Genomic DNA, 143640 nt, shown 5'->3' with positions numbered 1-143640 from the left:
ACCAATGTAGAAAAAGCAATTTAAATTTCATAAATACAAAGATTTTATATATATATATATATATATATATATATATATATATATATATATGTGTGTGTGTGTGTGTGTGTGTGTGTGTGTGTGTGTGTATACACACACACATATATATATGTATGTATATATCACATATACACATATATATGCATATACATATATGTGTATATATATAATGCATATATGTATACATATATGGTATATACAGCACTATGTACCCCAAATATAAACAGAAAACAAAGCCTCTAACAATTTAAGAGCTGTTAAGTCAGGGTACACATCTTATGGTCACAAGGATATTACCAATGTTTATGAAGTTTATATCAATAAAAGCAAATGTTTATACTGTGAAATTTAAAGTGGGGTATAAATCCAAGGTCTAACCTTATCTGCTATACTCATTAAGAAGAAAACAGGGTTAGGGAAAAAGAAAAAGAAGAAGCTTGGGTCTGGAGAGATGGCTCAATGGTTAAGAGTGCTTGCTGCTCTTACAAATGATGGAGTTTGGTTTTTTAGCACCCAGCAGGGGCAGCCCACAAGCACCTGTAACTTCAGCTCCAGGAAATCTGATGCCCCCTTCAGGTCTCTACCAGCACTGCACTCATGTGCTCATACTCACATGCAAATACACACACACAACTGAAACGAAATCTTTTTTAAAGTGCTCAAAATTAAGAACATATGTTTTTATGAGTTTTCTTCTCTATTTTCTACTTCTCTAAAGGGAAAAAAACACATGAAAAGTTGTGTCAGGTTTCATTACAATAACAGTTTAGAGATCAGACTCTCTCCTCCATTGCCCAGGCTTTGACTGGCTATAGGTTGTTAACAGGCAGGGGTTTAAGAACGTGATCTATGGTTAAATCTGTATGTGCTTCTGGTCAGTGGCTTTGAGGCACGCAGGTCAGGAAGAGACAAGAGTATGTCAGAGACAGATCAAGTGGAGGTGGATGGAGGGTGTGCAAGCAAGAACACAAAACCAGAAAGCGAGGGACTTCGCTCTGTCACACCGTAGACCTTTAACCAAAGTCACATTGCACCTCAGACACATGTTCATAGAACAACTGCAGCAGCAATCAGGATGAAGAGGGTATCCATCCAGTGCAAGCGTTTAGGTCCTGTTACAAAAGGAAAAGAAAAGAAAGAAAAGAAAAAAAATGTTTCATGCCACAACCAAATATGGGGCAGGAAAAAAAATCTAAATCAGACAGCTGTGGTGCTCCAGGTAAAACACAGCCCAGCTAGTACAGGGTCACAGGACTCTTGCCCAGGTAGACCAGCAGCTTTCTAACCAGGAGGGCTCCACACAGGATGCTCAGGAGAACAGCACTGTATACTTTCTCAGGATGAAGCAAGGCACCACCCATTTAATGCAGGGGAAGACAGGGCAGCCAGAAGATGGTTTGCCCACACCCATCTTGCAAGGCACTGTTGGTTCCTTAGGAACCCAGATGATATGGCAAGGCCACCTATGAGTCAGAAACTTTCAAAGCTGCCCTATCCAGGAGCCCATTTTATTTTCCTAGCAATGGGCCACATATGTGTGTGGAGTGTATAAAAGATTTACTGTTTGTTTAGCAAGATATAGGGAATTTTTCAGCTCCAATACCAAAGCAAATCAAAACGCGTTTTATGGGTCATCGAGACGGCTCAGTGGGTAAAGGTGCTCACTGCCAATTCTGAAGAATGGAGTTTGTTCCGTGGGATCCACATGATGGAAGAAGAGAACTGACTCCTGAAAGTTATTCTCTGATCTCCATAAGGACACCCTGGCACATGAATGTTTATGTGTGCCTGTGCAAGTGTATACACACACACACACACACACACACACACACACACACACACACACACACACAGAGGCCTGCTATTAATTCAGAATGGGCCCTGATAGTTTTAGATGAACTATCTAAATGATATGTTATCAAAACAGTGGTGTATGTTTCAAGCTTAATCTATATACAGACCTTGTCATCATTCAGTCTTTTTCCTGATAGACACAGAACACTTGCAACCCAACCATCCACAGTGCTAGAGTCCAGCAGTTTTGGGTGTCCTGAAGTTTCTATTCTAAGGGCAACCAAAGCTCCAACAAATGTTTCACATGCTTTAAAAACACAAATCCAGGCCATAGTGGTATACATACCTTTAATCCCAGTACTCAGAAGCCAGAGGCAGGAGGATCTCTGTGAGTTCATGGCCAGCCTCTGAACACAGAAAGCAGGAAGAGAGAACCGGAAGTGGTACCGGGCTAGACAACCTCAAAACCCACCCCCATCGGTACACTTCCTCCAAGAAAACTGCACCTCCCAAAGGTTTCATAACCTTCCCCAACAGTGCCACTAACTGGGACACAGGGTTCAAAGATACGAGCCTGTGGAGGACGTTTCTCATTCAAACTGCAACACCAGGAGAAATCACAAAGAAAATTGGGGTTGTACTGGCTAGTTTTGTGTCAGCTTGACCCAGGCTAGAGTTATCACAGAGAAAGGCGCTTCAATTGGGGAAATGCCTCCATGAGATCCAGCTGTAAGGCATTTCCTCAAATAGTGATCAAGGGGCCGGGAGGTCTCCTTGTAGCTGGTGCCACCTCTGGGCTGGTAGTCTTGGTTCTATAAGAGTGCAGGCTGAGCAAGCCAGGGGAAGCAAGCCAGTAAAGAACATCTCTCCATGGCCTCTGCAATCAGTTCCTGCTTTCTGACCTGCTTGAGTTCCAGTCCTGACTTCTTTCAGTGATGAACAGCAATGTGGAAATGTAAACCTAATAAACCCTTTCCTCCCCAACTGCTTCTTGGTCATGATGTTTGTGCAGGAATAGAAACCCTGAATAAGACAAGGGTCTAACTGAAGAACTAAACCATGAACAATATGGACCGAAGAAGGAGGATCTGCAATAGGCAAACAAAAGTGCGCAGCCATCCAGGAGGGCAGTCACCTCTAAGACAGAAACCTAGAATTGAATGATAGCAAGGCCACAGTTTAAAGCCCCACTGGCAGACCCACCAGACACAGGGATTCCCACTCTCTTCACTTCTACCTCCCTTCTATTCAAATCCCTTTGATGGGGCAGCAAGCAACACAATTTCGTGCACTCGAAGATGAGTAATGAGGGCGTGCATTTGTAGAGAAGAGCGTGTTTCGTTGGGCCACTCACGACGTACTGGCAGTGTGAGTAGTTCTCATGCGCAAGATTCCAACTGTCTTAGTGACTTAGCTGGTCACTCTTGGACCTCCCTTCTCCCACTACCCACACTCTGCAGTGGTCACATCTTCATGGAATGCCTTGTGTGTGGTTGGAAGTGAGTGATGCATGCATGCCTGTTAATGGGGGAAAGACAAATAAAAAGACACATTCACGAATCTTTAAGCTTGAGAGGATAGCTATGCTATTTTTAAAAGAGCCACTCAAACTCAAGAACTAGAAGGATCTAGTGGAAAGGAAAGATAACCATGCACCAGGGAACACCTACGGAACGAAGCTAAAAGAAGAGGACTCAGAGAAAACGTGCACTGAACGTGACAAAGGAGTAGCAATGCAGAATATATAAAGAACTCCAATACACCCAGAAGAGAAAGCTTCCCACGGCCTGAGCCTAGCCATGCAGGAACCCTGATCTTCAACTTCCCACCCTCCATAAGTGGCTAAGAATAAATGTCTGCTAAAACAAAGGAGAAGAATGATTAAAGGGAAATGGGGAATGAGAAGAGAAGATAAGGAGGCAACATAAGAACATCCTCACCTGCCAGCTAACAAGACAAATATAAACTAAACAGAAGCATCTTTGCCTTCGAGATGAAACTTTCCTTTCTATCCTCTTCTTATTTTCTTTTTTTAAATATTGGCTTGAACTGAATCATCATGGCTGGCCTGGAATTCAGGCTGACCTCGAACTCACAGAGATCTATCTGTCTCTGCCTCCTGAACACTAAGATTAAAGGCATGTGCCACCATGTCTAATAGAGATAAAAGTTTCTTAAAATAAAATGGTGGAGGCTGGAGAGGTGGCAGAGCAGTTAAAGGCACTCACTGTTCTTCCAGTAGAGCTAAGTTTGGATCCCAGAACCCACACTAGATGGTTCTTAGCCACCTGTAACTCCAGCTTCTTTAAACAGAGCACTCTAGAGGCAGAGGCAGGCAGTTCTCTGTGAGTTTGAGGACAACCTGTTCCATGTTGTGAGGTCTAGGACAGGGTTACATAGAATAATAAATGAGAGCATCATATGCCCTGAAGCTGTTATTATAAGTGGTTATATAAGTGAGGTGCTTGATGTGAGTGTGGGGAACTCATGTCCTCCAGGAGAGCAACGAGTGTTCTTCTTATGGCCCTCAACTTTGTGCATCTGTGTGTGTGTGTGTGTCTGTCTGTCTGTCTGTCTGTCTGTCTGTCTGTCTGTCTGTCGTGGGAAGTTACAGCAGCAGGAATGAGAGGCACTTGGTCACATTACATCTGAGGTCAGCATGCAGATATGAGGTGGGGGAAGACAGAGAGACAGAGATAGCCTAGAGAGAGAGAGAGAGAGAGAGAGAGAGAGAGAGAGAGAGAGAGAGAGAGAGAGAGAGAGAGACCAGTGCTCTGCTTATTTGTCTCCTTTTTCTTCAGTCTAGGACCTCAATTGTTGGAATGATGCCATCCACATTTAGAAGGGCTATTCTTGGTTCAGTTAACCTGATCTAGAACCTTCTTGTAGACATGCCCAGAAGTTTGAATCCTGAGTGAGTCCAGATCCTGTCAAATTGATAATCAGTATTAGCCATTATGCAAATGTGCTAGTATTCTAGACTTACTTTAGGTCAGGATCATCAATACCAGTGAGTAGAGGCACTTGCCATCAGGTCTGAGGAACTGAGTTCAGTCTCCAGGACACACATGGCAGAGAGAACCAACTGTGCAAGGTCTCTGGTGTCTGCATAACTACAACATGTGCAAAAGAATGTTTCTTTGTTTTCATTGAAAGAGCATAGTCAATAGACACTAACAGGAGCATAGCAGCTCCTTCCTGTCATCAGACAGCACACACTGTGCATACATGTAGGTCATCATCACCGCAGCATCTCAAGGTGATGGTAATTTTTTGCCTCTGTCATAATCACATAGGACCGCAATGGTGCATGCTGTCTGTCTGCCACTGAACTACCATTTCATGGTGTGTGACCCCAAGTCACATGTTGCCTGCCAGTCCTTTAGGTAAGAGTCAACAAAACAGTCCAAGCACTACTCAGGAAAAGGTTCCTTTGTGGTTCATTTGTTTATTACTTGATGCTAAAGTATTCACCATTATTAGAGTCCCTTGTGGTAAGAAAACAGAAGCTGGTCTCACTGATTGAAAAGCGAGACCCTGTTTCAAAGAGGAAGGGGGAGGAGAAGAAGGAGGAGCTGAGGAAGGAGAAAGAGGAAGAGGAGGAAGAGGAGACCCTCAAGCAGCAATTGACACACCTCCGAAGAATACTTACAAACATTAGGTTATAAATGCACCAGACTTTCAATATACAGACCATAGGGCCTGCTGAGCTATTGGGTGACTCAAAGGGAGTCAGCGAAGATCCCCCCAAAAGAAATGACTGGTTCTTGCTCTGGTGTTCTCTAACTGTAGAGCAGATCACTCCCAAATTCACTGTCCCAACAACACCAACCATTTCGTCTGTTCATAAATCTGCATTTGGAGCAAGACTTGTTTTTGTTTCCAATGCCAGTGGTCTGGTGGGGGATGTGAAAGAGGGTTAGAGGAACCAGGGAATCCATTCTTCAGGCAGGGGAGTAGGGATTTGAACAGAGCTGTGTCAAAACTAACACAAGACAGAAGTCAAGTAGCAAAGGCCTGGAAACCCTTCTCCTAGGCTAACATAATAATCAGAGCATGTTTAAGACAAGCCCGAGATGTACAATCATGCAGAAGGATGGCCTAAGAATGGCCTAAGAATGCTTGTTTGAGTGGATGACTTTTACCAGCTCATTAGCTCAATCCTATTCTTGCAACTGCTTTCCCTTCTTTCTTATCTGTGTAGCTCTGGCTGGCTTTGAAGTCGCTCTGTAGGCCAGGCTGGCCTCGAACTTAGAAATCTACTTCCCTCTGCTTCCCAAGTGCTGGGATTAAAGGCATGCAGCACCACCTCCCACTTGCTTGCCCTTTCTTAATAAACTGTTTATGTTAATAGACATGACCCTTGAGGAACTTTTTGTACTTGGGTTGAAGAGACAGGAAACTTCAGCAAGAGCCTTCAAGACTCTAATCATGAGCCCTACCCACGGATTAAGGAGCTATGGACAATTGATGGCTTCTGGGAAAAGAGAGTCAGGGTCTTTTAAACGGTCCGTCCCCTGATAAGTCAACCACGCTCTAGACCCATGAATGTATTAGGACCTGCACTGCTTGGACTCTGTGTTATAATGCAGAACAGAACAAAAAAGAGGGTGTAAGTGGAGAAGAGTGGGAGTGACAGATTTGAAAAGTTAGGTGAAGGAGTAGGGAGGTGAATATAATCAAAATATATTGTATACATGCATGAACATTTCAAAGAACTAATAAAAATATATTTACATTTTTTTTCCACCAGTAAAACCCAAACTGGAAACTTGATTGCAACTGGACTGTCTCTGAAGTTCTTGCTAATCCCTCAGAGCTGGTTACTGGTTCCAATGCATGTTTCTGTGTTTTTATTTGTTCGTTTATTTGTTGTTTTTTTCTTCTTCTTTTGTTACTGAGTATGGAACATCTAGCCTCACATATTAGACAGGTAACCCTCTACTTCTACCTCTGTATTATTATGCCCTTATTGTGACAGTCAGTCTTTATTGTCAGCTTGATAGAATTCAGAATCACCATGGAAATGAGCATCAGGGGATGTCAGGGAGACATTTCCTGGATTAGCTTGAGGTTTGGCACCCTTCTATGAGCTTCTGTGAGCTTCTATGGAGTCTTGGACTGGTCAGAAAAGGGGAAGAGAGCTGAGCACCAGCCTCTTTGTTTCCTAACTGTGGATGTGAGGCGAGTGACCAGCCATCTCCTTCTTCCTGCCGCTATACCTTCCCCATCAGGATGTACTGGACCTCCTTGAACTGTAAGATAAACAAAACCCTCCTCCCTGAAGTTGCTCCTGGCAGGTATTGCATCACTATAACAAGACCTGTAAAGAATGCCCTGTGCTTTGTTTTCTATGGAAGTGTCTTAGGCAGCACACCAACCCTACCTTTACCCTTCTTGTCTCAGCCTTCAGAACAGCTAGGATTATAGATACAAACTACCACAATTTGCTGACCAACAAAACCCAGACTTTGTGGCCATGATTTTTTTTTCTCTCTCTCTTTTTTAATTCTTTCTTTTCTTTTTATTTTTGTGGCCATGATTATTGCAGGCTGCAAATAACAGCTGTGGAATTTAGCCAGCCAGAGACACAGCAATGACCTGGGTCCTCTAGGCTGCTAGGCATTTCCCTGTGCACCGTGTTCTTTGCAGAGCCAAAGTCCATTCCTGGAGCCTGCCAGCCCCTGGCCTGAGGCTTCCCTAAGGAACTACAGCATTCTTACCCCATCATTTGGGTGATAATTCATATGCTAAACATGTCACAAGTGGGCAAGCCATGCTAACAAGGGCCATTCAATGCTCACAAAGATTATGAAGGGCTTCAGCAGTGGCCACTTAGAGGCAGACTGACCTCAAACCACCGGATCCTCATTATGCAAGGTCCATGACAAAGTCTCTCTCTCTCTCTCTCTCTCTCTCTCTCTCTCTCTCTCTCTCTCTCTCTCTCTCTCTCTCCCTCTCCCTCTCTCTCTCTCTCTCTCTCCCTCTGATTGTCATGTCTGTTTTGAAAATGGTGAAGTAAATAGCTCTTTATTGGAAGAATCAATGCAAAGTTCACCTGAAATCATGTATGTAAATCCCTGAGCCCAGATCCTCCTCCACAGCAGGCAATCTGAAGACAACAGCCTTGTTTTTATGAAGCCATTGTATGGGGACGAAGGTGTCTTCATGCTTTCCCCAGAGGTCTACAGGATGGCTCTTGCAGGAGCAAGCTGTAAGGGGCATAGGACTGTCATTGCGCAGTAGGCTTGTCCACTGACCGCAGGCCTCCTGTGTAAGTTACTTGCCTCATTATAGTGATTAAATACCAGACAAGAAGCTACTTAAGAGGAGAAAGGCTTATTCTAGATCACAGTTCAGGAGATACGGTTTACCCTGGCAGAGGAGGCAAGGTGGAAGGGCCAGTTCCTAGCACAGTCTGGTTCCATGTTCACATCTCAGGGGATCAGGAAGCAGAGAAAGGGGCTATTGGTCTCTGCTGGCTCTCACTTTTAACCTTTTATTGAGCCTGAGAGAATGGAGCTGTTAAAATCCACTCAGTTAATGCTCTCTGGAAACTCCTTCAGAGACACACAGAAGAGTGGGCTTCACTCAAGCCCTGAAGGACTTCTTTTTTTTTTTTTTTTTTCGTTTTTTTTTTCCATTTTTTATTAGGTATTTAACTCATTTACATTTCCAATGCTATACCAAAAGTCCCCCATATCCACCCACCCCCACTCCCCTGCACACCCACTCCCCCTTTTTGGCCCTGGTGTTCCCCTGTACTGGGGCATATAAAGTTTGCAAGTCCAATGGGCCTCTCTTTCCAGTGATGGCCGACTAGGCCATCTTTTGATATATATGCAGCTAGAGTCAAGAGCTCCGGGGTACTGGTTAGTTCATAATGTTGTTCCACCTATAGGGTTGCAGATCCCTTTAGCTCCTTGGCTACTTTCTCTAGCTCCTACATTGGGAGCCCTATGATCCATCCATTAGCTGACTGTGAGCATCCACTTCTGTGTTTGCTAAGCCCCGGCATAGTCTCACAAGAGACAGCTACATCTGGGTCCTTTCAATAAAATCTTGCTAGTGTATGCAATGGTGTCAGCGTTTGGATGCTGATTATGGGGTGGATCCCTGGATATGGCAGTCTCTACATGGTCCATCCTTTCATCTCAGCTCCAAACTTTGTCTCTGTAACTCCTTCCATGGGTGTTTTGTTCCCACTTCTAAGGAGGGGCATAGTGTCCACACTTCAGTCTTCATTCTCCTTGAGTTTCATGTGTTTAGCAAATTATATCTTATATCTTGGGTATCCTAGGTTTGGGGCTAATATCCACTTATCAGTGAATACATATTGTGTGAGTTTCTTTGTGAATGTGTTACCTCACTCAGGATGATGCCCTCCAGGTCCATCCATTTGGCTAGGAATTTCATAAATTCATTCTTTTTAATAGCTGAGTAGTACTCCATTGTGTAGATGTACCACATTTTCTGTATCCATTCCTCTGTTGAGGGGCATCTAGGTTCTTTCCAGCTTCTGGCTATTATAAATAAGGCTGCTATGAACATAGTGGAGCATGTGTCCTTCTTACCAGTTGGGGCATCTTCTGGATATATGCCCAGGAGAGGTATTGCTGGATCCTCCGGTAGTACTATGTCCAATTTTCTGAGGAACCGCCAGACTGATTTCCAGAGTGGTTGTACAAGCCTGCACTCCCACCAACAATGGAGGAGTGTTCCTCTTTCTCCACATCCACGCCAGCATCTGCTGTCACCTGAATTTTTGATCTTAGCCATTCTGACTGGTGTGAGGTGGAATCTCAGGGTTGTTTTGATTTGCATTTCCCTGATGATTAAGGATGTTGAACATTTTTTCAAGTGCTTCTCTGCCATTCGGTATTCCTCAGGTGAGAATTCTTTGTTCAGTTCTGAGCCCCATTTTTTAATGGGGTTATTTGATTTTCTGAAGTCCACCTTCTTGAGTTCTTTATATATGTTGGATATTAGTCCCCTATCTGATTTAGGATAGGTAAAGATCCTTTCCCAATCTGTTGGTGGTCTTTTTGTCTTATTGACGGTGTCTTTTGCCTTGCAGAAACTTTGGAGTTTCATTAGGTCCCATTTGTCAATTCTCGATCTTACAGCACATGCCATTGCTGTTCTGTTCAGGAATTTTTCCCCTGTGCCCATATCTTCAAGGCTTTTCCCCACTTTCTCCTCTATAAGTTTCAGTGTCTCTGGTTTTATGTGAAGTTCCTTGATCCACTTAGATTTGACCTTAGTACAAGGAGATAGGTATGGATCGATTCCCATTCTTCTACATGATAACAACCAGTTGTGCCAGCACCAATTGTTGAAAATGCTGTCTTTCTTCCACTGGATGGTTTTAGCTCCCTTGTCGAAGATCAAGTGACCATAGGTGTGTGGGTTCATTTCTGGGTCTTCAATTCTATTCCATTGGTCTACTTGTCTGTCTCTATACCAGTACCATGCAGTTTTTATCACAATTGCTCTGTAGTAAAGCTTTAGGTCTGGCATGGTGATTCCGCCAGAATTTCTTTTATCCTTGAGAAGACTTTTTGCTATCCTATAGCAAAAATATCCTAGGTTTTTTGTTATTCCAGACAAATTTGCAAATTGCTCCTTCCAATTCGTTGAAGAATTGAGTTGGAATTTTGATGGGGATTGCATTGAATCTGTAGATTGCTTTTGGCAAGATAGCCATTTTTACAATGTTGATCCTGCTAATCCATGAGCATGGGAGATCTTTCCATCTTCTGAGATCTTCCTTAATTTCTTTCTTCAGAGATTTGAAGTTTTTATCATACAGATCTTTCACTTCCTTAGTTAGAGTCACGCCAAGATATTTTATATTATTTGTGACTATTGAGAAGGGTGTTGTTTCCCTAATTTCTTTCTCAGCCTGTTTATTCTTTGTATAGAGAAAGGCCATTGACTTGTTTGAGTTTATTTTATATCCAGCTACTTCACCGAAGCTGTTTATCAGGTTTAGGAGTTCTCTGGTAGAATTTTTAGGGTCACTTATATATACTATCATATCATCTGCAAAAAGTGATATTTTGACTTCCTCTTTTCCAATTTGTATCCCCTTGATCTCCTTTTGTTGTCGAATTGCTCTGGCTAATACTTCAAGTACTATGTTGAAAAGGTAGGGAGAAAGTGGGCAGCCTTGTCTAGTCCCTGATTTTAGTGGGATTGCTTCCAGTTTCTCTCCATTTACTTTGATGTTGGCTACTGGTTTGCTGTAGATTGCTTTTATCATGTTTATGTATGGGCCTTGAATTCCTGATCTTTCCAGAACTTTTATCATGAATGGGTGTTGGATCTTGTCAAATGCTTTTTCTGCATCTAACGAGATGATCATGTGGTTTTTGTCTTTGAGTTTGTTTATATAATGGATTACATTGATGGATTTTCGTATATTAAACCATCCCTGCATCCCTGGAATAAAACCTACTTGGTCAGGATGGATGATTGCTTTAATGTGTTCTTGGATTCGGTTAGCGAGAATTTTATTAAGAATTTTTGCATCGATGTTCATAAGAGAAATTGGTCTGAAGTTCTCTATCTTTGTTGGATCTTTCTGTGGTTTAGGTATCAGAGTAATAGTGGCTTCATAAAATGAGTTGGGTAGAGTACCTTCTACTTCTATTTTGTGAAATAGTTTGTGCAGAATTGGAATTAGATCTTCTTTGAACGTCTGATAGAACTCTGCACTAAACCCATCTGGTCCTGGGCTTTTTTTGGTTGGGAGACTATTAATAACTGCTTCTATTTCTTTAGGTGATATGGGACTGTTTAGATGGTCAACTTGATCCTGATTCAACTTTGGTACCTGGTATCTGTCCAGAAATTTGTCCATTTCATCCAGGTTTTCCAGTTTTGTTGAGTATAGCCTTTTGTAGAAGGATCTGATGGTGTTTTGGATTTCTTCAGGATCTGTTGTTATGTCTCCCTTTTCAGTTCTGATTTTGTTAATTAGGATTTTGTCTCTGTGCCCTTTAGTGAGTCTAGCTAAGGGTTTATCTATCTTGTTGATTTTCTCAAAGAACCAACTCCTCGTTTGGTTAATTCTTTGAATAGTTCTTCTTGTTTCCACTTGGTTGATTTCACCCCTGAGTTTGATTATTTCCTGCCGTCTACTCCTCTTGGGTGAATTTGCTTCCTTTTTTTCTAGGGCTTTTAGATGTGTTGTCAAGCTGCTAGTATGTGCTGTCTCCCGTTTCTTCTTGGAGGCACTCAGAGCTATGAGTTTCCCTCTTAGAAATGCTTTCATTGTGTCCCATAGGTTTGGGTACGTTGTGGCTTCATTTTCATTAAACTCTAAAAAGTCTTTAATTTCTTTCTTTATTACTTCCTTGACCAAGGTATCATTGAGAAGAGTGTTATTCAGTTTCCACGTGAATGTTGGCTTTCCATTATTTATGTTGTTATTGAAGATCAGTCTTAGGCCATGGTGGTCTGATAGGATACATGGGACAATTTCAATATTTTTGTATCTATTGAGGCCTGTTTTGTGACCAATTATATGGTCAATTTTGGAGAAGGTCCCGTGAGGTGCTGAGAAGAAGGTATATCCTTTTGTTTTAGGATAAAATGTTCTGTAGATATCTGTCAGGTCCATTTGTTTCATAACTTCTGTTAGTTTCACTGTGTCCCTGTTTAGTTTCTGTTTCCACGATCTGTCCTTTGAAGAAAGTGGTGTGTTGAAGTCTCCCACTATTATTGTGTGAGGTGCAATGTATGCTTTGAGCTTTACTAAAGTGTCTCTAATGAATGTGGCTGCCCTTGCATTTGGTGCGTAGATATTCAGAATTGAGAGTTCCTCTTGGAGGATTTTACCTTTGATGAGTATGAAGTGTCCCTCCTTGTCTTTTTTGATAACTTTGGGTTGGAAGTCGATTTTATCCGATATTAAAATGGCTACTCCAGCTTGTTTCTTCAGTCCATTTGCTTGGAAAATTGTTTTCCAGCCTTTCACTCTGAGGTAGTGTCTGTCTTTTTCCCTGAGATGGGTTTCCTGTAAGCAGGAGAATGTTGGGTCCTGTTTGTGTAGCCAGTCTGTTAGTCTATGTCTTTTTATTGGGGAATTGAGTCCATTGATATTAAGAGATATTAAGGAAAAGTAATTGTTGCTCCCTTTTATTTTTGTTGTTAGAGTTGGCATTCTGTTCTTGTGGCTGTCTTCTTTTTGGTTTGTTGAATGATTACTTTCTTGGTTGTTCTAGGGCGTGATTTCCGTCCTTGTATTGCTTCTTTTCTGTTATTATCCTTTGAAGGGCTGGATTCGTGGAAAGATATTGTGTGAATTTGGTTTTGTCGTGGAATACTTTGGTTTCTCCATCTATGGTAATTGAGAGTTTGGCCGGGTATAGTAGCCTGGGCTGGCATTTGTGTTCTCTTAGTGTCTGTATAACATCTGTCCAGGCTCTTCTGGCTTTCATAGTCTCTGGTGAAAAGTCTGGTGTAATTCTGATAGGCCTTCCTTTATATGTTACTTGACCTTTCTCCCTTACTGCTTTTAATATTCTATCTTTATTTAGTGCATTTGTTGTTCTGATTATTATGTGTCGGGAGGAATTTCTTTTCTGGTCCAGTCTATTTGGAGTTCTGTAGGCTTCTTGTATGATCATGGGCATCTCTTTTTTTATGTTTGGGAAGTTTTCTTCTATTATTTTGTTGAAGATATTAGCTGGCCCTTTAAGTTGAAAATCTTCATTCTCATCAATTCCTATTATCCGTAGGTTTGGTCTTCTCATTGTGTCCTGGATTACCTGGATGTTTTGAGTTAGGATCCTTTTGCATTTTGTATTTTCTTTGACTGTTGTGTCGATGTTCTCTATGGAATCTTCTGCACCTGAGATTCTCTCTTCCATTTCTTGTATTCTGTTGCTGATGCTCGCATCTATGGTTCCAGATCTCTTTCCTAGGGTTTCTATCTCCAGCGTTGCCTCGCTTTGGGTTTTCTTTATTGTGTCTACTTACCCCTTTTAGTTCTAGTATGGTTTTGTTCATTTCCATCACCTGTTTGGATGTGTTTTCCTGTTTTTCTTTAATGATTTCTACCTGTTTGGCTGTGTTTTCCTGCTTTTCTTTAAGGGCCTGTAACTCTTTAGCAGTGCTCTCCTGTAATTCTTTAAGTGACTTATGAAAGTCCTTCTTGATGTCCTCTATCATCATCATGAGAAATGTTTTTAAATCTGGGTCTAGATTTTCGGTTGTGTTGGGGTGCCCAGGACTAGGTAAGGTGGGAGTGCTGTGTTCTGATGATGGTGAGTGGTCTTGATTTCTGTTAGTAGGATTCTTACGTTTGCCTTTCGCCATCTGGTAATCTCTGAAGCTAGCTGTTTTAGTTGTCACTGTTAAGAGCTTGTTCTTCAGGTGACTCTGTTAGCCTCTATGAGCAGACCTTGAGGGTAGCACTCTCCTTAGTTTCTGTGGGCAGAGTATTCTCTGCAGGCAAGCTCTCTTCTTGCAAGGCAGGTACCCAGATATCTGGTGTTCGAACCAGACTCCTGGCAGAAGTTGTGTTCCATTCACTAGAGGTCTTAGGATCACGTGTGGAATCCTGTGTGGGCCCTTGCGGGTGTCAGGCGACTCAGCTGGCAAGGTAGCCCGGGGCTCGAGTGGAGTGGAAGGGGTTTGTGCCCCAGATCAAGCCCGGGTAGCCTGCTTCCCTATGTACCGCAGTCTCAAGTTCCGCGCGATTGGATTGGGGCAGGCGCTGTGTTCCACTCATTAGAGGTCTTAGGGTCCCGTGGGGAGTCCCGTGTGGGCCCTTGCGGGTGTTGGGCAAGACTCTGCTGGCAAGGTAGCCCGGGGCTCGAGTCTCGAGTCGAGCGGAAGGGACTTGTGCCCCAGATCAGGCCCGGGTAGCCTGCTTCCCTATGTACTGCAGTCTCAAGTTCCGCGAGATTGGATTGGGGCAGGCGCTGTGTTCCACTCACCAGAGGTCTTAGGGTCCCGTGGGGAGTCCCGTGTGGGCCCTTGCGGGTGTTGGGCAAGACTCTGCTGGCAAGGAAGCCCGGCGCTCGAGTCCCTGAAGGACTTCTTGATGGTGATTACCAGAATGAAGAGGGCAGTGAGGCAGCTTAGCAAGTAAACAAACGTGATGAGCAGAGTTGAATTCCCCAAACCACAGTAGAAGGAGAAAAACTGTCTCCTCAGAGTTATTTCCATGTGAACCACGGGCACCCTCACACCCATAGCCAAATACCCAAATCAACAAAAATTATAATAATAATAACAAAACTTTTAAATTCACTATCTTATCTCTGCATAGGGAAAGGGGGGGGGGTAATGACTGCATTGGGCATTACTTTCATGACATTAACTAGTCGTTTGCTAATCCTGGAGTGGATGCATAAGCAGGCTGGAGAGACAGCTCAGTCAGCTCAGAGCTTGCCTTTCATGAACGAGGGCTTGGCTATTAAACAAGCTAGGTGTAATGATAGTGCACACCTACAATTCCAGCAAAGGAGAGGCAGAGGTAGGTGGACCCGTGGGGTTTGCTGGCCAGCCAGCCTAGCCTACTTAGCAATTTCCAGCCAGAGGTACCCCATCCTAAAAACTAAAAGTACAAAGTACCTGAGGAATGACATGCAAGGGCATCCTCTTTACACCACAAACTTGTCCACACACATGCACACAAATGCACACACACACACTTGCACGCAAAAAGATGCATGCACATGTATCTGATATTTGGGTTAAAGAAACCTTGGACATGTTTGCTGAGGGACTTCCTGGGTGAAGGAGCTACACTGTTGAATGGCAGCCATGCTTCCTTCCAAGATGGACACCATATCCTACTACCCTGTTCGATGCAGAAGGCACAACTTTCAGAGGTTAGGCTAGAGAGACCCCTGACTGGCCCATTCTGGTCCACCCTTCCCTCTGTCTCACACTCTCAAATCTGCAGCTTTCTCCAATATCTGAAGTTGGCTTTGATAGCCTCTTGGAGTGGGATGAGATACAGGAGGCAATACTGCAGGCTCCAGGGGACACCACAGGCATTGCTCGTAAAGCCTTTCAGGAATATTTTGGTGACCCCTAAAGTGCAATTTTCCTGGTGTTATTATAAAACTGCCAGCTTATTTCTGAAGGAAAAACAAACAAACAATCTGGCTTTGTGTGCCTCGTCGATGTGGTTTTGTGGCGCTGAGTTCCAGGAGGCAGCCAGGGCTAGCATAACATCTTAACATCCTGTAATAGCCCTGCTGAGTCCTTCATGAGATACCCTTGGGACTCACCCATCTCTGTAATGAAGAGGTAGGTGTGTGTGTGTGTGTGTGTGTGTGTGTGTGTGTGTGTGTGTGTGTATACAGGAACATGTCATACATGGCAAGTATTTTTTTTCCATTTTTTATTAGGTATTTAGCTCATTTACATTTCCAATGCTATACCAAAAGTCCCCCATACCCAACCACCCCCACTCCCCTACCCACCCACTCCCCCTTTTTGGCCCTGGCGTTCCCCTGTACTGGGGCATACAAAGTTTACGTGTCCAATGGGCCTCTCTTTCCAGTGATGGCCGATTAGGCCATCTTTTGATACATATGCAGCTAGAGTCAAGAGCTTCGGGGTACTGGTTAGTTCATAATGTTGTTCCACCTATAGGGTTGCAGATCCCTTTAGCTCCTTGGGTTCTTTCTCTAGCTGCTCCATTGGGAGCCCTGTGATCCATCCATTAGCTGACTGTGAGCATCCACTTCTGTGTTTGCTAGGCCCGGGCATAGTCTCACAAGAGATAGCTACATCTGGGTCCTTTCAATAAAATCTTGCTAGGGTATGCAATGGTGTCAGCGTTTGGATGCTGATTATGGGGTGGATCCCTGGATATGGCAGTCTCTACATGGTCCATCCTTTCATCTCAGCTCCAAACTTTGTCTCTGTAACTCCTTCCATGGGTGTTTTGTTCCCAATTCTAAGGAGGGGCATAGTGTCCACACTTCAGTCTTCATTCTTCTTGAGTTTCATGTGTTTAGCAAATTGTACCTTATATCTTGGGAATCCTAGGTTTGGGGCTAATACCCATTTATCAGTGAGTACATATTGTGTGAGTTCCTTTGTGAATGCGTTACCTCACTCAGGATGATGCCCTCCAGGTCCATCCATTTGCCTAGGAATTTCATAAATTCATTCTTTTTAATAGCTGAGTAGTACTCCATTGTGTAGATGTACCACATTTTCTGTATCCATTCCTCTGTTGAGGGGCATCTAGGTTCTTTCCAGCTTCTGGCTATTATAAATAAGGCTGCTATGAACATAGTGGAGCATGTGTCCTTCTTACCAGTTGGGGCATCTTCTGGATAAATGCCCAGGAGAGGTATTGCTGGATCCTCCGGTAGTACTATGTCCAATTTTCTGAGGAACCGCCAGACTGAATTCCAGAGTGGTTGTACAAGCCTGCAATCCCACCAACAATGGAGGAGTGTTCCTCTTTCTCCACATCCACGCCAGCATCTGCTGTCACCTGAATTTTTGATCTTAGCCATTCTGACTGGTGTGAGGTGGAATCTCAGGGTTGTTTTGATTTGCATTTTCCTGATGATTAAGGATGTTGAACATTTTTTCAGGTGCTTCTCTGCCATTCGGTATTCCTCAGGTGAGAATTCTTTGTTCAGTTCTGAGCCCCATTTTTTAATGGGGTTATTTGATTTTCTGGAGTCCACCTTCTTGAGTTCTTTATATATGTTGGATATTAGCCCCCTATCTGATTTAGGATAGGTAAAGATCCTTTCCCAATCTGTTGGTGGTCTTTTTGTCTTATTGACGGTGTCTTTTGCCTTGCAGAAACTTTGGAGTTTCATTAGGTCCCATTTGTCAATTCTCGATCTTACAGCACATGCCATTGCTGTTCTGTTCAGGAATATTTCCCCTGTGCCCATATCTTCAAGGCTTTTCCCCACTTTCTCCTCTATAAGTTTCAGTGTCTCTGGTTTTATGTGAAGTTCTTTGATCCACTTAGATTTGACCTTAGTACAAGGAGATAAGTATGGATCGATTCGCATTCTTCTACATGATAACAACCAGTTGTGCCAGCACCAATTGTTGAAAATGCTGTCTTTCTTCCACTGGATGGTTTTAGCTCCCTTGTCGAAGATCAAGTGACCATAGGTGTGTGGGTTCATTTCTGGGTCTTCAATTCTATTCCATTGGTCTACTTGTCTGTTTCTATACCAGTACCATGCAGTTTTTATCACAATTGTTCTGTAGTAAAGCTTTAGGTCAGGCATGGTGATTCCACCAGAGGTTCTTTTATCCTTGAGAAGACTTTTTGCTATCCTAGGTTTTTTGTTATTCCAGATGAATTTAAAAATTGCTCCTTCTAATTTGTTGAAGAATTGAGTTGGAATTTTGATGGGGATTGCATTGAATCTGTAGATTGCTTTTGGCAAGATAGCCATTTTTACAATGTTGATCCTGCCAATCCATGAGCATGGGAGATCTTTCCATCTTCTGAGATGTTCTTTAATTTCTTTCTTCAGAGATTTGAAGTTTTTTTTTTCCATTTTTTATTAGGTATTTAGCTCATTTACATTTCCAATGCTATACCAAAAGTCCCCCATACCCAACCACCCCCACTCCCCTACCCACCCACTCCCCCCCTTTGGCCCTGGCGTTCCCCTGTACCGGGGCACACAAAGTCTGCGTGTCCAATGGGCCTCTCTTTCCAGTGATGGCCGACTAGGCCATCTTTTGATACATATGCAGCTAGAGTCAAGAGCTCAGGGGTACTGGTTAGTTCATAATGTTGTTCCACCTATAGGGTTGAAGATCCCTTTAGCTCCTTGGGTACTTTCTCTAGCTCCTCCATTGGGAGCCCTATGATCCATCCATTAGCTGACTGTGAGCATCCACTTCTGTGTTTGCTAGGCCCCGGCATAGTCTCACAAGAGACAGCTACATCTGGGTCCTTTCAGTAAAATCTTGCTAGTGTATGCAATGGTGTCAGCATTTGGAAGCTGATTATGGGGTGGATCCCTGGATATGGCAGTCTCTACATGGTCCATCCTTTCATCTCAGCTCCATACTTTGTTTCTGTAACTCCTTCCATGGGTGTTTTGTTCCCACTTCTAAGGAGGGGCATAGTGTGCACACTTCAGTCTTCATTTTTCTTGAGTTTCATGTGATTAGGAAATTGTATCTTATATCTTGGGTATCCTAGGTTTTGGGCTAATATCCACTTATCAGTGAGTACATATTGTGTGAGTTCCTTTGTGAATGTGTTACCTCACTCAGGATGATGCTCTCCAGGTCCATCCATTTGGCTAGGAATTTCATAAATTCATTCTTTTTAATAGCTGAGTAGTACTCCATTGTGTAGATGTACGACATTTTCTGTATCCATTCCTCTGTTGAGGGGCATCTGGGTTCTTTCCAGTTTCTGGCTATTATAAATAAGGCTGCTATGAACATAGTGGAGCATGTGTCCTTCTTACCAGTTGGGGCTTCTTCTGGATATATGCCCAGGAGAGGTATTGCGGGATCCTCCGGTAGTACTATGTCCAATTTTCTGAGGAACCGCCAGACTGATTTCCAGAGTGGTTGTACAAGCCTGCAATCCCACCAACAATGGAGGAGTGTTCCTCTTTCTCCACATCCTCGCCAGCATCTGCTGTCACCTGAATTTTTGATCTTAGCCATTCTGACTGGTGTGAGGTGGAATCTCAGGGTTGTTTTGATTTGCATTTCCCTGATGATTAAGGATGTTGAACATTTTTTCAGGTGCTTCTCTGCCATTCGGTATTCCTCAGGTGAGAATTCTTTGTTCAGTTCTGAGCCCCATTTTTTAAGGGGGTTATTTGATTTTCTGAGGTCCACCTTCTTGAGTTCTTTATATATGTTGGATATTAGTCCCCTATCTGATTTAGGATAGGTAAAGATCCTTTCCCAGTCTGTTGGTGGTCTTTTTGTCTTATAGAAAGTGTCTTTTGCCTTGCAGAAACTTTGGAGTTTCATTAGGTCCCATTTGTCAATTCTCGATCTTACAGCACAAGCCATTGCTGTTCTGTTCAGGAATTTTTCCCCTGTGCCCATATCTTCAAGGCTTTTCCCCACTTTCTCCTCTATAAGTTTCAGTGTCTCTGGTTTTATGTGAAGTTCCTTGATCCACTTAGATTTGACCTTAGTACAAGGAGATAAGTATGGATCGATTCGCATTCTTCTACATGATAACAACCAGTTGTGCCAGCACCAATTGTTGAAAATGCTGTCTTTCTTCCACTGGATGGTTTTAGCTCCGTTGTCGAAGATCAAGTGACCATAGGTGTGTGGGTTCATTTCTGGGTCTTCAATTCTATTCCATTGGTCCACTTGTCTGTCTCTATACCAGTACCATGCAGTTTTTATCACAATTGCTCTGTAGTAAAGCTTTAGGTCAGGCATGGTGATTCCACCAGAGGTTCTTTTATCCTTTAGAAGAGTTTTTGCTATCCTCGGTTTTTTGTTATTCCAGATGAATTTGCAAATTGCTCCTTCTAATTCGTTGAAGAATTGAGTTGGAATTTTAATGGGGATTGCATTGAATCTGTAGATTGCTTTTGGCAAGATAGCCATTTTTACAATGTTGGTCCTGCCAATCCATGAGCATGGGAGATCTTTCCATCTTCTGAGATCTTCTTTAATTTCTTTCTTCAGGGACTTGAAGTTTTTATCATACAGATCTTTCACTTCCTTCGTTAGAGTCACGCCGAGATATTTTATATTATTTGTGGCTATTGAGAAGGGTGTTGTTTCCCTAATTTCTTTCTCAGCCTGTTTATTCTTTGTGTAGAGAAAGGCCATTGACTTGTTTGAGTTAATTTTATATCCAGCTACTTCACCGAAGCTGTTTATCAGGTTTAGGAGTTCTCTGTTGGAATTTTTAGGGTCACTTATATATACTATCATATCATCTGCAAAAAGTGATATTTTGACTTCCTCTTTTCCAATTTGTATCCCCTTGATCTCCTTTTGTTGTCGAATTGCTCTGGCTAATACTTCAAGTACTATGTTGAAAAGGTAGGGAGAAAGTGGGCAGCCTTGTCTAGTCCCTGATTTTAGTGGGATTGCTTCCAGCTTCTCTCCATTTACTTTGATGTTGGCTACTGGTTTGCTGTAGATTGCTTTTATCATGTTTAGGTATTGGCCTTGAATTCCTGATCTTTCCAGAACTTTTATCATGAATGGGTGTTGGATCTTGTCAAATGCTTTTTCTGCATCTAACGAGATGATCATGTGGTTTTTGTCTTTGAGTTTGTTTATATAATGGATTACATTGATGGATTTTCGTATATTAAACCATCCCTGCATCCCTGGAATAAAACCTACTTGGTCAGGATGGATGATTGCTTTAATGTGTTCTTGGATTCGGTTAGCGAGAATTTTATTAAGAATTTTTGCATCGATGTTCATAAGAGAAATTGGTCTGAAGTTCTCTATCTTTGTTGGATCTTTCTGTGGTTTAGGTATCAGAGTAATAGTGGCTTCGGGCTTTTTTTGGCTGGGAGACTATTAATAACTGCTTCTATTTCTTTAGGTGATATGGGACTGTTTAGATGGTCAACTTGATCCTGACTCAACTTTGGTACCTGGTATCTGTCCAGAAATTTGTCCATTTCGTCCAGGTATTCCAGTTTTGTTGAGTATAACATTTTGTAGAAGGATCTGATGGTGTTTTGGATTTCTTCAGGATCTGTTGTTATGTCTCCCTTTTCATTTCTGATTTTGTTAATTAGGATTTTGTCCCTGTGCCCTTTAGTAAGTCTAGCTAAGGGTTTATCTATCTTGTTGATTTTCTCAAAGAACCAACTCCTCGTTTGGTTAATTCTTTGAATAGTTCTTCTTGTTTCCACTTGGTTGATTTCACCCCTGAGTTTGATTATTTCCTGCCGTCTACTCCTCTTGGGTGAATTTGCTTCCTTTTTTTCTAGAGCTTTTAGATGTGTTGTCAAGCTGCTAGTATGTGCTGTCTCCCGTTTCTTCTTGGAGGCACTCAGAGCTATGAGTTTCCCTCTTAGAAATGCTTTCATTGTGTCCCAAAGGTTTGGGTACGTTGTGGCTTCATTTTCATTAAACTCTAAAAAGTCTTTAATTTCTTTCTTTATTCCTTCCTTGACCAAGGTATCATTGAGAAGAGTGTTGTTCAGTTTCCACGTGAATGTTGGCTTTCCATTATTTATGTTGTTATTGAAGATCAGTCTTAGGCCATGGTGGTCTGATAGGATACATGGGACAATTTCAATATTTATGTATCTGTTGAGGCCTGTTTTGTGACCAATTATATGGTCAATTTTGGAGGAGGTCCCGTGAGGTGCTGAGAAGAAGGTATATCCTTTTGTTTTAGGATAAAATGTTCTGTAGATATCTGTTAGGTCCATTTGTTTCATAACTTCTGTTAGTTTCACTGTGTCCCTGTTTAGTTTCTGTTTCCACGATCTGTCCCTTGATGAAAGTGGTGTGTTGAAGTCTCCCACTATTATTGTGTGAGGTGCAATGTGTGCTTTGAGCTTTACTAAAATGTCTTTAATGAATGTGGCTGCCCTTGCATTTGGAGCGTAGATATTCAGAATTGAGAGTTCCTCTTGGAGGATTTTACCTTTGATGAGTATGAAGTGTCCCTCCTTGTCTTTTTTGATAACTTTGGGTTGGAAGTCGATTTTATCCGATATTAGAAAGGCTACTCCAGCTTGTTTCTTCAGACCATTTGCTTGGAAAATTGTTTTCCAGCCTTTCACTCTGAGGTAGTGTCTGTCTTTTTCCCTGAGATGGGTTTCCTGTAAGCAGCAGAATGTTGGGTCCTGTTTGTGTAGCCAGTCTGTTAGTCTATGTCTTTTTATTGGGGAATTGAGTCCATTAATATTAAGCGATATTAAGGAAAAGTAATTGTTGCTTCCTTTTATTTTTGTTGTTAGAGTTGGCATTCTGTTCTTGTGGCTGTCTTCTTTTTGGTTTGTTGAGGGATTACTTTCTTTTTTGTTCTAGGGCGTGATTTCTGTCCTTGTATTGCTTCTTTTCTGTTATTATCCTTTGAAGGGCTGGATTCGTGGAAAGATATTGTGTGAATTTGGTTTTGTCGTGGAATACTTTGGTTTCTCCATCTATGGTAATTGAGAGTTTGGCCGGGTATAGTAGCCTGGGCTGGCATTTGTGTTCTCTTAGTATCTGTATAACATCTGTCCAGGCTCTTCTGGCTTTCATAGTCTCTGGTGAAAAGTCTGGTGTAATTCTGATAGGCCTTCCTTTATATGTTACTTGACCTTTCTCCCTTACTGCTTTTAATATTCTCTCTTTATTTAGTGCATTTGTTGTTCTGATTATTATGTGTCGGGAGGAATTTCTTTTCTGGTCCATTCTATTTGGAGTTCTGTAGACTTCTTGTATGATCATGGGCATCTCTTTTTTTATGTTTGGGAAGTTTTCTTCAATTATTTTGTTGAAGATATTAGCTGGCCCTTTAAGTTGAAAATCTTCATTCTCATCAATTCCTATTATCCGTAGGTTTGGTCTTCTCATTGTGTCCTGGATTTCCTGGATGTTTTGAGTTAGGATCCTTTTGCATTTTGTATTTTCTTTGACTGTTGTGTCGATGTTCTCTATGGAATCTTCTGCACCTGAGATTCTCTCTTCCATTTCTTGTATTCTGTTGCTGATGCTCGCATCTATGGTTCCAGATCTCTTTCCTAGGGTTTCTATCTCCAGCGTTGCCTCGCTTTGGGTTTTCTTTACTGTGTCTACTTCCCTTTTTAGTTCTAGTATGGATTTGTTCATTTCCATTACCTGTTTGGATGTGTTTTCCTGTTTTTCTTTAAGGACTTCTACCTGTTTGGCTGTGTTTTCCTGCTTTTCTTTAAGGGCCTGTAACTCTTTAGCAGTGCTCTCCTGTAATTCTTTAAGTGACTTATGAAAGTCCTTCTTAATGTCCTCTATCATCATCATGAAAAATGTTTTTAAATCTGGGTCTAGATTTTCGGTTGTGTTGGGGTGCCCAGGACTAGGTGGGGTGGAAGTGCTGCGTTCTGATGATGGTGAGTGGTCTTGATTTCTGTTAGTAGGATTCTTACGTTTGCCTTTCGCCATCTGGTAATCTCTGAAGCTAGCTGTTATAGTTGTCTCTGTTAAGAGCTTGTACTTCAGGTGACTCTGTTAGCCTCTATAAGCAGACCTGGGAGGGTAGCACTCTCCTTGGTTTCAGTGGGTAGAGTATTCTCTGCAGGAAAGCTCTCTTCTTGCAGGGAAGGTACCCAGATATCTGGTGTTCGAACCGGACTCCTGGCAGAAGTTGTGTTCCACTCACTAGAGGTCTTAGGATCCCGTGGGGAATCCCGTGTGGGCCCTTGTGGGTGTCAGGTGACTCTGCTGGCAAGGAAGCCCGGGGCTCGAGTGGAGCGGAAGGAGCTGGTTCCGTGCGATTGGATTGGGGCCGGCGCTCTGTTCCACTCACCAGAGGTCTTAGGATCCCGTGGAGAATCCTGTGTGGGCCCTTGCGTTGTGTCAGGCAACTCTGCTGGCCAGGAAGCCCGGGGCTCGAGTGGAGCGCAAGGGGCTTTTGCCCCGGGTCAGGCCCGGGCAGTCTGCTTCCCTATATCCATGGCAAGTATATGGAGATGAATTTTGTGGAGTCGATTTTCTCTTTCCACATGTATGTGGGTTCTGGGAACCAAACTCAGGTGGTTGTGCCTACACAGAAAGCATCTTTACCTGCTGAGCCATCTAAGCAATCAAATGCCTGGCTTTTTAAAGAAGTGCATTCTGGGGCTTGAAGTCCAGTTCCCATGCTTGCACAATAATGAACTGATCACTTCCCCAGCCCCCACTACCCCAACCTTGATTTTTCTACTCAAGGAAAATGAACTCTTTGGGGATTTTCAGATATCTTCCTGAGGCTGTATTCTTGCAGCTGGTCCTTCCGTCAGCAACATCACTCCATACTCTTTATTTCCTCGTAAACATCTGCTCATTCTTCAAGATTTTGATTAAATGGTTCCTCACTTGAGAAGCCATCCAGACTTTCCCCAGGCAGTTTCCGTTAAGGTCCTTCTGTCCCATGGCAATGATTACCTTCTCATATGATAGCTGGCTTTTCACGAGCCTGCCCCTCTGCAGCAGCATCCTGAGGACATGGGCTGTGCTTCCTTTGTATCTGTAATGTTTAGCTTCATGCATGGGTTTCCAATTCTTCTGCTGCTTATTCATTCAATGACTGTATGTTGTATTTATCACCTACAGTGAGCTCAGTAAGGTTCCGGCGACATGTTGTGGCACACCACTGCCCATCTTAAAGCCAGGGTATATTGTCAATCATGGGGAGGCTCAAGCAGCTGCTGGGGAAGATAGGAGATATTACAGGAATAGTTGGAGGTCCTCTACTCAACCTTAGAGATTTCCATAAGATGGGAGGTGATAATGAGTCAGGAAGGCAGCCTGGGATCAAGGATGCCTCTGGTCCTGAAAAGCTGGAGAACAGAATAGAGAGTCGGCACAGAAAGGCTGGTGCTGGCTGTGGAAACAGACACCAGGGGTCTTGATAGTCAGCGGAAGAGAATGAATGTTATCCCCAGGACCTAATGAATCATAAGTGGTGTGTAGGGAGTATATGTGAGCACATGTGTGTATGGGTGTTCACACACTGAAGCGAGGTGGGCCACCAACTGTGCTTCTCTGCCACTCTCAGCCTTAGTGCCTTGAGTCAGGGTTCCTCACTGAACCTGAAGCTAGGCTAGTGGGCAGCAAACTCCATCAATCCCCCAGCCTCTGACCCATGACCCCTCTGTGCTGGGGTTTCAGGCAGGCATGGCGACCCTGGCTTTTTAATGTGGGTTCTGGGATTTGAACTTGGGTCCTCGTGCTTGTGCACAAATCATGAACGATCTCCTCAGGCCAAGTCAGAGGTATTTTAATTACTCTCCCCCTCTTCCCTCCTTACAATCACCTCTGTCTGTTTGTTTTGAATTTTTGAAAGAAGATCCCCATAATAAGTGAAACCACTAAGACATTAAAGCAAGGAGTTAAGTGATTTCTTCTCCTTTCTGGCCCTGAGGGTGTTGATGCAGTATAAAATCGCTTCTCATCATTGTTATAAATAAACCCAGATGCTAAGCAGATGCATTTTCTTCTATATCTTTACAAAAAATGGGAGCAGACTGTAACACCTCCTGAACACACACACACACACACACACACACACACACACACACACACACACACTCACACACTCACAGGCACACACACACGCAGACAATTTGCTTGTTGTATATAATCTATTAGCACTTCTCCACCTGTTTATGTTGCTGGTGAGAGCAAACTTTGTGTTTGTGTGGTAGCTGCATGCTAGAAGCCCCCACCCAGTTTTATAGTACCTTCAGCCATCTGCTCAGTGATGGGTAATCTTGCTTGTCTGATTTTTTCCCCCACAAAGTGCTTCTGCAGACACTCTTTTAAATATAGTCTTGAGCACGAAGCTTTCATAATTTGTTGAAAAACTGCTTTTCAAAAGAGAGTCGTTGTGGCAGTGAGTATGTGTTTTGAGCCTTAACAGACCTTGATAGATTATGCTTCCATAGTCTTTAGCAGCTCATACTACCAGTGTGGTGTACACTGCCAATTTGCTCTCATTCTAACGTGTTACTGCTCTTCTTGTCATTGTCAACCCAAGGAGTAAGGAGCTCAGCTTCCCTCTCTCTGGCTAATCCACCTCTACTCCATTTAAACCTTCATTTCCTCTCACGTGAACTGCCTCTCTCTCTCTCTCTCTCTCTCTCTCTCTCTCTCTCTGTGTGTGTGTGTGTGTCTCTCTCTCTCTCTCTCTCTCTCTCTCTCTCTCTCTCTCTCTCTCTCTCTCTCTCTTCCTGTTATATTTCACCTATTTAGACAGACTTTGGGCATGTTAAGAGCAAAATCCTTGTAAGTGTGTTGCAGAGATTTAGTTTGTCTTTTGTTTATAGTTAAGGTGTTTTCTTTTTGTTTGTTTTGGTTTTGGTGTTTTGTTTTGGGTTTTTTGTTTGTTTGTTCTTACAATTAAAAAGAAAAATTGTAAGGGCCAGAGATTTGGCTTGGTGGTTAAGACTTCTTGTTCTGGCTATGAACCAGAGTTTGATTCCCAGCACCCACTGACAAGTAGCTCACACTGCCTGTGACTGGGCTCTTCTGGCCTCTAAAAAACCTGTACTAACATGCACATACCCTAGACAGACAGACAGACAGACACACACACACTCAAAAAAAAATCCTAAAAGTAAAACATGGAGTCAGACACGATAGTACATAACTGTGCCTACTGAGGAAGCTAAGGCAGGAGGATTCCAAATTCAAATTCAAGGGCAGCTGGCCAAAGGTGAGACTCTGTCCCAAAATGGTTAAAAAGGGATTGATGGCGTGGATCCGAGGTAGAGCACGTTCTTAGTATATGTAAGATCTTGGGTTTAGTAACTAAAACCCAGGAAATAAATCAATCTCTCTCTCTCTCTCTTTCTCTCTCTCCCTCTCTTTCTCTCTCTCTCTCTCTCTCTCTCTCTCTCTTTCCCTCCCTCCCTCTCTCTCTCTCTCTCTCTCCTCTACCTATATCTAAAGTTTATGGGAATATATCTTTCCTCCTCCACTTAGAGTTTCAAGGATTCAATTATTAATGTCATTCCCTCTATTCCAGCCAAGCAAGATGGTTCAGTGGGTAAAGTCTCTTGCCTCAAAGTATGAAGACCTGAGTTCGAGTCTCAGAGACCTCATGGTAGAAGAAAAGAGCTGACAGCAATAGTTTCTCTTTGATCTCCATGTGTGCACAGTGACACATATGCCCTGCTCCCTCTAGATGAATTGATAAGTATAAATAAAACTTTTTTTTTTTAAAAATCGCCTCTATTTCAAAGTCATACAAATTTTTCATTAGGTTTCAGTTGAATATATTATATGAGCATTTACTTGTTTTTTAGGTCCACCCTATTTTTACACCAACCATCTTCTAAATGAATTATAACTTTCCCAATAAGCTGAAAAGAATATTTCTAACAGGTATTAAGTATGTATACTGGCCAGGTGTTGTGGTAAATGCCTGGAGCCCCAGTTCTATGGAGACTGAGGCAGAAAATTACAAGTTCAATGTCTGAAGCTTGAGAATAAGACTTTGACTCAAAAACTACAAACAAGCAAGCAAACAAACATATTGTGTCCATTCCTAAATTCAGGGGATAATTTGGTCATATGTGTGTCTGACAAACAATCACTGTCTTAAATTTTAATATTTTTAAAGGTAGCTGCCCCCAGTTTTCCTCTTCAGAGATGTCAGTTAAAGCCCTGTTATACCACCCAACTGTAATTATGTTTGTTAATTAAATAAATCTTGCACTGACTAGATAAGGAGTTCAAGGCCAGTCTGGACTACACAAGAATCTAAAAAAATAAAATAAAATAAATGAAGACAGAGATTATCCAGCAACTCTTAAAGGTCAAGGAATCCCACAGACTACCAGCAACCAGCCTATTGGTGCCCTCATCTTGGCTTTGCTCAGCCTCCCCAGGGAGATGATAAGATGCTGTCCGTGGGTCCATCCCGGCTGAGGTACTTGGTTACATACAGAAGGTCAGCATACGCAGCAGCTGGACAGGAATGAAGGCAGAAATCCGTCCAATGTGAGTAAGTCCTTCTCTCTTCAGGCCAGCCACTGATGGGGCCATTAGGAAGCCAGCAAGACGAGCCTCACAACGTGCACTTGGCTGCAGAAGCGTTGATGTAGCAGAGAAATGGCTCTCAGTGTGGGATGTAGCAGAACAACTTGGGACGCCCTGCTGCAGCCCTCAGCCTGGGGGCTCTGCCTTCCCGGTGGGTGGCTTTGTGCCCAAGCTCAAGCCACTCAGCCATCGCTCTGCAAACAACGTGTATTTCGTTACTTAGGCAGTAATTTATTTTGGACACATGGTCTCCTGTAGCCCAGGTTGGCCCTAATTGAATTCGTATGTATCGAAGAATGACCATGAAGTGTGAGTCTTCCTCCTTCCACTTCCAAAGAGCTGGGGTTCCTGGCATGTGCCACCATACCCAGGCTTAGGTGATCAGGGCTTTGAGCACGTTACGTGAACACTCTAAAGCCTTGGCAATGCCCCAGTCCTGCCTTGATAACTCTCGAAGCTTAAGGCAGTGAAGTGCCCATGATTTATTCTCAAATGATTCTGCCCCCACCCCACCCCCACCTCCTGTCTGGCTTCCCGTACCACACAGCCATCCAAATGTCTCTGCAACATGAGGAAATGTCCCATGGACATCCATCTGTCCTCTTGCGCTGACTCTGGTGTCGGCACTCCATCCTGTTTATTGACTGGAGGAACTGTAGACTCGCAGGGAGTCCCCGGTTCTTACAAGAGAGAACCCTTGTTCTTACTGTGTCGACCCTGTGTCCATCCAGCCCTTCAGGACTCAGGGTCTCCTGAGCTAACTACTGCAGCAAGGCATCCAAACTTCGTTCCTCCACCACTCCCTCCTGTCAGCTCCCTCAGACAGGCCACACAAAGGAGGCTTAGCAGCTCTGAAGTCTCCCTGGAATGCAGAGCCAGCCTCCTCAACCCCCAAAAGAGCGGTAGACCAAACTCAGAGGGCAAACCCCACACTGAGAGAGCGGCTCTCTTTCCTTGTGTTTACACGCGAAGCTTCTTCCTTAGAAAACCAAAACGAAACAAAACAAAAACCAAACCAGAAATTCACCTCATAACGATTGTCCCGGAGAAGGCCTGTAAAGGGACCTCAGTAAGTTCCAGAAACTTCTAAATATGGAAACTGCACTGGGGCAAGCAGTGGGGGAGAAACGTGGAGTCATAGTGGGGATTCTGAGAGCTGGGAATGTGGAACTCGGGCCCAACTTGGCTCTTAAAAAAGAACCCCAGCACTCATTAATTGGCCCTAAAATCCACCGAGTAAAAAGGAAAAATAAATGAGCTCATTAAACGCGGAAGAAGGGACGACCTGACCTGGAGGCTTAAACAAGGAAATGCCCAACACCCGCTTAGAAAAACAAGGGGGTGCTGGGCTCATCAGACCCGTGGCCCGGAGCAGAGACTGCCCTGTCCAACGAAGCTGCCTCATCTGTGCCACCCTGTGAGGCTCACCCACCCTCAGCTGCAACCAGGCAGGCTAGGACCCTGCAGCACCCCGCAGCCAGCCAGAATGGTTGCTGTGGTTGACCAGGTCTAGTGGTCTCCTGCGCAAACTCAGAGCAATCAGTTGAGAAATACAGTGGGGAATCAATCCCGGGAGAATGAGGCACTCCAGAGAGAATTTTGACTTCAGCCAGATTGTTGGTAACTAACTGCCTGTGACAACTGGAGCCTTGGGTTTGGTTTAATAAGAGCTGTTCATTCTCCTGCATCTTTCCTGTCCTACCCATTACCCCCCCCCCCTCCCCGCTTACTATCACGGAGCTGGTCTTATGCTAGGCACTGGGGGGGGGGGGGGAGGGAGCTGACTCGGGGGGTGGGGGTGGGGTGGGGCAGTGGGGTGGGGGGCGTGGGGGAGGGAACAAATGTACTCTTACAGCTCTGCCCAGCCTATAGATCCCTGGCTCCCAACTGAAGGTTTACTACCTGAGTCCACTTTAGATTGGAGGAATTCTGCAGGCTCCCTTTGGCCTTCTTTGTTCTTTGTGGGTCTTACTGTTTTTTTATTATTCTTTTTTTTTTCTGAGAGAGAGAGAGAGAGAGAGGCATATACCTGTGTATGTATGCATGTATGTATGTATATATGTATTATGTGTATGCACATACTCACATAGAGCCTAGAGAATTAATGTTGCCTTCCTCCATTGTTTTCAATGAATCTAGTCTCTCACTGAACCTAGGGCTTGTGATGTGACTGACAGGCCATTGGGCAACCCTCATCTTCTCTCCCCATTCTCCTTCCTTCTGCACTCAAGCGCTGGGGCTGCAGAAACAAGTGGAAAACTCTGTCTTTTCCATGGAGGCTAGGGATTCAAACACTTTACCCACTGAGCCACCTCCCCAGCTCCTTATCATTAAGCTTATTTATGATGGAGTGAGTTCCGCAGTGACATGTTCATAGACACACACCTCTGTCCTCTGCTCTCCGCAGCCCACCCCATCCCCTTTCCCCTGTCTCCAGTTCCTTCCCTGCCTAGGAGATCACCCACTGCAAGGTTCAGGAATAGCACAAGGGAGGACAGAGGAGGGGTGGGGTGTCTGCCCGCTGTGTGTTTCTGGGAACGAAAGCACTGTCTATGGGCTGGGGACAGAGCTTACCTCAAGTGCTCAGAGCCCTAAATGGAGTATAATGGTTCAAGCTGATAATCCCAGCACTGTGAAGGGGAAAGAAGGATATTCAAGGTCATTGTAACTGTATATCAAAGAATACATAAGGCCCCCTTTCAAAAATATAAACAATAAGAAGACTAGGGAAATGGTCCAGTAGATATGTGCTTGCTACATGGGCATGAGGACTGGTACCCCAAATCCAACATAAAAAAAACTGGTGCCTCCAGAAGGAGAGACAAGGAGAGAGTGGGTCCCCTGGGAAAGACTGGCTAACCAGCCTAGCCCAAATCTGTGAGCTCTGGGTCCAGTGACAAGCCTCAGTAAGTAAGTGGAGACCAGCGGAGAGGGTACCTGTCCTCAACCTCGGCCTCCAGAACCAGAAGTCGTTCCATGAGGCAGGGTCCCACAGGCAGAGGGGCTGGGGGTGAAGGCTGGGTATTTGTGAGCCTGTGAATAGGTTGTGGGTGTGTGTTCATGTACATATGTATAGCCATGTGCATGTGTGAGTGTGCAGACACATGCGTGTGTGACTTTGCCTGTGTGCATACATGCGCTTGCAACCCTGGCAGAGGCTCATGGAGCAAAGACAAGAGGAGGACAAACAGGAAACCCACCCACTGCCATGCCAAAGAAGCTATGGGGTTCCTGCTGGCTTTGTTCCATCCACTGAGTCCCCATGGGGACTCTGTGACCCAATGATGCTCCTGGCTGACTCTCGGGCAAAGCTATCCTTTGTCTAAACTTGACACCTCACAGAGAATCCTGTATTCCAGCAAGATCTAGCCCAACTACTTCTCTTCACCCCCCATTTCTAATGTGCACACCAACCTCAAGGAGAGTCATGTAATCAAGGGAACAGAAATTGCCTGAGCCTTAAGGTCCTGAGCCCCAACTCCGCTAACGAGCTGTGCGGCTCTTAACTGTTCGAGTAACCTTCTCCTTCCTTGTCTATAAAGTAGCTTTAATACTGTCTATCAAATAAAGCAGTCATTGGGATTAGAAAGAGCCTTCCCCAAATACCCTCAGCCACTGTTCAGATGGCAACTGACACTATCCTAAATTGGAGCTGTGTGCCACCTCTGCTGCCTTTGGTTACTGGCTCCTCCTCCATGGGGCGGGTTGTGGCCTGGTTCTTGGCATGACAGCCAGGACTTTCTGTGACTTCCATTTAGGCCACAAAAACACTGGGTTCTCTGCTTGGCATCTCCAGGGAGCTTACCCTCAGCTTCGCAATGCTTTATAACTAATTGTCATGCTCCAACAAGCCTTTGGAATCCAAAGTCACTTACTTTATGGGGGTCAGATGGCTACATCAGTTTCAGGTCTGCTTTCAAGGTCAAGGCTACAGACTGTTCTGGATGTTAGGCATACGAGTTGCAGTTCCCTCTTAAACTCTCACCAAGCCAGGGTGATTTACAGGAAGGGTGCACACGAAAGATTTAAAATTTGTAGTCCCCTTGTCTGGGGAGAAATGTGCGGTGATCTTAGGCCTTGTCAGCCAGGTCTGCAGTGGAGGGGGGTGGAGGAGGAAAGAGACTCCCTGGAAGTCCCTCCAGGGAGTCCCCAGAAACTTTCTCAAAAGTTCATGTGCTACCAAGGGAGGTGATACCAGGATCCTTTTTGTTCTGAGCTAGAAACAAAGACTCACTGGGCAGCACAGGGCTCCTGGGACCAGCTGGCACCTGGGTGATGGTTGTGACTCAACTGAACGACAACCTCGTGAGCTCAAGTGGGGTCACTCCTGGACAAGGTTTCTGCTCAGGGAACAGTGGCTGTGCTTGCTTGCCCGCAGGGACAAAAGCCGCTTTGTGAAAGGCCCCGGGACTGTGAGGAGGCGCCACCGTGCGGTGGCTTGAGGAAGAGCGCCTCTTTTGGCTCTCAGGAAGGGGTGACTCAAGAAGCAGAAGTGTGTGTGTGTGTGTGTGTGTGTGTGTGTGTGTGTGTGTGTGTGTGTGTGAAGGCTCTTTGCTACTGTAATTGACAAAAACAAAAGGCTGTGTCCTCCTTTGCATTTCCAGTGGGAAAAAAAAACAATCCTTACTCCATCCAGCTCCAACCAGTTGCTTCCCCTTAAAAAGCAATGATGTAAACACAATCCAATTAGAATAAAGTAGTGACAAGCTTGAAGGTGTTCTGCGGGTGGGTGAATGACCCGAGTATGGAATGGAACGTAGAGGTCAGAAGTGACACATAGGTGTCACGTGGTGGTCAGAGGGCACTTTCAGGAGTCAGTTCTCTCTTTCTGTCACATGGGTCCTGGCATCCAACTCTTCAGTTAATCCCTGAGCCATCTCACCAGGCCTCTTGCTTCTTGTTCTCATTTCTCACCTTGATAGCCCTGTTAGAAGATACTTTTCCTGCCTCGGTCAAAAAAGAGGAAGTCAGTTGGCAAATGCTCTTTGGAAATGTAGTTTGTAAAGGAGAGAAGCCATGGGGCTTAGAAGGCGAACATGAATCTTGCCAGCAGCACTCAGTGCTAGGGACCAGGGTGGGAGGATCAAATCACAACATCACACATGGGCACCCTACGCCTGAGCCATGCCAATTGTGATCGTCCAGTACGTTGAGGACTCCAGAGAGCCGGATGGTCTAGCAGGATGCTGGGGGGAGCATCCGCACCTGCCTGCTGGGGAGTGGTAAGTGAAGACATTGTAAAAGAGGTGACACTGAAGCTGGAACTTGAAGGATGAGTCAGGGGTAAGGGCATAAAAGGGAAGGTAGGTAGGGTTGGGAAGACTGGGAGGACTGGCTGGCTGATGGGAGACTGGGCTGGAAGACAACGAACCTGGAGACAATGGCAAACAAATAACATAATTATTCATCACGTAATTCATCACACCCTTTGGTGTTTCCTTATTGCTTAATGGAGGCACCCTTAGTTCCTTGCAGGAATATGAGAGTCTGCTCTCCTCCGTTGGCCTCAGCTTAACCTCTAGCGTGCCTGAGACTCCATGCACCTAGCACCCCTACCCCTCCGTAAGCATATAGAGTGCACAGTCTCCCCTTTGGTGCTTCTGATGGTTTGTATATGCTTGGCCTACGGAGTGCACTGTTGGGAGGTGTGGCCTTGTGGGTGTGAGCTTTAATACCCTTGTCCTAGCTGCCTGAGAGCCAGTATGCTGCTAACAGCCTTCAGATGAAGATGCAGAACTCTCAGCTCCTGCACCATGCCTGCCTGGATGCTGCCATGTTCCTGCCTTGATGAAAATGGACTGAACCTCTGAACCTGTAAGCCAGCCCCAATTAAATGTCCTTATAAGAGTTGCCTTGGTCATGGTATCTGTTCATAGCCATAGAACCCTCTAACTAAGACAGAGCTTTTGCCTAAACCAAATCTCTCTGTGTGCCATAATTGGCAAGATTTAAGTTTGACACTACCTGATCTGCAAATGTCTCCAGTTCCACTGGATAGGTGACAAACCTCTCTGACTTCCTCCTAGATCTACTCACTCCACTCTTATGCTTGCCTTCTTGCATTTGTTCTCTAATTGGCAACGCCATTAGTTAGAGCATCATGGGTACCATCTGCATCTGCCAGAACTGTCCCCCGAGTGCCTCCAAACTACCTGATGCAAACCAGGCACTCAAAACACCCAAGAGGGAGGCAGAAGTGTGATTCCATTTGTGGCTTGCTTGTCTAGTGTGTACTAACCCCTTAATTCAATCCCAAGAGCCTGATAAGCGAGAAACAGCAGCAACACCAGCCTGTTGTCCCAGCTCCGGGAAGGTAGAAGGAGGAGGATCAGAAATCCAAGGTTTGGACAGATGAGATTGCTCAGTAGGTAAAGGCACTGGCTGCCAAGTCTGAAGACCAGAGTTCAATCTGCTAAACCCATATTGTGGAAGAAGAGACACCAACTCCCACAAGCTGTCCTTTATGTCCACACACAAAATGTGAAGCATGTGTGGCTGTGCACATACACATGCATGAACAGTTTTAAAGGTCAGGCATTGGTGGTACATACCATTATCCCCAGCATTCTGACAGCAGAGGCAGGCGGTTCTCTGTGAGTTCAAAGCCAGTCTAGTCTACAGATCAAGGTCCAAGCTAGTCGGGGCTGTATAGTAAGATCCCAACTCAAAAAAAATTTTTAAAAAAAGGAAGGAAGGAGATCATTTTCAAATCCATAGTGAGTTCAAGACCATCCCATGATAAATGAGGCCCAAACGTGGAAGACTGTAGCAAGGAAGAGAGCAGCCACAATATGGTGTCAGGTCTCCACTGGGACTCCTTCATACACCCCTGGCTTTACCAGAACTCAGAGAACTTTGTAGGCTCACCCTATACATGGGCTCACTCTGAAAGCAGCCTTTGTACTTTCTGTGAGGCCACTTTCCCTTTTAGAATCCACCCCCTTGAAGACCCTGCCATGAGGAGGGTGGCGATTCTTACCTTCCCCAGCCTCAGTGGGCTCCCAGGAGCTGCTGTCACAGCTGCGGGACACAATCTGCTTCTATCCCAGGAGCCGCTGTCACAGCTGCGGGACACAATCTGCTTCTATCTTGCATAGCTCCAGAAGGCTCTTCTGCTTGTTTGTTTTTCTCATGAATGCTCAGATTAGCTCTCCAGGTTGCAGCTAAATCTACTACAAAGAAGAGTGGGAAGGGCTTGCTAACGGGCAACTACAAGATTTGTCCCCCAGATGCCTGGGACCACATTCTTCTGTTTACCTTGGCACAATGGCAGAGCTGTTCCTCAATGGCCTAAATGTCACCTCAATCCTCTCTTGTCTATCCCTCTTCCACCCCCTTTCACCTCCCTCCCCAAGGCTTCAAAACCAAACGAAGCATGAGCAACCGCATCAGCTAACCCCTGGCAAGCATAGCCACAGATGTTAAAGGTACATGCTCACTGACACGGGAGAGTGCCTCTGACATCTTATTTTAAATTGATAAACATGTGTTATGTTAATACAGAGAAAAGGAGACCAGAAATAAAGAAACCAAAATGTTTGGTATTATTTGAGCCCTGGATCCCCACAAGGTAGAATCAACTTTTGCAAACTGTCCTCTGAACTTGACATGTGCACCATGGTACACATGTGCCCCTCACTCCCCCAGTTTATACAATACTAATAAACAAACATTTTAAAATCAAAATGTGATTATGAAGATATTTGAAATAAAAAACCATCATGCCCTGGGATCAACCCGACCCAAAGTCTATACATCTCACTGAACCTCTACCCAGAGAGGTCATTCCAGAGCTAGAGAGCTTCATACCAGGTTTTGCACTTCCAATGTTGCATATATTTGTATGCCCGTATTGACCACCAACCCCTGAAAAATCCAAGGTAGGGTCAGAGCTAGAGAAGCAGTTCTCCTTCATGATTCAAGTGCCCCTCACCTGTGCTTAGCCCTGCCTCGTGCCCTAATATTCTGCCTGTCTTGTTTTCCTTCCTACTTGCTATGCCATACCCACATGTGCATGTTTGTACACACACACACACACACACACACACACACACACACACACACTACACACTATGCTCTGCATATGAGGGCAAACACAGCTTTTTCCTTTTCTGTGATTCCGTGAACTCAATATTATGTAGTCTAGTCTAACTAAGTACTTCTAAAGATGATAAGCTAGGCATGGTGGCACATGCCTACTTCACCCAGTGATAGGAGGATCAAGAGATCCTCAGCTGTAGAGCAAACTCAGGGTGAGTCTATGCCATATGAGAAGCAACCAGAAGACAACAAAACAAAACAAAACCAAAGAAGCCGATGGCATCGGAGAAACAAGGTATGGGCAACACCCTGAAGGAAGAGCACAGGTCGCTGTGGAAATATTTGCAGGGGAGCCAAGTAAGACAAAGAATGTTAAGACCTCGAGGATGAGGAATGAGACAAAGTGGGGAGGTGGGTGTGGGGTGCTGCTGTTCATGTGCACAGAAGAAATGGCTAATGAAAAGGCTAACCAACTTGGCTATTGAGAATGGGAATGTGGACTAAGAGAAGCCTTGGACACAGCAGGGGTGAGCACCCTCTCCAGGGAGGCACAAGGCCACAGACAGGACTAGGGGTTTCCTTCTAACTATAATGAAAGGATTTGTACAAGAGAGTGGCAAGGGAAAGAAGACACCATCCTCGCCCTCGGGGAACTTGCTATGGTGTAATCCGATTAGAAGCTCCAAAAACTTTAATTAGGCTTAGGAAAAATGATGAGAACACAGAAATCACAGCAGTCCTTGTCTAGAGGGCTTGGGAAGATATAATCGCATTGACACTAACTACTGTGAGAATTTCGTGTTCTGTTCTGCCTCTAAGTTTTCCCAGGGAAGATAAAGAGAGAATGGGCTAAGAGATATTTATGTTCTGGTGACTATAGGAGCAGAATAAATAAAATACACGAGACGAGGAACTGGGGAGATGGCTCAGCAGCTAAGGGCACTTACTGCTCTTGCAGAGCTCTAGAGTTCAGAAAAGAGGTTAGATGGCTCAAAACTGCCTGTAACTCCAGCCACAAGTGACCAGACACCCTCTTCTGGTCTCTGCAGGTACCCGCACCCATGTGCATATACCAACACACAGACACACATAAACATATACATAATTAAAAATAAACATCATAAAAAGTGCATGAGCCAAAGGTGGAAAGAATTGCCCTTAAAGCCTGCTTCTCTCTGTGTGGGGTGCAGTGTTGCGTATGGTCCAAAAGTGTCAGGATCTCTAGATCTAGTGTTCTTCCTTAAGCCCATCCCTAAAGTGCCGAACTGTGTCCTGATCCAGAAACTTCTTTCTTTCTTTCTTTCTTTCTTTCTTTCTTTCTTTCTTTCTTTCTTTCTTTCTTTCTTTCTTTCTTTCTTTCTTTCTCTCTCTCTCTCTCTCTCTCTCTCTCTCTCTCTCTCTCTCTCTCTCTCTCTCTCTCTTTCTTTCTTTTTTTTTCCTAGACAGGGTTTCTCTGTGTAGCCCTGGCTGTCCTGGAACTCACTCTGTAGACCAGGCTGGCCTCGAACTCAGAAATCCGCCTGCCTCTGCCTCCCGAGTGCTGGGATTAAAGGCGTGTGCCACCATGCCCAGCTCCAGAAGCCTATTTCAACTGTCAGATGTGTGGAAAAGAAACGTAGGCTCATTAGGTTCAACTCAGTCTCTACCTTGTTTGCTATGGTTTCATTTCTGTTGCTGTGATAAAATATCCTGATCCCCCAGCCCACCCCCAAAACACACATCAAACAAACAAACAAACAAAAAACCCTAAGGGAGGAAAGGTTGGTTTTGTTTATAATTCTAGTTTATAGTTCAACTATTAACATAACATCCACAGCAGAGAGAGAATAAATGCAATAAATGCAGCCTTACATTCCTGCTTGCTTTCTCTCCTCTTACACAACTGAGGGGCCCCTGTCTGAAGAAGGGTGCCACTCACAATGAGCTGGATCTTCCCACATCAACCAACAATCAAGACAATCTTCCCAGGCATGCCCGCCCGCAGAACACCCAGAGCCAGGCAGCTCCCCAGGAAGACTTCTCCCCCCAAGGTGATTCCAGGTAGTGTCAACTGACAATCAGAACCAATCAGCACAAAGCCCCTCAGGCACCACCACCAACCATCCAGGGATCCATAGAAATGTCATCCCCACCAACCCACTCCCAGAGGCCACCTGAGTCTTCTCCTGGAGGTGGTAGCTTTCAGCCACCTATGGGACTCTGTTGAGAATGTATCAATTCCTTTGTAGATATTGCTACCTGACACAGGTCACGGGTCTCCTGACATCAATATTGAGTCCCATTGAGCTCTGATCACCCCTACTCTTCCCAGAACTCTGCACAGAAAATGTATGCATGGTCCTACCCTTCATGCTCTGGGGCTTTGGAGTCTCTGCAGGGTGTGGCTATGTTTTTCTGGAATCTTCCAAACATTTCAGACTGTTTCTACCACTTTCTCCTACTCTTCTCCAGCCGTGGGAACTCCAACTTATGATGGCGAAGGCACTCCCTCTGATGTAATGTTTATATCTAACATCGCCCCAGTGAGTGAGGGCTTAAGCCTGACAGCAGCAGAAGTGTCTGAGGCAATTAACTTTTGCTGGTTCACATTGAATTGAAGGGTGTGTGTGTGTGTGTGTGTGTGTGTGTGTGTGTGTGTGTGTGTGTGTAAAAATAACTTAAGAAAAACATGAGGAAATGTAAAAGAAGAGAAAACCATGAATTATTATCTAAAAGTGATATTCTAATAGTTATTTGTATTAGCCCAAAAGAATACCCTACATTTCTAGCCCAGATCACTCCATTGCACCCCAAACTCGTAACAATTTGCCATCTTCAATTGGGTATCCAGAAAGCACAATGGTGAGACATAACTATTTGCTATCTCGAACGTTAAAATCTCAGTAACACTGAGGTCCAGTCACTATAGGGTTAGAGAAGGTCTTAGTACCCAGAAAGACAAATGTGGTATGTATTAATTTATGTGTGGATATTAGCTGTGTGGATATAACCAAGCTATAACCCATAGAACTACAGAGGTTTGGTATGTACAAAGTAAGGGGCTTGGAGGGGGAGGGAGATACACCTTTCTGGGAAAGGAAAATAGAAGAGTTATTGATGGACAGGGAGGAGACTTGAATGGGAAGATCAAGTGGAGAAGGAAAAAGACATGGGGGAGGCAGGATATGGGGAGACACAGACAAAATTAAGGGCTATTTGAGGGGTAGTATAAAGACAGAATACAGTAAAAGCTTTATAAAATATAAACATATATGAAAAGGGGCTCTAAATGAAATCACCAAATAACAGGGCAGACAGAGCCCAACCTGGCCATCTCTTGTCACTAACAAAGCTTCCAACAGGGATTGGGTTACCTCTGATTGAATGGTTGGCCATAGGAGTCCCATGGAAATCCACCTCCAAGAAATACTCAGGCTTTTCCTAAGACTACAGGTTGTTCTCCACACACTGACAGCAAGACCCCCATCATTGAAGACAGCACCTATACAATTCACTGAACATGAAGAAGTAAAGCTGGTGCATACACAGAGCCAACAATTTTACATGCTAGCATTTTTAGTACAGGCAGGAACTCGGCACGCTACCAAAGGAGAAAAGTAAGCACCAATCCAGCCACAAACCCTTTGCTCTACAGTGGCGTCCTGCCTGCGGGTGGTGCTAGGGCAATAGTGGCACAAATCTCGTGGGAGTGACCAACCAATATCTGACTTGACTGAAGGCCCTCTCCACAAGATGGAACCCATCTTGTGACACTGCTTGGGTGACCAAGAACCTGAGACTAGATAGCCCAGGAAAACCAAATACTACTTTTCTAAACAAAACAAAAACAAACAAGTAAAAAAAAAAAAAAGGTAGCGATAAAATAACTCCTAATAACATTCTGCTAAACTCACAGATCAGTGCCTTGCTCAGCCATCACCAGGGAAGCTTCCTCCTGCAGCAGACGGGAACACATACAGAGATCCACAGCCAGACATTATGCAGAGAATGAGAGACCTTGGAACACTTGGTTCTAAATAGGATGTCCCCGCCAAATCCCATCCCTCAGTGTTCAAAAGACCCCAATGAAGGGGAGGCAAAAAGAGTGCTGGAGCCTGAGTGGATAGAGGACACCAAGAAAACCAGGCTCTCAAAATCAGAAGGATTGATGCACATGTGAGCTCACAGAGACCGAGGCAGCATGCACAGGGCCTGCAAGGGTCTGCACTAGATAGAATCTGTGGTGGTTTGAATAGTCACGCCCCTCATAGACTCATGCCATAGAGAGTGGGACTTTTAGGAGGTGTGGCCTTGTTGGAGTAGGTGTGACCTTGTTGGAGGAAGTGTGTCACGGTGGAGGTGGGCTTTGAAGTCATATTTGCTCTAGCTACACCCAGTGTGGTAGGCAGTCTCCTGCTGCTGTCTAAGGATCAAGATGTAGAACTCTTGGCTCCTCCAGCACCATAGCTGCCTGTCTGCTGCCATGCTCTCTGCCACGATGCGGCTGGACTAAACCTCTGAAACAGTTAGCCAGCCCCAATTAAATGTTTTTCTTTATAAGAGTCGCCTTGGTCATGGTGTCTCTTCACAGCAATGAAACCCTAACTAAGACAGGGAGGGTCCCAGAGATGAAAGAAGTGGACATGTGCTCCCATCTGTAACTCAGGAGCTATCTCCAACTGGTAATCACTTGCAAATAAAAATTTAGTTTTCTCCAAGTAGTTTATTTCACTGGGGGAAATAAACTACTCTTAAGGGCAGGCTGTGTGCTAGGAAGTAGATGGCCAACAGAAAATGAACTCACTGGCATCAGTTGAAGTTCTTTGTCTCATAACATAGTGTCAGGACTTTAAAAAAAAATCATACGTATACTTTTCTCTCCCTTTTAACCATACAGGTCCTTTACATATATATTATGGATTCCAGGGTAATGTTTTAATAGGATTTCTGACTGTGCAAACAAGTGGGTAACTGTACTTATTTATTTCTGTTTCATTTTTATTTCTTTGGGGGGGGGGTAGGTCCATTCTTTCTGTTTGTTTTGTCTTATTCAGATGTATTAGTATCTGTTATATCATACCATATCATATCACATCATACCATAATATTATTATTCCTTAGAGGCCTGCTTGTTATTCTAGTAAGAGACATGAAAGGGAGTGGGCCCTAATGAGAGTGGAGGTAGGAAGAACTGGGAGGAGTAGAGGGGGAAGGAAGTCATTGCAACATATTATATGACAAAAAAAGCCATTTTCAATAAAAGGAAAAAGAAAAAGAAAAAAGAAAGGGTCTTAGTCCTGAGTGTGTACCCAAACGACTCCGAGTCGGCACAGTGCCCAGGAACCTGCGTGCCCATGCTTACCATATTCACAGTCACTGAGAATGGAAGTAGCCTAGACAGACACCAACAGATGACTGAGTGGAGAAATGTGGTTCGTAAACACAATGGGGCTTTATTCAACCATAAAGAAAAATGAAAACATGACAATTTACAGGAAAATGGAGAGAGCTGGAGAGCACTCGGGAGTGGTTCTGCTTACAGATGGAATCAGTTTAAATTTGCATGTGTATGTATTAGTAGTGTGTGTAAGGATGTGTGTGTGTGTACATGTGTAGGTCATGAAACTAGAAGGGGATCCATAAGAGAGAATGAATAGACCTTACCTGGGTACAAAAATATTCTAGTGTGCTTTTTTATTGCTCTGATAAACATCATGACTTAATACAACTTAGGGAAGAGAAGATTTATTTGGCTTCAATATTTATAGTCCTTCACTGTGATGGTTTGAATGAGAACGGCCCCCATAAGCTCATAGATTTGAATGCTTTGTCAGCAGAGAGTGGAACTATCTGAAAGGAATAGATGTGCCTTGTTGGAGGAAGTGTGTCACTGGGGATGCGCCTTATGGTTTCAAAAGCCCACTCTAAATCCAGAGTCCTGTCTGCGTCTGTGTCTGTGTCTGTGTCTGTGTCTGTGTCTGTGTCTGTGTCTGTGTCTGTGTCTGTGTCTGTGTCTGTGTCTGTGTCTGTGTCTGTGTGTCTGTGTCTGTGTCTGTGTCTGTGTCTGTGTCTGTCTGTGTCTGTGTCTGTGTCTGTGTCTGTCTGTGTCTGTGTCTGTGTCTGTGTCTGTGTCTGTGTCTGTGTCTGTGTCTGTCTGTGTCTGTGTCTGTGTCTGTGTCTGTGTCTGTGTCTGTGTCTGTGTCTGTGTCTGTGTCTGTGTCTGTCTGTGTCTGTGTCTGTGTCTGTGTCTGTGTCTGTGTCTGTGTCTGTGTCTGTCTGTGTCTGTGTCTGTGTCTGTGTCTGTGTCTGTGTCTGTGTCTGTGTCTGTGTCTGTGTCTGTGTCTGTGTCTGCCTCTCTCTCTCTTTACCTACAGATCAGGATGTAGAACTCTCAGCTCTTTTTCCAGCATCATGTCTGCCTGCATGCTGCATGTTCCCCACCATGATGATAAAGGACTAAACTTCTGAAACTGTAAGTCAGCCCTGCCTAAGACAATAACGTTGGGAAGTCAAGGCATGTACTCAAGTGGGGCAGAAGCAGGAACCACAGAGAAAAGATTCTCGCTGTCTTACTCCAGACTCACATTCACCTGCCTTTCTTACACTACCCAGGACCCCCGCCCAGGGATGGCATCCCACAATGGGCTGGACACTTTCCACATCAAACAACAATCAAGAATCAACAATTAAGAAAATGCCCCCACAGACATGGTCAGTCTGATGCAGGCATTTTCTCAACTGAGGTTCCCTCCTCCCACATAAATGTCATCTGTGTTAAGGTGACAAGAACTAACCAGCAGACGGAAGGTAATGGAAAGGTGTGTGGCATAAAGCCAGAAGAGGGGAGTGAGAGGGAGGAAGGAAGGAGCAAGATAGAGTGGGGACGATCCCGGTGAGAGAGGATGAATAAAAATAGAGTATAACGTCATATATTACAAATGCATTACAGAATACCATAACAAAACTCATGATTTTGCATGCTAAGTTTAAAATGTATTACTATCCCCAGGGCTGCGTTGAAAGACTCCACATCCTGAAGCTTTCCAGTATTCCCTGAATCTCAGAGAAGACTTCCTACCAATGAGGATGCTGGTCTAAGGGCTCAGCTGCAGAGCGAGAGGCTCTGACTGACTTGCCACTTTCCAGGGCGCAGCTGTGGCTTCTGATGGCAGTAGGCTTAGAACATTGTTGATACACTTTCTTAAACGATAACATTTTGTTAAGTTTGTGAGGTATAGTTATGACAAAACTTTACCCTTAGTGGTAGTAGGCATGGAAACAAGAAGTAGCTCTCCATCCGGAAAACAGAAATAGAACCCTTAGTTCCAGCAGAGGCAGGATGCTTCATTTAAAGCTTCACTTAGGAGGTGAGCAAGGGCGCTCCGGGGAGCTGCAGAAATCCCTGTGGGTGGGTGGTGCCACCTGCTGGTCATCTCTGCAAACTGTTGGTGATTACTCTTTTCCACTGCTTGGTTGATTCTTTGAGATATAAGGCCTTTCTTCATAATTCTTATATTAATTTCTTCAACCACCACATTTTTTGTTTTTCCCTTTGTTCTGTCAAGATAGAGTCTTACTGTGTAGCCCAAGCTGACTTTGAACCCATGATCCTCTTGCTTTGGCCTCTCAAGGGCTGAGATTATAGCACCCTGCCTCAACCCGACCCACTGCCTCAGGAAGAGAATTCAGAACTATTTAGTGAAAATGTACAATTGTCATTTTTTTCTCAACATGTCAATAACATTGTGTGTGTGTGTGTGTGTGTGTGTGTGTGTGTGTGTGTGTGTGAACATGGATGTGTGGTGTTCAGAGGGCATCGTTGAATGTTTTTCAGGGACGGTCTGTTACTTTCTTTTTTAAAAGTTTGAGTAAGTCTGTCACTGGCAGGGAAGTATCCAGATAGACTATACTAGCTCTCTAACAAGTTTTAACAATCTTCCCCTCTCTACCCCTGCGCTCTGGAATTAGAAATATGCACCACCATGCCTGGCATTGTTTTGTCTGTAATGTTCTTTTTGTTTTGTTTTGTTTTGTTTTCTTTTGTTTTGTTGTGAATGTGGTTTCTGGAGATTGTCCTCTGGGCCCTCATAATTGCAAGCCCATCATTGACTAAACTATCCCCCATCCCCAGGCTCTTGTAACAAACTGTGGGAAAGGACTGGATAGATGTTTCAGAAGGTAAAATCACTTGCTATGCAAGCCTGAGGACCTGAACTCCATCCCCCAAACCTGTGTAAAGGTGTAGGAGAACTGACCCCACACAGCTGCCCTCCTGCCTCCACTCCTAGCATCTGTATTGGCCAGCTCGAACCCACCTGTAACTGCAGTTTCAGGAGATCCAAAGCGTCTGGCTTCCAAGGGCACCTTCACTACACACACACACACACACACACACACACACACACACACACACACACACTTAAAATTAAACTAAATCTTTTAAAAGAAAGAATAAGGAACTGGGGGAGCCAGTAGGAAGCTATAGCAAATCTCTTGGGGGAATGATCAAGATTGAACTAAAGCAATAGAAAAAGCCCCACCAAGAAGTCTGGGCAGAAGAGATGCTCTCGGTGTGACCTGTAGTCAGCAGGGGCAGCTTCCAGCAGATTGCCCTGGATGAGGAAGAGGGAGAAGAAGTCAATGTTGTGGGTTAGGCAACTGGAAGGTTCTTTCTACCTATCAAAAGTTGAGCAAGGGACTAGCAATTAGGCAAATCCCAGACAGACAGGCAGGGAGAGCTCGAAGGTAGATAATGAGGATGGCAAACTTCTGGCTTCTTCCTCACCATGCTGACATGAGACAAAGTCCTTTCTGAGATTTTGTCCCACCAGTTAGGGCCCCCTGCCAGCAGACAGGTCAGGCAAGCTCAAGGCTGGACCAGGACAAGTTTATCCAAAGTTGACCGCTCTTGGCTTCTTTGACTGTCTCTGAGGTGTGGGTATGTGTGTGTAAGTTTGTGTGTGACTGTGTGTGAGAGAGTTAGTATGTGTGTCTCTGTGTGTATGAAGGAGTGTGTGTGAGTGTGTGTATGTAACTCTGTGTATGTGTGAGTGTGTGTGAGAATGTGGGTGACTTCGTGTGTGTATTTGTATGACTGTGTGTGAGTGTGTGAGAGTGTGTGAGTGTGACTCTGTGTGAGAGTGTGTGTGTGTGCCTCTGTGAGTCTGTGTGTATGCATGAGTGAGTGTGTGGTGTATATATGTATGTGTGAGTGTGTATGTATTTGCACATATGTGTGTGACTGTGTGTAAGACAGTGTGTGTGTGTGTGTGTGTGTGTGTGTGTGTGTGTGTGTGTGTGTGTGTGAAAACTTACAGGGACACCTGAGTGCTCTTCACTCCAGAGTCGTTGGGTCTGACCCCTTAGGACGGTCCAGGCTGAGCCAACACTGGACAGAATCAAGTGATTCTGAAGCGCTTGAGATTTGAGAGCCGCATCACGAAGTCGTTGGTAACGAATATTAACCATACTGGCCATACTTAATGCAACCTCACGATACCTGAGTGACAGGCCTCTCCATTTCTTCTCTTTCCCTTTCTCTCCAGCGAAAGGGTTTTTTATTTTTATTTTTATTTATTTTTAATTTTCTTTCAAGGGCCCGTGAGGTACCTCAGTGGGTAAAGGCCCTTGCTGACAAACTTGAGGATCTGAGTTCAGTCTCCAGAAACTACATGGATTAAAAAAAGAGAACTGAGTCCCAAAAGTTGTATGTACACACACACACACGCACGCACACACACACACACACACAGAGGACACACCCTCAGTCTGGAACTGGACAGGGACAGAGCTGCTCTGTTGGGATGGGAAGGGCTATCGGCTAGTGCACCACCCGCTGGATTGCCTTTATTTAGCAATCTTTCTCCTTTCCTCAGAGAATCAGGAATTTGACAATTCCACACTGGAGGTGTGCACTGCTAATGCACTTGAGTTATTATTAAACTCTATGTTCTTTCTATAAAGTGGGAAGGATGTGCTCGCAGATGCCTCTGGAGCACGGCCTCCACCTGAAGATGCTCCCCCCCACCCCCGCTGCCTGGGTGCTGAGACCATCAGATGGACTCTGCCTCTCTCCCGAGGGAGGAGGAAGGCCGGGGAGTAGTGTACATTGACTCGGGTTTAGTTTGCTCTTTAGTTTGCTGCCATTTAAAAGATTATTCTTCCACATCCATCTTTCCCACCATCCCTCTCTTTAACATCGAACACACCTGCTGGGCTAGTCCTGGGGCTAATTATATTTGACGTTAAATCTGTTCTCCTGTGAGGGATCGATCTCAAAGGAGGAATGAGTCAGCACTCAGGTGGTTTCCTGTAAACCTGCTTCCCACCTTAAATTTGTAAAATATAGGAGAGCTGATGATTGGGCAGATAAAAGGGAAGGTGGAGGGGGGGTGAGAAGAAGGAGAAAATGGAAGAGGGAGAGGTTGCAGAGGAGGAGGAGGAGGAGGAGGAAGGAGAAAAGCTGAGCAGAAGCACATGGCCTGGAGAAACCGAAAGTTCTAAGGAATCTCATAAGCTGTGGAAGATGGTAGTGTAGCGGTAGATCTGCCCAATATAGGCACACAGCATGTAATCATATTAACTGTGTTGTGTTTTCATTGCCGGGGCCTATCTGGGTTGGAGAGATTTATCGCAACAACCTACCCTACAGATGAAGAAAAATCTCTCTCCCAGCAACTGTTAACTATCTAAATCCTTAGGGAAAGGCAGGGCCACATGAGGTCCCCATGTACCCAGCCATGACTGAAAGTCAATGGGCCTGATCCTGTGCAGGTTTCCTGTGGGCAGTCACAGCTACTGAGGGTTCAACGGGCTGTCGGCTGTGCGATGCACTGAGGACAGTGTTCCACAACACTAGCTGTCCTCCCGTTCACTTTCTGTTATGGGAGACTATAAATGGAGAAGCCAACTCCTGGTTTCAGGATACAGGACAAGGTAAAGAAGACGAGGATAATAAAAAGATCCTGCATGCCCCGGATACCATCACTCACCCTGGGAGCTTCCAGAAAAAGAGGGAGTGACTGGAGACACCAGGAGGGAGGTGGTCTTGGGGGCTGTGCTAGTTCTGAGACTGAGAACCAGGAGGGGAAGAAGAAGCACCCAGGACAGAGCAGGACGATCTACTGGGGGTCAAGTCTTTCTGGAACGCATTTTCAAGTATTTGTTGCTGTTTTTAAATAGACTGCTCCAAGCAGTAAGCCGTAAGTCCTAGTATAATAAGGACTCCGGAGCTGACAAAGGTTTGCTGTAATTTCTGGCTTTCAAGCATGATCTCCTGGGTTAGGTTTGGGGACTAAATTAATTAATTACCTTTCTTATCTCTCCAACAAAATACGTGACAAAGGCAACTTGAAGGAAGGCTTCATGATGGTTCGCCGTTCTGGGATATACTCCATCATGACAGCAGATGCTTGAAGCAGACTGTCACATTACAGCCACAGTGAAGAAGCAAAGAGGTGAGTGCTAACGCTCCTTGGCTCGGTGTGGGACCCCAGCCCACGGGATGTGGGACCCCAGCCCACGGGAGGCACTGCTTACATTCAGGGTGCATCTTCCCATCGGTTGTGGACTCGACTACATGCAATCAACTAAAACCCAAGCTGTTGGCAACTCCTGTGAGGAATTTTCTTAATGGAATTGTTTGAAGCAGGAAGACCCACTTACGCCATGGAAGAAGGAGGCTTTCCTTTTTGCCTGCTTACCCTCCGTCTCACTGGCATGCTTGCCTAGGCTGCTCCAGCGGCCTATATTAAATGAACTTCTTCAGGATTCCAAGGTAGCTAAAGAAGGGCAGCTCCCCAAAGAATCCCCTGGGACTCCAGCACCAAATTGGGAATGCTGAGACATCTAGTCTCATGGACTGGACAATGACCATGTTATCAGCCTTTCAATTTTGAGACAACCATTGTCATACTACATGTACCCCAGCCTAATAAATCCCTCTTTAGTATGTGTAAACACACATACACACGCGTATATATGTATGTATAATACATATGTGTATGTATAATCGACACTTCTATACATACTCATCCCATCGCTTGCTTTCTTTTATAGAACCCTAATACACCACGGCAATTAATCTAATTGAGATAATCCCTCGCAGACATGCCCACAGACTTGTCTCTCTGGTGATGTCAGCTCCCGTCAAGCTGACAATCAAGCTTAACTGAGACAGGAGATTAGCACTGTCTGATCTCTTCTGATTAAGCCTAATCTCTTCAGACTAGCCTCGCTAGGCAGATCTTTGAGGTCCACTTCATGTCTCCTTTCTTCTGGAAGCTTTCTTGGTGGTGCCTGTTGGGGATAATGCATTCCCACATGCCCTTACCAGCCCACGGTCCTTCCATACCACAATGACTTCATCAGAATAGGTCACTTTTTGAAAGTCCTCCTCAGTGACCAGAGTAGGCACGTGGTATTTATCTGCTGGACTGTTGAAACACTCAACAAAGGCACCATGTGACCTCTTGGTGAGAGATGAGTTTTATGTATTTTTAATTTTTCGTCTTTGAACATGTGTTTGGGTGTAGGCGCATTTGTACATGTGTGGGGGTTGAGAGAGAACCCCGGCCTCCGAGGACCATTTATATGAGTTCACAGTGAAGAAACTTTGGACGTTTAAACTGTTGGGGTCGGGGGTCCTATTTTATTTTCAATGACGTACATGTGTCTGTGAGTGTGTATGTGTGGGTGGTTGCCTATAGAGTTTAGAAGGGAGTGTTGGATAGCTCCTGGGGATGGAGTTACAGACAGTAGTAAACTGATTGATGTGTGCTAGGAACCAAACTGAGGTCCTCTTACATACTCTTAACCGTGGAGTCATTTCTCCAGCCCCAAATGTTAGATTTTTAAATGACACTTGGGACTTCTGAAGTTGAGCTGTACATTACCACAGTAACTCCTGTTCCAGTTGATCCAGTGCTTACTTGTGGCTCCCAAGGTCACCAGGCATGCACAGGGTATACAGACATACATGCAGGTGAAACAGTCATAAATATGAAATATATAGCCTTGTCTACAAAGTGAGTTCCAGGACAGCCAGGGCTACACAGAGAAACCCTGTCTCAAACAAACAAACAAACTATCTATCTATCTATCTATCTATCTATCTATCTATCTATCTATCTATTAAAAATATTCCCAAAGCTATGTGCTGAGGGCTTGGTTGTTGGCTGAGGGTCTGGGGGGAGAGTTTGGGATATGAGAGTCATGGCTTCGTCAATGGGTTAAGCCCTGGCTGATATATTAGTCATGGTTCTTTAGAGGAAGAGAACTGATAGAATGTGTATAAATGTATATATAATACGTATCTATATCCATAATTCTCACACACACACACACACACACACACACACACACACAAAAGCACTCCCTACTCTCAGAGAGGGGCTTCTCCTTGAAGTTAATCCTTCCCGGAACTCCAGGTCCACCCAGTAGTGTGTCTCTCCGTTGAAGTTTTAGTTAAATCAATGTAATGGCTGGTTTTGTGTGTCAACTTGACACAAGCTGGAGTAAGCACAAAGAAAGGAGCGTCAGTTGGGGGAGTACCTCCATGAGTTCTAGCTGTGGGGCATTTTCTCAATTAGTGATCAAGGGGGAAGGGCCCCTTGTGGATGATGCCATTCCTGGGCTGGTAGTCTTGGGTTCTATAAGAGAGCAGGCTGAGCAAGCCAGGGGAAGCAAGCAGGTAAGTAACATCCTTCCATGGTCTCTGCATCAGCTCCTGCTTCCTGTCCTGCTTGAGTTCCAGTCCTGACTTCCTTGGTGATGAACAGCAGTATGGAAGTGTAAGCTGAATAAACCCTTTCCTTCTCAACTTGCTTCTTGGTCATGATGTTTTGTGCAGGAATAGAAACCTTGTCTGAGACGATCAACAATCAAAAGTGACCATCACAAATAGGCTCATAACTTCTTTCTATAGATTTATTTTATTTTTATTTATGTGGCTCTGTATATGTATAAGCCCATGTGTGCAGATGCCCACAGAGGCCAGAAGAAGGTGGTAGATCCCCTGGAGCAGGAGTTACAGGCTGTTGTAAGCCACTTGACAGAGATTATGGGATCTGAAAGTAAGTCCTCTGCAAGAGCAGTAACCCTCTTATTCTCTGAGTCCTTTCTCTGCTTGGACTCCTCTGCCCCTAGGTTTTGTGAGACAAGGTCTCACTATGAAGTCCCAGCAGGCCTGGAACTCTCAGAGATATGCCTGCTTCTGGCTCACAAACACTTGGATTAAAGGTATGTGCTGCGACTTCATTGCAGCCTTTAAACAAATATATAAACTTTGTATTTCACCACCTCACCTCCACAAGCTAGAGACAAAGAATCAACTCCGACCCACACATTAACTACTGTATCACCTCAACTCTCTCTGGACATTTTACCAAGCTTCCTGATACCATAGTGAATGTGGAAGATGTAATCTCACAAGCAGACAGAACTCCTGGGGCCACACTAACAGATATGAGAACCGAATGGAAAACGAGGACGTGACGCTCCTAGGTGTGGCTGAGGTTTACTGTAGATGCAAGGAAGAGCACAGTCAGAGGCATCTGGAAGAGTCCAGGCTGAACAAGGTCAGCAGACTGAACCAGGCCCTGAGAGGAGGGGTCGGGGTTCAAGAGGAAAGAGATGTGGATGAGTGGACCAAAAGAGACCCAGGAGCGGAGCCAGCCGGGAGCCGGGAGAGAAGCAATGGCTAAGGCAGGGTCCAGCGGCTCCGTGAATGGAATCCCAGTTGCTGGGCTGCAGAGGTTTAGGGTAGTGGGCAGGGTGAGAAGTGTTCTTTGATTTTTTTCCTCCATGAAGTTGTTTAGTGCAATAATTAAAACGACAACTAACTTTTAATACAAAAATGAGGGTAAAGTGGCCTGGCAGCATTTGGTTGGCAGAAATATGGGAAGAAACGATGAAATAAAGGTCTTTTAAAATGTATTTATGTGTATGTGTTGGAAGGAGCCAGAAGAGGATGTCAGACCCTCTGTTAGGCCACCACATTCAGTTCTGGGAGCTGAACCTATGTCCTCTGCAAGAACAGTCAGTGTTCTTAATCATTTAGCGGTCTCGCTGGTTCCTGAGGTAAGTAGTTTTGAATTCTCTCTTCTGCTGCTGTTTGCAGTGAGGAGAGCTGGAGGTAACTAAATACAGCATGACCAATGTCAGGCCGGTGTCGTAAACTGCAGTGATCTAGAGAAGAGGAGGGAGGCCTGGAGCAGGGTCAAAGAGGAAGAGGATGAAGCACGAGGATTCGTGTGCTGTTGGACAGCTCTAGGTTAGCTTTAAGAACACTTTGCCCAGAGGCCGGGAGGAAACAGTCCTGGCACTGAGAGTTGGGCTGGAGCTATGGGGATGACCACGGAGGTCCCTGGAACAGCCCACGCTGGAGAAGCTGGAGGTGCCTAAGATGGATGAGTTCTGTATGTTCATGCTGACTCCGAGGTAGCAGTGGTGCGTTAATCCAGACTGATGATCACACCGTACATGTATTAAATAGTTCTAGCAACTTGCCATCTCTGAGAGTATGAGCCAGCTAGCCAGCCAGCCAGCCTGCCTGCCCTCCCTCCCTCCCTTCTTTCCTTCCTTCCTTTTCTTTTTGGTATTGGTGATGATGTACTCGAATCCACAATCTTTGTACATGTCAGACATGTGCTGTACCACTAAGCCTCACCTCCAGCAATAGCTGCCCTCAAATCTCAAATTCTTTAATTTTTTTCAAACAATTTCTCTCTCTGTCTCTCTGTCTCTGTCTCTGTCTCTGTCTCTGTCTCTCTCTCTCTGTGTGTGTGTGTGTGTGTGTGTGTGTGTGTGTGCTTGCAGGAGTCTATGTGCAGGACATATGTCCTGTTACCCAAGGACACCCAGTGTACATTAGTTTCCCTGGACCTGGAACTACAAACAGCTGGGAGCCGCCTGGTGTGGGTGCTGGGAACTGCTACAAGAGCTGTAAGTGTTCTTACACGGAGCTGTCTCCCAAGCCCCTCTCAACTCAAGAAGGTTTGAAATGGACCCCTTTTAGCTTGTATGCCTCCCAACTGCCCGAGGCAAACTCAGTTTTAGTTCTGGAAAAGGGAATGTTCTCAGTGAGCTCAAGGACTCCGTGGGGGCTATTTGTTAAGAGTGATGGCTTTTCTCTTTATGCTTTGTCCTAGTTAAGGTTTTGTTGATGAAATGAAATATCATGACCAAAGCAAGTTGAGGAAGAAAGGTTGCATTTGATTTACACTTCCATAACACTGGATCTCACTGATGGAAGTCAGAACAGAAACTCAAACAAGGAAGGAACATGGAGGCAGGAGCTGATGCAGAGGCTATGAAGGAATGCTGCTTACTGGCTTGCTCCTCATAGCTTGCTCAGCCTGCTTTCTTATAGAATCTAGAAACACCAGTCCAGGGATGGCACCACCCACAATGGGCTGGACCCTCCCCCATCAATCACTAACTTAAAAAAATGTCCTACAGGCCACCTACAGACCTATCTTATGGAGACATTTTCTCAGTTGGGGGTACTCTCCTCTCTGATGACTCTAACTTTTGACAAAACAGCTAGCATTTATTATTCTGTTTGGAGCCTGTGAGAGCCAGGTAGTGCTGGTTAGTAAGACAGAAGTTAAGCAAAAGAAGATACTCATTGCTCCCCACGGAATTCATAACAACGAACTAAATACCAATAATCAAACAAGAGGCAAACGAAAATTTCCTAAAAGAAGCAACGTTCTACAAGACTGATTAACTAATTAAAACGTGAGTGACTTGAAGCATTGTGGTGCTGCAGATCCAGAGCCCAACTATCTTGGCCCATTAGTCCCTCAAATGGTAATTTATTCCCAACTTACTTGTGAACCAACGGCCTTGTTATTATTAAGGGACTACATTCAGCAACCGCCTCACTTCCATCAACCTGAAGGCTAAGAAGGCCATCAGCGCAACTGAGGCATACAGCAGAGACATCTCCATTTTGATATAGCATTCCTAAATGGGTGTACCTGCCAATGTGTTTAAGGAATGGCTTTCTTGCTCTGATACTATGGAATGCCATGGAATTGTTACATGTAATTGGAACATGGATTTGTGGTGACCTAAATCTTGTGTTCTGAGCCCCTCATTAATACTTGACTCTAGAATAAACTATCTCTTTTGCCCTTTAGGTGACAGTTGTGTTTTTCATGTAGGCACAAGCAAATAAAAGGTGGAACTGAGGAGGCTGGAGAGGGTGGCTCTGCAGTTAGGAACACGTAATTTTTCAGAGGACCCATGTTCAATTTCCAGCATCCACATAGGGTCCCTTGCCACTGCCTGTAACTCCAGCTCCAGGGGATCATATGTCCTTCATGGGCACCTGCAATCACACTCACACACACACACACACACACACACACACACACACACACACTCCACGCACTTCATAGTCACTCACTAAATGCAAATGAGATCACAGTACTTAGTGAAATGTACAAACTTGCTAACCCTGTAGAGAAGTGTAACTTTGCAAATTATGGAGAAGAGGAAAATTATATACATTTACAGGTATAACTCCCTCAAACAAGCGGCGGTACACCGGGAAGCAAGTTTAGTCCCATAGGAGCCACCGTCCGGCCACACCCCATCGCACTGACTTCTGGGAGTTGTAGTCCTTCATTGAGGGTGTAGACATGGCGGCCTCCATGGCAGAAAGTTGTAGGGCGTCCCTGTACCTGGCCCGGAGCGTCCGAATGGCCAGGCCACGGCTTGCTGCCTTCGCATCTGATGCCTGCCGTGTCTGCACGGGCCCAAGCCGATTTCAGAGCACCGGGCCTTCAGAGCCCGGTGGGTTCAAGCCACCGCCGAAACCTGTCATCGTGGACCGGCGCCGAGTCCCGGAAGACGAGAGAAGGTGAGGCGGCCGAGGCCGCGTGGGAGTGCGCACACTTTGATACCCGCTTTATAGCTGGGCTGCACGAAATCGGGTTCCGGGTCTGCCCCTCTCTAGATCACGAAAGACGCAGGCTTGGACTCCCTTCCCTCAGTTTGTCCTAAAATCCACCACGGTGAGCCTTGGCCAACAGATTCTATCCAGGAGGAAGGGTTTGGGGAGGTCAGATCGGCTCAGGCACGTGGATCCAGCACACTCTTTTTCGTCTTACCTACATAAATGCATCTTCAGAAGCTTAACAGTATGGACCCGCAGGGTGGTTCGGTTGTGAAAGTTGCAACCTGTACACCCAAATCCATGCCTAGAACCCATAGAGAAAAGAGAGACCGTACTCCAAAGTTTGCCTTCAAATCCCCACATGAATGTTATGCTGGGCGCTCCAACCACAATACACAATAATTTGTGGGTGTGTATCAGGCTGGCCTTGAACTCAAAAAAGATCTGCCTGCTTTTGCCTCCTAAATGTTAGGATCAAAGGTGGGAATCCCTATGCTCGGTGGAAGATTTCTTTTAAAGTCAGTTTGCAGCTGGTGATTTGTATATATTTTCTCCATATTTATAGCTCAGTGGGAGACTTGTGCTCATTTGCAGACTGAGAGAAATGCAGCGTATTAACTGTGACAAAATTGTAACAAATAGTAATTATGTCAGCGGTTCATCACCTTTACGCTCCAGTTGTGCTTTGTTTTTTTTTTTTTTAAGTAAGATGACAATAAAACATCTAACTGGTCTCAGGATTAATTTATGCTACTATGGGTCAGCTTGCCTGTGTGGTGACAAACACCAGAGACAGCCAGCCTAAAGGGAACAAATTCGTTTGGCTCAGGGTTTGGACAGTTGTAGTTAATTTTGCTTGGTCCTGGCCCTGTCACTTGGGCCCTGCAGTGACACAGTATAGCGTGGCAGGAAGCATTAGCTAGGTAAAAGCAAAGGGAGAAACAGAAAGGGGCCGGGGTCTGTGCCTTGCCTTCAAGGTTAGATGCCCAGTGACATGTTTCCTGTACCGGACTGAAACTCTTTAAGGCTTTCTAAGCCCCAGTAGCTGCCCAGGATGACAGCTAAACAAACCCTTAGCACAAATGCCTTCTTGGACAATAAGGTCCAGACCTTGAGGGCTACTTGATGTATGATAACCATTTAAACACAATGCCTGGTGCGTTCTCAGGAGTGAGCATTAACAATGGTTTTGGAAACCATGGTTTTAGAAATAACATTGCAATCCATATTGAAAGAATAAAATACATCTACATTATACCCATTGTTTTTCTTATGCTGGCCTAAATCACCTTTCATTTTTAATTTTTTTATAGGTTCCTGAGTCCTGAATTCATCCCTCCCAGGGGGAGAACAAACCCTCTGAAATTTAAGATAGAAAGAAAAGATATGCTAGACAGGAGAAAGGTGCTTCCGATTCCAGAGTTCTATGTTGGTGAGTAACGGTGTCTGGCAGCAGGTGTTGGGCGCTAGTTTTCATTGCCTTCAGATTATTGTTCAGATGTCTGGGTTTTGCTGTTATTTATTTCTGACATACTAAGATATAAACCTTATTTGTTCATTCCTGCATCTGTGTCAGAGCTTGCTTCTCTTCTGACTCTGTAGGAAGCATACTTCGAGTCACCACAGCCGACCCCTATGCCAGTGGAAAAACCAGCCAGTTCCTGGGGATTTGCATCAAGCGATCAGGGAATGGGCTCGGGGCTACTTTCACCCTCAGGAACACGATTGAAGGACAAGGTATGTTTCTTCTTGAGCATCCAGAGAGTGAAACTGGGATTTCCCCAAGAGATAATGTGTGCTTTGCCTTGGATACAGATTAGTATTCACTGTTTAACGTGCATTGTTTAGTTTCTTTTGAGGGCTTCTTTTATTATAGGGCAACACCCATTAGGACTAGACTGGCCTGGGCATGGTGACATGTCTGCTATCCTAGCATAGGGATGTCCTGAGGCAGAAACTACATAGTGAGACCTTGCCTAAACAAACATGGTTATTTTCAAGTATGGAGACAGTGTATAAAGCAGTGAAGAGAGATTCCTTTTGTTTTTGCTAGTAGTGTTTTTAAAACGGGATGGTCCATATAGGCCATGGGTGGCCAGGAACTTGCTATATAGAGCTGACTGACTTCAAACTTGAAATATCCTCAAATCTCGGCCTCCTGAGGACAGGGATTAGAGGATTAGAGATGTGAGCTGTCACATTTAGCAGGATCACCCCTTTCTGAGCAAATACCCCGAAGTCCACTGGGACTCCTAAAATGAAGGTCTCTACTTTATGTTGTGACATGTTATAACCTGTTATGACAGGTTATGGTGTCAGAAGCAGTCACACATGCCATGACTGACACAGCAGAACAAATGGTAAAGTTCTAGAAAGGAGAATTGAAACGGCAAGTAAGAGTGTTTATTCTTCTGGGTGCACTTTGGGGTTCTGACCAGTGAGCTACCATGAGAGCAGGTCTTGAAGGTGAATCTTGGAGGGTCACATTCATAACGGCAGCTTGCTTACCACGTTACTGTTTGTGCCAGGAGGGCCTCTCCCTGGCATACTAGTGCAATCTTTGTTGTTATGATGAAACACTATGTCCAAAAGCAACTCGGAGGGTGAGAGTCTGCATGTCCGTTTATTGCTCTAAAAAGGGAAATCACCTGACACTCATTGCCTTTCTGTAGCCAGTGCAGTTCGAGTTTATTTCAGCTTACACATCTTCAGGTCAGTTTCAAGAGAGACAGAAACATGGCAGAGTGCTGCTTGCTGGTTCACTCGTGGGCTCTGTCAGCCACCTCGTCATCCAGCCTAGGACCACCTGCCCAGGGATGGTACCTCCCACAAGGGACTGGGCCCTTTATATCAATTGGCCCTACAGACATACCCACAGGCCAGTCCGGTCTACACAGTTCTCCAGCCGAGGCTTTCTCTTCCCAGGGTAATGTATGTTGAAGAGGTGGGGGTGATGTATTTATAGACGTCTTACACCACATCATTCAATTTCTCACTTTTCAATTCAAATGGGATTTAGTTTGTTTTGCTTTGATAATCTTGATCTTTTAAAAATGACATGTGTTTGCTCAGTTCCCACTTGCTAGCTTCTTTATACTGTACGGTAAAGTATTGCGGGAGTCTGGACTTAATGTGGTGAGTCCATGGCTTGAAGCAGCCTGTTCCCTTTCTAGGTGTGGAGATTTGCTTTGAACTGTATAATCCTCGAATCCAGGAGATCCAGGTGGTGAAGTTGGAGAAGCGGCTGGATGACAACCTGCTGTACTTACGGGACGCCCTTCCCGAGTACAGCACCTTTGACGTGAACATGAAGCCGGTCCCACAGGAGGCCTGCCAGGAAGTGCCTGTTAACAAGGTAGATGCTGTGCATTTGTTCAGGGGCAAGTAAGAGAGAAGCGCCTGCAGAAGACCTGGGGGCGGGGGAGGGGGCGGGGGTGGGGGCGGGGGTGGGGGGAAGACTTTTGTGTGCACCTCACCAGCCCACAATTCCTGTTTTTGTTTTGCTAAGCTGAAAGTTAAAATGAAGCCAAAGCCGTGGTCCAAACGCTGGGAACGTCCAAACTTCAACATTAAGGGAATCAGATTTGACCTTGCTTTAACTGAAGAGCAAATGAAGGAAGCCCAGAAGTGGAACAAGCCATGGATTGAGTTTGATATGATGAGAGAATATGACACTTCAAAAATTGAAGCTGCATTGTGGGAAGAAATAGAAGCATCGAAGAAGTCTTGATCCTGGGACTAGTGAATGGCTCAACAGGTAAACATGCCTGTTGGCTCAGGCCTGATGCCCTGAACTTGACTCTGGAACCCAGGGCGGAAGGCGAGTAACAACTCCTAAAAGTTGCCCTTTGGCTTCTACTGCACATCCTTGCGTATGTGTACTGCAATTACACACACACTTAAAAGTATCTTTCTGCCGGGTGTGGTGGCGCATGCCTTTAATCCCAGCACTCGGGAGGCAGAGGCAGGCGGATTTCTGAGTTCGAGGCCAGCCTGGTCTACAAAGTGAGGTCCAGGACAGCCAGGGCTATACAGAGAAACCCTGTCTTGACAAACCAAAAAAAAAAAAAAAAAAAAAAAAAAAAGTATCTTTCTTTTAAGCCCTTGTTCTGAGAATGCCTTTGGTTAATGTATTAGCTCTTTGGTTTGAAAGCCATTAAGTTTGCTTTGTAAGGACATAGTGATTAAATGAGCATTCCTCACTTTTCGGTACCTAGCATAAAGTCTGCATGTCAGTTTATTGCTCTCAAAAGAGCAATCACCTGACAGTCATTCCCTTTCTATAGCCAGTGAAGTTAGCATCACCAGAATAAGATGAACTGGGATCTGAGCAAGAGGAGTAGGGAAAAAACCATAAACACACAACAGTGTGCAAGTTAAAATGTAAGAATAGGAGCTGTAGAGGTGGCTCAGTAGTTCAGAGCACTTGCTACTCTTGCAGAGGCCCTACGTTTAGTTCCTAGCACCCAGGCCTGTATGTGTGTACATGGTTCCAGAGACCAGGAAGTATCAGACTGCCTGGAACTGGAGTTACAGCTGCTTATGACACAGGTGGTAGTTTGAATATGCTTGGCCCATATGGAGTGGTACTGTTAGGAAGTGTGGCCGTGTTGGATGAAGTATGTCACGGTGGGGGTGGGCTTTGCGGTCTCATGTTCAAGTGTGGTCAGCGTCAGACTCTCCTAGCTGTAGTTGGATCAAGATGCAGAACTCTCAGCCGTGTGTCTGCCTGGACACTTCCATGATGTTAATGGACTGAAGCTCTGATACTGTTAAGCCAGCCCTAATTCAATGTTGTCCCTTATGAGAGTTGCCTTAGTCGTGGTGTCTCGTCACAGCAATGAAACCCCAGCTAACACAACCCACCTGATAATCTCTCCATTGTTAAATGTCTAGTTTTGACAGGCTCATTAGCTGGTAGAAAAGGGTCCTGTTTTGCTACATGGCAGTTTTAAGAAGAATGTGGGAATCTGAGTTGTTGTATTCTGGCTTCATTTCCCCCAAGTTTACAAAAGCCACTTGTGAGGAATTCCATGGGTAGAATTCCAAGTGAAGTCTGCTAAGCAGACCTCAGGGTACCTGGCAGAGCCTGTGTGAACTGGGTGTGAATGTCCAGCAGGAAGATGGTCAGAGAGTGTTATCTTCCCTATGAATCAAGCTTCAGCTTTTGGGGGTCAGCACTCCCTCTAGTGGGGCAGAGTGCAGCTGAACATGGGCTGGGAAGCTGGGATGCCTCACAGAGTAAAGGCTAACCCATTTGTAACATCACAGTGCCAGCCTGGATCTCAGGACTATTTTTCTGGTGAGCTGCTCTGCATTCCGTGTCATTTTCCTGGCTGCTAACTCCTTAATTATTCTAGTTTCCAGAGATGTGCATGTGTGTGGACCGCCATGGGCATACATATACCTCATGATCAGGCTCAGGAGTCCTTTCAGTCACGTTGGCCACGTTTTACTCTTGAGAGAGACTGTACTATCTGGCCTGTACTCTCTCTCTTCTCTGAGGTCTCCATGCTACAGAGTCTACTTGAATAGTTTTAGTGCTGCATTGAGAAACCCAGCGTCGTCCGGGTTTCTGCTCCTTGGGCATGACTGGACAGCAGAGAACGTGTGCTGTGCTTGGTGCACGGGCAGGTACATTTATCTACCTAGTTTAGGGCTGTGGGTAAGCCTCTCAGTGCTGACTCGAGTTCTGGGAGACTTGGCTCTTGCTGCTGAGTTTCTCTCCTCTGCTTCTGTCTTCCTGGAACCATTATTTGGAGTTTAGATGCTGAGTACCTCTTTTCTATTTAAGTGCATGCTTGTGTGACTGCATCAGACCCCCGGGAGCTGGAGTTACAGGTGGTTGTGAGCCACCTGGTGTGGGTGCTGGGAAGGGAATGCCACTGAGTCTGTCCAGTCTCTGAGACACACACAGGTCTCCCGATAGACCTGTCTGTGTGGGTGGGTAGAAAGGGCCCTAGGCTGTTCTCCTGTATGCTTCATTTTCCTGAACCTGTTTCAGTGTTGACAATAAATTCATGAGTCAGTTGAAGGAGAATAAGACTTTACCTAAAATTAGTTTTCTAACTCACGAACACGGTGTCTCTGCAGTTAGGCCTTTTAAGTTCCCCTCTCCAGGTGTGGTAATCCAAAGGCTTGGGAGGCAGAGGCAGGAGGGTTCCAAGATCAGTGTCACGTACACTTCAGAATGAGACCCAGTCTCCACAAAAGAAACCATCAGAGATGGACAGTGAAAGTTTGTTGTTTCTGGTTCTTAAGTTTTTGTCGTGGTCTCATGAAGCCCCAGCTGGCCCGCAGCTCACTGGGTCTGTGAGACGAATCACCAGGTGAGTGTGTGCACCTGTTGTGTCAGCGCCTTCATTTCACAGGACCAGGAGGAACGAGTAAGAACTCTAAAAGGGCAGTAGAGTTAGCATCACAATATGTTTTAAAGACGCTTGGAAGCTCACATGCCAGGCGTAATGGAATTTAAAGGCGATAGCTTACTACTCTGCATCCCATGAAGAAGAGAGATGATGACCGAGAGCACAGCCATCCACACGTCCATCTCGAAGAAGCCAAGGCCAGAGAACAGTTTCCAAAAGTGCCCTTTAACAGCAAAAATAAAGTCTCTGCCATTTATATACAAAACTTTCTGCACACATATACACATGCTTTTGTAACGAGCAAATGTCTAAAGTGACAACACGGAAAAATAAATACAGGATCATCATTGAGTTGCTTAACAAATATACTTAAGAACATTAATACAGTCATTTTGAGAAAAGTTCATAATTTCTTAATCACCTTGCCTCAGACTACCTTAATTAGAGAAATACTTTACATTTCTGTATTTAAAAGAGCAATGGCCTTTTTAGTCCTACCATGAGTTACACAAAACATAGCAAAAAAGCCTCACTTAAGGACTTACAGATGACTCAGACCACAGCTTCATTCTTCACAGGGAGGGTGAAGATCTCTTCTGAGGACCTGGGTTTGGTTCCAAGCACATTAGATGGCCCACAACCTCCTGGATTCCAGTTCCAGGGGACCTGATGCCCTCTGGCCCCTACATGGAGGTAGTGCTAAACCCACCCAGGTACATACATGACCACACATATAAAAATAAATCTTTTTTCAAAGTTTTTTTTTTTTTAACAAATTGACAATGAATCAAAATCTGGAGATCACTGGCACTCTCTTGCACTGATTTCACACAGTAAGTCAGTACAGATTTTGAAAGGACAGTTTGTATAAAAATGTGTTAGCTATTTAATAAGTAATTCCTTACACTTCAGAATGAGACCGAGTCCCCACCAAAGAATAAGATAAAAGAAACCATCCAGAGATAGAGCTTCCTCATTAGCTGATCTGCAAACATTGGAGTTTGCTGAAGATGGTTTTGATTCAGGCATGCTTCTGTGTGTCAGATTGCTTCATTTCCTTCCGGATTGAGAGAGTAAAAGAGCAGCACACTGAGCTCGGCTGCTGCTGTGCATTACTTCCCTCAGCTACGAAGCATCAGGAGGCCTGGCCACACCCCAAGTGGGCACCCAGCAAAGGCGGCATCGGCTGTGACACGGTCATCTTGACTCTGGGCACTCCCACACGGCGCACTCAAACACCTGTACTCTGGGCTGGGAGGGGCTCCAGGGGACGCTCTTCTCTGAGGGATTCGGCTTGAGTCAGAGCTTTTACCTTCACCAGGATAAGAATTATTTCACTGACTTCATTCCTGAAAAACAACCAAAAAGCACTTACTCTCCCCTTAGCAGCCAAGCGAGAGGCGCAGGAGTGGTAAAGCCTTTAGCAGGCAGTGGGCCCTAAATTTGATCCTTAGCAAAAAAAAAAAAAAAAAAAAAATGAAATAAAAGGAAAGGGGTGGTGGTGGTGGTGGTGGTGGTGAAGTGCTGTAACAGGTCAGAGGGGAGTAACAGTGGTGACTGAGGACCTAAGCCAGTACCTAGGGCCACATACAGTACAGAGGTGCTGTCCCTTTTATACCTCATTATATGCAGGGATGCTTCAGGTAAAGGCCAAGAGTTAGTCAGTCCCTAAGGCACAGTGACACTAGCTAACGTGCCACATCGAAGCATTACATGCTGTCATGCTGCTGGTATGAACAAATATGCTGATAGTTCTATCAAAGCAGGGCACATGCAGCTGTGCACATTTCACATACTGGATACTGTGGCCACATTGTATACTTTTGTATTAGCTATACAAACATGTACACTATAGCCTACTGATAGCAGCCTGTATCATCCATTTGTATAAACACACACAGACATAAGACTGCCAATGATGTCGTTCTTAGAATGACTACAGTTTCATGGCCTCATGATTGTAATTGCAAAGGTCCAATACACAACATTCTGGAAAATTTGTGTGCGGATGGCCGTAAGAAGCAGAACCCAGAGGCCTGTCATCAGGCTCTCCACAGTGCTGTGCTGGCAGCTTCAGTGGTCACTATGCTGGCAGCTGATGGGAGCAGTCACATCGACACTTCCTCAACACTACGGAAGGATTCCAGGCTTGTGCCACAATGCCTGGCTGATGAGTGTTTAGATTGAACCCAGGGCCTCTTGTTGCTGGGCAAATCCTCCATTAAACTGGCTATATCCCAAGACCCAGATTTAAAAATTATAGTAAAAGTGCAAAACTTCCTTAAAACCGCTAACATTAAAAATCTTTGCACAATGCTTTGGAGGTGAAAAATTAAGTGAGCATTACCTGAATTCACTTGAGGATAATTTCTGTGCAGACTGCAACAAAAACTTAATGAAGTTTTCTAGCTGGGGAATTGATGTCCTCATAGCAGAGTTCTCAAACCATCTTTCTGGTAGACATGCTGCTATCTGTCAGTCAAGACACATGGCAGGTTTAAAATACAAGAGGCAAAGAAAGCTTGAGATTTTTCTTCCCTGCATCAAAAGTAACATGGCATTAAAAAGGTCACTCTTCCCGGCTGGAGAGGTGGCTCAGTGGTTACCAGCAATGGCTGCTCTCCCAGAGGACCCAGGTTCAATTCCTATAACCCGCATGACAGCTCATAGCCATCTCTATCTACAGTTCCAAAGCATCTGATGCCCCCTTCTGGCCTCCTCAGGTACTGCAGTCACAGAATAGGCATACACAGAGGCACAACACCCATACATATAAAATAATTGAGATTAAAAAAAACAAAAACGACTTGATTAGAGTCATTCTTCATGGCTAAAAGCATAAAGCAGATGGAATCTGCTCTGAACTCTCCAGCAATGCGTACAGTTCCCCAGTCCTAACAGACATCCGAGAGAAGGAAACAGCAGGGGACTCGATATAAGTATACTGAAGGGAAGAAAATTCATGGCAGTCTATCTACTTTTATCCAGTGTGCTGTCCATGCCCATGGAGGCCAGACAGATCAATACCTTGCATGCAGAATGACAAGCCAAAACCATCCTTCTCCAAAAATAACATGTTGGAGAGGAGTTTTTGGAAAGTCAGGAAAATGTTGAAAACAAAAAACTTCCTCATAGCAACAGGAAGGAAAAGAAGGGAACTCGATGAAGGAAAACAGAGTTCTTGAATGGTCACAAGACAAAGATCTGAGACCGGAAAGGAGAAAGCCAAAACACCAAACATGCATTGTAAAGGAATACAAGGGCTAGAAAGAAGTACATCTAGGGCCAGCCTTAAAAGCAGCCTTAAAATGGCAGTAAAGGATGAGACCTGGGGATGGTGATAGGTGTTTAAGTCCAGCATCTGAGAGCCAGGGGCAGAAAGGACTCTGAGTTCCACAGCCTAGGCAGCAGACACAGCCTGCCTCAAAAAAGTGTGTGTGTGTGTATGTATATATATATATATGCACATACACACATATACATGTACATGTATATGTATACACACACATATATGTATACACATACACACATATATAAATATATATAACTATGGAGAAAGAGAGAGAGAGAGAGAGAGAGAGAGAGAGAGAGAATAGTGACAGCTGGGTGTTGTTGAATGTGTAGGTGGTAGAACAGGTGCTTAAGTGTGTGGGGCCTTGAATCTGATGTAGCAGCAGCAGCACCATCAACACATGCAAGACAAAGCAGGTGAAGGCAGGGAAAAGAAAGGCTCACTGTATTAGTCTTTAATTGTTGAGGGAAAAAAGCAGACATGTGACTGCAGAAGGCAGAGGCATGGAAGACTTGCTTGGCAAGCAATATCCGTTTCCCAAAGTTTTAGAACCAGTCCTGACTGGCTTGGAAGTTACTCACTGGTACCCGCTTTCCCATGCTTTGCTATCTCACACGTGTGTGAACCAGCAAGCCTGCCCATATATGAAGTACCACATACTGGCCTGTGGCTCAGCTCTCCAGACCTGCTGTGGAGAAGCTGTGTAAACACACCTCCCCTTCAGTACTTCTGAGTTGACCTTTACAGTCAACTTGGAAACAGTCCACCCAGAGAATGATTTGAATGTAAGAACTATAATGATGGAGTTGCAGGCGCGTTCCTCAGCACCATTTAACACCATGACTTTTACATTATGGGTGGATCAAATTGAGTATTTTAGTGTTTTCACAAAAACACCCTTTCTAGGTACAAACATTTGAAACTTTGAATCTTGGCCCTGGGTAGGTGGTGCTGCTTTGGGACGTTAAGAACCTGTGGAGGGTGCACATCACATCACGGGATGATGGGATGAGATTCACAGCCTGGCCCCACTGCCAGCTTGTGACTCAAGTAGAGAACTCCCAGTGTTCTCCTACTGTCAGGCCTTCCCCTCCATTATAGACTCTCTTTTGAAACTACAATCCCAAATAAACTAATTTCTTTGTCTCCTGTGGCCATGGTGTTTTATCACAGCAAAAGAAAAGTAACTAATGCAGGTAGCGTGGGTTACCGTCTATCAGATAATGGTACAGTATTCTATGTGCTTAAAATCAGTATGTGCAAGTCTGACTTTTGTCCTAAGATAAATACTTAGAGCTGTGTTGCTCCTGGCAGTAACAGACTTGTTTTCCAATACCAGTGCCCCCACACTGCAGGACACAGGCTTCTACAGCCCCAGATCGGCAGCATCCCAGGCTCACCTCACAACTGGGGATTTTAGTTGAATAATAGCAGCAGGCCCACTTTCCTGTGCGTCTTCACAGTATGTTCACTAGCATTCTCTGCTGGTGTTACCATTGTGGCACAGTTGGTAGACTGTTTTCTATACCCATTTGTGGTGATTTGACTTGCCTATTTTGGGGTCATTTCCAATAACAGTCTTTAAATTATTTACTGGCTTTTTAAATTTGATGTGGATTTTAATCTTATGTGTTATAGCTCCTTTCCTAGTTTCTAATCTAGTTAACTCTTTTTAATTTTTTAGTATATAAAAAGTCATATATAAGTTACAGGAGAAAGAATAGTACAGCAAGCCACCTGAACACACTTTTAAGTTTACTTACTAATGACAACTTTATCTCCATACCTTTTCGACATGTTCTTTTTTTATCCAGTTCATATTTGTCAAATTATTTTCATAAATTTATTGCCTTTTCCCATTTCTTCTGCCATTTAGAAATAACCCCTTTTCCTAAAACAACAACCACCTTCCTATTTTCCTCCCTCCCTCCCTCCCTCCCTCCCTCCCTCCCTCCCTCCCTCCCTCCCTCCCTCCCTCCCTTCCTCCTTTCCTCCCTCCCTGCCTCCCTCCCTTCTTGGTTTGTCTTGAGCACACGCCCTTCCTGCCTCAAGCACTGAGCCCCAGGTGTGTGCAGAGGGCAGCTGGCTCCTGGCATCATTTACTAAATGCTTCTCCCCACTACTGTTCTTTCAAACCAGAATACTGATTCTTAAATATTAAAATAGCTTCTGGGTTCTGCTCTGTGAAACTCATTTGTTTATTCATGTGCAAGCTCCACAATTTAATTATTGATTGTAATACAATATAGATTTCAATAAATTCACGTCTTTGTGTATGTATGTCCAAGTTTCTGAAGAGGCCAGAAGAGGGCACTGGACTCCCCGTCAGTGCTTAAGTTACAGGGGTGGGGATTATGAGCTAATTCAGGTCTTCCTCATGCAGCCTTCACTGTCCAACCCTTGCCTAATCTCAGCTCTTGCTCTGTGGCTGCTTTGAGAGGGTCTCACCCTCCTGTAGCCCAGGTTGTCTGGAGCTTCCAACACTTCCTCTACTTCAGAGTCTCTAGTGCTGGAGTTAGAGATGCAAGCTACCACGCCGAGCAGTATATATAAAAATGTTATAATTAGAATTGGTCTCTATACAACTTACCTGGCTGCACTTTTTAACCACATCTGGTCCAGGGACGGCATTAGTAAGAGAGATGATAAGGTAGCGATTCAGCAGCTTCCCCAGTCCCAGATCTTGCAAGGTGTCATCTGGGAGAAGGCCATTCCAAAGAAGAATATTTCGGAAGAGCTAAAAGAAAACACCAAGTAATCATGTGTGTCCTCCCTAGCAGCTATAGTGGGACATAAAGAACTGGTCGAGCTCCCCGACTCTCACTACTAGCTGGCCTTGTTGTACATGTCAGCTTTGGAAGAGAAAAAATTCCCCAAGAGAATACCCGACTCTCGCCTCCATGCATGTGCTCATCCTATTTCCACTCTAGGGTAACCAACGGCAACATGCCCCATGGAACTCCACCGGAGCCTCTCCAGATCAGCGCCCCACTGTAACCCATCCTCCCTATTGTCTGGCCCACTAAGTGTAAGACTGTGGTTGCCAGGACCAGAAAGCACTGTCAAGGCTGGTACCCATGTGTGGGAAGCCAGGCAATGCCAGAAACCTCACTGCTGATGTGTAAAACAGAACAAGGCACAAGTCTGCTGATAAAGGGGATGAAGTGCCCTGTAGTGAGATCTACGAGTAAATACTGGTTTTATTTGGAAGGCTGAATTCTGAGTCTTCCCTTAGTATTCTGAATGGAGACTGACACACACTACTCTTCACTGTCGCTGACCTGCCTGCCTGTCCGGGGAAAGCATCTTCCTGACTTGGCCATGACACACGTACACTCACTGCACTGAAACTGCTCCTGCTAAGGACATTTACGTCCTTGTATTCTCAAACATGATGGACATTTCAGTACCCTGGGACCCTTTATCTTGGCATTTAAATCACAGTTTAGTTCTTGGATTCATTCCATCTCCACAGTTGTGTGCAGTTTGCTATATCCAACACAGACTTCACGGTCTCTCCAAGCTCCCTCCCTCCATCTCCTACAAAAGCTAAGACGAACACAGGCACACAGTGCCAGCATCTGGCACTTGGCTGTGACAGACTTGTGTTCCTCACCTGTAGTGAGTCACTGTGGAGTCCTTAAACAACCGACCTCCTTATATCTACCTCCACCGGCCTGGATTTGTCTTAACTGTAGCTTTTTGACCATCAGGTCACCGAAATTAAATTTAGCTGGAGTGTCCATGAGACAAGAACAGCTTTTACATTTTTAAAGGACATTTCAAAATATTAAAAAACAAAACAGACTACAGGTGGCATACACCTTTAATTCCAGTGCACAGGAGGCAGAGGCAGGAAGGCATACCATGGAGTGTAAGATCAGTCTAGTCTCCATAGCAAGTGCCAGGACAGTCAGGGCTATGTAGTGAGACTGTCTCAAACAACGCAACACAACAAATTCAATATAGAATTTGTTTGTGTGTTTGTTTGTTTGTTTGTTTTGAGACAGGGTTTCTCTGTGTAGCCCTGGCTGTCCTGTGAAAATTATGTGATATTCAAATTTTGGTGTTGTTAAGCAAAGTTTATCCAAACACAGTTCATTTGCTTGCATACTGATAGCCTGTGAGTGTTTTGTGCTGTAGTGGCAGAGTGGAGTGGTTCAACAATATTATTTAGCTGCAAAGATTAATATAGACACATTTAAAGAACAGTACTCTGCTTACCTTTAGAGCTCCCCAGAACTGTCTTTCTTGGAACTTGGAGTGTGGTGACATTTTTCCTTCTTCAGAGCTAATGTGAGACCGGTGAGGAAGGAGGAAGAAATGGGGAGAGGGAGGGGAGGGAATACACAGGACCATTATTCTCTCAGAATAAAGCCTCAACAGTAGGACTCTTGTTTGTTTTTGTTTTGAATTCTGTGTACATTTGTATATCTCTGTGTGGTTTGTACACATGAGTGCAGTGGCTGCACAGGCTGGAAGAGGCCATGGGTGACCATGGAGTTGGAGTTACAGATGGCCGTGAGCTGTCCAACCGAGGTGCAGAGAATCAAACTCTAGTCCTCTGGGAGAGCACTGGACACTCTAAGCCACCCGTGATCTCTCCAGGTCCCTGTTATTTGTTTGTTTGAATTAAGCAACTAAACAGTCTCAATGAAAAATGAATCAAGGCACTCTGATGGTATCTACCAAGAATTACAAATGCATCCACAGTCAGCCAACAGTGGGTTTCTGCAAGTGAGTTTTGTAGATATGATTGCCTTTGCACAGTTTGCTTATAATCTTATTGCTAGTAAGAGATTACCACTCATGTGCTGGTCAGTTACAGGATACCAACATGCCAGTACTGGCTGGTTTTGTGTGTCAACTTAACATAAGCTAGAGGCAACAGAGAGGAAGGAACTTCAGTTGAAGAAATGCCTCCACGAGATCCAGCTGTAAGGTATTTTCTCAATAAGTGATTAGTGGAGAAAGGCCCAGCCCACTGTGGGTGGTGCTATCCCCTGGGCTGGTGGTCCTGGCTTTTATAAGTAAGCAGGTGGAGCAAGCCGGTATGCAGTATCCCTCCATGGCCTCTGCATCAGCTCCTGCCTCCAGGTTCCTGTCCTGACCTCCGTCGATGAGAAACAGAAATATGAAAGCTTAAGCCAAATAAACCCTTTCCTGCCTAAGTTACTTTTTAGTTATGGTGTTCTGTTGAAGCAATAGAAACCCTAACCAAGACAATGCCTATTGAGGAACTTTTAAAAAGTGAAGAAACTTACTTACATAAGGATATGAAATGACTTCAACTATCTACTAAGTGAAAAAGGTACAAAACTGCTTGTACCTGCTTATAATATACTTCACCTGCTATACACGGAGGGGGTGATAAGGTCACAGCAGAGATAAGATGAATGGCAAAAATCTACTACACTCAGAAGTCTAAGAGTAAATAAACCTCATTTTAGGGACCGGAGAAATAGTCCGATGGTTAAAAACACTTGCTGTTTCTGCAGAGGATGTAGATTTTAGTTCCAAGCACCCACACAGTGGCTCACAACTGCCTGTAGTTCCGTCTTCAGGGGAGCTAATGCTCTCTTCTGACCTCTGCAGGCACTCACATGCTACATATACATACACACAGGCAAATGCTCACAATATATAAATTAAAAGCAAACAACCCCCCCTTTTTTATTATTTTAAAGATATGCTTGATTTTAGTCAAAAGGCTCAGAAACGACTGCCTTAAATATAACTTAACCGCACTCCTATTCTGAACCATGAGAACATATTAGTTACCTAAAAGAGTACAGAACAAAACCTACTGGGACGTATTTTTATTCGTAGGATTCTTATCTCTTCCTGACTCAGATAATCAGGAAGCTCAAAGTCCTGTCCAAGCCCCCCAACTTCCACCCTGGGAGTACCATTGGGTGGCTACAGTTCGAGGACCGCCTGAGGTACACCAGGCTGTGTCTTACCCTACCCTACTATCCTCAAAAGAAAAGCTATCTCAAACAGTATAAACATGGAGAGCTCTTACCTCTTTGGGTATAGAGGAATAAAAATATCATCTTCTATTGACTTCTTCATTCTTGCAACAATAGATTTAAGTAAATCCTATTAAAAATGTGAAAAGCATCAGCAAGCCATAATTATAAATATAATAACTAAATCAAGTAATTTTAATAGTGCAAATCGGTCTGCAGTTAGAGCCAGACGTTTTAATACTGTGAGAACTTAGGAGATGCATGTGGTTGTCACTAGATCACTCACTGCTGTACTGCAGTTTGTTGCACGAATACTACTCATTAGACATTTGATGGTTTCCAATTAGAGGGTTCATTGTGCTTAATGAAGCTATAAAATACCTTGCAGAAGTCTCAGTGTGTGTAAGAGCAGTTAATAGGTATACACAAGGAAATGGAACTGCTGGAATACAACTCGTGACCTTGTATTCAACTTGTACAGAATCATAAACTAAGATGGTAGTATCTGATACTAGAAACCCGGTGGTTGGGAGATCATAGACCTAGGGGCAACCTCCCCACTATGGTTTAGCTAGCTGGTATCAAACTACAGCCTAGATATTTATGTTTATACCCATAGACACGTGATACTCACACTTAACCAGAGAAGCTTGTCTTTGCAGTAAACAATGATGAATGCAGATACTCACATGCTCAGCCCTAAATAGGACATTTCTACCACCCTCTTTAAGGAATGCCGTGGAAGAGAGAATGGGAAGGATGTAAGAGCAGAAGACAGGGAGAAGAGATATGAAATACTGTCTTCAGGTCATGGCACAGCCCTTGCAAACATGAGAATTGATCAGCAGAGGCTGCCCACACAAGACCGGGCCTGCCAAGAGCCAGTCATGGATTGGAGAGGCCACAGGGCCCTAGTCCTCCCTGAGGAACTACTGGCAACTGATGCATTCCAGGGAAAGGACAATTACTGCAGTCCATAGGCTACAATAGATAGTTCTAAATCCATGGGCATACACAGTCCTGGTTAGAATTAGATGGGCACAAGACAAAGCAAAACAGAATAAAACAAAAAGATGTGAACATAGAAAGGGACCTGTGGGAGGAGGAGGGGATGACAAGAGATGGGTGTATATGTGAAGGGGAGGGGAGAGTAAGCAATGTACTACATACACATGAAATGGTCAGAGGACGAATTTAATCAATAAGGAGTAAAACAAGAACAAAACCAAAGCAACAACAAAACCCAACAGTGGTGACCCATTGTAGTACTAGCTGTGTCTAAGGGGAGTCCAAACATGGTGGCACATGCGAGCAATCCCAGCACAAGGCAGGCAGATCTTGGTGGTTTAGTCCCATCTCAGTTTTCCTGAAGAGCAGGGTTTGTTTTTCTTTTTCCACTTAACCATAAGTACTATTTATCTCAAGAGACCTATATCAATTTTTAGAACATCAAGAACAAAACTCAAATTTTATTTTACCCCATCTTTTAAATTCTTTGAATTCTGACTTTCTAGGTAATATCTCCACGCAATAGAATCTGAGCATGCATACATTATTTTATTTACTTTTGTGGTACTGGAAATTGAACTCGGGTCTCTTGCATGCTAGGCAAGCACTCTGTCATTGAGCTAAACCCCAAGTCTGCAGATATCATTACCTGTTTATTTTTACTAACTTCATTTTCAGAAGCGAACTGTTCAAAAGCCACTCTGCAGTGCACTGTTAAACTTCTTGTCTGTGAGGTTGACAGGGGATCCCAAATGGTCTCTACAAAATCTGAAACACATTCAGTGGTTACACAAGTTACTAGATCACGCACAAATAACCAAGTCTTTAGCATATCCTATCCCACTCCATGGTAAGGTTAAATCCATGGCTCATCATGACACTATTTGCATGTGCTCCAATTTCTATCTTTACCATTTCCTCTGCACATACCCTCAATTATTCTTCCTTGGGTTTTGCTCCACCTGTCAGGTTAACCTACAACCCTCACTAGATTCACCTTCTCACTAACTCTTCCTGTAATATGCAGTTAAAATGTAGCTGTAAAGAAAGCTATACCAAACCAAATCCCCAAAATTCAAGTAAGCCTCCATGTTAGGCAGCAATTACTTCCCTGGCCTGCTTGCTTGCTGGTTGATTTTCCTGGTTCATTCTTTCAGTTGAAGGAACTCTCTCCTTCCTTCTTCTCCCTGTCCTCATGCTATGTATGCATGTTGACGTGTGTGTGTGTGTGTGTGTGTGTGTGTGTGTGTGTGTGTGTGTGTGTGTGTGTGAAGCTTGAGGCCAATGGCTGCAAGTCTGGCATGCCATCTTGCTATTGGGATCCTGTCTCCATGTTACAAACACTTGGCATTACATGCCAGCCACCATGCCTACCATGTTTTTATGTGGGTTCTGGGGATCCGGGCGCTGGTCCTCACTGTTGAGGGCAAGAGTTTTAAACACTGCACTATCTTCCAGCCCCAGCCCCCTAGTACTTTCTCCAGTACTGACCATTGTTTCCTTTCCTTTTAAAACAAAATAAAGTACTGCCTAGATGTCTACCTCCTAATCTTCTTCCTGTTTGTTCCTGGAATCCTCTCAATTTCCACAGAGTGGCAAGTGCATCTCTCAAGTCCCACAGGACATTTGTACAGTAAGCTCCAAAGGGTGATTTTAATCAACAACCACAACTAGGCCCCTTTCTCCCTGGAAATATTTTTTTTGACTTTGGGACATAATTTCTTTTGACTGTCCTCCTGGTATCCTCTCTAGTCTTGGCTGGTACTTGTCACTTCTGTGGCTTTTAAATGCTAAAAGGCCCTTAGGACTGAGATAATTTCTTTCTCATTCCTTCCTGCATTCACTTCCTTAATATTTCACATCGCTTTGTGGCATTCAGTACCACCCACACGCAGCTGCCTCCTGCCTGAACTCCTCTGACTGGTATACTCAACAACCATCTACCACCCCACTCAGTGACTGGCACAGCCACCAGAGCGCCACTCGCCACTTCCACTCTAAACTACCTCCTTCAGATTCCCAAGTCAGGAAAAGGCAACTGAGTCAAAACCCCAGAACCACTCTCATGTTCTCCCGCTCCCGTGCCCAACAATGGCTCCTTCAGCACACCCTGGGAGTGCTGTCTTCAGAACACAGAGAACCGACGCTCAATAGCCATGGGATGGTCGGCTCAAGAATGAGAGGTAAAAAGAAAATCATCAGAATGAATATTCATCTTCAAAGTTTAGTCAAGTTCAAAACTCATTTCTCTGGAATATGGTAAAAATATTCAAATACTACCACTACTGCTGTGGACAGCCAACAATTGTGCAAACAAGCATGTTCCAAGCAGGTCAATTTGAAATTTATTGCTCTTTAATACAGTATTTCCTTGTTATCTCCAAGCTTCTTTGTGATTATAACAGAATTAAGATTACCTGTAAGTCGAGGAACAACTGTTTTGTTGATGACAGCAGCCAAGATTTTTTTATCAGAACCATCTTCCTTCCCTATATCGTCCATGCTGCTCTCCATAAACTCTGTTATAGCTGTGAACCAGGGCATCTTGTCTAGACCTATGGAGTCCATCTATGAGATGAGATGATAAAAGTTATACATTCTTAAATGTGTGTATTTTGTAAGTTAACTTATTCCGAAATCCCTAGACTTTCCCTAAGGCTCAAAGAGAATAATCACATGTTTTAATACTATGTTTACCCCACTAGGCCACCAAGGTAAGGCAGGAAGCACGGCATCCCAGCATCGAGGCAGAATAACTAAGAACTGTGTTTCATGCATTCATCATACAACAAAAATGTGACAAAGGTCCACTATGTGCCAGGACATGCAGAGACCAGCAATGGCAGCACTCTGACAAGAGTGAAATAAGTGTTTGAGTTAGGCACTTGGAATTCACTGGTAAAATTCATTCATCTGCCTCAAGCAAAGTTGACTTCAGTCCTTTCACTTAGGAATAAATGTGTAATGTGCATGTGGCTTAGCTTGTTAGCCAATCAGCAAACAGCAAATGGCTGCTACTACTTCTAGAGGAATGATCCAGGATGGCTAACTCCAGGTGCTGCCCATGCATTCCCTAATAGTTCCAAAGAGATGACCTTGCTCTACTCTGGAAGGTGGTGTGGGCCTAGGAAGCCTGCAGACACATGGCTAAGACCAAGGAGGAGACGCTGACACGCTCGCTCCATCATTTACTCTGTAAGCTCATGCTCAGAGCTTTCCTCAGAGAGCTTCATTCATAGCATGCAGGATCCAGCTAGGTTTAGTGGCTTCCTAAAACATTACTTTCAAGTCCCTGAGATGACTCGGAGCGTACAGGCACTTGCTAGGTCTGATGACCTAAGATGGATCCTTGAGACTCATATAATGAAGAGAACCAACTCGCATATGCTGTCCTCTGACCTCTACATGTGTGCCATGCATGTGTACACACAGCCACACAGTATATATGTAATGAAACATTTTAAAAACTCCACATTACTACCAGGCTACCGGTAGTGATGCACACCTTTAATTCAGCACTCAGGAGGCAGAAGCAGGCAGAGCTCTTGAGTTTGAGGCCAGCCTGATTACAGAGTGAGTTCCAGGACAGGAAGGGCATACAGAGAAACCCTGTCTCAACAAACAAAACAAAACAAAACAAAACAAAACAAAAACAACGCCACATTACCATCCCTATATCACATTTCCTATTACTTCCATAAGTAAGCTCTCAGCCCTGAATCTAGGTTTGAAGGCCAGGGTGCTCACCCTGAACTGCCATTTTTTCCCCACTTTCAAGACAGTGTATCCCACAAATTCCCGCATGTCCCTAGGCCTCTCTTACAGCCCTCCTCCTCCGCAGTGTGCTGCTACCCAACTCTTTCCAGTTTGTCATCTCCAACTTCACAATCCTCAGAACAGGTTTTTAAGTCAAATTTAACCAAACTTAATACCACAAAATTCTGGGGAAATTTTCACAATTATAAGAATATTAAAAATGTGTTTGAATTACTGATGTTTGGTCCTGCTATGCCTTAAGAATCGAGCAAGATGGCTGGGGATGTAGCTCAATGGTTTGATGATTGTTTAGCACACAAGAAGGCCCTAGATTTTACTCCAACTTTTCTCTGTCTGTCCCTGTCTCTGTCTACCCCCCCACCCCCCAATCATGTAATCATCCCAAGTAATACAGTTTAGCGTACATTTCTGGACAGTTGTTCCAAGGCTCTAAATTTTATCTACAACTTTAAGGGTAAATGGTTTTGTTTTTGCTTTTTAATGATGTTCATTCTTGCGGGGGTGGGGGGGGTGGGGGGGAAGGGAGTGGAAGGGCATGGCATGTGTAGAGGCCAAAGGATTGTATCACATGGGTTTCAGAGTCCAAAGTCAGGCCATAGCCCTTGGCAGCTAGCACCTTTATATGCTGAGCCATGCTGCCAGGCTAAGGTTGTGATAGTTTAGACCTAACCTGACAGCAAGGGCACAAAAGCAGTTGACATGACCAGGACAGTCACATGTGAAACACTGATACCTTAAGAGGATTCCAGTCAAGCAACTGAACTCGTATCAGGGGACTTAAAAGCTTTGGTAAGCAGAAACCAACGAAGGCTTCATAGTAGGAATCAGGAAACTTTTCTCGCCACTGCTGAAATTTCAATAAAATATTCTGGACGTTACAAAAATCATCATGCACATCTTCAAAAACTTTCTTACAATCCTGTAAAATGTCACCTGCAAACAAAGTAAGTCTCTTTATGTTATGCATTTTAAGCCTGTTTCCTTACCAACAGTCACGAGTTGCTACCTAACCAACTGGGCTGGAAACTTTTGTTATTTCATATATTCATTTTATTTAAAAAGTCACTTTAATACCAAAAGTGATAATATCAACAGTAATAAATCCTACTGTGTATTGAGTTCCTGTATATATGCCAAAATACCATACACTTCTTGCTGCCTCTGGACAGGCAGTGCTGTGAGCTCTGCTCCCAGGGCGCATTGTTGCTGCCTGCTGGGTTACAGTGGGCACTGTGGCTGCGTTGCTTTCCTTAGATGGCATCATCTGTAACTTGCACAACTAAGTCAGTGAACTACTTTAAAAGGCACTTTATTATAATGAACTCAAAGTAAAAGCATCACAAAGCTGATTAAATTAAACCCTCAAACCAGACATTTGTCAACTTCCCAACTGTGCATCTCAGTGAACTCTCCAGTCAGCATGGAGGCCTGAAGCCTCTTGGGTGTCTGTACTTTCACTAACTGGCAAGTACGTTTTGTTTCTCAAGGTTTTTTCCAAGGTTTTCTTTTTTTCTTTTTTCTTTTTTTTTGGTAAGGTTTATTAGAGGTGTGGATGCCCCTGCTGGGTGGACGGGGCAGCAAATCTTATGCAGAAAATGTTTACATCTTTCTTGTATTTCCCTGTCTTAGTAATATGGATTTAAAGGCAGCCACAACAAAGCCTTCCTCACTATTTCAACATCTCAAAATAGGTTAGAATCTTGGCAATTGACCTTGGCACTTGTGGAAGTTAGTCATCTCTGCAGGAGACAGCTCATCATCACTAGACATCCCTTCCTGATGGTCACAGCTGCCCGAGAGCTCCCTGGCCTGTCTTCTCTGCATCCTGTGTTGTGCAACAAAGTAAAGTAAGGCAACAATGTTAGTATTTTACAATGGAACACATCATGTACTGACAGCATTTTATGTAACTATTCTTGGACACTGCTTCTTTAGCCGCTTTGGTTCTAATGTTCAGCTTAGACCATTCTCTGAATATAAAGATTTCCTACTTCTATAAAGAGAGTACACTTGTTACAAGTGATTTCTAGTTCAAAGCAATTCTCTAACAAAGGCCACCTCACCAATTCCACCTGAGCTCCAGTTTGTTTCTGAGCTGGAGGCCAGATGAACTAACTCAGCTTTGGTCTTACATCATTCTTGAAAACTGGGATGCCAGGCTGGGTGATTATCACATAGCTAATTCTACTGAAAGAGTAGTAAGTCCGTGCTCAGTGTGTTAAGTCTGCACTTTATACAGATACCTCCGAGCTTCAATCTCTTCTAAAATCCGTTGATCCTTTTCATCCACAGCCAAGCTTCCATTTGCCGATGTCTCATCTTTGCCTGTTAATTCACAAAATTAGCTTTGTACTACAGTCTCAAAACGGTGAATCACTAAAGCTACAGGTAACTTCATGAAGTGTGTGTGTGTCTGTGTCTGTGTATAAGAACAAGTAATGTGCTCAAAATGTACATTTTGTTATGCCATACAATGCAATGTCCATTAACTCTCAGTGTTCAGTCATCACGGCTGTTGGCCTAAGCACATGAACCGTCCTGGTGTATGCCGTTTACCATAGCAGGTGTCTTTTCTAGCAGATTACCCCAATTTCCCCCATAGTCATTATACTAGAGATAGTTATACTGCGTACATCTTATTTATACCATGTCCCGTTTTATTTCAGCACACTCTACTCTTTACAACTGACCAAATGTGGGTGGGAGCTTGACAGCCACTTCACTCTTCCTTGTCAGCCACACGGGACCTCATTCCCTAAGCACCCAAGCTAAGACACGAGTGCAGCAGCAGTAGTGTGGCGTGAGGAAGCTGAGAGGTCACTCCTTACCAACTCTGCTGAGGCTCACCCATCTGTGCAGTCCTTCAACTACAGAGCTCGACTGCTGGGGAGTTATGTCCAACCACTCTCTGTTCACTGAATGGCATATAAATACTCTGTGTCAAGGAGCCTGGGCGATGGCTCAGCAGTTAAGAGCAGTAGTTGTCTTCCCAGATGACCAGGGTTCAGTTCCAAGTACCTACATGGCTGCTAAGTGTCTAGAGATTGCCAGTCCCAGGGGAACTTACACCATTTGGACGTCTGAACACTCCTGCACTCATATAATGCACTTACATCTACTCAGGCACACACACGTACCTAGAAAAATACACTTAAAAAAATTGTCTCAAATGCTTAAGTGACTGGAGAGTCTCATATTTATTTTTAACCTTAAACAAGGTATACTGAAACTCCTCCTTCAAATGCCAGGTGCGGGGTAAAGGATTAATGTGAAATATAGAAAAAGCTTTTGTACTGGCTAGTTCTGTGTCAAACTGAAACAAGCTAGAGTCATCAGAGAAGAGAGAGCCTCAACTGAGAATTTCCATGTCTCCAGAAGGTCTGTCTGTATGCAAGCCTGTAGGGCATTTTCTTAAATCATGATTCATGGGGAGCACCCAGGCCATTGTGGGTGGGGCCATCCCTGGGTCAGTCCACGGTTCTATTAGAAAGCAGGCTAAGCACGTCACGTCACGGAAAGCAAGCTAGCAAGCAGCACCCGCGTGGCCTCAGCATCCGCTCTACCTCCCAGTTCCTTCTGTGCCTGAGCTCCCGCACGCACTGCTTTTGAGGATAAACTCTGACACGGAAGTGTAAGGAAATCAACCCTTTCCTCCCTAACCTGCTGTTGGTCACGGTGTTTCTTCATAGCAATAATAACCTCCCCTCAAGTAAATAGCTTTTTTTTTTTCTTTTTAAATATAGAACTAAAAATATTTTTATTCTCCATGAAAATTTAGCTTAACAAATAATGGAATATAAAAAAACACTAACGTGATAACTGCTGCAAATATGATGATTCGCATTTTAATTCATCTTGCCTGCGTTTCAAAAGTGCTTCTGACCGTTTTAAAAGCAACGTGTACATGGATGATTCTAGTTCCACAATGCTGACAATCTGAAACACAAAAGTAGTGTGCTGGAGTTCACCAATAGTGAATTATAAAAAGTATAAAAGGTATTATTTGTAATCACATGTATACATTCAATTCTTGAATAAATAGTTCCAATATTAGTGCAAGTCACAAATTATGAAATCAAATGATATGGGGTGAGGAGAATGTGCTTGCGAGATGGATAAAAGGAAGGATCCTTGTCAGAGAATGCTGAGGGGGAAATGCTGACAGATAGCAAGGAGATACTAGAGGAAGCGGGCAAAATCTGAAAATCTGAAGAACCGGGCTGGGCTATAGCTGAGTGCACAATGCCTTCTGAGCATGTCTAAGGCCCCGGGTTTGAGTCCCGGCACCAGAATAAACTTGATAAATGGAAGAGAGTCACTAGGGACAGATAAGAGGGCTATGCTCCAGAATGTGTGACTGGATGAAACTGGAATCCTCCTTCTCAGGAGCAGTTACTTCATGTCTGCTGCTTCCAGGAATACAGCTACAGCAGTCCATGTGGGCCAGTAGCATTTCAGAAGTGTAATTCAAGGATGAATGAAGAAAAATCTACACTGTAAAAAACACCACAGTACCAACTGACAACATGGTGACAAAGCAATATTTTATGGATAGATATAGGAGAATTTAACTACTTTAACGATCGCTTTCTTTTAAAGTACTGGGGCTTAAATAAAGTACCTTGCAAAAAGGTAATAGAGGATCCCAAGTCAGCACTGAGTGTGCACACAACACAAAGTAAATGAAAGATTAAAAAATCTGATGGTGTAAACATTTTAAACATACAACTATTAAAGAACCATCACAAATAAAAGTGTAAATTTTAGGTCATACTGAATAAGCATTAAACACTCTAAGCCAGGGACTGGAAAAGAGATGGCTCAGTGGTTAAGAGCACCGGCTGCTCTTCCAGCCAGAGGATCACATTTTGGTTCCCAGCATCCATATGGCAGCTTACAACCATCTGTAACTCTAGTTCCAGGGGATCTGATGTTCTTTTCTGGACTCCAGAAACTGAATGCGCGTGCTGCACAAATGTACATGCTAGCAAAACCACTCATACAATTAAATAAAAAATGTTTTAAACCATTTGTTTAAATTCACTAAAAACTAAGAGAAAAAAAGTTTGCCACGATGAACCGAGGTGTGAAAGAGCAAAGGACTCAAGAGAATTTAGAAGAAAGAGATCTACACAGGGCATGGTGACTCACACCGCGGAAATCCCAGCACTCAGGAGGCTGAGACATGAGAATCCACAAGTATGAGGCCGACCTCGGCTACACTGCAAGCTCTAAGACAGCCTAAGCTTCAGACTGTGGCCTTCTTCACAGGCAAAATTACATGCAGCTAATCATACAAAGATTTTTTTTCTGTCATCAAAATCAACATTTTACAAAATCCAGTTTTACTAATCTAGCAAAGTAATAAACCACCCTTCATTCTGGAGAATACGCTGGCCCATGTCTAACAGCAAGAGGATGAGCAATACCACGGTAAATGTGTGAGGTAGCAGATGACTATAATCCCAGAAGTCAGAGGCTGAGGCAGGGAATTAGGAGTCACCCTGGGTTGCACAGTAAGAACCTGCTGAAAACCCACATCACTGCTGCCTCTGTTATTTGCTTCTTGGAATCAAAACTCAGGACCTCATAATTACACAACACCTTACCCACTGAGCCTGTCTCTTCTTTACTAACTGACTAAAGGGGGCAGGGGGAGTCTCTATTCATGCATATTTTATACACACCTTTTCATTTAGACAATCAATTATATTTTCCACATAACTTTTCATGCCCCTGTAGAATCTGTAGTTTTGAGCATGGTCTGATGCACTCTCAAGATTCTGGATAGCCGTCTTTGAACTCTTGATGTCTTGTTCATATTTTTCATATTCTCTCTGGTGTGAGCGATGAGACTCCTGTAGTAATGTTAATCTAAATAAAATTTAAAAAAATAGAAGTTTCATTTTTCATTCTCTTCCTTTTAAGCAGTACTCTAATAAAGATGATTTCAAACACAGACATAGTGATTACTGTAGAAACCTTGATTTATTAGACTTGTGAAGCTAGAGAGACCACAATTACTGTTCTCAGGAGGAAAAGATAACAAAACAAAACAAAACAAACAAACAAACAAAAAACCACCTAAAGAGACTTAGCAACAGAAGGTGGCCACAGGGATTATTTATTTTATTTTGTTTTTCTTGAAACTGGGTCTCTAACCCAAACTGGCCTTGAATTCACTAAGAATCAAAAAGATGACTTGGTTTTAGGCTAAGATTGACCAGAACTTATAAATGAAGGGAGTTCCAAGAATACCCAAAGGTTTCATACGAAACAAAGGAGCACATACAAATCTGTTGTCTTGCTTGGAAAACTGACCGACCTGGCATTAGCACCATCTAGGCACAGTCCGGTTTGGTATAACTTATCTGGTTTGTGACTCAGGGGTGATTATTTTCCAGTAAGAATTTGCTGTACATGGGGACCATTGCCTTTCCTGTTGCATGAGCCCTACACTGCTCTGCTAAAGTGAAGACAGCAGACTTGATCCAGCTCTGAAGAATATCACACACATCAATTCAATGACTGTTTATCTTTTAAAACTATGTTACCTATCACAGACGCAAGCCAACAGAAACACATGAAACATATTTCTTTCACAGAATCAGAATATATATCCTATTAGCATTTGAACTCTATGGATGCCTTAGGATTAACAAATCAATAGACAATGAAATAAATTAAAAGTATATGGACTTTAATCTGAACTAAAAACTTAATTCAACTAATCCTGCTAACCTGGTCCTGAAAAGAAATTTAGCCTTTAAGCAGTATATCGTGTTTCTAAGTTTAGTGGAGACACACTACATGTCTAAAAACCTTCCCTTACTTTATGGAGATAAAAGTGCAAGCTAAGCTGGGAGAAGGCTCAGTCAGGAAAGTGCCAGCCTTGCAAGCAGGAGGACCTGAGTGAGAACTCCAATGCCACCCAGGAAGGTTGGCATGGAGGCACGCCTGTAATCCCCACAACCTGCTTGGAAAGTCCCGGGGCAGTGAGAGGCCTTGTCTCGGCACCAGGAGCTCCCAAGCGTGGGCGTTACTAGCTAGAGCAGTGAAAAGGCAGGCACGCACAGGGCACAGAAGAAAATATAAAAAACTGGTGGCAAACTGTTTCCTTCGGAAAGCCAACATCCTTTTTGGTACCATCTTATACTTGCTTAGTAAAAAACAAAAACAAAGATCCGAGTTGAAAATAGAATAAAGCTAAAAGTAGCAGTTACTTAGGTCAGAGGATCTCAACCATTAATCTACGTGACCCACTGTCTTTGTAATTCTCACTCTAAAGGCGATTCTCTCAAACACAGTCCTTCAAGGAACACCATACGGGTTCTGCTGTATAAACAATTCTACATGTAACAGCTTTAATTCTGTTTTATTTTTAAGGAAAGCCAATTAAAACACCAGTAAATGATAATGAATGTACTTCAGGAACAATGTTGAATCTGTTGAGGTAATTCCACTCAGCATCGCTATTTGAGAACACTCACTCAGGAGGTCTAAGCCTTATTCTGTAGCAGGTCAGAAAGTAAACAGCCTCAGCTTTTAGAGCTATATAATTGCTCTTGGAGCTACTCAGCTCTGTGCTATATCACCAACAGGAAGCACTAAACTGTGTTCCAATAAAACTTCATTTACAGACACAGCGTGGGCTGGAGTCAGCCAACCCCACAGAATACAGACTGGTACACAGTGCTGGTACACCTGAAGATTTCAAATATTTATCTCAAAATATAAAGTGACTTTTCTATAAAACTATCTCCATTTAATCAAACAACTACAGTGACACATTCTGTAGTATGATTAAGGAATTGAATTACTTTAAAGCTGACTTATGATATAGAAAAATTTGAACCTATTTTCAAATGTACACAAAACACATCTTGAGCTAGTGAGATGGCTCAGGGATAACGCACAAGCCTGATGCCATTGGCTCAATCTCCAGACCCCACAGAGAGATGGAAGGAGAAAACCAACTCCACAAAGTTGTACTCTGACTCCACACATGTGCCATGCATGTGCGTACATACATCTTGGAGAAAAAAATGAGGATGTTCTTTAAAAGGCAGCATAATTGAATGCACTCCTGGTAATAAACTATCATATAGGCTAATCAAACCCTGACCATCACACCTACTACTTGATAAACACAGGGACCGGCAGACAATAGATGCTCTGTACATTATATAATAAAATACTTAAAACAGTTTCTGACAGGACATGCCTTAATTATAGAAAATGGGAGGTCATTAGGTAATTACCGTTTGCTTCAGTACTTATCAATGCCCAAATATTAAAAAAAAAAAGGACTGTGCTTTCAGAAGACACCATACCAATCATATAAGTAAACTCTTAGTCATGGTGAATTTCTCCTATTAATGTAGTAAAACAAAAGCCAAACACACAAACAAAAGGTTGGGTCCGGTGGCACACACCTTTAATGCCAGCACTTGGGAAGCAGAGGCAGGTGGATTTGAGTTTGAAGTCATACTGGTCTACAGAGTGAGTTCTAAGATTGCCAAGACTACACAGAGAAACCCTGTCTCGAAAACAAAACAAAAGAAACAAACAAAACTCCAAAACAGAAAAACCAAACAAAACCCACATGCATACACACAAAAAGCCAATAGTACAGTCACGTACATGCCTGTGATAGTAGGAAGGCCAAGGTAGGAGGAGCATGGATTCAAAGCCAGCCACAGCTACAGAGTTATATAGAAAAAGACCCTACCTCAAAAAACAGAAGCAACAACAAAGCACCATGTTCACTACTATAGTGACACAGAGATGAGACTTAGAACAGAGAAATAATTACAGTGAACTAACTATAGGAACAAACATGAGATGTGTCTAGGTAATACTGTAGAAGGTAATCCTGATGAGACATGGGTGAAGCAGAGGTTCTTATAACTTAGGAACTCAGAGGACAGGAATTCAAGGCCAGCTGGGGCACAAACTAAGACCATGTCTTTAAAGACAAAAATCCAGCAGTGTAGAAAAATGCCTATAGTCATATTAAAAAAAATGGAATTAATAGTTTTAATCATGTAAAGGGTATTTGTCATTAAGACCAACAAAAAAAAAGAAAATGAAAATCTGCTGTGTATGATAAAATAATAGATTTATTTTTCCTAAATGTTTAATATTAATGTTTAATAACTTAAAGAACATAATGCTTTTTTTACTATTAGTCACTCAGATAAATATAAATTACAAAATAAGCATTACTCACCTATTATTTAACTGTTTCTTTATAATTTCCAAATTTACCGGTGGAAATGAAATGGAAGTATCAAACTTCTTCAGGGTTTGAGACTTACTGCTGTGGGAAAGGTCTGTATTTTGTCCCTAAAAAATGTGAAAAATTATTTTTAAAAAACACTTCATTTACCATACAAAGAAAAACTGAGTAAAGCCCCAATGCTTTGCAATATCACAATCACAATAAAACATTTTTTAAATCTCCCAACAGTTTTAGAATATATTCATGCCTATTTTTCCAGCCAGGCATTGTGGCAAATGCCTTATCTTCCAGCACTCAGACAGCAGAGGCAGGACGGTCTCTGTGTGTGTGATGTCTGTCTCATCTATAGACGAGTCCCAGGGCAGCCAGGGCTGCACACAGAGACCCTGTCCTAGAGAAACAGAAACCAAAACCAAAATCAAACAAAACCAAAAACTGCAACTTCCACCCACTCCACCCCCAGCTTGGCAGTACTGAGGACTGAACCTATAGCCTCATGTATGCCAGGTAGGTGCACTACCGCTGAGCTACAGCACTAGCCTTGAGACTATTAAATTCATATGGGCATGATGAATTCTAAACTTCTGACTTCCATGACAGTTAGTTCCTGAAGTTTGCTGATATTCTGATGCACTGTGGAAAGGCAGAGTTCTTGAGGAATTGTGAATGAGTAACTCCATGGCTGTCTAGGGCTGGGAACCTGCAGAGAATGCACTCCTAAGAGAACATCCTACAGCCCTTCCCATCAGTTTCCACTACCACACTTGCAGTGCACAGCAGTTTCTCAAAGTCCACTGTCAGACAAGCAACATGAAGACACGGACCAGAGACTCAGCCACTGCTTCTATTTTCCATCAGGCATTGTGGCTCACCTCAGTTGTCTCCAAGCCTCTTCCAGGTCCAATCTAATCGCGAATCCCAACACAGTCCTGACATTCCTTCAGGTTTCCACTCCCTAAGTCATGGATATCTTTTAATAGTGCCTGGAGGATCACTTCTGGGAGGACTTTCTTCCCTCTCCCGTGTGCCCACTTTCTTACAACACTACGTCATTGGGGCTACACTGAGACGTGTAGCACAGAAACTCACTGCAGGGATTTTCCTCATCTGTCACTCAAGCAGACTGCGCATTCCTGTAACTGGCTGCTGTATGCTAATGGAAACCCCTTAACACTTCCATTTACGTCAGTGTTGTCTTACATGGCAGCAGATACATCTGAGGCGGCTTTGGGTAGTAGGACTGGATCTGATTATGCACAAAGGGCCCACAGTAGCTTGGGTCCTCATGAGAGGCAGAGTGATGCAGTGAGAAATACAAGCGCATGCTGAAGAATGCCAACAGAACCCGCAAGAGTCAAGGCGTGAATTCTCTTCTAGAGATTCTGGAATATGGCAGATCAGCTCATATTTTGATTCTGGGTTGTTTTTGTTTGTTTGTTTTGTTAGAGTAAACTACTACCAAATCAGTGGTGAGCTTTTAGAGCAGCCACAGGAATCAGACAGTGACAGACCTCCACACTGGAGGTCATCACACACTGGGTAATGATGCAAATGAAATAAGTAAGAGGTTTCAGTTTCATCCATTAAATCTGCACCGCAAGATGCCGAGACTGTAGTGAGACATTTCCTAACAGTGATCACCGAAACGGAGATGTTTCCTTTGAAGAGCTATAGAATTTACGCAACAAAGACCTACGAAAGGTTTTCTGCCCTTGATTGGGGGTGGATGCTATCTTAGCAATTATTCCTAGGGAACAGTCCTAAACTGACATGTGAAGAGAAGGAGGAGGAAAATATCTGAATAGTCAGTCTTATTTGCAAGCAGGAAAATAACAGTACCTAAACTATTCATCAAGAGGAAGGATGGTCAAGTAAATTATGATTTGCCAACTCTCAAGAATGTTAGGCAACCACTGAAATGATTTGTACGAGGTAGAAACAGGGTATCCTCATCTGCTTCTCAGTTGTGGTAAAACACTGACCAAGGCAAACAACAGTCCATCATCAAGGAAACAAGGAAACTCAAGGCTCGAACCTCTAAACAAGAGTAGAGACTATGGAAGAAGTGTTGTTTTCTTGCTTGTTCACTATGGCTTACTCAACCTGCTTCCCTATGTAACCCAGGACCACCTGCCCAGTGGTGGTACTGCCCACAGGGAGGGGCTCTCTCTCATATAAATCAGCAATCAAAAAAATGACTACAGACTTGTCCAGAGTCCAACTGGATGAATGCAGTTCCCCGCTGACATTCCGTCTTCCAAGGTGGCTCTGTTTGTGCCATGCTGACAGAAAGGAAGATAGGCCATGTAAGGGAATCTGAGTTCATGCTCAACGTGCATGAAGATGTTATAGTACACTCAAAAGCACATAGCAAAGCTTCATGTATTGCCCAGGAAAACCCAGCCATCTTCCATATCTGCTGGACTTTAAGCTGCAACCTTTGCTTTTAACCTTTTTATTTAATTAATGTGTAACGTTGTTTTACTTGTATGTCTGCACACCAAGAGCATGTGGTACCCACAAAGGCCAGAAGAGGGCACTGCATCCCTAGGACTAAGTTTCAGGTATTTGGAAACCACCATGTGGGTGCTGGGACTTTAACCCAGGTCCTCAAGAAGAGCAGCAAGTACCCTAAACCACTGAGCTGCCTCCCCAGTCTCTACAACTGCAACCTCTGATGAATGCACATTCGTGGAGCTGGCTTTTGGGCAGATAAGATGCTGTGGGAAAAGATACTACATGAAGATCAATAAAGAAACTAGACTTCAGTGTGCAACCTGAGTCCCATGTGGAGAAGTCATGCAGCATCAATAGAAGCACACTTCTTATTAGTAAGCAGTGTGGTCACTTAAGAGGGAAATTATTGTGTATTTACATGTATGTATGGGCACATACATGCACATGTGTGCCTGGAGATCTGAGTCTGATCTGCAGAATTTATGTCACTGAGAAGACAGAAGCAACTCTACAAAGTTGTCCTCTGACCTCTACACATGCACTGTGGTATGGGTGTCCCCACCACTCTAACAAAAACTTCAGAGTAAAACTGAAGTCACTGGGCCTGGGGTAATTTGTCCCAGTGCCCTCAGGATGCTTACCGCCGGGATCCTGACTGCTTTCCTCATCTGCTGCTGCTCCCAGATGTCTTGGTTTTCATCTTCCTGACTCTCTTCACTTGATTCCTCACTCCTGATTGCTATTAAAACCAGAAGTTAACATATTAATCCAGTATTTTCCCAGTCTGACGGCAGTGCTCAGATCTGGGGAGTTATTTTATGCAGGCTTAGTAGCACTTCACATTGCTGTTTCCTCTTCATAATAATCCAGGGAGGGAGAGCCAGTATTACCTTCGTTTTAAAAATGAGACCAAACTCTGAACTAAGTAACCGGTCAGAGCACTGTTTTGCAGTGAGAACTCAAATGGACACACTGGACTCCAGGGCCAGCACTCCCTTTCAACCGCCCGCTTTCCCATATGGAAGAGGCTGGGAGAATGAAAGGTTTGTTTTTTTTTAATGATTAAGAGGTCCCGAGATGGCTCAGCAAGTAATTTGCCACCAAGCCTGGCAACCTGAGTTCAACCCTGAAGGACCCACATGGTAGGAGGAGAAATCCAACTCCCAAAAGTTGTCCTCTGACCTCCATGCTTACATTGTGGGATGTGTGTGTCCATACTCACACACACAACACAAAACAGGTAAACAGGGCTAGCAAGGTAGCCCAGTGGTTAAAGGCATCTGAGTTCCAACCCTAGGACTCATAACTCATGATGGAAGAAAATCCACTACTGTAATTAGTCCTCTGGACCTCCACATGTGCACACTGACTAAACATGTCTACTCAAACACTCACATTTACAGATAATGTGTGAGCTCACACACAAAATAAGTAAAAGTGCAATAAAAATTAAAATAAATACATGTGATTTTTTTTAAAAGGAAAAATATACTTAATTCATACCTGAGAAATGAACATTTAAAAATGGTTCCTGAAGCCTAGGATGTAGCACAGTCGGCAAGGTGCTTGAGTAGCAGGCATGAAGCCCTAAATTCAATTCCCAGGACTGGGTAAGTCTCAAGCACACACCTATATAATCCTGGCACTTGGGAAGTAGGGATTAGAGGATCAGAAATTCAAGGTCATCTTTAGCTACATGGTAAGTCTGAGACTAACCTACATACATGAGATGATGTCTCAAACACACGCAAAAATTCCTGGGTACAAGGAACCAGTTTTACTTTGCAGAAAACTATGGTAATCTATAAATGTTACAAATGAGAGATCTGGGGCTGGAGAGATGGCTCAGCGGTTAAGAGCACTGAGTGCTTTTCCAAAGGTCCTGAGTTCAAATCCCAGCAACCACATGGTGGCTCACAACCATCTGTAATGAGATCTGATGATTTCTTCTGGTGTGTCTGAAGACAGCTACAGTGTACTCATATAAAAATAAATAAATCTTATAAAAAGAGAGAGAGAGAGAGAGAGAGGGAGAGAGAGAGAGAGAGAGAAATCTGAACAGTCCTTTGCAATTAAAGCATTCCTGTCAAGATGAAAGTTTTATTATAGTAGGGAAGATCTTAGCATATGATATCTAAAATTTCTATAGAACCTTTCACGCTAACAAAAAAAAAAATCTAAAAGGTGGCCAAGATAATTTCTAACATTTCAGAAAATGAAAAAAGTCTGTACAATTCTTTTACCTGTCAAAAATCAGGGGCAGGATTCAGCATTGGTAACATCACAACACATACGCTGAGGTAATAGGTAAGATAGAATCGTATCATTTAAAAGCCAAGACTCTGTGGACCAAACTAATAACAACAACCAAGACCAACACTCTTTCCAAACATGTGCACTGGGGATTCAGCTTCGTGCTACTGTGTACGTGTGTGTGTGTGTGTGTGCTCACACGCGCGCGCGTGCTCTCACTGTGGGCTGGGATAACAAGAATGAGCCATCACGCTAGGCACGGCTCTGCCAGCTGAGCTGCATGCAGCTCCGATATCAGGTTTTGAGACATAACAGATAGCAGGGTGATGAATGAGCAAAGAGCAAGTCCACTCCTGCAGTGAAAACGTCATGATCTTTAGATACCGGTAAATCAGTTAAACACGTACACGTTTCTTCAGCCATTCTTTGCCGGAGTGTTTGAGGCTTTGGGGTAAACAGTATTCTCTTTTCGTGGTCATCAGGATCGCTCTCTGGGTCCTCTTCATTGCTTCTCTTACAGTCAGAAGTGGAGCAGGAGTGGTTTACATCCAATGAAATGTAGTCCCCTGGGGTCCTGGCCAACTCCCGTTTTCTGCGGGCTGCCTGAATAAAAGCTGCATCGGGGATCTCAACTGAAACAAATGAAGAGGACAGTGAGCACCACACTGCTGCAGAGGGAGGGCACGCTGCTCACATCCAAGGCAACACAAGGCACCGTGCTCCTAAACGTCACCATTTACATAGACTTGCGCGACTGGGGAGATGGATGGCTCAAAGTCTGGCCAAGGAAGAAAATTACTAGAACAGATATAAAAAGCACATTAGGGAAACGAACCTAACCTAGTACCATCGGGAAATAGGCAGACACCATTCCGAATTGCCCTTTGCTCTAACTTCTGAACGTTCTGTCAGGACAGGAACATGAGAGCTGAGCAGTCAGTGAGATTGTAGCAAGAAGGGTAAACTCAGCAGCCTGATGTAGAGGCCACACCAGAGCACCTCCTCATGAAGGCTCCTCCACACAGAGAAGTAAGAGACAGATGATGACAGCACGCAGCCCATCAGAGCGTCAGAGCAACAGCACACACTCACGTCAGATCTCTGTTTTGTAGTGTGACTCACATGAAAGGAAAGAGAGAAGTTAAATGTAAAGAAAATAATATTTTTCACCAGCTAAATGAAACTACAACTTTTATTTTTAGACATTTTTATTTTGCTTTTGAAGAGTTAGTTTATATATATTTATACAAAGATTTATTTTATATATATATATATATATATGGATGTTTTGCCTACATGTATGTCAATGTACATGTGTACACCTGGTGCCAATAGAAGCCAGAAGAGGGCATCAGCTGCATCTCTCCTGCCCCTAAATGACAACTCTAATACAGCTTTATTTTTTTTGTTTTTATTTGTATAGTATATATTCACTGACATGAATTCTTATAATTTAGTAACTGAGGTTTCTTCATGAATGGAATTAACTTTATATTTTATAAAAAATGTTTTAAGAAGATATCAGTGTAAATAAGATGGCAAGAGAGATCCCTACCCTTCCAAGCATCTGAAACATTAGAGATGCCAGGTGCCATGTATTCCAGGCAGCAGCTATGCAGGCACGAATGACTTGGAACTTCTGATCCGCCTCCTTTCTTGCCATTTCCAAATGCTGGGCTCACAGGCATGGACCGCATGACTAGTTTGTGTGCTGCTGAGAATCCAGAGCCAGGATCTCACACCTGCTAGGCATTCAGTCTACAGCTCAGCTACTCCTCTATCCTGAGCCTGCTAGGCATTCAGTCTACCAGCTCAGCTATACCGAAATCCTGAGCCCCATTTTGAGAAATTCTGAGCCCCATTTTGAGAAATAAATACAAGATATGACTAGGTAAATAGAAAACATGAGATGTGCAAAGGCTCTAATGTTTAAAACACAGGAGAAAAAGTAAGAGATTTTAGAAGTCTCGGTCTTTATACAAGACTCAGGGACCTCAGCCCTAAAGGAAATAAAACGTGTGGTCACCCATGAAACAATACATGACAATTGTTAGGAATCCAAAACATTCACCGACAAGAAAATCAATCATGGGGCCAGAGAAATGGCATAGTAGGTAAAGGCGCTTGCTGCCAAGCTTGGTGACTTCAGTTTGACGCCTGGGACCCCCAGGGGGAAAGAGAAAAGATTCATGTAAGCTGTCTTCTGATCTACACATTTATATTTATGCATACTCGTGCACACACAGAGAGGAGAGAGACAGAGGGGGAAGAAGAGGGAGAGGAAGAGAGGGAGAGAGAAGTGGGGAGAATGAATCAGTGAATGAATAAATATATATTTTTCATATTATTATATAAGATATATTTATCTATTATAATATATACATTACATATATATAAATAAATGCAAGGAGGAGAAGAGCTGGCTTGGCAGTTAAGAGAGGTTGACAATTTCCCCCAAGAACCACCTTGGTTCCCAGCATTCAGGTGGGCAGCTAACCACCACCTGTGTGTAACTCTAGTCCATAGTATCTGACACTCTCTTCTGGACTCTGTGGGCACCTGCCACATGTACCCATACATACACATGAATAAAAATTAAGTCTTTAAAAAAATTCATTTCCTTTTAAGTAGACAGTATTTACTTAGTTTGTTCTTTCAAAAAGTCTAGTTACACTTGTTTGTTTATTCAACTAAAAGCAGGGGCAGAGCAAGCACTGTGGTACAAATGCAGATGTCAGGACAGCTTGTAGGAATCAGTTCTTTCCTTCTACCACTGGGTCCCAGGGACCAAACTCAGGTCCTTAGGCTTAGTGCTGCCAAGCTTTGCCCCCAAGAAGCCATCTCACTAGCCTAGTTATTTGTTTCTCTTTTGAGGCAGGGCCTCATGTAGGTCAAGTTGGCCTACAACTTGTGATTTTCTGGAATTACATACAGGTGTCACCACATCCAGCTGGACCAGTATTTAGTTAAAGATTATTATCGGTGGGAAAAAGGATGGTCTGTATTCTCTTACAGGATTTAGCAGATCATGATAAAATATGTGTGGCCATGGGCCACATGCCTGCAATCCTAGCATTAAATAGCTGAGGAACGAAGACTGCTGGGAGTTCAAGGCCAGTCTGGGCATCATCATGATTTTCAGGCTGGTCAGTACTACACAAGACCACATCTCAGAAACGACGATAAAACAGAATGAACAAAGCATAAATCAAATCATTTGCTGAATTCTTTTCCTAAGTGAATACTGGAAAAGAAAAACGTTGCTGATGAAGTTTAAGTAGGGACCAGGCAGAGCTGCGAACCTTCCCTAATCTGGAGTCATGATTCTACTGTGGAGTAAGGGAGAAGAAGCCAACATGTCTCTGATAATAAGTGCAGTTATTCTTGTCTAAAGTAGATTAAAGTTCCAAACCCATCACGGGATCCAAGACTTAAAAACTGAAACCCTAGGGACTCGCTGGAAACACCTTCTCAGCGCGGTACTGGAGCTGAGCAGAGCCTCTAAGGGGACTGTATGTAGCAGTGGGGTTATGAAGCGGCGTTAGTCGCCAATACCCAAGTGGACTGGAAAACAACACATCAAGTGGACCTGACTCAATGCAGGACTTGGTGGGGAGATGCTGGTGTCACAGGAAGTAATCCTCTCCCAAGTTACATGTCAGAGTTCAGGGAAGGGAAGACTGTGTTTCCCATCCTGTCCCCTCACGTCTCCACAGTTCCCACACAGCAGATGTCAGACAGACGAGGGCTGAACGGATACAGACACCCCCGTGCTTTTTCTGATAAGTGGCATTAGCGTATGCATCGCCCACCAGACAAGCAATCATCTAATAAGCTGAGATCAACTGTGATCTCTTTTGTAAGAAGAACCTCTGCCACAGGGAACATCTCAAGGCAGACAGCCTATCACTGGTTAATTCTCACAGCCAAACACATAACAAATACATTCTTCATACACACACACACACACACGGCTTTGTGCTTGGGTGACAGCCATGTGCCATCATACCTAGCCCTGCCATCTTTAAATAGCACATCTGCTATCTCGATGGTGTATTTGGAGGAATGACAACTCTTTACCGTGGAACTGTCCTGTACTCTGAAGGGAATTTACCACCCACATGCCAACTCTACTCTCTGTGATTATTAGAAATTATGCCACACATTGTTCCCGACTGGCTTCTCCTCAGGAGAGCAGAGCTACCTGCGCTTCAGAACCCTCACACTGTCCCTCACACTGTCCCTCACACTGTCCATCCTCAGAAGCAGTGCTGAGTACTGCAGCCACTAGTCATATCGCACCATATCAACTTAGGTAAAGACTCGGCTCAACAGCTTCTTGCGGCAGTGGCTACTGTACTCATGGTGAAGATATAGACATTCTTCTACCATAACAAAAGTTCTACTGGACAGTGCCGCACCCAGAATTCACCCCAGACTATGTCTGCTTATTACGAAGCTCAATTTTTAAAAAGATCTAATTCACTATTTGCAATTATGAATGTGCATTTGTGCATGTGAGGGGCTGGTGCCTGAGGAGGCCGGAAGCACCAGACTCTGCAGGAGCTGGAGTTCTGAGTGGTTGTGCGCAGGCCGACATGGGTGCTGGGAACTGAGCTACTTTTCTCAAAGGGCTCTTACATGTCACTAGCCTGAAAAAATAAAAATAAAAAAGAGTCTCTACAGAAGGAAACAAGTTATGAACACCTGATTACATTTAAAAGGCCGGAGGAATATTTCTGACTTCATGGGCTATAGAGTAAGGCCCAGGATAACTTCTCCACTTTGCCATCGTAATGCCAAAGCAGACTTAGGTAACTAATATCTGAAAGAGCTTTAATGAGCATTGGGTTAGATTTGGCCCAGAGGTGGTTATGCGCTTAGCTAACAACTGAACTAAGCAATCTTTCTTTAAAAAAGCCTCTTCGAGTCATTATGAGTTACATATGTTATATTGTCCTCCTTCAGGTTTTAGACACGCTACATGTGACATCAGCAACAATCTCAGGATAAATTCTTACCAGCTTCTAGGTGGGAGGGGGAACTACCCAGCAAGCACAGGGGCTCAGAACACACTGCGGAGCAGACTCCCTGATCTGAGCCTTGTCTGGGCTACTTCTAAGCTGTCTGATCTCAGTTATATCATGTAATAAATAATGATATAACTATCTGTTGCATACTTTTTACTGCTTTATCAACAATTAAAATGACTGGTGTATACTGTGCTGATGCGAGAGCTTTTTCATGCCATCCATCACAGGCTCAGGAGGCAGAGGGTGAGTCTGAGGCCAGTTTAGGCTACAGGATGAAACCCAGACCAGCCTGGGGTACAAAGTGAGACCTTGTGGCAAAAAAAGGAAGGAAGCTAGTTAAGTTAGTTATATAAAATTACAAAAATTACCAACCTATGGGTGAAACGTCTCTTTCTTCCAGAGAGCAAGAGCTATCAGAGGACGGACTCCGATCACCCTTACTTCCTGTCAAGGTATGTGTTCCTTCCTCTTCATCCGTTGAGAGCTCAGCTGTTCTGCATTCTAAGAGGATACCGATGGAAGCAAGAAAGAGTCAAAATATTTGAATCAATAACCAAAATAAACATGTTCATAAGATGTCCTCTTAATTCCAGACTACATGAAGCTCAAAAAGATTGGTGCAAATAAACATTTAAAGGAGAGTCTGAGAGGTGAATCAGAGGTCAAGAACACACACTGTCCTTGCAGAAGACATGAGTCTGGTTCCCAGCATCTGTGTCAGGCAATTCACAGCTACCTGAAACTCCAGCTCCTGGGGATCTGACACATCTGGTCTCTGTGGTCACTGTACTCACACATGGACATACACAAAAATGAAAATACATCTCTAAAACACAGAATAAAATATGGAAAAAAATAAAGCCACCGCTCACGTCTTAGCTACTGCTGTGAGAGACAACCTCTGCCTCCAACCAAGGCAAAGCACGGTCTCCAGTTATCCTTCACAGCCCTCGGGGTCTCGTGAGGTGATGTGTGCACTCAAAACCACTTTGATTGTAACAGACACACGTTACTTGTTCTTTTCTCTGGGTTGACATTGTAGTAAGGTACAAGTGTGGTGGGTAAAAGCGCTCGCCTCAGCACAAAGGCAGTGACATCAGCTCGTACACAGTCATTGTATTCTTCACCACACACCAAGAAAGGGAAAAGAAAGCCATTTTCATTCACGTTTGTTGATGAAGCAATGCAAATTATTAATTTTGTAAAACTTTGAGCCGAGTACCACTATCTTAAGGATAGTGGTAACAAAAGAAAAATAATCTATAGAAACCTGGGCTATTTGGGACCTCTATTTTTAAGAGTTACAAAGAGAGTTCAAAGGCCAAAGAAATTTGAGAACCACTGATCTAGGAGGGAAGAGAAGTACTTACTTAACTCAAGGTAAACAGATGACCGGCATACTTTGTTACAAATACAAAAAAGATCAATCAAACTTTAGATGAACCGGGCCCCTGACATTGACTAAGAAATCAGTAAGATCCCAAGCCTTGAAGTCATTATTTTAAGTGCTATACGCTGGGCACAGAAAGACAGATATGTTAAGCTCTCATTAATATGTAGAATCCAAACAATTTGAAGGAAATCACAGACACTGAATAGAATGGTGGTTAATATGAGCCAATGTGGGAATGTATGTTGGCAAAGGTTACAAAATTTTACAAGAATAAGTTTAGTGTATCTATTGTACAACACAGTGATCTTCCTACACTGTGTGTGTCTGCTGCCTGACAGGGTTAGGGGAGGAGTTCCAATGTCCCAGAGTTACAGACGGTCCTGAACCACCAAGTTGGTGCTAGACACTGAACTCGGGTCCTCTAAGAGTAACCAGTGCTCTTAACTGCTGACTGGCTTCGCCAGCCCTCAAATGACTTGGTATTTGATCACATGAATGGAACGGTCCTTAGTGTCACCAATCTCAGTCACAGCACCTCGTTTTACATTATTTTTAATCTACTTTTTGTTGTTGTTGCAGATGACTGATTTTAAAAATGACAACGTTCCAAACCCTGTCCTTATTCTTTTAGTCACTGTCTGGTGTTCTTAGAAAACTGTTAGACAAGCTCCCAAAGGCTCACACGACTTTCATCCACATTTAACAGCTAACAGCACGAGGAGTCGTTCAGGACCTCTCTGAGGATTTGGGTTCAGTGTGTGCACACCAATGGCTGTATGCTCTAGTCGGTGCGGGTCACCTGAGGATGCAAACTGCAAAGTGCCACCAAGATCTATGGGAGGCTTCGGGCAACCCCGGCATTGAGCAATGCGGGTGCAGACGGCCATAGAGGCCTCTGGATCTGAGCAACGGAGCCCTTTCCACCCCTCGGTCACCTGCTCCGCCGTCCCCGCGGGGAGCAGCTCCCGGGCTGCGGCGGGAACTCGCCCAGACCCGACCTCGGCCCCGGGCGCTGCGGGCCCCGCGCGGCCGCTCCGCTCCCTCTGTTCGGCCGCCGGCAGACGCCGGCTCCTCCGCACTCTGCTCCTTCGCGCCGTCGCTATCGCTATCGCTATCGCTGGACTCGACCTGGCGCCGCCTGAAAGTCCTCTGGGGCCTGAGAGCCATGTTCCAAGTAGGATTGGCGCGTCTCCTTAAGGCTAGGTGTCCGGCGCCTGCGCAGTCGCGCGTCTCGAGATGCGCATGCGTGTTTGTGAGAGCTCCGCCTGGTGCAGCAGGGTTCGGTACCCAATGGTCTGAATTGGCCGAGCTGAGCTGCCTTTTTAGTGGGACAGATAATAACTGGCCAAACATTCTCGCAGTTTATGTTCGAAGCCCGGGAGATTACCTGCACATCTCACCCAGAACAGACAGAAGTGGAGGGATAAACAATGAAATTAAGCATAAATGATAAGAGCATAAATGACCTGAGGCCTGTGGCTGAGATTTCTCCACTGCATTCTGTTCACTTAAGGTTTCCACAAATGTATTTAAAATGCTTTGGCTTATAACTCCATTCTCTCTCTCCTCTCTCTCTCTCTCTCTCTCTCTCTCTCTCTCTCTCTCATATGCTCTCTCTCTCTCCTTTCTTCTTTCAAACTAACACTTCCCACATTGACCATGGAATTCGCAAAGGCAGAAATCTGTTTATAGGCCATGGGCACATATTTGGCTCCAAAATTGTATTCCCTTTGGGGTAAGAACTACGTTGGGTCCCAGGCAATCTAGAGAGAGTGAAACCTTGGTCTCTCAGAGCTGTGATGAGAGTTTGCAGTTGCTTCCATAAGCATCAGGTTCCATGCCTGCAACCTTTGGGCTCCAGGCTTTAACACCTGCAGCACACCTCACCCCGTCTCCAGCGTACTATTCCTTTATTGTTTCCTTATTTGTTGGTTGGTTTTCAAGAAGACTTCAGTTACCATCAAAACATTTCATGTGACTACATAAAGTTGGGTGCATACAGCTACCAAATACTGTTGTTGGGACTAGAATCAGAAACATTTAACACAGGCTCGTGGCATTGAAAACCTGGTCCCCAGATTGTGGCACTGTGGGACAGTTGTAGAACCTTTGGGACTATGGGTTAATTCGCAAAAATGGCTCTCCAGAGGCAGGCCTTGCAGGTGATGGATACATCTCCCTCTGGCCAGAGCTCTCAGCTTCCTGGTTGGCCAAGGTGTGGAGTTACTGATTGACAATGTTCGGCCACTGCTGACCAAGCCATTGGCCTTGCCAATCCGACCATGATGGAGGGAGGGTGCCGACAGAACTGTGAGTCAAGTAAACCCCTCCTCACTTAAGATGCTTCTGCCAGGTTCTTTGTCATGGTGACATGAGAAAAATAACCAAGATAGTTTTCTTTTCACCCTATTTAGTTTAATTCTTTTTACATATATTTAGTGTGTGTATGTGTGTGTGTGTGTGTGTGTGTGAGAGAGAGAGAGAGAGAGAGAGAGAGAGAGAGAGAGAGAGAGAGAGAAAGAATATGGCTAAGATAAGAAGACAGCTATTTGGAATCAGCTCTTTCCTTCCACTGTGTAAGCTGGTCACTAGGCCAAACAAGTATCTTTACCAGCCAAGCTATCTTACCAACCCTTTTATTTATTGATTTATTTATTTAATTCTATTTTTTTAACCTACTTATAAATTTACATTATTTGCTCACAATTGTTATACCCATAAGACTATAACAAGTATAGCTGAGTGTTTTCCTTCCAAAGTCATACATACTATGCATGCCTATTTTAATTTGGAAATATTATTTATTCTGTAATATTTGTATATATTTCTCCAACAAAGCTCCTTTAAAATTAATATTAAATATTAAAATATATATATTGAGACAGGGTTTCTCTATATAGCCCTGGCTGTCCTGGAACTCACTCTGTAGACCAGGCTGGCCTTGAACTCAGAAATCTGCCTGCCTCTTAAGTATATATTTTTTAAAGAACTAAAATTGTTATACCAAAATTTAGATTGTTTGGATTTTGATCCTTTGTGATCTTAGACTTGAGAGGCCTTATCTTTGGAGATTTTCTACATTAAACTTAGGCATTCAAGAGTGTGTCAGTCGGACTTCTGTTGCTGTTACAAACCTTGTGAATGAGGAAGTTTCATTGCTATTATTGGCTGCCTAGACAGACAAAGAGATCAGAATTCCTCTCTGAATGGCTGGGAAATGATTCAAGTTAGATGGGAAAGGAGAATGGGATTAACATTTTTCTCCTCTTCTATCTTTTCTTTCCTTTCTATCTTCTTTGTTTGGGGGGAGTATCAATTAGCCCAGGCTGTTCTTAAACTTGCTATGCAAACAAGGCTGACCTTGAACTCGTGAATGTTTGTCTTACAGGCCTATGCCATCACACCCAACTTCTTCCTGTCTGTGTTGAGGTAAGGACAGCATCTGAGCAGGGCTTGGCACTGGCTGCTAATACCTCAGGAGAGGTGTCACCTCCAACTAGGATGGATTTGCTTTAAGATAGGGTCTAATTATGTAGCCCAGGCTTGCCTCCAAGTCATGGTACTGTTCCTACTTCAGTTTCTCAAGTGCCAGGACTACAGGTGTGAGCCTGCATACCCACCAAGCTCAAGTTGTTTAACTGCCCTGAGCTCCAGCGACATCAGAGGAACAAATTAAATACCCTTTAGCTCTAAAATATGAAGCCATAGGATGTTTGTTCCTCCCTGACCCCTGAGTATTCTATCTCCATGATGACCACGAGGCTTGTGATACTGCGAAAATTCCCCATTCATCTCAGAAAAGATCAAATCAGAGGACAGAGAGACCAACTGAGACCAGCCGAGGAAGGTTCTTTCCTAGTCCTGTAGCTCATGGTTACCAGGGCCACCGTTAGCTATGACCCAAATACCCCAGAGGCAGCTGCTTTTCTGTAATCTCCCCTAAAACAGCTCCCTAATGTGCTGACTCATGGCGAGAAGAGCTGGACACATAAAGGTGGCAGGGGCCGCACTGCAGCTGTCCCCCAGCTACTGTTTGTCCCCAGGATGCTCTCTGATTAGAAAATGCTTTTTCCATGCAGACAGTCACTGCTTCAAGGCACCACTACCACTTAGAACCTCGAAGCATGAACTGGACCAATGTCACAGAAGCTAAGCTGGTGTGAAGGCACCTCAGGCACACAGGAAGCAGGCACTTCATAAAGGAAGAGGCTGCAGGAGGTGCTTGCAATCAGCCCTTTTGTTTACCATGTGTAACTTTAATTTTTCCAAACCTTACTTTTAATGATGATTCCTAAACACTTTAACCTCCCTTGTAGCCCACCACCCACCAGAGGTAGTGGGAAAGAAAGGATATGGGGGAAGTGGACCTGTTTAGAATGGAACAATTCCCATCTGTGTTGTCTGCAAATCGGCAGTTCAGTTCACAGGTTAGCAGGCAGCAGCAGCTTGATCCACTCAAAAACACTTCACAGATACACCAGCAGTCCCGTTCAGGAGAATCAGATAAGCAACAACGGTGACGTGACCTAGCAGGGACAGTCAAGCCTCAGCTTCTGCTTCAGTCAGCGGGAGGGACGGGCAGGAACACCAGGAGTAGTTCTTGGCTGTGCCCCTCTTAGGGAAGCAGAGATCATCGAAGACTTGAGACCCATACTTGTTGCACAGCTAACTGTACCAGCAAGCCAATCTCTGTCTCCGTCACTCCATGGAGTCCTATTTATTTATACCCTCCAAATAATCATGTGTCCTCCACGTGCCTTGCCTCAGCACCGGTCTTGCCTCAGCTCGAGCATCCAATCAGCCTGAGTCCCTTGAAGACCTGACAAATGCAGCCCAATTATGCAATGCAAGGCAGACCCGTACATGTGTTCTTATTTGTACTTGCTTTAGCAGAGCATCCTCTCTCCTGTGTCTGCTTCAGTGAAACGTTCCTTCATGAGTCTGCCTTAGTCTTTCACCTGTGTCCCCTTCAGAAAAACACTCCTTCATGTGTTTGCCCCAGCAAAACACCTTCCAACACAACTGACTCTCCAAAGAACCCTTAAAGTTTTCACTTCAACCATGTTTATGTGATTCCTGATCAGACCATTCATTCAAGAGGGCAACATAAGTGTTAACTTTTATCGTAGACGGAAATAACATCCTAGCTTATTAGATGACATGCTATGTAACAAAATCAGCATACAGGGGTTGTGAACTCCTTGCTTTTTATCCTGTCTGAGTATAAGCTCCACTAGAATATCAGCATCTTCTTCTGGCCTCTGGCACATTCTCAGCGTGCCAGCCCCACACACAAATGAACATCCATGACACAGATCTAACATACACATATATACATCACACACACACACACACACACTGATTTAGGTGTGTGGGGTACAACTCATTTTAAATCTGTGACAGTCACTCTGCAGTGCAGAATAGTGAGGTTGTAGTCCAGAAGTAGGGGAAATGTAGGTATGATTAGGGAATGGAAATATCAGTTTTTGAATACGATTATTGTTTTTTATATTATACCAAAAGAGAGCCTCATGTGATGCAGGCCGATCCATACTTTCTAGGTACCTTAGGATGATCCCATACCCCTTATCCCCCGCCTCCACCTTCAAAGTAATGGGTTATATGCTAACACCACCAAAACAGATTTAGAAAGCACTGAGGATTGAACCCAAAACCTAGTAATTGAAAGGCAAGCAGTCTCCCATCCGAGCCACAAGCCCAGCCCCAGGCTTCTTATTTAAGATGCTCACTAAAGGCCAGAGACTCTCAGCCTAGAGGTGAAACCACGATGTCCTTGGCAGCTATGGCAGTGGACCAGGGACCTGTCACTTGCACTGAGCCCTCTTCATGGTCCCAGTCTTTCCTCATATATATTTGCACATATTTTTTAATAGTCTCCTGTGAAATATTCCTCCATTAAAAAAAAGAGAATCAGATGATATTCAATAATGAAGGTCACTTACTTACCTCCTTACTGATTTGTTAATCTGAAGAAGTCTGGCTATGTGGTCCATGTTGGGTTAAAACTAGTGATCCTCCTGCAGCAGCCTCTTGTGTCCTGACATTACAGATGTAACCTTGGCCAGGCTCAGAAAAGGTCTTTAAAACTGGGTACCTGAACACTGTGGAAAACACAGATTTTTAATGGTGTAGTCTCTATTTCAACATCCTGGTACCTACAGATTATTGTATCCCAATATAGGTTGATGACTTTTAAATGGATCTGTCAGAAAAGTCTTTCTCATGTAGGTGTGGTTCACAAGACTGAACAAATGAAATTCAATGAATAAGTAAACATTAAAATAAGAATATATATATATAATAAGAATATAATGAGAATATATATATATATATATATATATATATATATATATATATATATTTGCAAGAGCTGTCACCTCATGAGACCTTAATTTTAGTGCTGGGAACAATGTGAAGCACACCAAAACTTTCATAAATATAAATTTGTATACATTACTGTTCTAGCATACAAAATCAGCCCCCAGACCCCATGATCCTAATCTCCCATGGGTCTCACTTCTCCCTATCCCTAGATCTCTCATATCTTATGGGGCGTGGCTCTGGTTCCTTTCTCTATGTTGCTTGCTTTTCTCTGCCCCCCCCCCCCCAAAAATGGTGTGGTGTGGAGGAAAGTGTCAGAATCTCATTGTTCCAAGGCTCACCTGACCTTTGACATCTGATCAGCTAAACCCCCTATCACTATCATGGACACAACCCAAGAGAAGAAACCACTTCCTGAGGGGAGGTGGAGAAAACTCTACTTTCTAGGCAAAATTCTAGAATTGTTTTATTCTTCTTTTTTGTTTGTTTGTTTTTGTTTTTGTTTTGTTTTGTTTTGTTTTGTTTGTTTTTTGAGACAGGGTTTCTCTGTATAGCCCTGGCTGTCCTGGAACTCACTTTGTAGACCAGGCTGGCCTCAAACTCAGAAATCTGCCTGCCTCTGCCTCCCGAGTGCTGGGATTAAAGGCCTTCGAGTGTATCTGACATGACTTTTCCCTTGGCACTCAGACTGCTGACTGAAACTTAGTAACTGACAGAGAACAAAGTAACATTTGTGAAGCAGACAATGCACCAGGCACTTTGTTATTACTTCCTTTTCCAGTAATGCTGGGGATTGAACCCCGGGTCTCACCAGCATCCCACTTATTTCATCCTCTTAACGACCCTGTAAAGTAAGTATTCTTATTATGCCACAGGTCAGATGAGAGACCCAGGAAGGGTCAGCAGCCTCACAGACATGAAGTCACGGGGTGACAGAGCTGCCGGCCAAGCCTACTTCCAATGCCCACTGCTTCCTGCATCCATGAGTGTTGAACTCTGAGAAGGTGAGCGACAAGGTTGATCTTCAGGAGGATGAGAAAGGACTGTAATTCACATCAGTTCTATGACCCAGTTATAAATATGACGTAGAGTTCTTCTTCTCAGAGCTGTGCTTTGTGTATGCGGACTGAGCCCTCTACATGGGCAGAACAATATTTCCTTCGAGCCACAAGTTGCTACTTTAAAAGTCTAATTCTGAAATGAGGAAAAAGCAGGCTTAGTCAAGCACCCCCATATTTCCTCTCGCCCTCCCTTATACATTGATTCAGTAGGAGCAGAGGTAATTTTGAGACCGCTTTCATAGGATGCTAGCTGTCAGCTCTCGTCTCTAGTGCATGGATCATAAAGAATGATTAATCTCTAAATTATAAACGCAGACCAAATAAAAATCTTTGAGATGAAGATTATAGTCGAAATGAAAACATCCTTACAGGAACTCAAGCAGAAATGAAAGAAAGAACCAAGCCATGAGTTGGGGCTTATTCAAATGACTCAATATGAGGAACAGGCATTAAAAAAAAATAGTAAAAACAGTCCACAGTGTCCTGTGGGATGTCATCCAGAATTAAAAAAAAAAAAAGCAAAATTTAAAAATAAAGAAAGTAGGCTTTCCTAACTCTGCAAGGGGTTCAGGGCAAACTCAATATTCTAAATGAAAAGAACTGGCATGTGGATTCTGTGTGTGGTGTGGAAGTCCCTGTCATCTGCATCAAATACTTGAGATTTCTTGATGGCTTTTCTTAGAAAACCAGAAACATTGTTAAGGTATCTTCCAAAGACTAGGTTGTGTGTCTCCAAATATGTGACTTAAAAGAAGGCTTTTGGAGCAGCCAGTGAAGACGGTCTGCGGAGTTGGTTTTCTAAGGTCTTCCCCACAGAGCCCTTTAGCCCTTCCACCTCCCAGAACTGCATCCATTACTCCCATTGTTTGTATTTGGGAGCAAACACCACTGTGACTGATTTGGACAGAATCTTCTGACATGCAAAAATATGTGTGTAAATTGACGCTGGACAGGAAGGCTGTCTGGGCTGGATGGGTCCGAGAAGACAACATAAGTCAAGGATTCCCAGTGAACATAGCTGCTGTGCCTGGTCCACCAGGGAAGGAAGGCCAAGGAGTTTTAACATCTTCTCTCCAAGCACTGAGACATGTGCAGCCCTGATGAACCACTAGACCTTCACAGTTGACTCCTCCCCAGCATTGCAGATGAGCAGGGGTCAACACGATTGTGTGGAGACTCTGTAGTTCTTTGTAAGATCAAGGGATTTTTAGTATAACATGGAGTTCAAAATTAATGTACCACATACTTAGAAATTGCTGAGACAGGCTTTATCTATCTATTTATTTATAGACATGATCTTACTCAATAACCTAGGCTGGTCTGGAACTCACATTAGACCTCCTGCTCCAGCAGCCTAAGTTCTGCAATACAGATGTGAGTTACCATGCCCAGTGTGCAGATAAAAATTTAGTGGTCTTCCCATATAGAAAGAAAAATATAAATTAATAATTCACCATTATAGTTGATTTAGCATTCCATAATATTTACATATCTCAAAGCATCATGTATTCATAGGTATATGTGACTTTTTCAGTTAAAATAAAACAGCCTGTAACTCACTATGTATCTTAGATGTGACAAAAGCCTCTAGCTCCAGATTGCCAGTGCCTGGGATTAGTGACCACTCGTCACTAGAAGGAGAATTTTCTAACCATAGCATTAAAACACATTGGCCAATTAAGGGACTCTGAAAAGCAGCCACACTAACTCATCAAATTCATCGTGCACAGACCTTGCCATCCATCAGTTTCTTCCACAGAGCTATCCAAGCAGAGTGGAGTCCTGGATATGTTCTCTGACAGTCATGGGACTCTAAGGGAGAAGAAACAGTCTCACATCACAAAGGGGTTCCCATTGCTTTATCCCTGTTCCAAGGAGGACACTGCACTGAGCTTTTCTGTTCTCTATGGCTATTCTTACAGGCAGAATGAAGAAATGGTGCACTCAAATCACAAGAAGTGACCACAGGGCACAGGGCTTTGATAGTCACAACTGTCGTGGAAAACAGGTAATTGTGAGACACCAGGGCCAGTTGTCTCCAGGACTCTGAGACCTGACAGTCTAGTAGAGAGATGCTAAGTCACTGGGATTCCCTCACTGAGCCCCTCAATTCTGGATATGTACTAAGGGGCATAACATCTGCTCTCCAATATCTGGCCACAGCTGACTGGGAGCAGTGGCAATGAACTTTATTATCAGCCTGACAGGATGGAGCATCATTTCTGGATGTAACCATGGGGTTTCTAAGGAAACTTGTGATCAGGTGCATGGGCTGAACAGGCAAGGTCCACTTTCAACATGGGTGGGTACTGTGCAGCAGATGGGAACTGCACTGGGCAAACGGGCTGAGAGACAGAGATTGCCTATGTGTCTCTCCTGGGACAAATATGGTCTAGTCCTCTGTCCTTACTTCAGAACTCTGGCCTGCTGGCCTCTGGATTCTGAGGTGTGGACTTGTGTTTCCCTGGATTGCTAAGGCTCTCACTTCAGACTGAGACTGAAATATGTGGCTTCCTTGGTCTGTGCCTTCAGACATGGACTGAGACAAACTACCTGTTGTGAGAACGCTCAGCCAGGTAGGCCAGTTGCCTAAGAGCTGTGAGGTCATGAGAAACTTCACTTGGAGTTGAAAGAATGTTGCCGACAACCAGGGGACCCACATAGAGACTTGACATTGGGGACAGAGTTCTACAGAGTGTCCCCTCTAGGGCAGTGCTATAGGACTGGGGTAACTTCATGAGACCCTGGAACTGCAGGGTGACCAGTGTGCACTCACAGCTCTCGACAGCTGCAGGATTGAGACTCTAGCTGTGAGAGCAGCTAGTGGACTGAGCGCATCAAAACCGTGGTGACACGGTCTTGACTTAGCCGGGACCACTCATCCTCTCCCTGCTTATCTCTTCCTTATGAAATGGAACGGATCATCTTACTCCTGAACGTCCATTGTATTTCACAAGCTCGGATTGCCGAGTGCGCAGGCTCACAGCTGGGGAAGATTGGCACCTGTGTCTAGTTGAGGCAGAGCATGGCGATTTGATTTGAAGCTCTTCCTCTTTCAAAAAGTTTTGGCACATTCAAGATAAGACAAGGATCAGCCAATACTTTAGGAAGTTTCAAGAAGGGACACTGTCTTCTCTGTGGTGCTCGATGCTCCAGACTTCAGCACTGCCTCACCTTACCCGTGAGCTGCCATCTCACCACTCCTGCGTGGCTGACCCAGACGCAATGGGGACCACTTCTACACAAGTCTTTTCCAAGTCGGGAACCCGTGGTGACTTACCTGGCCTTGTTGCCATCCCACTTTCCCCAGGCTGAGTGGCTGATGCTGACTGTGCTGGGGGCTAAGTCCTCAGAGGCTTCCTCTGGGCCACACCCAGTGGTGGCTTGAAAGGTGCGGTTCCTACTGAAGAGGCTTCAGCCTTTGTAGATGACGGTGCTGCACCAGGGCCCCTTCCCCACGGTGATTTTCTTCATCACCAATCACAGCACTAACCTGGAAGCAGGATCTGAAGCTGAATCCACTAAGGTGCCACTTACTGCCTTGTTCCCTGTAATTTACTTAGACTGCTTTTTTATGTACCCCAGGACCACATGTCATGTCTAGTGGTAACACTGGTCACAGTGGGCTGGACCTTCTTGCTTCAATCACTATTGAAGAAAATGTCTCAGTTTTACCTACAGTCCAATCTTATGGAGGAATGTTCTCAATTAAGATGACTTCTTCCTTGATATGTCTAGATTTGTGTTAAGTTGATTAAAACTGAAACAGGACAAAGATGGTTTTAATTTTGAAGTTTCTGATGGTTATGCCACGCTTGTACACCTTCATGTTAATAAGTATCTGTACTATTTTCCCATTGGGCTACAAATCAACACATTCCAATATGTTCCAAAGAATATTTTATAATTTTTTTTTCGAGACAAGATTTCTTTGGGTAGCCTTGGCTGTCCTGGAACTTGTTTTGTAGACCAGGCTAACCTCAAACTCACAGAGATCTGTCTGCCTCTGCCTCCTGGGTGCTGGAACCAAAGGCATGTGCCACCACTGCCTGACAAGAATGTTTACAATGTAAAGTCAATCTGGAGCATGCCTTAGCATAGGCCAACAAAATACGTGCTCTGAATTGGTTTCTTTCTTCCAATTAGCAATATTGAAAATATTGGTCTACTTTTAATTATGGGAGAATTATGTGTGGCGGGGGTGAGGGGACAAGGTCTTACTATGTAGTCCTGACAGACATGGGACTTACTATGTACACTAGGCTAGCCTTGAGCCCATAGAGATCTACCTGCTTCTGACTCCCAAGTGCTAGAATTAAAAGTGCGTGCCACCACCCCTGGCACTGGGAGAATTTTCAGAATTGTAAATGCAAATGGTTTTTAAAATTTATTAGGATGTGATTGTGCCCAAAATGTTATAGTTAGTGTCTCTTGCCCATTCATTCACTCATTCATTCAATAACTGACTTTTCTGTCACTTTATCCAGAGTTCAAATTGTGAAAAATAGTAACAGTGTATGTAAACTGCTTTCAGAAATTTCAAACTGAAAGGTAAACCTTGTAATTGTTACAGCTGTGAGGGAAAGGGCTTCCCCAGTGGAAGTGTTACAATTCTGTTTCAGGGTCAGAGGATGGGAGGATGGGAGGATGGGAGGATGGGAGGATGGATGGGAGGATGGGAGGATGGGAGGATGGGAGGATGGGAGGAGGATGGGAGGATGGGAGGATGGGAGGATGGGAGGATGGGAGGATGGGAGGATGGGAGGAGGATGGGAGGATGGGAGGATGGGAGGATGGGAGGAGGATGGGAGGATGGGAGGATGGGAGGATGGGAGGATGGGAGGAGGATGGGAGGATGGGAGGATGGGAGGATGGGAGGATGGGAGGATGGGAGGATGGGAGGATGGGAGGATGGGGCCCCAGTGCAAGTGTAACATCTCTGCTCATGCAGAGGAAGGTTTCCCTAGCAGAACCATTACAGTGCTGCTCTGCTTTGAGGAAGGTTTCCCCGGATGCAAGTGTTACAGCTCTGCTGGGAAAGGTAGGCTGGCAATCTGGAGCCAAGGAATACAGCCAAGTCAGACAGCACAGCCTACCGCACACAAGAGATTTAGTGGGAGGGAAAAACCCAGGAGCTGCCTTTGCTTGGGCAACATGTGTTGTGTTTTATAAAAAGATAAGGAGAGAAGAATATGTTTGGTGGATGTGCAATCGGGTGTGGGGGAAGGGGGGCCTCTGCAGGCCCTTGCTGAAGCATCCCTACCCCTTGAGGGACCATATAGTGTATAGTATAGAATAGAGTTTATTTAGAGCGTGGGGAGGGAAGTTGAGGGAGTAGAGACAGAGAGAGGCACAAAGAGAGAGAGAAAGAGAGAGAGAGAGAGAGAGAGAGAGAGAGAGAGAGAGAGAGAGAGAGAGAGAGAATGAGTAGAGGCTGGTCATGAGCACATGGAGGCATGGAGGGGAGAATGGGGAGACAGGGGGAAAGGAGTGAGAGGAGAGAGCTAGAGCAAGAAGGCTAGAGAGGGTGGGGCAAGCAGCCCCTTTTATAGAGTCAGGCACACCTAGCTGTTGCCAAGCAACTGTGGGGCGGAGCCTAGACAAAATGCTAACAATATGCAGCAGGGAATTGAGTTGGATAGGAGGTGGGGGCGGGGGCGGCGGGTAGAGCTTTCCAGGGTGACCTTGGGATTGGTGGGATTTGGGGGGACAAGCTTAGGGATTGGTGGGATTCTGTGGCCCAATGTTGGGCAAGCTCAGGAATTGGTGGGATTCTTTTTCTTGGTCCTGGGTTTGGGTTTAGGTTCAAGTCAGGAGCAGGTTATCTTTTGGCCCTGGTCTCGGGGTTTAGAAAGTCCTATCATAAGTTTGTGCATTCCAGCTTGAAACAAGCCTCGGCCACTGTTGTAACTTTAGACATGCTGTCATCTAGGCTTCCTTATGTGAATGAATTCAGACATTAGCCATGGCCCTTTGTGCATAACACTGGGTGGAAAGCTTGGCCCTGAGCTCCGTTTCTGCTCTGTTATTTTTGATATTGGCTAAAACAGACAGCCATGCTGTCCACAGCTGTGAAGACACCCGGTGTGTGATACCCGCAAAACTGAGACTGGAAGGATGAGCTGAGAGAATTTTTGGTAGACAGTTGGATAGTGTTTCTGAAAAAAAAAAGTTCATTTCTTTCACTCTAGGAATTCCATATTTAGCAATTTAGATATAGTCTTCACTTACGATGATGTGCACGCAGCACTTTCTGTAGCAGAAAATGAAAATCACAACCGAAGCAAATAGAAACCTCTAAATTAGGTATAGGTATGTCAATATTGTACAGGTTAAACTATAGCACCTTTAGGTATGTTGATTATAGTTAGCAAAGTGTTCTGTGGCTTTTAAAACTAAAGTGAATAAAAGTATACACATATACACACACATATGGAGAAATGTGTATATGTATGTATATATATATATATATATATATATATATATATATATATATATATATATATACATATACACACACACGGAAAAATATGGAGAAATGTATAGTGTGTGTAACATTGCTTTTGGGTAGATAAAGGGTACACATGTGTAGAATAAATACTTATGGACAATATATAAAATTGATGATGACTGAGAATGTCATAAAGGACAGGTGTGTCTGCGTAGGGGTGGAAGGAGAATTGAACTACCCCCTCCACTTCCCCCGCAGACCCACCTCCTCTATATTGAGTAATTAGAGCTATATCTGAGCAATGGACACACTACCAAGCATGCCTGAACTACCGTCCTTGAGCTACAGATGGTGCTATGGAACCAAAGGTTTGCTGACCAATCTCCAATTTCGTGGGCTCCTTGATATATCATCACGGTGGGCCGTTTGTGCACGCGTTATAGCCAGCGCTATAGCGAGGCGCGAGATTTGAGCTTGGTCGGTTGGCATTCTGCGTCTCGAGGACTCTTGTTCTAAGAGGTTGCCGTTCTTGCCGTTAGGGCTGCTCCGCGTCAGGTGGGCGGTATCTCAGCGTCCATATGAGCCAGAAACATCATTACTGTGGTTGTCACAGTGGGGACATGGGTCGCTGGACGTGCCTCACTCTGGAAGGAAGAAAGCTCGGGGTTATGGTTCTGGCCTCGGCTTTTCCTGCTGCCTCTGCAGCCATAAGTCTCTGGGACCTCTCTACCCTCTGTCTCCCAGAGGCCCCTGTGCTGCCTTCCCACATTCTGGGGTCTCAGGTTTGTCCAGGCAGGTCTCAGTCTGTGGAGCTCGGGCAGCGCAGAAGGGCGCAGGGTGGGTGGGGCTGCCGGTATTGAGTCGCCCCTTGAACCCAGGGTTTCACAGTCCTAAAGCTGTTTGTTGTTTAGGTGCTGACCTTATGAGGGATCAGTCTGAATTGGAGACACCCTGCCTTCGTGGCTTATCTTCACAAATAAGAAATACTTGAAGCCAGGGATGCCCAGACTGTCCTTTCGTCTTCTCATACGTTGGTAAGACCTAGTTTTATTCCCTGAATATATTTAATGTCTGTCAGTTTGTCATCTTCGGCGTCCGGGTGCAGAACTTGTCTGACGTGCTTGCAGATGAGTCCTACAGATGTTCTTTTTTTTTTTTTTTCGAGACAGGGTTTCTCTGTATAGCCCTGGCTGTCCGGCCTCGAACTCAGAAATCGGCCTGCTTCTGCCTCCCCAGTGCAGGGATTAAAGGCATGCGCCACCACGCCCGGCAATGTTCATTTATCTACTCTCTTTTCCTTACAATCTATTTCTTTGTAGTTAAACTGAAATGCAGTTGAAACTGGGACACGGCTTTAAGAGGAAAAAAAAAAAAAAAAAAAAAAAAGCAAACCCGGCTTGTAACATAAGATTCTGATGGTCTGCCCTGCGTGGTGGCGCATGCCTTTAATCCCAGCACTTGGGAGGCAGAGGCAGGCGGATGTCTGAGTTCGAGGCCAGCCTGGTCTACACAGAGAAACCCTGTCTCAACACCCCCCCGCCCCCCCAAAAAAAGGTCTGGGCCCCTGGGCTTCTCATAGCCCTGTCTGGGTCTGGGCCCCTGGGCTTCTCATAGCCCTGTCTTGACACTCGATCCTTATTTTCTGTGCTGGTATACAGAACGACCCCTGCTTAGTTGTCATTTATCTACAGAAACTGACTCAGCTCTTACTCTCCACGGTGATCCCTAGGGTGACTGTGCAGTTCAGGTTGTCTATTCCTGGAAGAACACGGAGATTTCTGGTGATTGAATTAATGTCAGCGGTGTGAAGATTAGAACAATGTGGAGTGACTAGGGTAGGACTTGGGCTCTTACAGCCAGAGTGCAATACTCCAAAGTGCTTCCATTAATAATTTTAGTTAGGAAGCAGAACACAAGGTTTCATATTTTAATGTACACAATTTTCATGCATGCTTAGCTCACATATACTCCCCCACTATTCTTCTTTGTGTCCTTGCACCTCCCACTGATTTCCATCCACCAATTTTCAACCTGCTCCGTGTATATATATGTGTGTGTGTATATTAAGGTTCCACATGTGAGAAAATACTACGTGTCTTTCCTCTGTCTCCAGTCCCATGTCTTGTTGCCACCCTCCCTTTCTTTCTCCCTCTGCCATCATCTCTGTCCTGCTCCTTGTGTCCTTCATGTCACCTTTGTATTTGATTTCAGGCTGAGTTTTAATCAGGCATACAGAAGTTCTGGCCATCCCTGGTTTGGGGTATTGCTTATTTTTGGAGATCACTACACTGTTTTGTTGCCTTGTATTTTTAAGATGGGGAAACAGGAAGAAGGAAAGTAGAGGTGTTGTTAGAGGGTAGAGTGGAAAGGGGCAGACAGAGATGAGATGTGCTTTTGGGCTTGACTCTGATCATAAAGACACGTTCATTCCCCGAAGAGGACAAGGGTAACAAGCAATTTGGCCAACAACAGTCCTCTGTAACAGGTGGAAAGACTATCTCCAGTGGACAGCAGATACCTGGGGCTCATTTTGCTGTTTTCAAAGTTCCTTTGTGAAAGGTAAGTGGAAGTTAATTCAGGATTCTTTCAGAAATGTAAACTCCCCTGGTAGAATGCCAGTTCTCAATTAGGTTGCACTCCATTTAGCCTTCTGAGAGTAAAGTGGCTGTGTGATATTATGTTACTAACCAGGACTGAGTCTCACAGACCAGTAAGATCTACCTTCATGTAATTTTAGGGAAAAAAAACCAGTGTAGGTAGTCCTCTAATATAATGAACAAATAACATTTTTGATACTGTGTTTCAATGTGTCAGTGTGTTGGCTTCGTTGGAGTAGAGCATAACTAGTTCATTCTTCTGTGTCAAAGGAAATTCAATGAAAATTATAAACACGAACATTTGTAAAATGGAATTAGGTGCTAAGATATAGATAAGTAGGAATTTATTTTCTATCTCTGTTTTTAATGTTGACATTCTCTACTTATTCAGGTTATGGCCACAAAGAAGCAGGTAAGTACAATGTGTGTGTGTGTGTGTGTGTGTGTGTGTGTGTAAATTTACCAAGGCTGGAGATGGGATACTCTTTGTAATTCCAGCACTTCGAAGGCAGAGTATCACAGCTTGAAATCCAACCTGGTTTGCCTGGTAAGTTCCAGGCCAATCCGAACTACAGGGTTAGACTTGCCTCAAAAATCCCTAATTAAGTCTGCGAGATAGGACAGGGCTGAGAATACTTGCTATGTTGGCATAATGACCTCAGTTTGAATAGCCAGCACCTTTGTAAATAGCCAGGCATGGCTAAATGTTTCTATAACCCTAGCATAGAGGTTGATGGAGGAGACAGGTAGACTCTGAGAGCTTTCTGACCAGCCAGCCTAGCCAAAATGATGAGCTTTTCTTTCAGTGGGAAATTATGTCAAGCCATAGATGGATAGCAGCAGAGGAAGACACCGGGCATCCTGTTTGCCCTCTACACACATGCGGATGACAGTGTATCCACATATGCCCATGTGTGATACATACAGTGTCCCCCACCCTCCTACGACACACCTTCTGGAAAGTGCGTTTTCTTTCTTCCAAGCTCTGGAAGAGAGACTGGAATGGAGCTTCTGGGAGAGTCAAAACTGTACTGCGAGTTTGTGTCATTGTGTGTTCATCACACAGGGCAGGAATAAAAGCATAGTGTGGTGGATTAAATAATGCCTCCTGTGGGCTCAGACAGTTGAAATGTTGGTAGAACAGTTTGCAAAGGAGTAGGAAATGTGATCTTGTTGGAGGAGCTGTGCCAGTGTTGGTTGAGGTTTCTAAAGCCGGTACCATTTCCAGGGAGTTCTCTCTCGCTGCTTCTTAGGAATCAAATATAAGCTCTTGGCTACCGCACCAACGCCATGCCTGCTGCCATACTATACACGGAACACCATGAGCCCCAGACTGAATGGTTCTTCACTAAGTCGCCTCCATCACGGCATTTAATCTCAGCAATAGAAAACTAAGACAGGACTTTTTTTTTTTATGCAGCATTTCTTTTTTTTTTTAATTAGGTATTTTCCTAGTTTACATTTTCAATGCTATCCCAAAAGTCTGCCATACCCACCCCCCCAATCCTCTACCCACCCACTCCCCCTTTTTGGCCCTGGGGTTCCCCTGTACTGGGGCATATAAAGTTTGCAAGTCCAATGGGCTTCTCTTTGCAGTGATGGCCTACTAGGCCATCTTTTGATGCATATGCAGCTAGAGACAAGAGCTCCGGAGTACTGGTTAGTTCATATTGTTGTTCCACCTATAGGGTTGCAGTTCCCTTTAGCTCCTTGGGTAATTTCTCTAGCTCCTCCATTGGGGGCCGTGTGACCCATCCAATAGCTGACTGTAATCATCCACTTCTGTGTTTGCTAGGCCCCGGCATAGTCTCACAAGAGACAGCTATATCTGGGTCCTTTCAGCAAAATCTTGCTAGTGTATGCAATGGTGTCAGCGTTTGGAAGCTGATTATGGGATGGATCCCTGCATATGGCAATCACTAGATGGTCCACTCTTTCGTCACAGCTCCAAATTTTGTCTCTGTAACTCCTTCCATGGGTGTTTTGTTCCCATTTCTAAGAAGGGGCAAAGTGTCCACACTTTGGTCTTCGTTCCTCTTGAATTTCATGTGTTTAGCAAATTGTATCTTATATCTTGGGTATCCTAAGTTTCTGGGCTAATATCCACTTATCAGTGAGTACATATCATTTGAGTTCCTTTGTGATTGGGTTACCTCACTCAGGATGATGCCCTCCAGGTCCATCCATTTGGCTAGGAATTTCATAAATTCATTCTTTTTAATAGCTGAGTAGTACTCCATTGTGTAAATGTACCACATTTTCTGTATCCATTCCTCTGTTGAGAGGCATCTGGGTTCTTTCCAGCTTCTGGCTATTATAAATAAGGCTGCTATGAACATAGTGGAGCATGTGTCCTTATTACCGGTTGGGACATCTTCTGGATATATGCCCAGGAGAGGTATTGCGGGATCCTCCGGTAGTACTATGTCCAATTTTCTGAGGAACCGCCAGACTGATTTCCAGAGTGGTTGTACAAGCTTGCAATCCCACCAACAATGGAGGAGTGTTCCTCTTTCTCCACATCCTTGCCAGCATCTGCTGTCACCTGAATTTTTGATCTTAGCCATTCTGACTGGAGTGAAGTGGAATCTCAGGGTTGTTTTGATTTGCATTTCCCTGATGATTAAGGATGTTGAACATTTTTTCAGGTGCTTCTCAGCCATTCGGTATTCTTCAGGTGAGAATTTTTTGTTCAGCTCTGAGCCCCATTTTTTAATGGGGTTATTTGATTTTCTGGAGTCCTCCTTCTTGAGTTCTTTATATATATTGGATATTAGTCCCCTATCAGATTTGGGATAGGTAAAGATCCTTTCCCAATCTGTTGGTGGCCTTTTTGTCTTATTGACGGTTTATTTTGCCTTGCAGAAGCTTTGCAATTTTATGAGGTCCCATTTATCGATTCTCGATCTTACAGCACAAGCCATTGTTGTTCTATTCAGGAATTTTTCCCCTGTATCCATATCTTCGAGGCTTTTCCCTACTTTCTCCTCTATAAGTTTCAGTCTCTCTGGTTTTATGTGGAGTTCCTTAATCCACTTAGATTTGACCTTAGTACAAGGAGATAGGAATGGATCAATTCACATTTTTCTACATGATAACTGCCAGTTGTGCCAGCACCATTTGTTGAAAATGCTGTCTTTCTTCCACTGGATGGTTTTAGCTCCCTTGTCAAAGATCAAGTGACCATAGGTGTATGGGTTCATCTGGGACTTCAATTCTGTTCCATTGGTCTACTTGTCTGTCACTATACCAATACCATGCAGTTTTTATCACAATTGCTCTGTAGTACAGCTTTAGGTCCGGCATGGTGATTCCACCAGAGGTTCTTTTATCCTTGAGAAGAGTTTTTGCTAACCTAGGTTTTTTGTTATTCCAGATGAATCTGCCGATTGCCCTTTCTAATTCGTTGAAGAATTGAGTTGGAATTTTGATGGGGATTGCATTGAATCTGTAGATTGCTTTTGGCAAGATAGCCATTTTTACAATGTTGATCCTGCCAATCCATGAGCATGGGAGATCTTTCCATCTTCTGAGATCTTCTTTAATTTCTTTCTTCAGAGACTTGAAGTTCTTATCATACAGATCTTTCACTTCCTTAGTTAGAGTCACGCCAAGGTATTTTATATTATTTGTGACTATTGAGAAGGGTGTTGCTTCTTTAATTTCTTTCTCACCCTGTTTATCCTTTGTGTACAGAAAGACCATTGACTTGTTTGAGTTAATTTTATATCCAGCTACTTCATTGAAGCTGTTTATCAGGCTTAGGAGTTCTCTGGTGGAATTTTTAGGGTCACTTATATATACTATCATATCATCTGCAAAAAGTGATATTTTGACTTCTTCCTTTCCAATTTGTATCCCCTTGATCTCCTTTTGTTGTCTAATTGCTCTGGCTAGGACTTCAAGTACAATGTTGAATAGGTAGGGCGAGAGTGGACAGCCTCGTCTAGTCCCTGATTTTAGTGGGATTGCTTCCAGCTTCTCACCATTTACTTTGATGTTGGCTACTGGTTTGCTGTAGATTGCTTTTATCATGTTTAGTTATGGGCCTTGAATTCCTGATCTTTCCAAGACTTTTATCATGAATGGGTGTTGGATTTTGTCAAATGCTTTCTCAGCATCTAACGAGATGATCATGTGGTTTTTGTCTTTGAGTTTGTTTATATACTGGATTATGTTGATGGATTTCCGTATATTGAACCATCCCTGCATCCCTGGGATGAAACCTACTTGGTCAGGATGGATGATTGTTTTGATGTGTTCTTGGATTCGGTTAGCAAGAACTTTATTGAGGATTTTTGCATCGATATTCATAAGGGAAATTGGTCTGAAGTTCTCTATCTTTGTTGGGTCTTTTTGTGGTTTAGGTACCAGAGTAATTGTGGCTTCATAGAATGAGTTGGGTAGAGTACCTTTCGTTTCTATTTTGTGGAATAGTTTGTGAAGAACTGGAATTAGGTCTTCTTTGGAGGTCTGATAGAACTCTGCACTAAACCCATCTGGTCCTGGGCTTTTTTTGGTTGGGAGACTATTAATGACTGCTTCTATTTCTTTGGGGGATATCGGGCTGTTTAGATCATTAACCTGATCTTGATTCAACTTTGGTACCTGGTATCTGTCTAGAAACTTGTCCATTTCATCCAGGTTTTCCAGTTTTGTTGAGTATAGCCTTTTGTAGAAGGATCTGATGGTGTTTTGGATTTCTTCAGGATCTGTTGTTATGTCTCCCTTTTCATTTCTGATTTTGTTAATCAGGATGCTTTCCCTGTGCCCTCTAGTGAGTCTGGCTAAGGGTTTATCTATCTTGTTGATTTTCTCAAAGAACCAGCTCCTTGATTGGTTGATTCTTTGAATAGTTCTTCTTGTTTCCACTTGGTTGATTTCACCCCTGAGTTTATTTCCTGCCTTCTACTCCTCTTGAGTGAATTTGCTTCCTTTTGTTCTAGAGCTTTTAGGTGTGTTGTCAAGCTGCTAATGTGTGCTCTCTCTAGTTTCTTTTTGGAGGCACTCAGAGCTATGAGTTTTCCTCTTAGGAATGCTTTCATTGTGTCCCATAAGTTTGGGTATGTTGTGGCTTCATTTTCATTAAACTCCAAAAAGTCCTTAATTTCTTTCTTTATTCCTTCCTTGACCAAGTTATCATTGAGAAGAATGTTGTTCAGTTTCCACGTGAATGTTGGCTTTCTATTATTTATTTTGTTATTGAAGATCAGCCTTAGTCCATGGTGATCTGATAGGATGCATGGGACAATTTCAATATTTTTGTATATGTTGAGGCTCATTTTGTGATCAATTATGTGGTCAATTTTGGAGAAGGTACCATGAGGTGCTGAGAAGAAGGTATATCCTTTTGTTTTAGGATAAAATGTTTAAGACAGGACTTTTTAAAAGACTAATCATTCATTAGATTTATCCATTTTACTTTTGTATGAAATGCTTTGCCCGTGTGGTTGGTGCTCACAGAAGTGAGAAAAAAAGCATTAGGTCCCCTGGAACTGGAGCAATGGATGGTCAGGAACCACCACATGGGTGCTGGGGATGAAACCCATGTCTTCTGTAAGAATGACAAATGCCATCTCTGCTGACCTTTACGCAGGCTTGTTCTCTCTTCACTCTTTGACAGAAAGTCTTGAAATGACAAATGTTCCAGAAGAATGTTTTTCTCCTTTGGATCTTTTCTTTAAAAATGTGAAAAAAAAAATGAAGACCCTAAGTTGGTTGTTGTTCTGTCATGCACTGAGCACTTCTGTGAAGCAGAGGTAAGTGGGACACGTGCTTTTTAAAGAATTTTTATTTGTACAAAAATTGTATTTTGCATATGTGCCTGTGCCTATGTGTGTGTGTTATGAAGAGGTCATTGTGTGTCCTGCTTTATAACTCTTTCCCTGTTTCTCTTAGGCAGGTCTCCTTCGTGAACTTGAAAGTTAGTCAGAGTTCTCTCGAGGAACAGAACTTATAGAATGTCTGTCTGTATGTCTACCCACCTGCCTGCCTCTCTCTGCTTCTATCTATCTATCTATCTATCTATCTATCTATCTATCTATCTATCTATCTATCTATCTATCTATCTATCTAATCTATCTATCCATCCATCCATCTCTATCTATAAATAATTTATTAGAATGACTTAACAGGCTGTATTTAGTTCAGCTAGTCCACCAATGGCTATGTACCAAGGGAAAACATCCAAGATCCAGTAGTTGTTCAGCCCATGAGGCTGGTTGTCTTCAGTACATACTGCAATACCAAAGAAATAGGCTTTAATGCTAGTGGAGAAATAAACTTGCCAGCAAGAGCAAGCAGGCAAAGAGCTAAATATTCCTTCTTCCATGTCTTCTAGATAGGCTGCCACCAGAAGAAGATGTGGCTCAGATTTAAAGTGGATCTTCCCACCTCAAAAGTTTTGTATTTAGGTTGGATCTTCCTACATAAAATGATAATTAATTAAGAAAAATCCCTCACAGGTGTACCCAGTTGCCTGGATTTTAGTTAATTCCAGCAGTAGTCAAGGAGACAACCAAGAATCAGCTATCACAGAGCTATTGTTTTGTTTTTTGTTTTGTTTTGTTTTCTGCTAGGCTTAGAATCCTCCTGTCTCTACCTTGTTCAGTGCCTAACCACAGGTGCACACGGGCCACTGGAGTTGTTCCCTGGGTGCTGAGATCTGAACTCAGGTCCTCATGCCTGCAGAGTGGGAGCTCTTAAGCACCGAGTCATCTCCTCCTCCCCAGAACTCTGTCTTATGGTTGACATCTTTTTGATGTTGTAGCTCTTTGAGAATTCAGTGGTTTCTACCCTTGGCTGATGTGGGTAATTTTGACAGGTAACCTAACAGTTGTCCTGTTACGTGTTTATATTTGCTGTCTCAAATGGAGGTTGGGCTTCTGAGACTGAGGCAGGACGATCATGGGTTCAAGGCAATAGACTCTTTGAGAAAAACAAAAATAGGTTGGGGAGCTATCTGAGTAAGTTTATCATGCAAGCCTGAGCATTTGCGTTGAAGCCCCATTACCCATAGGAAAGAAGGGCTACCCGGACAGTGTTTGTCAGTGCAACTAGAAAGCTTTAAACAGGAAGGAAGATCTGCAGCTGATTGGACACTACATTCCTTGTGCTCCAGGTCATTGAGAGACATTTGTCTCCAGAAGCAAGCTGGATGGCTCCCGAGAAGAACTCTCAGGGGTGATTCTAGGCCTTTACCTGAGTGTGCACACATACACACTTACATTCACACATCCAGAGGAATGTGCTCACACAGACTAGATGCAGCAGAGGCATGAATGGGACTACAATGTCCCGTTAGCTGTGCCTAAGCATAGTTCATCCTTCTAAACTGAAAGTCTGTGACCATTTAACATTACTCTCCTTCTCCCCACTTCACAGCTCCCAGGACTACTTTCAGTCTCTATATGAATTTGCCAGTTCTAGCTGTCTCATACAAATAACATGTAACGTACACCCTTTTCACTAATTTGCCTGGCCTTGTCACTAATCACTAATCGTGTCTGCAAGCTTCATTTGGGCTGTAGCATGTGCCAGAATATTCCATTGCCTGTATGATCCCTATTTAATCTGTACTCTGGCCTGGCTTGTCTTCACTCTGTTTCATTGTAAAGGAACTTCAAGGTACCATAGAATTGAGATTTTAAATGTTCTATTCCTTTTATTATCCAGGTGACAAAGCTGAGAAAACCCATTTCCGCTCCCACGGCTCCCACTGATACATGGTTAGTGTGAATTTCTAGGAAGGAGAGTGACAGCGATGAACTTCCAAGTGGCTCAGAGAGGACCAGCAAGCCTATTATCTCTGTGATCTAACTGATGCCGTGGCTATGCAGAACAGTGGCGTGCCATGTTTATGTGAGTGGGACCCTCTACTTAGGCAGAATGATACTTCTTTCAATTCCTAAGTTGCTAGTTTAAAACATCCAGTTATAAAATGAGAACACGAGAAAACTGCTAAGTTGTTGGGATTTCTCCCATGATGCTCTCTTTCCTGATGCTACCACAATGTGGCATAGAGTCTCTTCTCCCACCTCTGACCACAGCTTCCTGGATGTCGTGATCATGGAATTTAGTGTCAGTCTGACTGGATGGAACATTATTTATGGACGTGAACATGAGGAATTTCTAAGAAAACTGGTATGTGGTTGCCTGGGCTCTGTGCAAGGCCCACTCTTAACATGGGTGGACATCATACAGCCAGCAGGAGCTGCATGGAACGAACAGAAAAAAAATGAGATTTTCTCTGTGACTCTGCCAGGACAGACACACCCTTCTTCTGTCCTTAGACATCAGAACTCCAGGTCTGCTAGACTCTAGAATCTGGGTTGTGGACTTGGGCTGGGTCATCAGGTCTCTAGCCTCAGACTGAGACTTGTACAAATGGCTTCCCTGGTCTGTGCCTTTCAGACACAGGCTGAGCCAAACTACCAAAATTGCAGAGCTTCTTCCCTGAAGAAAGCCTGACGTGGCAATGCTTAGGCCAGTTCTCCTAAGAGCTGTTGGCCCAGAGGAACTTCACTTAGATTTCAAAGGGTGCTGCAGTCAGTCTCAGGGCCAACACAGAGACTGTCTCAAGAGAAACTCTTCACACAGAGTCTCTAAGGGGCAGTGTAGGAGTATGGCAATCTATTGAGAACCAGAAACTACGTGCTGATCAGTGTCCATCTGCAGCCTGGAAAAGCTGCAGTCTTGAGACCTCAACTGCGAGAACATTGGGTGTTCTCATGGACAGAGTGCTGCCCTGGCCTGGTACCTCTTGCTTATTTCTCCCTTCTGAATGGAACTGAGCAGTTTTCTCTTGAACCTCCATTGGATTTTGCAAGTGTGAAAACTGCCCAGTGCACAGGCTCAAGGCCAAAGAATGCTCACTGTATGATTCTTAACCTATGTCTGGAAGTGTGTGGATTGCTGACTTCATGAGGACCTCTACACGAGATTTTTCCAAGTCAGAACTCAGTGGTGACTTCCCTGGGCTTGTTAGCATGGTGTTCTCTATTGCCAGAGAGGCTGCTGTTGATATGCTGGAGGAGTCCTCTAGAATAACACTTGTCCTTCCTGGAAGGGTGATGCCAATATGCTGGGAGCCACAGCTTTTAAAATGATCCTTTCCCTGGCCCAAGTTACATCTTCACATGCATCTTCTATATCTTGTACCAGCAGTGGATTGTTTGGGTGTTTTCTATTTAGGGAGCTTTAGCCTTAGTGGATGACCATGTTGTAGTGAAGCCTACCTCCTCCCAGGGATTTTCTGCATCAGCAACCATTGGCCTAGTTGGATCAGAGTCTACCTTGAGGAAATCCCTAGACAAAGCTGTTTAAAGTTCTTAATATCAGAGGGCAACATCCTAGGCCACTTCCTCCTTTTCCTTCTTCTGCAGAGAGAAAGAAAAAAGTTTTAGGCTTATAGTTCGTATCTCAGAAAAGTCTTCTCAACACGGGTATGTCCAAAGTGTAGCAGTGCTCTCTGGTTTGATTTGCTCACACAGAATCCATGCTCTTTTGCATACCCCAAGAACCATGGAGCATGGTCACCATATCCTTATTATATAGCTGTCTTTAGGAACAGTGAAGGCTCAATATTTCCATTGAAATTTTGAAATGCATTGACCTCATTGCATTTTTGTGTGTTTGTGCATGTAAGTATGGAGCTCAGTCATCAACTTTAGGTGTCAGTGTTTAGTCAGTTTTTCTGGGAGAATCTTTCATTGGATTTGAAGCTCACCCCTTTGGTAATGGTTGCTGGCCAGCACCTACACGGGATCAGCCTGTCTCGTCCTTCCCAGTGCTGGGATTACAGGTGTGCACAACTTTCCTGCTTTATTTTTATTATTATCATCATCATCATTATTGATACTTGGGTTCTGGGCCTACAGTTCAGGTCCTCACGTTGCCTGGAAAGCACATTATGGACTGACAGTCGCTCAGGTCCGCACCTTATCCTTTCTGGAAGTCTTGAACCTTCACTGTATCTGATACAACGTTCATCTATAGTTCTTCTCTGTAACTTGGTTGATATATGCATTCTGTATCCCAGGCAAGGCTGACAGGAAACATTACACTTGCTGACTGGTAGTCTTTGGTGAATTTGAACCAAAAATAAAGCCTCCAATGTTTTTCTGATGCTCACTTCCAGGGACATTTAAGATAGCATAAAATATCAAGTATTAAACTCCTTTTACTTAGGGGATGTATAATGCAGAACTGTTCAACCCTCTACTGACTATCAACACCAACTTACAGAATTCCTCAGCAAACAGCTATAAATTAGTATGAACTTGCTGACTGTGTGTATTCTTGCCTAGCTAGGGAGCAGTGCTGAGCACTACCTGCTTTTCCACAAGTTGAAACTGTTCCCAACAAGGTGCTGTGCATACTGCATATGATTGGGAAAGTCATTGACTACAGATAGGATAACCACACTAAATTTCTTGCTCATTCCCTGTGAAATACCTTATGTTCTGGTGAGAGTGTTCACCGTGGCAGGTTTCTTGCTGACAGAAAGTTCATAGATGTTTGTCCTCAAGTTGCCTTATTGAGATACAAAGGATGAATCTATAAGAATTGTCCCCATCAATTCTTGTGCTTGACTATTTTGAGGCACTGACCTGTGTCATCAAAATAAATTAGTCCATTAAAAGGACAGACTCCATTGGTGCAGCACAATCCAGTCACCAGGCACAGGCTGCATAGCTGACATACAATCCTCTCGTCTCTGTCATCTTTACACTGATTTGCCTGCCAGGTGTAGCTCACACTCTGTTGTACTGATTGAGGAGTTGGCTTTAAGGCTCTTGGCTTTAGGAAAATGATTTTCCCAGTCTGAGATACAGCACTGAAATGGCAAATGGGAACAGTTCTAATGTCAGAAAAGAAGAAGGAAGGGTGGGAGAGACAGCAGTGTCCCATGTGCACGGAGCCCCCTGCCCTGCCGTCCTGCCTGTCTGTGCTGAACTGGAGAGGCAACACCAGCTCCTTTCTCCTACCCAGTGCTCAGGCCCTGAGGCTTTTGTCTCAGCAGCTCTGTGATGCCCTGGAGACTTTAGGTCAGCCCCAGAGACAGGGAAGCCCCACACCGAGGATGTTCTTTCTTGTCCCAGTGCTAACAGATGTCTGATATTTGGTGTGCTTCCTCGTTTTCTCCACAAGGAGTCCAAAGGAACTCCAGAGTGAGTAAGATGTACAGAAATGTGCAGACATCGACATGATGCCCTGAGGGGACGTGGCCTCTGCATGCAGGGTTCTGGGGGTGCCTGGGGTGAGAAGAGGCACACCCTGAAAGCCCTTGTCTACCTAATCTCCATGCTGGAGAGAGAGAGAGAGACCTACCTTTTCAAAACCAGGCACTCAAAAGCAAACCTCAGCTATCTTAGTGATCCAGCCTGTCAATCAGCACTTGGGAGGCTGTGGATGGTGTTAGTGAACCACTAGAAGTTAGAGGAAACAGCCCTTCTCTTCTTCAAACCTGACAATGAGGACTTTGGTTCTTCTCCTGCACTGTGACTGTGACTCAGTCACAGTGGATCTCTGCTTATACCATATTTTAGGGCATTAGGTCAAAGGCAGGACAACCCTTCAGCACAGGCCATGTCAAGAGACTCAGGTTTGTCAGAGCTAGGGACATGGCACCACTGTCACCTAGTCAGATGCTTCACCCAGGGGTGCTGCTAACCTTAACGTTTGGATCGGGCACAGAACCAAACAGTATTTCCTTCTTTGTCAGAACTGTGCCTGAGAAAGACTGATAAGAAACTTGGCGTGTCGTGACTGATGTACTGATAAGAAACTCAGTGTGATATGACTGATGTGCGTGTGTCTGTCTGGGAGGACACACGTGGGGCTGGGGAGAGTCCTTGTCTTTGGGGGGGGACGAATAGAGAGGGAGGTTTATTATGATTTATGATTTATTACTATTATGATCTCAAGAGACTGAGTTCTGTAAGTCTAAATGAAAAACCAAAAAGAACCTATGTTCTAGAATGGAGCCTGAAATAGAAGTCTTGGAACTCACTTTGTAGACCAGGCTGGCCTCGAACTCAGAGATCCGCCTGCCTCTGCCTCCGGAGTGCTGGGATTAAAGGCGTGCGCCACCACGCCCAGCCTGCAACTTTTTAGATTATAGAATACTAGACACGTGGAAACCAGACACGACAGATAGCTCTCTCATGATCTTCTTTTTAACCCACATAGCCTTCTTGTTCTGGTGAATCATTTTCTGAGGACAGCCTACTCAAAATGATGAAAAGTCTGACTCAAGGAAAAGTCTTAAACTGATTAGTCTCACATATAACATGTGCTCCAATGTCATATAGGTTCTGTGTGCCTACAGCAGTGGCTAAGAAGGAAACCTCTTCCCTATGCCACTCTAAAGGCCCATGATGAGCAGAGGAATCCGGGCTCTGTTACACACTGGCAGTGGTCCGACAACTGCCTGCCTGAGCAGAGAAAGGACAGTCAAAACCTTCAGCAGTGCACACACAGCCTGCTTAATGGCCACTCCTTCTCATGAACTTGCTGAGTCATGACAACATCCCCTTTGGTCCTTGTGTACTTGACCCCAGGGAGCTGTTCTGGGTGACAATGCCAAACTCCCCCCCCCCCCCCCCCATGAGCGACAGAGAGGAGCCTAAGCACTAGGGAAGCATAAGTGGAGTATCAGTCACAGGAAAGGAAATGGAAACTGCAGGTTCTCAAGATAAAAGTCTGTTATTTAAGAGGATGGCCTCTTCTGTTTTGCCACTTCTGTGGGGCGAATGCTACATGGATGATTGTTTTTCCAAGGCTTTCGTAGCAAGCACACGAAAAGTCTTGGTTGAATTCGACTTTGGGGCCTTGCTGAGTAAAAATCTTTACTTATTCTTCTGGTGGCATGCTGGTGTCTTGATGATCGGTTACAGAGATTGGTCATTCCGAGACAGAAAAGAGGGAGACAATCTAACATTCAAACCTGGCTCGCTCCATCCCAGAAGTTTTAGCACAGAGTTCTATCTCCAGCATCTTACACTTGGTTTGGTGATACATTCTCATAATCCCAGTGTTGGGAAAGCAGGAGGATTGGAAGTTCTTAGCCTTGGTTACATAGCAAGTTTGAGGCTTTTTCTGTTTGAAGAGACCCTACCTTTAAAAGATAAAATTGTGAGAGGAAGGGAAGAAGATAAGTTGGGCCTCTTAATACCAAGGAGCAATCGTAAAGTTTTTTGTCACTTTGAAATAGAACACACTGTGGATTAAACTTGAAATAGGAAGCCTTGTGTGAGCACTCCTGATTCAAATGCAATGTGTGGAAGGGTCATTTCATAAAAATTGGATGTTTAAACATATGAATATGCAGGTCCTATTCTTTCTCCTCTCTGGGAGATGCTGTGTGCCCTGCCCTGGTCCTCAGACTCTCTTCCATCAGCTTCTGTAACAAGTTTTGGTCCATAGTTCTATCACTGAATTTCAGCCTGCACTCTGTGTCTCCTTTTATGTTGGGTCTGTGTTCTGCTGCTCTGCTGAAACTATTGATGGTTCTTAAGAACTTCCTGGTGGGGTCTGTAGGTGTCAAATAAAGAATCGTGTCCTCTGCAAACCAGATCTCTGATTTCTTGTTGCCTTTTCACTTCTGTCACTTACTGCGTAGACTTTACGTAGAATATTGAATGTAGGTGGAGACAGTGATGACTTTTTGTTCCAGACTTTAGTAAGGATAGTTTGATTTTTTTCTCATTTAGTGTAATATTGGATATTGGTTTGTAATACACAGTTGATACAATGAGATATGTTTCTTCTATTCCAAGTTTCTCTGGGGCTATTTATCATCAAGGGACACTGAATTTTATCAGTTTAGTGTATAAGCTGAGATGGCCACATGATTTCTGTCCTTGAGTCAATTTATTTGTGTCTCTGGGATTTTTTTCTCTTGGATTCTGTTTGCAAGTATTTCATGAGTAATTTTTGCATCTTTGTTCATCAATAAGTGAAAAATCAATAATTTTCTTGGGTCACCTTTGGGTGAGTTTGTTCTTACCCTAAATTGGTGAGTTATGGTCGATTTGAAGTAAAGGATTGTGTTGTAGCAATTTCCTCCAAGATTAAAATGTTCTATTCTTCAGAGAAGCTCTTTGAGGGGGAAGTAAATCCCAAAACAGCTTCAGGAAGTTCCTGAAACTGGTCCACATTCACTAGCTCCCTCCCTCCCAATAGTAAACAATAAAGATTGCCTCTCTCTGAAAAGCAAGACAACTGAGATGAACCCAGATGCCTGGAAAAACAGGAAAGCCAAGCATCCAGAAAATAAACAGACCAGCTAAGCAAAAGCAGCCTCAAAAAAAAAAAAAAAAAAAAAAAAAAAAAAAAAAAAGAAAAGAAAAGAAAGAAAGAAAGAAAGGAGGGAAAGTAGCAGAGAGCAACAGAGATGATGCCCGGAACAGAATTAGGCCAACTAAACAATCTGGAATGGACACTCTTCATTCTGCTGCATCACCTGCAGGCTGTGCAGTAAGCTCCAACTTGCCAGCTTTTGTGAGCTATCAGTGGGCTTTGAGTCATTTCTGTTCCTGTAATTAGCTACTCACCCATATTCCTGTAAGTGACCCCAATAAAACTCATTGATTGGTTCACCAAGCTGGACTTTGGTTATATCCTTTCATTTTTTAGTCATGGGCTCCCTATCTGTGGTAAATAGACACTTGTTAAATAGACATGTCCTCAGGAAAAGTCTGTCAACATTGTCGTCATCTGAGAGGGACTCGGCAGAATAGAATCAAAGATGAGCCGGGGAGGAATGAGGGCGTTGTGCTGACTCTGGGGAGCAAGCCATGCAACCTAGGCTAAGCAGCCTGTCAGAAGGAGCACTCCTGGAGGACGTTGGGATACATTCTCCATTTCCTGTATGACATGTTAGTGTGCTTTTTTGCAATGGGAGCAGTTGCATGATTCTTGCTTGGGGTTGTGAGACAGGCAACTGAGGCTGAGCCATCAGGAATAGGAGTGTCTGTGGGAGGAAGGACAAAATGGCAGTCTTCATCTACTTGCTATGGGGTGACATGCCTACTTGAGTCTACCATGTGAATATGGAGATGCCCGGAAATGAGTTAAAAAAACTTAAGAGGAAATTTTGCAGCCTTCAAATATGCATTAGGATGGAGATTTTCAGCAAGCAGACACAGAGGTTGCCTGGTCTCTGGTTGTATGTAGTAAGAAATGCATCTGTGGCTGATATAATGGCCACACAGGAAACTGTGAAGGAGGGGATAACACAAGAAAGAGATACAGCTAGCATCCTTCACAGAAGCTTATAATATGACAATTAAGTTAGATAAGCAAGAGGATGGGAGAATGGTTATATTCATCAAAAGGTAACGCTATCGATGAAGGTGGTTTGCCTATCCAGGATGTGGTAAATGGAGAGGCAACAGCTATGGCTACAGCTGCAGTACCAAGCCAGGAACTCTTGGAGCCAAGGATCCAGCAGGTGTGGCAGGGGAAAGCAGGGCCACATTCCCTCTTGTACCTAGGGAGGTCAAGGCTAATTCAATCCTACTGTGTTCCTCAAGGGTTTAGAGATGGAGGGACCATGGAAGATCACCAGCATATGGGAATACAATGGCTCAGAGAGAGGGACAAGATTACAGAGCATCTCCTTTCTATGATTTGTACCCAACCTTGATCTGTGGAGGAAGCAATTGATACAGAAATGGATGGGAACTTTCCACACTGTCTTAGACCTTGCTTATGTTAGACTTTAGCATCTTTGGGGTTGTTCTGGAATTACCTGATGCTTTCTCTGAATCCATAACAATGCTTCACTAAGATTATTTTTTAACAACACTGTTAGTTATGGGATAATGGCTCAAGCTGTTGCCTTAACAGCCCCATCTTCTGGATAAGGTTTTCTTCTTACATAGATGACATGGCATAGACAAACTCTGTATATTATGCAGATTTAGAAAATCATAGAAAGAGGTATGTAGGTGGATCTAAAGGAAGAAAGGGTGATCAATCTGCACAAGGTGCAGGGCCCTGACAGCTGTAAAATTCCTGGGGATATTATGATCTAGTAAGGTGCAGATGATACCTGTCAGTGTTACTGACAAAATACTACAATAGACTGTGCCTAGACTCATGGTAAGAGCGCTAGGATTATTGAAAGATTTCCATATTCCATCTTGCTGAAGCTGTCCTTCCTCTGTATAATTTGATAAAGTGTTAAATTAGATTGAGACAGAATGGCTCAAGAGTGTCTTGAGCAGGCCAGGATTCTTGAACAGCTGTGTGCCCCACTCCCCAGTGTCCCTCCCTGTTGGATGGTACCAGCAGTTAAGAAGGCTACAGCTGTCAACTATAGCAGAAACCAACCCTAGCAATCAGTTCCTATAAGGTTTTGTGCCAGAGGCAAGCTCTGGCAGTGTGTTCAGCAATCCAAGGATGGAATGTGGGGTCAGCGTGTGCACACAGACACACAGACACACACACAGTGGTTGAAACAAGGCTCTGACAACTTTATTTTTTCTCTTAGCCCTTTTATGCCACCTAAGAAAAAAAGTTCTCTAGATAAGAAAGATCACCTATAGACACAAATATATTCTCTAAAAACAGTATATTCTCCAAAAACAATCACCACAAAACCATATTATTCAAAAACAGATTAAAATCATGACACAAAAGGAAGTTACAACATGATTATTGATTATATATGCTTTTGAAACCCAAATCTAACAACATTTCCCATCTATTCACAAATTCATCCTAACCTTAAGGCAATAATTCTTTTTTCATTGATTTAACAAAGTTTAAGCAAGCAAGGTCTATCGTAGCTAGTTTTTCTCTATGCTAGCTGATGACAGTTTATATTAACCAAGAAACAAGAGTTATGAGTTGAGCCTGATGGTTAGGGTGATCTATAGGCAAAAGCACACACTTAAAAAGACAGTTTGACAGGCTCTTTGAAAATGTATGTCCTTTCCATCTATGTGAAGGATGTTTTGGACCTCAACTCTTTACCTGTTGTCTTAACAACCCCCTTTCCCTTTCAATTAACCTGGCCCTAGTAGGGTTGTAAGATAGAAGTACCATTGTACCGGGTTGTCTTCAGCCCAGTTTGACAGCAATGTTAGTGGAATAGCTACCTCTGTCACTACCAATTATTCTTTGAGGAGATGCATAACACTTAGACCAGTGAGACCCTGAATGGTGGCTCAATCTCTTGCTCACTTGCAGGAAAATGCTTATTATTTTTGGAACCTTCTTTTGCTGAACTGTCTGATTGTCTAGTCTCTGTTCTTAGAATAGGATCATTTACTCTGTTCATCACCCTGCCTGTTCATGGAACACACGGAAACCTGTGACCACAGCCTTCCATCATCATATCAAGAAACGCAGACCCAAACTAGAAGGAAGGTTTTCTTTGATTGTTAACCTGTCTCAGGCCTACTTTCCTCCCCAGGAGTGCAAGTATGTGTTTGCAATGCACGAGAGCTCACTGTCCTCCTTCACTAGCCTATGCAGCCCTCACTACCATACGGGGCACATTTTGCTCTTGGTTCTATCTTGGTTATATTTTCCTGTTAAAACAACCAAAACTATCTCCTTAATCTTATCAACTATCCTAACTTTCTAAAATTATTTAAACCAGGAATTTTGTAAAACTCACTAATTCATCTAAATATTATATGAAGGTTCAGCTTCATATTGATCTATAGGAAAATTGCCCAGTAGAGTGGGATTCCTCCCAAGAGGGACCAGACTATAGCAGTGAGGACCTCCTCATACCCATTCACATCATGCTAGACACAGGAAGAATATAGCAATGACAGACATGCAGAGGCATGCCAGCATCAAGAAGCGATCCACAGACAGGCTCCTTCCCCCTGAGGCTGTGCCTCCTCTAGGGACATCCATTGAAGCAGAGCATGGTGGACCACCTCCAGAAAGCTCACTTGCCCATCTCAGTTCCCCCTGCATGGCATCCATCAGTTTTGGTGTCAGTCATGGAAAGGAGCAGAAACTCCTTACACAGTACTAGAAGAGCAACTTGAGAGGTCTATAAAGCACTGCAGCAGGTGGATTCCTTAACTGGTTCCACCTCAGTGACTATAAAAACAGCTTACTCATTAAAGGCCTCTGGTCACACCCCTTTCTGGTATGGTACTTAACAAAGGTAACAATGGCATGATGTCTTTAAGCCCCATCACCAATGCCACACAGGCTTTTCTGGAGACAGAGTCCTTCAAGACACTGAGAAACGCCCAGTAATTGAATCAACAGCTAAGCAGCTAAAGCCAGATAAAGTACCACTGGAAGAGACTCACCCCGCCTCCAATACCTGGCCCATGGATGGTACTAGTAGGTATATCAAAGAATGGGTAGTAACAATGCAAATGAACACAAACACCATGTGGCTGTAAAGGGGAGAAGAAAAAAAGTATCCAGTGGTCTGAGTTAGCAGCATAGGTCATACATATCATAAGACATAGCCCATAACAGTCTGTACTGCCATTTGGTTTGTAATTTGAGTCTTCACTGTATGGATGGCTCAGCAGAAAGAGGACTGGAAGGTGCTGGATTGGTCACTGCACAAACTACAAATGTAGAAAGAAATATATAACAAAGTTCAACAAGAATCATAATCCTTGGAAGTTTTCCATGTGGCAGCCCAAAGCTCATTAAGTCTCTCTGGAATCACGTAGCAGATGCCTTTACCAAAGTAAAGGCCATTTCTCAGGTACCCTTGGAAGGTGCTCACTGGTTCCATATAAAGAATGGTCATAGGAGAGCTAACATAGGTTGGAAAAGTTCTAAGGGTACTGGAATTCCTTGTAAGATATTCTGATGTTTTCTATGCTGTCAAACAAACACTTGAGGCCATCCATTTCCAGGTAATAGCCTTGACAAATGGATGTCCTGATGGGACACACACATCAATCAATTGTGGTCCCATTAGAGACTGTAAGTAGACATCATAGGGCCCGTGCTTGTCAGTGAGGCATGCAAATATGCCCTCAACTATGTAGCCTCTGCCACTGACCTCTGCCCAGCATTTTCCTGCAAGTGAACAACAGATTGAGCCACTGTTCAGGGTCTCACTGGCCTCAAAGAATAATGGAGTGACAGAGGTAACCATTCCACTAGCATTGATGTTAAAGTGGGCTGAAGGCAGCCAGGTTCAATGGTTGTACTTTACAACCAACCTTATAATCCTATTAGGGTCAGGTTAATTGAAAGGGAAAGGGGGTTTTTAAAACAACAAGTACAGAGTTGAAATCTAAAAACTCCTCCACATAGTTGGAAAGGACACTCATTTGCGAAGAGCCTGTCAAACTGTCTTTTAAGTGTGTGCTTTTGCCTATAGATCACTGCTGCTTTCAAGCTCAACTCATAATCATTGGTGAAGCTCTTGAGAACAGGTGACCCTGGTGGAGGCACAGTGACCTAATTTTTAGCCATAGGTGGACATCTACAGTCACTGTAAGTGTTGCAGCTTTGAGGGGAAAGGTATTTTGGTAGTGAGGAACCAAGGAATACCACAAAGTCATACCACACAACAAACTGCACAGGAGAGATTTATTGGGAAAGACACAAAAGGGGGCTGCCTTTGCTCAGGTGAGAAGCAGCAGAGGACTGAGTGGAAGGCTGGCTTACACAGGGTTTCCTGTCCCTTGCTGTGGCACACACGATGGGGTCAATAAACAACCTTTATTTCCAAAGGACTCAATTTGTGTTTTACTATTCCAAACATATGTACCAAAAGAGCATGTTATGTATTAATATCGACTTGGAATTTGCCTAATTGCATGTCAAAAATTTCTGTTTTAATTTATAATAAACTAGTGGTCTTTTGTCCATTTATTCAATCATCCACCTTTCCTGTCAGCTTACACAAATCTAAGTTGCTGTGAATGTTACTAAAGTAGATGTGAGGTACCTTCAGAAACTACAAACTGGTGTAAAACCAATTTTTTTAAAAATATTTTTTATTACGTATTTTCCTCAATTACATTTCCAATGCTACCCCAAAAGTCCCCCATACCCGCCCCCCTCACTTCCCTACCCACCCATTCCCATTTTTTGGCCCTGGCGTTCCCCTGTACTGGGGCATATAAAGTTTACAAGTCCAATGGGCCTCTCTTTCCACTGATGGCCGACTAGGCCATCGTAAAACCGATTTCTTATTGGCTGCTGTTATTACCCGCAGTCTATGCTGGGACTATGCCGTCCACTACTCTGACTTCAGATGTCCTGTCCTTTGGTTGTAGGTCAATTGGAGATTTCTTAGCAGGTACAGGAGCCTCTACCAGAGTGCCGTGGAAATCTTGGACCTGAGTAGCTCTTTCCTCTTTGGTGTTTCCTAGAACAAAATGCCATGCTGTCCACAGCTGTCATAACACCTGTTCTGTGATGCCAGTAAAAATGGCTGTCAATGGATGAGTGTGTTGATGCTATTTTTCGCCACCGGTTGTGATTGTTAAGAATGTTAGCATGTGTTCCCTTCATTCTATCACTTCCATGTCTCAGAATTTATATAGATGGTCAAACAGTCCAGCATTTTCTGTAGCAGAAGATCCAAAATCACAGTCAAAATAAACAAAGAACAAACCTCTCAAACAGGCAGAGATATGCCAATATTAAACAGGTTAGATAAATTGGGGTACTTTTCATTTTATTGATCATAATCAATGAAATTTTCTGAAGCTTTTAAAACTCAAGTGGAGATGGTGTGTGTGTGTGTGTGTGTGTGTGTGTGTGTGTGTGTGTGTACACGCGTACATGTGTGCTGAAGGGACTATAGCCAGCCCTAGCATGGCAAACATGGCTATATCAGGCTTTACTCTTCTGACCAATTCCCTCTGCCTTGCTAAAAACTGTTATATTACATTCGTAAAGCTAGCAAGCAAAGTCTATTCCTGAATTTGGTCACCACCTCTCCTGAGGCTGATCACCAAGATCCAGCTAGCAAAGTATTGAAGTCCTGCAATTCAAAGGCCCCTTTGGATCACCTAATTAATGTGCCCAATTAAAATTAAATACCAAATCCTAACATGAGATTTTCCCTTTTACCTTTTTAAACTGACATTTTCCTATGGACCACATGTGTTTCCTCTCTACCCAGAGGCAGTCCTTTGTCCCTCACCGCTGTCCCCTTTCCTTTTTTCTTTCTCCTCCCTTGTCCTCTGTCTCCTGTCTTTGTCTCTTGTTCCCTGCTCTTCGTCTGTCTGGGGCAAATAAATCTCATTTGTGCTGACAACTTAGTCTTGGGGATCCTGAGGCAATACCGATGTGTTCATGTGTATTGTTTGGACACATATTGTAAGTGTATAGTGTTTGCTTTTGTACAAAAACAATATGCACCTGTGAAGATGCATACAACGAACAGTGTACAAAATGTAACTATTTACTACATCAAGATAGAATGCACAGGCATCTTATTTCAAGAACTGGGGTCGGGGGAGGGAAGGGCATGGCTTACCTTACAGTGCTGTTACTGCAGATCCAATAGCTTCAGGAGCTCTGAGGTCTCCTTTTGAGAGTCGCCTGCTGTTGAGTTACCCACGTGATCCAGGGGGCCCCATGAACCCATGACCCAGACCCACCCACAGAAAAGGGCAGAAAATACATGCAGGATAGGTACGAGGCTTGGGTTCTGGGCTCGCCTTTTTCCCGATGCCTTGGGTGACTTGATCTCTGTGTTCTTTGCCACTCTCTTCCCTTCTGCCTCTCAGAGACTTCAGCTCTGTTTCTGCTCGTTCTGGGGTTTCAGGTCTATCTGCATGTGGCTCTGTGGAACTCATCTCAGTTTAGAAGGGCACTGTGGATACACAGCTGGCAGTATTGAGTTGCTCCTTAACCACAGGGACCTGCAGTCTCCAAGTTGCTAATTAGGCTCAGCCAGTGTCAAGTACCCAGTCTGATTTGGAGACACTGTGCCCTAGGGACCAGCTGGAGGGGTTCTGTGGCTTCTAGGACTCTGGAGGAGGAGGGGGTTTTATTTGAGGAAGTTTCCTCTCTGTGCCAGTGGTTGGTTTTGCAACTGTGCCCTCAGGTGCTAGTGAATCCTTTACTTCTTATGACTCTTTGGTCCCCAGATTTCCAAAGCCCTTTATTTTACCTCTATAAATAAGGAATAGCTGAAGCTTGCCCAAAATGTCTTCTGCCCTTCCCAGAAATTATTCACTCCTTTGTTTTATCTCCACAAATAAGCAGTATGTAATACCCAAGATGGACTGGCTGACACCATGAAGGAAGAGCTACAGTGGGTGAGTGAGCACCCTGGAGATAGCCTACAGTCCTGCTTAGCTATGATGATTGAGCTCTGGTGCTTAGAGACCCCAGAGGCTTTGTCCCAGGATTGCTTCTTTATACTGATGTGTTTTCTCATGTTTATCATTGCAATACTCCTCATTTACTTGGCTTGGTGTGAGTAGACTCTGGAAGACCCTCACTGCCTACAGCCTGGTGTGATTAGTTCCTGGGTGATAGCCCACTCTGTTGGGCAACTTTTTGCAGATCAACATGAAGATGAAAGTTCTCAAGATAGAGACTTCTAGATGAATTAATAATTTTATGGAATTTCTGACTTGATTTAAGTAGTTTTGTGAAGTTAGCTTTGCAACTTTAATTTTTTCAAATCCTACTTTTAATGACAGTTCTTAAACAATTTAACCTCCCTTCTAGCCTACCACCCACCAGAGGTAGTAGAAAAGAAAAGATACAGGGGAAGTTGACCCTGTTTAGAAATGGTTCTTTGGAGCAAATCCCATATGCATTGTCAGGAAATCAGCAGTTCAGTTCACCGGTCAGCAGCTGTAGTTCAATCCACTGGCAAACTCTTCACGGATATATTAGCAGTCCAGTTCAGTAGTGTTGGGATAACAGCAGGTGGCATGACCTAGCAGGAACATCCAGGCCTAAGCCAAATTGACACAATTCAGGAGGAGCTACCAGGGCCAACAGAAACACCAGAAAAAGTTCTCTGTTGTTCCTCTCTCAGCAAAGCGAAGATCAGTGAAGATCCGAGACCAACAAACACTGCCTAGGTAGCTCTCTACAAGCAAGCAAAGCTAGCTCCCCTCACTCCAGTGAGTCCTTTCTATACTCCTTTTAAACATCACGTGTCCTGCCTCAGCACGTGAATCTTAGCAAAACTCCACATGAGTCTGTCTCAGCTGACATCACTCTGCCAATCAGCCCAAGTCTGCAGAAGCATCAAGAAACTTCAGCATACCACCAGAAATTTTTTGGCGCGGGTTTTTCTCTATGGAGTCCCCACAAATGGAGCTCAACTATGCAATGTACGGCAGACCAATACATGCATATCATTAGCAAAGAATCCTTTATCACCTGCCCTTTCACGAGCTTGCTTTAGCAAAACATCCTTTCACCTGTGTCTGCTTCAACAAAACATTCCTTCACATATTTGCCCCAGCAAAACCCAATCCAACACAGCTGTCTTTCTGAAGAATCCTTAAGTTTCCACTTTATAGCTTTATTTAAGTAATTTTGGGAAGTTAGGGCAGTTGAGAGAAAGTTTAAAGTTCAAATCAAGTATAAAGTGTGCCCCTTCCTGATGGAATGGCAAAAGCTGCTTGAGTTAGCGAGAGCAGTGCAGGGAGCATCCACGCGTGACAAGCATGTAGTTGTAGAGGAGGGCAGAAGAGGCTTGGGGCAAGTCAATGATCAAGGGAGCATGTGCTCTAGGTTGGGCCGGAGTTCCTGGATCTTGCGTTCTGGAGATGAGGTAACAGGTTTTCTGTGTTACCAAGAAATAAGGTTTTATTATAATAACAATAACAATTATTATAATAAAAAGCTAATAACCCTATTATGGGTATAAGAACAGAGAACAAATGATGAGCCAGCCTAGCTGTTCCCAACACCTGCTCCATAGTAAGTATAGATTGTGCTCAATCATCTACAGAGAGAATCTTGGTACTGTAGACTTGGCCTGCTTAAACTTTGTTAGTCAATGACAAATAATTACTGCATTGAGGTCACAATGAACTTATGGAAAGAGAGAGATGAGAATTGTTTAGCTAGATATAAGTTTTATATAAGAAATATGTAATCAATATCCTGCTGTAATTTTCTTCTGTGTAATGATCTTAATCTGTTTTTGAAGAAAATGTTTTTGTGGTGACTGTCTCTGGAAAATGTGTGATTTGTGGCTATGAGGTAATTTCCTTTCTAATAGGAAAAGTTTGTCTTAAGGGGTATAAAAGGGGGTTAAGGGAGAAAATAAATTTCTGGAGTTTGTATTCTGCTTCCACCTCTGTCTCTGTCTCTGTCTCTGTCTCTGTCTCTGTCTCGGTCTCTGTCTCTGTCTCTGCCTCTCTCTCTCTCTCTCTCTCTCTCTCTCTCTGTGTGTGTTCACGTGTGTGTGTGTGTGTGTGTGTGTGTGTGTTTGATTTTCCCTTTCTCTTCTCTAATTGCTGGCTGCCATAGGCAGCAGCCTCCTTTGGTATCTGGACCAACCCATCAGCTGCTTTCAGCACTGACCTCTGCCGACGGCCCTCCTCCCTGCCTACCTCAGTTTACCCTGTGGTGTCTAAGCTGGTCTTTGACAATGGACATGCTGTCCTCTCCCTTTTCCAGACCAAACTAAGCTCTCTGTTCTGTCCTGGATATCCTGGCTTGACCTACTGTAGAAGAGTACTACATTACCTACTCTCGTTTCCCTCTAACGTATGTTTCACAAATAAACCTAAATATAGTGAATTACTTAAAATTGAAGTTGAGTTGGGAGACAGTGAAAATACCTTTAAAAAATTTCAAGTTACAAGTCATTCTTTGTCAGAGCCTACGGCATTAGGTTCTACAGATCCAGGGTCCTCTGTATCTCCAGCCCAGCCTCTTGCCACTCAATCCTCTTAAACCCTGCTTAGTAGTAACTCTCTGGCATAGACCCACTCAGCTCTGACTCTCCATGTTGACCCCAGCATGGCTGTGTTTTCATATAAGAGCTTGGAAATTTCTAAAGCGCATTGAATTAGATAGTTGTGTGAAGACTAAAAACACAGTATAGGGAAGGATTGAATTTGACCTCTTTCAGCCAGTGTGTATGTATTTTCTACTACTTAGTGTTTGTTTCTATTAGTAATTTTAGTTAGCACACAAATATCATGTTCTTATATTTCTGTGCATATAATCACTACACTATTTTTGTATTCCCTCCCCAACTATTTTCCTCTGTGTCCTTTGCACCCCCTACTGCTTTTATTCCCCTGAACTGTCAACCTTTTATGTTCATGCATTTATATGTGTATGCACACACACACACACACACACACACACACACATGTATATTTTACATGTGAGAAAACACTGCTTGTCTTTCCTCTGTCCCCAGTGCTATCTCTTGTTGTCCCTCCCCTCCTTTATACTCCGTCTCTCTCTGACATAACCCCTGTCCTTCTCTGACATTCTCTATGTCATTTAAGTGTTTGCTGCCAGGCTGAGTTTTCTCAAGGATACAGAGGTTCTGGCGCTCTCTGCTTTGGGGTATTGCCTCATTTTGTAGACCTCTGCACATTCCTGTTGCCTTGTATGCACTTTCAAGGTGGAGAAGCAGGAAGAAGGCATGTATAGCTTGTAACTAAACGTAGATGAATTCGTCAAGTGGCAAAGGCTAGGTTAGAAGTCAGAAATCCCTACCTGGCCTCCTGTCTCTACCTAGCTCAGCGCTGGGTTCACAGCTGCACACGGGACACTGGGATTAGGAGGTAGGTTCCGAGATCTGAACTCTTCTCCTCATGCTCGCATAGTGAGTGTTGTTAAGTGCCTAGCTCTTCTGGCTCTTCATCCTCAGAACTGTTTTACTAGTTATATTGTTGCTATTGTCCTTTGAGAACTCATTTCCACCTTGCAGGTGATTTTGACAGGGAATCCAATGGTTTCCCTAGTAACATGTTTTTATTGGAGGTCCAAAATGGAGGTCAGGCTTTTGACACAGAGGCAAGGAGGATCATTGAGTCCATGGGCCATATAATGAAAACCTTTAGTGAAGTTCTTACCCAGTTCACAGAGGTCTGGGTCAGGGAAAGACTTTTTCTCAAAACACAAGTTTCATGACTTCCAAGGAAGGACACTAAAGGTTGACCCTTGGCCTTTACATGAGTATACATATTTGCACAGTTACATGCATAAACACACAGGATCAGGCAAACACAGACAAGAGATATCGGAGAAAGGGATGGAACTGTAATGATTAGTCTGTGTGCCTAAATATAGTTCTTCCTCCTAGACCAACATCCTGTAGGCATGAAACATTGTTCTTCACCCCTGCCCCTAACAACCTCTTCTCTCTGTATGAAGTTTCTGTTCTAGGTGCCTCAAACAAATAGATCATGTAGTGCTTTTACTTTCTCCCTGGCCTACTTCAATAATTACATCTCCATGTTTTACTCGGGATATAGCAATGCGGCAGAATATTTTCCTCTTTGTGACAGAATAGTCCAGTCTGTGTATGCTGAATTCCATCTGTACTCCTTCCTGGCTCATCCCATTCTCCTTCATTTCATAGGATCTCTCAGAAATATTTTATTTTATTTTATTTTATTTTATTTTATTTTATGGGTGTGTATGCAGACAGCATATTACACTTGGGATTCTAGGACACCTTTGTGGGGGTGGATTCTCTCCCTCCACTATGTGGATCCTGGGGATCATACTCAAGTTATCAGGGTCACTAGCAGGTACCTTTACCCATGTAATTTCCATATAATTGCATATGTTTCTTTGGTGTGCATGTTGCAAGTACAGGGTTGTTTTCCTTCATGTCTGTTCTTTAATAGAAGATATCCACTCTGCACACAAACTTGCAGAAATCTCTTAAATGTCATAAAAGTTGTCAGCTTGCAAGTGGTCATCTCTCAGGTTAAATTTAACCTATAAGCCTGTCCACAGATTACCTTTCTCTTTCCATGCACTTGAATTTCATGTTTCCAAACAGTGTATATTTTCTAGCTGTCAATCATCAAGTCTCCAAGTGTTAGCACAGCTTTGTTCTTTTATACTGCAGAAATCGTTCATTAGATCAGGTTCCTTCAGGTTGAGGGATGATTTGACTCCCTGTTTTAATCTTTCCCTTCTTCCTCTCCCTTTAGTACCCTTCCTCTTTCCTCTCCCTTCTGCCTTACAGGCAGTGCAGTTCAGGAGAAGCCAGCAGGTTCCTCAGCAGCCAGCATGGGGACACAGCCAGCAGCAGGCCCAACTGAAGCTGAGAGGAGATGGGACTCACTAGACTTAGACCACAGACCTACAAGTCCAGCTCCTAAGACATCATGGCAAGGCCCCATTAGTGAAAATCCGATTAGCCCTGAGAAGTAGGCATGCAAGAAAGCTAGACACAGCCCTGTGTTCTAGTCACTGTCCTCAGAGAGAGGCAGACTGAGTCAGGCAGTGGTGAACACCAGAGTCCCTACTGGAATGCAGGTGGTAAGAGAGGTAGGCAGGAACCTAGGGGTAGATAAAGGTGCCCTGGGAAATAGTGAGCATCAAATGACAAGAACTGATGTACACTCATGGAGAGACCCTGGTGTTCTTAAACAAAATCGTAATCATTTGATTTTACCAATGAAGACTTGGGAGCCAGATGCTGGGGAAAAAGCCTGCTAGCTCAGGGAGGCCAAGAAAGCACCCAGCTGACCTTCCTCTTCAGCTAACATCCCTCCTGAAATGCTGTTCTTTCATGCTGTTTCAAAAAAAGCCCCTTCAAATGGAATATCCCTCTCTTCTATGTCCTGTGCATTTCTCTATCCATTCTTCTGACTTCTTCTTACTTCTATGGTATTTTCTTAATAATCCCATGTTCACTTCCTGTCAACTGTTGCTTGCTCTGCTTCTTGACCTATTGTTGAATTTATTTAATCCTGTTTACAGTATTCAAGGGGAAAGCTCTTGGATTAACAGTGTGTGCTATTGGTTAAGCCCCACCACCACAACAAAAAGTGTGTGTGTGTGTGTATGTTACAGTATCTAACACAATCTCAGGGTTCACAGTAGCTCTCAACCTAGGGTTGAGATCAGCATGTCATCAGTAGGCATGACAATGGGTCGGGGACCTACCACTCCCATCCAGTTCTCCTCATGGTCTTAGTCAGTGTCTCCCCATTATCTTTGCATATTCTTTCCAGAGTCACTTGTGGTACAGTAACTGGTCCTGTGAAAAGGAACAAGTAACTTCACTGCAGTGTTGGAGTCATGACTTCAACCAAGATGGTAAAGGTGACCTTATAGTCCTTGAGGGGATGCCCACATTTTACATGCAAAGCTGGAAGGATTTAGCAATCTGACACAGTCTAGCTATGTAGGCTTGGCTTGCCTCAAACTGGCGATCCTCCTGCTGCAGCTGTCCAAATCTTAGCATTACAGATGTGTTTCTCCATGGCCAGGTGATTTGGAAAGGATCTTTACAATGGGGACATGGGCCTTGGTGTTCCAGGCATTTTTTTTTCTCTTAAATTGTGCAACTCTATTTCAACATCCTGGTACCTAAATATTATTATATCCCAAGACAGAGCTAGGTGCTTTTGGACAGATCTGTTTGAAAGTTCTTCCCCACATTTAGCTGAAAACTACCCTAAATGGCGTTTTTGTTTGTTTGTTTGTTTGTTTGTTTTTTTGTATTCAGACTACTGACTGAAATTTAGTAACAACAAGAAGAACAAAGTAACATTTAATCAGCATTGAGTGAGATAATGGATTCCATACTTTGTTACTTTCCCCCATGTTACTAGGGGTGGCATCCAGGGTTCCAAGCATGCTGAGCACACACTCTGCCATGGAGCTACCCCCCAGTCCTGCTTGCTTCATCCTCTCAACATCCCTGTAAAGGACATAGTATTATTATCCCCGGATACCAGGAAAATTGTGCAGGAAGGGTCAGCATCCTCATGGACAGTAAGTGACCAGGTTGCAGGTCAGAGAAAACCCATTTCCACAGCCCACTGCTTCCTAGGTACATGGTCATTGTGGATTTCTGGAAGGTGAGTGTTGCAGCTGAACTTCTGTTGGGAGCTATTAAGACAACTCTAATGTCTTGATCTCCGAATTGGTCCTCTCCCCCCGAGAAGAAAAGGGGGTCAAAAGCAGGCCACCGACGCACCGTTCCAAGAACAACCACAGAATGTTCCAGCCCTAAGTCAGTGCCAGATGTCCTGACCACACCCTGATACCACCAAGTTCCTGCTTCCCCGTGTAGCTGCCAAAAGAAAAATTTCCAGTGCCCCACCCCTCCTGCTGAGAAGTACTTGTACTTCCCCTTTTGCTTGTGCATTTCCACTGCCCCACCCCTCCTGTTGAGAAGTACTTCCCCTTTTGCTTGTGCATTTAAGCCTTGAGCCTTGCTGAATACAGTGACACCTTGATGCTAATCAGACTGGTTCCGTGTCGTTCCTCGCACTTGGTGTCCGTCTTTCTCCCCCCCCCCCCATTTGGTTCTTAGGAGAAGGTCCCCTCGAGACCCTCGAATAACTGGACCTGCTGGACGGGTCAAACTTCCAGTGTGATCTTAGACCTCATCAGCTCTGTGTCCTGGCTGGGAACCTGGCCTTCATTTCTTGTACAGAAATACATATGCAGAAGAGAGGTGTGTCCTGTTTGTGGGACTCGAAACCTCTCAGTGGGCAGAATGATATTTCTTTCAATCCAAATAGTGTCAGGTAAAAACTCCAATTCTGAAACAAGAAAAAGCAGACACACAGTTGGCAGAGATGCCCCCAGTCTCCCTCCCTTCTCCATTTTCCCTCCTCTTTTCTCCCTACTTTCCCTCTCAGTCTCTGTCTCCTCTCTTTCCCTCTTCTCTGTCTTCTCACTCTTGTCCTGTCCTGACCTGTTCTCCCCTGTCCTCTCCTTTTTACCACACCTCTTGCCCCTCCTCTTCTTCCTTCCTTTATCCTCTCTGTGTCTCCCTCTGTCTCTCTGTCTCTCTCAATCTCTTTCTTGCACAGTGATCCAATAAGGTGTAGGCAACTTTGAGAAAGCTTTGTTAGGATAGGAGCTCTCGTCTCTCCTCTCTAGTTCATCACTCTTAAAGGATTCCTCTAGAAATCAAAACTAGTGACCAAAGAGGAATCTTTGAGTTGAAGACTCTTATCTAAACACATAAACTTCTGCAGAGGAATGCAACAACAGAAATGAATAGGAAGAAGAAAGAGTCAGTCAGTGAATTAGGTCTGCTCAGATTTTCCAATCTGAGAAACAGAGCTGGGGCAAAGGGGCATGTTAAAGACAGAGTCCACTAGGCCTTGTGGAACAATATCAAGGGTGGGATATTTTTTCCCCTTTAAAAAGGAAGTAAGCAGTCTGGTTTATTGCTTCCCCCACATTAGTTCTGCTTAGGAATTCACAATAAACAAGACATTGAGAATGAAAAAAAAAGTGATACTCAGGTACTGTGTCTGATATACAAACTCTTTAACCTCTGGCTCTAGAAGTTTAGTCTTTCCATCGAATAGAAGGGATTACATAGGAACTTTTCTTAGAAAATCAGCAGCATACATCATATCTTTTAGGAGCAGCAGGTGTTAATTAGAATATGTAGTTTTAACGAAAGCCTTTAGAACAACCAGTTAAGACACCCTGTGGGTTTTATTTAGTGCTTAAACAGGTCTGTGCCATACAGCATTTTGCTTTTGTACCTTCCAGAACTTCATCCCACATGCTCGCTGTTTATATCTGGAAGAGCAGACCATTGCAACTGATTCAGGCAGCATCTTTTGATATGTGAAATGGTTGTATAATTCCACACTGGACAAGAAGGCCATCTGAGAACAATCAAGTAGGTTTTATTTCATACATTCTCCAAGTGTCCCTTGTTCTGGAGCAGACTAGCTCACTGGCCCTGTCGCAGAAAGAAAAGAGAACAACAAACAACCCAGGCTATTAAAAACATTGCGCCCTGTAAACAGCTAGAAGGCAAATGATTACTGGCAAGGTTACCTTGTTTGTCTCCTGGTGCAACACTGCTTGTGTTGGGTCAGGAATCCAGAGTCTTATCCAGAGAACAATCATCTCGGCTTGACTTATTTGTTCTTTTTTTTTTAATATTTATTTATTTTGTGTATATGAGTATACTATAGCTGTCTCCAGACAAACCAGAAGAGGGCCTAGTATCCTGTTATAGATGATTGTGAGCCACCATGTGGTTGCTGGGAATTGAACTCAACATCTCTGGAAGAGCAACCAGTGCCCTTAACCACCGAGCCATCTGTTCAGCTATATTCATTCTTTTACTTTTGCTTCCTGTGAGTGTGACAAAAATCTCTCATTCAAAACTGAAAAAAAATTTACATATCTTACAGTTGCATTTCAAGAAGGGTAGACCCAAATAGAGTTGAAGTGCAGCTTGTGGGGACTCACACTTGGAAGACAAACTCTAAGGAAAGCAAGGAAGCAATGGTGCAGAGCAGCAGAAGCCTCACTCAGAGGAAGGAAGTAGGAGATGTGGACCTGGCTTCTGTCAGGGTCCTGTTGAGGGCAGTGAGTGAATGGAGCACAGCAAAGCCATAGTGACAGCGTTCTGCGCTGGGACCACCCACCCCTTTCTTGCTTTTCTTTTCCTTCTGAAATGGAACCGAGCACCTTTCTCCCAGACCGTCATTTTATTTTGCAAGTATGTGGATTGCTAGCTGCACAGGCTCATGGCGGCGAAGGCTGAGTGTTCCACCCGAGTCTGACTGAGACAGAGCACTGCAGTTTGATTTGAAGCTCTTCCTCCTTCAAGAAAAGATACTGAGGTTGTTGGGAGTGGTGGGAGAAGGAGGAGATGGCGAATCACTTTTAAATGGTGCCCAAGCTGGACTGCTACATCCACTCCAGTAGTGACAAGCACGGCAGGTCCTGAAAACCTGGGTGCTGTCCTGAGGGGAAAAGTTCACGGAAACTTAGTCTCCTGGAATCGTGACATCCTGTATAAAGAATGTTCCAATGTCCTTGCTTTAGTTGGTAAATGGATCTGTGTACTTTCCCTTAATATTGCTTTATTATAAGTGCTCCTAAGGATTGATATTTTGA

General features: G+C 43.9%; 2 protein-coding genes, 3 long non-coding RNA genes and 2 other non-coding genes across 19 annotated transcripts; 5 read left to right on the top strand and 2 right to left on the bottom strand.

Moving 5' to 3' along the window:
- Nucleotides 1-27647: 27647 nt before the first annotated feature.
- On the bottom strand, nucleotides 27648-35753 carry Gm20383 (predicted gene, 20383). Of its 2 annotated transcripts, none has more exons than NR_157233.1 (2): nucleotides 35459-35753; nucleotides 27648-28673 (listed from the first exon to the last, which is right to left on the bottom strand). It is a non-coding gene; the product is annotated as a predicted gene, 20383 (long non-coding RNA). The 2 variants fall into 2 exon arrangements; NR_157232.1 differs by lacking the exon at nucleotides 35459-35753 and adding an exon at nucleotides 29020-29233.
- Nucleotides 35754-47115: 11362 nt separating this feature from the next.
- On the top strand, nucleotides 47116-48474 carry Gm38842. Its single transcript, XR_869191.1, has 2 exons — nucleotides 47116-47954; nucleotides 48043-48474. It is a non-coding gene; the product is annotated as a predicted gene, 38842 (long non-coding RNA).
- A 5650-nt stretch (nucleotides 48475-54124) lies between these two features.
- On the top strand, nucleotides 54125-62248 carry Mrpl19 (mitochondrial ribosomal protein L19). Its single transcript, NM_026490.2, has 5 exons — nucleotides 54125-54367; nucleotides 55717-55835; nucleotides 56006-56140; nucleotides 57577-57758; nucleotides 57912-62248. Exons 1-5 carry the CDS (start codon nucleotides 54147-54149, stop codon nucleotides 58131-58133), a joined length of 879 nt encoding a protein of 292 aa, NP_080766.1. The 5' UTR covers nucleotides 54125-54146; the 3' UTR covers nucleotides 58134-62248.
- On the bottom strand, nucleotides 60976-109512 carry Gcfc2 (GC-rich sequence DNA binding factor 2). 12 transcript variants are annotated; one of them, XM_030255482.1, is made up of 19 exons: nucleotides 109433-109512; nucleotides 104336-104415; nucleotides 101168-101322; nucleotides 94180-94308; nucleotides 89182-89406; nucleotides 87163-87260; nucleotides 84053-84168; nucleotides 80508-80694; nucleotides 78633-78756; nucleotides 77064-77145; nucleotides 76533-76645; nucleotides 75554-75753; nucleotides 73461-73611; nucleotides 71693-71811; nucleotides 70089-70165; nucleotides 68288-68354; nucleotides 66654-66800; nucleotides 63119-63243; nucleotides 60976-62120 (listed from the first exon to the last, which is right to left on the bottom strand). In XM_030255482.1, exons 5-19 carry the CDS (start codon nucleotides 89195-89197, stop codon nucleotides 62003-62005), a joined length of 1740 nt encoding a protein of 579 aa, XP_030111342.1. In that variant the 5' UTR covers nucleotides 89198-89406; nucleotides 94180-94308; nucleotides 101168-101322; nucleotides 104336-104415; nucleotides 109433-109512; the 3' UTR covers nucleotides 60976-62002. The 12 variants fall into 12 exon arrangements, 6 of the variants coding, with proteins under 6 accessions (XP_030111342.1, XP_030111341.1, NP_808552.2 ...); XR_003956216.1 differs by lacking the exons at nucleotides 101168-101322; nucleotides 104336-104415; nucleotides 109433-109512 and adding exons at nucleotides 84312-84455; nucleotides 86271-86346; nucleotides 96136-96444 and having other exon boundaries at nucleotides 60978-62120; XR_003956217.1 differs by lacking the exons at nucleotides 101168-101322; nucleotides 104336-104415; nucleotides 109433-109512 and adding exons at nucleotides 84312-84455; nucleotides 86271-86346; nucleotides 96136-96444 and having other exon boundaries at nucleotides 60978-62120; nucleotides 75554-75667.
- On the top strand, nucleotides 109274-119609 carry 1700009C05Rik (RIKEN cDNA 1700009C05 gene). The gene is made up of 6 exons (NR_046040.1): nucleotides 109274-109422; nucleotides 109966-110088; nucleotides 111540-111613; nucleotides 112043-112063; nucleotides 117275-117410; nucleotides 119326-119609. It is a non-coding gene; the product is annotated as an RIKEN cDNA 1700009C05 gene (long non-coding RNA).
- A 3788-nt stretch (nucleotides 119610-123397) lies between these two features.
- Nucleotides 123398-123475, top strand: Mir468 (microRNA 468). The gene has a single exon (NR_030151.1). It is a non-coding gene; the product is annotated as a microRNA 468 (primary transcript).
- A 935-nt stretch (nucleotides 123476-124410) lies between these two features.
- Mir7232 (microRNA 7232) lies at nucleotides 124411-124484 on the top strand. The gene has a single exon (NR_106091.1). It is a non-coding gene; the product is annotated as a microRNA 7232 (primary transcript).
- Nucleotides 124485-143640: the final 19156 nt, after the last annotated feature.

Source organism: Mus musculus, chromosome 6 (assembly GCF_000001635.26).
Source record: "Mus musculus strain C57BL/6J chromosome 6, GRCm38.p6 C57BL/6J".
Taxonomy (NCBI): domain Eukaryota; kingdom Metazoa; phylum Chordata; class Mammalia; order Rodentia; family Muridae; genus Mus; species Mus musculus.
The sequence above is the reverse complement of the archived record's forward strand: the minus strand, read 5'-3'. Positions and strand labels throughout refer to the sequence as shown.

Bases quoted from the DNA above. Each gene is read 5' to 3' on its own strand.
- Mrpl19 (NM_026490.2), top strand. From the start codon at position 54,147: ATGGCGGCCTCCATGGCAGAAAGTTGTAGGGCGTCCCTGTACCTGGCC. The intron at 55,836-56,005 runs GTGAGTAACGGT...CTGACTCTGTAG, and splicing joins GATTCCAGAGTTCTATGTTG to GAAGCATACTTCGAGTCACC. The intron at 57,759-57,911 runs GTAGATGCTGTG...TGTTTTGCTAAG, and splicing joins AGGAAGTGCCTGTTAACAAG to CTGAAAGTTAAAATGAAGCC.
- Gcfc2 (NM_177884.3), bottom strand. From the start codon at position 96,367: ATGGCTCTCAGGCCCCAGAGGACTTTCAGGCGGCGCCAGGTCGAGTCC. The intron at 63,244-66,653 runs GTAAGTTGTATA...CTTGACTGACAG, and splicing joins TGGTTAAAAAGTGCAGCCAG to ATAGCAGCATGTCTACCAGA. The intron at 62,121-63,118 runs GTAATGCTCACT...GTTGTTTTTCAG, and splicing joins TTATCCTCAAGTGAATTCAG to GAATGAAGTCAGTGAAATAA.